The sequence below is a fragment of the Thamnophis elegans genome, chromosome 1 (genome assembly GCF_009769535.1).
Source record: "Thamnophis elegans isolate rThaEle1 chromosome 1, rThaEle1.pri, whole genome shotgun sequence".
Lineage (NCBI taxonomy): Eukaryota > Metazoa > Chordata > Lepidosauria > Squamata > Colubridae > Thamnophis > Thamnophis elegans.
This window is the reverse complement of record NC_045541.1, coordinates 158285490-158429668: the sequence shown is the minus strand read 5'-3', so window position 1 is coordinate 158429668 and position 144179 is coordinate 158285490. Positions and strand designations below refer to the sequence as shown.

The 144179-nt window shown below is 41.6% G+C and overlaps 2 protein-coding genes across 2 annotated transcripts; both read right to left on the bottom strand.

The window, feature by feature from the left end:
• Positions 1-73525: 73525 nt before the first annotated feature.
• On the bottom strand, positions 73526-134607 carry LOC116506349 (maestro heat-like repeat-containing protein family member 2B). The gene is made up of 38 exons (XM_032214052.1): positions 134500-134607; positions 134224-134316; positions 133353-133481; positions 131215-131284; positions 129273-129389; positions 128652-128725; positions 126904-127026; positions 123384-123494; positions 121773-121911; positions 119016-119056; positions 117611-117743; positions 116869-116882; positions 113838-113873; positions 111720-111827; positions 110708-110827; positions 108191-108316; positions 106318-106470; positions 104648-104674; positions 103471-103593; positions 102340-102419; positions 101036-101171; positions 99155-99250; positions 97242-97343; positions 94941-95064; positions 93305-93414; positions 92562-92714; positions 91922-92076; positions 90815-90977; positions 87194-87381; positions 86847-86984; positions 85224-85335; positions 81529-81675; positions 80930-81103; positions 79927-80082; positions 78470-78601; positions 76259-76364; positions 75887-75952; positions 73526-73740 (listed from the first exon to the last, which is right to left on the bottom strand). Exons 1-38 carry the CDS (start codon positions 134605-134607, stop codon positions 73526-73528), a joined length of 4398 nt encoding a protein of 1465 aa, XP_032069943.1.
• Positions 89732-90337, bottom strand: LOC116513890 (60S ribosomal protein L9-like). The gene has a single exon (XM_032225183.1). The coding sequence runs from the start codon at positions 90314-90316 to the stop codon at positions 89828-89830; it is 489 nt and encodes a 162-aa protein (XP_032081074.1). The 5' UTR covers positions 90317-90337; the 3' UTR covers positions 89732-89827.
• Positions 134608-144179: the final 9572 nt, after the last annotated feature.

The window sequence follows — 144179 nt, the reverse complement described above, 5'->3', positions numbered from 1 at the left end:
GTGTTTTCAGAAACTGAGGAACTGGAAATATTGCATGGAAGAGACTCTATAGGTCAAACCTAAGGCCAAATTCCAGGTACTGTGATCCCCACCGTTGCATCAGTGGCGGGGCTGAATGGGGTCAACAAGAGTTGTAATTTAAAACATTTAGAGAGTACTTTGTCTCTTAGCTAAAATACGTAACTCTTTTCAACATGTGTTATTAAGTGGAAGGCTGACAATTCCGCATGTTCTGCAGCAACAGTAATAGCAGACTTATATACCACTTCATAGTGCTTTACAGCCCTCTCTGAGCAGTTTACAGAGTCAGCATATTGCCCCCAACTGTCTGGGTCCTCATTTTGCCAACCTCAGAAGGATGGAAGGCTGAGTCAACCTTGAGCCTGGTGAGAATCAAACTGCGGGCAGTCAGCAGAATTAGTTGGCAATACTGCATTCTAACCAGTGGGGGTATTCAGCTGGTTTGGACCAGTTCGCGAAGCGAGTGTGCGCGTGCGCAGTGAACCAGTGGTAACAAAATATGAAACCCACTGCTGATTCTAACCACTGTGCCACCATGGGTTTTTTATGGAGACAAACTGCCTGCATCCCAAGATCACAATTATTAGACAAGGGTCAGACAGACCCAACATTAAGTTAGACCAATCACTCCAGCCTATCTTAACAATTGTTGTGGAGAGAATAAATTGGCAGGAGTGATGTGCATGGTCTATTGCCTTGATCTCATGGAAGAAAGGCAGGATATAATTCTAATGAATAAAGGAGAACATCTTTCCCCATCCCTCCATGGGGCTTATCTTTGTGGTTGCTTCTTCTTTACTCTTTACAGAAAGGAAGGAACTTTCAGTGGGTTGTTGGCAGTGATGGGATCCTACTGGTTTAACAACCAGTTTGGTGAGTGCGTGATTTGACATGCACTGTGTGTGCGTGCACAGTTTCAAGAAAACTTGTCCTCCGCATTACTGCTGGGAAAGAAAAGAGCTGAGGCACAGCAATCCACTCTGCCACGCGACTCAGATGAGATGATAAAGGTCGGTATATCACAGGGGCGGGCAGCTGACTTGATCATGGGAGTGAACAAGTTCACTCCCAGCTGATTGTCGGAGCTAGCGGTTCATCTGAACGGGTCCAAATTGGAAGAATCTCACTCCTGGTTGTTGGTGAGCGCGGGAAACCTCTCTGCCTGTTGTCCTTGTTCAGATTGCTCAATTAACAGAGATGAGGAATAGCAGATATGAGACTCATAGATTGTCATGGATTACAAGATCAGCAGCAAAGGAATCCACATGTATGTTTCACACTGAAGCCTAATATCCAAGGTCACCAATATTTTTAAAAGTAACTTCCTAGGTCATTCAATTTCTTCTCCAGAAAAATGGTCACCATTGCAGCTCTTCAACTTTGATATTCTCTCCTTGTCTTTTATTCTGACTTTGTGTTCATAAAAAGGGGTAACAGCTGCTGGGAATCTTATTGAGCCACACATGCCTGTCTCACATTTAGTTGGGCAGGGCAATATGCACAAAACATAAAGTTCACAGACATTTGAGCAAAAATTATTATTCAGAATGGGGTCTGGCAACACATATTCTATCACCTACCCATCCATCTTTTGAAGGCTACATGGACTACAATGATTATTTAAAGCAAAATAGATTAAAAGAGGTAGAGCAGGGGTATCAAACTCAATGCTCAGGGGCCAGATCTGGCCCACAGGGTGCTTAAATCCAGCCTGTGAGGCCACCTTGGGAAGAGTGAAGGATCGGCCAGTGGTGCCTCTGCCAGAGAAAAGAGGCTCCAATCTCCGTTTTCGGCTGGGACATCCTTCTGCAATCCTCTGCCAGCAAAACTGAAGCTCTATTTTGGCTGGCAAAGGGTTTCAGGAGTCTGTCCCAGCCAAAAACGGAGATTGGGAGCCCGTTTTAGCTGGCAGAGCACTCGGGCCACTACAGGTGCCCCTGATACGAGTAATGTCAAGCTGGCCACACCCACCCTGGCCATACCTATCCTAGCCCTCCAAGGTCAATCACAACCTTGATGCGGCCCTCAATGAAATCAAGTTTGACAGCCTTGAGGTAGAGGGTTATCATATCTGTTTGAAGGCTTTCTTTAATGCTTAAAAAGGCCAACCAATCCCTCTATTGAACATTGTCAATTGCTATGAAGATTTAGTTGTTTGCTCTTGAAAAACTTTCAAGTCCTGGGAACATAGCTTGTAGGTTAGGAGTTGCCCATCCCTGGTTCAGAAAAAGAAAGAATGTATTCCTACTCGGAAAGAATGGATTCTATTTGCAGTACTGAGTTCTGTAGTAAACTGGAAAACTTTCTTTCTGGTGACTCTTTGCGTACGAAACCTCCAACTAACATATTCTTGTCCAGCTTTCTCCAAAATGTGAGGTGGCTTCCCTACTGCCTCTCCTGAAAGCCCATTGTGAAGCTGCTTTGCTCAACAAGACTGTTCTTCCCATTGTTTGGCATTCACAATCCTTCTTTTCATTTGCACCCCTGAAAGGAATACATTTAATTAAAATGCCCTGGGAGTCATTCAGGATATTTCAAGGTAGCAAGAACGTTTCAACTGGGGAAACCATTGGGGCTCGGAGGGATTGCTGAATTGCAGTTCTAATGGCTTGTAAGAGTTTCACATATCTAAGTATTCTTTTAGTTCATGAGCTTTTCCAAAAGACCCATAACATCAAATTTGTTTACTTACGTTTGACAGATTATAAAGCACATGGCTCTCACGTTTTCAAGCAGTCAACCATTATCAATGAATTAGCAGGATCTCTCTCCCTCTCCCTCTCTGTGTCTCTGTGTCTTCCTCCCTCCCTCTCTTGTCTCTCTCTCTCTCTCTCTCCCCTCCCCCTCTCCCTGTCTCCCTCTTTCTCTGTCTCTCCCACTCCCTCTCCCTCCCCTCTCTCTTTCCCCTCAAGTTCATACCTAACAATCATAGACAAGGTGTAGCTTGTCTAAATGCAACTTGTTGAGAGAACTAAATGCAATATGTTGAGAGAACTATCAAGGGGAGATTCTGATCACCATAATTTTACTGTTTGAAATTAAAAAAAACCCAAGATGGGTCCTTTTTGTGGGAATGATATCTATTAGCTGACTGGATTGACAGTTAAATCTTATCTCAGCACTATCAATGAAAGAGTTTATCCTCAAAACTAAATGGCAACTTAGTTGACAAGCAAACTGCAGGTTATAGCCAGCTATTCCTTTTTTCTGAGACTAGCTGAAAGTTTAGGATGTTGGCCATTATTCCCATTAATATTTGCCACTAAAAATGGATAGCTTGTTCTCTTCAACAGAGGGACAATTTGGATCTTTTGGCTGAATTCTTGTCTGTCTGTCTGTCTGTCTGTCTGTCTCTCTGTCTCTCTGTCTCTCTGTGTGTGTGTTTGTGTGTGTGTGTGTATGCCAGGATGAAAACGTGAAACTTAGCTTGCATTGTGACCTGCTTTCTTCCCGAAAGACAAGGACATATTTGTTTCAATGAAAGAGTATTAGGGTACCTCCCCTATAGTCTGCAGGCTGATCCCTTCAATAACAATGTCAGACATGCCAATGCTTCATTTCTGAGGATAATTTTGCAATATTATTGCAAGTGGGGCCAGTGAATATCCACCCTATATAGCTTAAGACTCCCCACCTTCTCTTTTTCTCCATTAGCCTACTTCAACGTGCCAATTTGAAATGATGGACGAAAGCCAAAATCGTGCAATATCCAGAATGTTGTGAAATTTTCACTGGATGCTGCATAATGATGGATGCAGCATTCTGGAGGTTGCTATGAACCTCATTCGTTAGATTTTGGGAAATTACAATTCTTAGCCAATGGCTATATTGAGAGAAACCGATAGATGTTCTGGTCCCAGAAGCAGAACACGTTGTTTTGATGTCATCACCTGGCATTGCCATAAAGCCAATCAGAATGAGAACATTTCTCTCTGCCTTTCCTCTGCAGGCTGCTGTGAAGTGACAAAATAAGGGAAAGCATTTCAGCTCTGCTGTATGACAGAACCAAGAATTGTGGCAGTGCCTAGGGCAAAGAGTTAGAAGCACTAATCTTAGTTAGGAGGAAAAAAAATAGTTATTTGTTTAGTATGTGCTGAAAATATGAACTGAGTTAATTTTATACTTCCTGAATCGAGTAAACGAACAGAATTCAATTATTATTTTCCTATATTTGCCTTTCTCAAATGTGTGCAGTGCGATTTTCCAATAAAAGTTTATACAATATATTTTTCTTGGCAACTGAAAGGAAAAAAAAATGAAAAAAAACACCCTTGTATATATTTTCTTCTGAAACTAAAATAAATGAATAAACATCCTTACGCTCTTTGCAAACTAATAGAGATAAAAAAAAACACATTTTTTTAAAAGAACATTATAGAAAGTATAGATTAATTCACCCCAAACCTACTGCAATCTGGCCTCAAACAACCCCAGTTTCCTCTACTTTTGGACTTCCTGGCATGTGAGTATTGCTGAATGGAGACTACTGACCTGTGATGCTAACATCTAGAACAGGGATGTCAAACTCAATTTCATTGAGGGCTGCATCAGAGTTGTGTTTGAACTTCAGGGGGGCTGTGGGGGGGCATGGCCAGCCCGATGTCACTCATTGGGGCTCAATTTTTGGCTGCGATGGCCTCTGCCACTGAAAATGGAGCTTGGGGAGGCTTGTTTTCGGTGGCAGAGGGTTGCAGGAGGCTGCTGCAGCGAAAACAGAGCCTGGGAGGACCACGTGCTCCTCCCGAGCTCCATTTTCATTGGCAGAGGCTCCGCGGGCTGGTACTTTGTTGTTTCCAGAGTGGACCCCTCAGGCCAGATCTAAGCACTCCATGGCCCGAATTCGGCCCATGGGCCTTGAGTCTGATACCCTTGATCTAGAACAAGCGATCTGAGATTTGTACAAATCAAGATTTGACTGGTAGATTATGTACCATCAAGTCATTGCTGATTCCTACCAACCATATACAGGTAGTACTTGACTTCACAACAGTTCATTTAATGACCGTTCAAAGTTACAACGGCACTGAAAAAGGTGACTTACGACCACTTATGGCCCTCGTAGCATCATGGGATCAAAATGCATACGCTTGGCAATTGACTCATATTTATGACGGTTGCAGCTTCCCAGGGTCATGTGAACCTTTTTGTGACATTCTGAAAAGCAAAGTCAATGGGGAAGCCAGATTCAGTGAACAACAGTTTGACTAGTTTAACACCTCCTGTGATTCATTTAAGAACGTGTGGCAAGAAAGATTGTAAAATGGGAGCAAACTCACTTAACTAAGGTTTCACTTAGCAACAGGAATGTTGGACTCAGTTGTGGTTGTAAGTCGAGGACTACCGGTAGATAGATTTTTTTTCTGCAGGATGATCTGTCTTCAGCCTTGTGCACTTGCTGCTGCTGTAACTGATTCTGTCCAGCTGACTGCTAGTCATCCCCATCGTCTCTTTCCTTTCTCTTTCCCAACCCCAGAGCCTTCCACAGTGACCCAGGTCTTCGCATAATATGTCCAAGTATGATCTTCTTCAAGTGATAAGCCGAGGTGGCGCAGTGGTTAGGGTGCAGTACTACAGCTGACTGTTATCTGCAGTTCAGCGGTTCTAATCTCACCGGCTCAAGGTTGACTCAGCCTTCCATCCTTCTGAGGTGGGTGAAATGAGGACCCAGACTGTGGGGGCGATATGCTGACTCTGTAAACGGCTTAGAGAGGGCTGAAAGCCCTATGAAGCGGTATATAAGTCTAACTGCTATTGCTATAAGTCTATTTGATATATTCAAGGATCGATTGGTTTAGTTTTCTTGGCTCTCCATGGTATTCTCGGGAGTCTTCTCCATCACCAAGTTCAAAAACATCAATACTTTTTCTAGATTGCTTCTTCAAATCCAACTTTTACTTCTATAGAGGGTCACAGGGAAAATCATTGCCTACCCAATTCTGATCTTTACCTGTCAATAAGCAGATTCGAGGAAGCCAGCATTTAGCTATAGAAAAGAAGTGTGCATTCATTGCCTTGTCTTGTCTTGTCTTGTCAGCTATTTGTGTGAGTTAACCTCTACCATCCTTTAAAAAGGTAGAGGTTCCCCTCGCACATAAGTGCTAGTCGTTCCCAACTCTAGGGGGCAGTGCCCATCTCCATTGCAGCCAGCGCTGTCCGAAGACGTCTCCGTGGTCATGTGGCCAGCATGAGTAAACGCCGAAGGTGCACGGAATGCTGTTACCTTCCCACCAAAATGGTCCCTATTTTTCTACTTGCATTTTTACATCCTTTCAAACTGCTAGTATGACAGAAGCTGGACAAGTAATGGGAGCTCACTCCGTTACACGGCGCTAGGGATTTGAACTGCTGAATTGCCGACCTTTCTGATCGACAAGCTCAGCGTCTTAGCCACTGAGCCACGGTGTCCCTCTACCATCCCTTACAATGGTATACAATATTATAGAAGTTACTCTTGTACAGTGAGTTTCCAGCCTTTTGAGCAAGATAGTTAGCAAATCAGAGAAAAACAGCTACCAACTGAATAGAACTGAAAAGAACAGTTAAGGCAATGTAAAATGTTTAGCATGTACAACTTGCAGAGAAAAATGGGAGGGAAATGGACTAGTGATAATTGCTAATTATTAGTTAATTAGGTTGATAATTAAAGCAAAATATTCAGATAATGTGTAATTGGCCTTCAAAACCTGACCTTCTATTTCCACTATTTATCACATGTTCTTCTTTAGCAGTTCATTTGACTGTACAACAAGTTGTCCTAATGATGTTATCTAATTTGGGTAATAAAACATCTCCAAGAAAAAAACTAGACTCAAAGAGCACCAAGGACCTCTGTATAAATGTTACCTGAATATTAGGCGTATTTAAGTCTAGCTGAATATTGGGTGTATTTAAGCCTTTCATGTAACATGACACATGTCTCCCCCCCTCCCACTCTCCCAGAAGTAACAATAAAAAACACAACGAAACGGAAAACAGTGTTAAACCCTCTAATTTTTACTACATTTAAAGGGTAAATGAAATGAAATCCAAAGTAAGCCCTTGTCCTGACTTTGACCCATATTTTCTTGGAGTATGAGCAATAGCACACCATTCAAAAGCCCAGGATGTACCTCAGTCTGAAAAATGCACACCTCTTTTTTAGCCTTGGCTTAGAGTCTCCCAATTCAGTGTTCTTGTGATACACAGCTCTTCAACCGTCAAAATTCCATGTAATCATTTCAGCGCATTTTGAAGGCAACAGATGGTTAAAATAGGTGACTTATTCTCCCCTTTCCCAGGGGATTTCAATTTTGAACAAAGGAAAGGCTGCACAGAAGGTAGACTGCAACATCGTTTCTCAGTCTTATCGGCTTTGAGATGCATGTATTTCAACTCCCAGAATTCCACAACCACGATGGGATTTGAAACCTACACATCTTAAAGTTGTCAAAGTTGAGAACCCCTGGGCTAAAATACTCCATAAAATAAATAACCCAGTCTGAAGGATTTTCCCCACCCCACCCCACCTCTTGCTTGTAATTGGTCCCCTTAGCACATAACACAGCCTTGGCAAGACAGCTGCCTCCAAGCTGGAGACAGTTTTGCCAGGGTTGTTGACAAACCGAAGATGGTTTGGGCAAAGAAGGATCTTGAAAAATTATGGGTTTGGAATGTTTTCCTGCTATTGAGGCCTTTCCAGCTGTAATTATATGTTGCATACAGTGCAACAGACAGTCCTGACATTTTGCAAGCACAAATCCCAGACCTTTCCCAGGAGAAATTTAAATTGGCTCTGGGACATAAACAAGGCACGGACTCGGCTTCAGGCAGATCCTTTTGAGAAGGGAGAGTGTGACATAGCCCCAAACAGACATTGTTTTCATATGTTTGAGCCCTGATTCTTTGTGATACCCCAAAAGTAGCTGTGCTTCCATTGCACAGCTGCTAACTCCTTCAGCCCCAGACAAATATATCAAAATACTCTGGATGCATTCTTAATGCTGTATCTTATAGTTCAGGGTATTTATGGCTCTGAGCCAAGTCCAGAGGCTCTGAAATACCAATATTCCTTCCCGTCAAGAAACCTACAGATTTATCTCCCAATTGTCACCATGAGACTTGTGACCCTTGGCCCCACTCCTCCAGCTCATTCGCCAAGCAACACCCCTGTGACGTGAATTACTAGGTTAGCATTTGCAACAGTACTAGAGTTCCATATATGTGGGCAAAACTATCTTCCTGAACAACACATTCTGAATCTCTAGCTGGGTTTGTATGGCAGATTTATCCATAGTTAACTATATCCACCAAATTAACACACTTTTCTGGAATCAAATAGCCCCACACTTTGTATCACACACACCACAGCCCCAAACACCAAGAGATACACCAAGAGCTTCACTGATTGCAAGGCACTTACTGTTTACAGATGATATGCCAATTCTATGATGCAGAAGAATTTTTCATGCCTACTTCCAGCTTTTTTCTTAGGGAGCACTGGTCTCTCTCCCAATATGTCTCTCACAAGCTCATATTTTAAGGTGCCTGATGGACATCGAGGTCCTAAGGATGTGCAATTTCCTTCTCCGGCCACAGGGGAAATAAGCTGCTCTAACTCATGGTTCTTTAACTGCACTCTTTCTACAAAACCTCAAGGAACGTACTCTCCAACAGTCTGAGAAAAAAAAACCCTACTCTTATTTCGCATTAGGCAAAATTAAGAAATCACATCTAGAATTAATTGTGAGAAGACAAACAAGCTTCTTTTCTTTAAAAGCAGGCAAAGAAAAGATAAGTTGTTAGAGACACCTACCCCTTTTAAATATGGATACTCTGAGCCCGTGTCTGCTCTTTGATTGTTAGATTTCAGAGATATAGACAACAGTTTTGATGGAGTGCTTTTAGCTTCTCTTTTGGCATATCACCCTCCACTGAACTCCCAGGCTTAAGGGAGGTGAGTGATGGTGCTTCACAAGCATTTCACAAATCTCAGACATTTTGCTTTTTACACCCTATTTCTGTTCTCAAGAGGTCTAGCTATAACTATGCCAGAAAATGGAAGGAGACACATCTTTGAACATTCATATCAAAGTATATTTTGCAACCATGCAGTCTAAATATAAAATAAGACCTAAAACAGCATGATGTCCATTCCAGACCAAGCAAGCTATACACGTGTCACTTTCCTTAAATGGATTGGAGCACTCATCAAATCAATTGTACAGATAATTTAATTAAAGCGTGGAACAATCTGTGCTTATCAAAAAGGATTACTACTCGCAAGAAAGCTTATCTGTGATAAGTTGCATATGCTGAGTTTATTGCATTAATACTGTATATACTTCTGCCATCGACTCGTTTTGGTTAGGAAACTTCCATTTCCCATTTGCCTTGAATGGATTAACCTGGCTTTATGAGAAGCAGGTAAAATATTGTAATTCAGAACTCTGAGAATCTGAAGGTTCTTGAGTATCTGAAAAGCTGTCCCTAATATAACAAAAAGAGCTAATTCTTTTCCTACCTGGTGCCAGAGAAATCTTGGTCTTCACCGTGGCTTCAGGAATTAAATCCAGATTGTTGATCTATTGAGATGGGTCCAATAACCAGCAGAAGTTTTCAAAATCTCTCTTGAAAGGTAGCGTCCTCTGGATCAGTCACCTTTCCTGATAACTGACAGGTATCTAGAGCTGGAAGGCATGGGAAAGAGAGGAAGGAGGTTACACGAAACATCTACCCCATCTTTACTGCTAGCAGAGCATCAAATGGGGTGTTATTCAATGGAAATTACTGTATTATTAAGAGAAGACCAACCCTTTTCTGGTTGGCTTCCAAATTCTCATTAGGCATGTTCTTACCTGCTGCTAAAATGGCAATGTGGAACAGAAGAAGAAGATAGAAAAAAGTTGAAAGTCCACACAAGGTTCCGATGAAGCTGATTTGGGAGAAGCATGATCTAGTCAACTTCTGTCTTTTGAACGGACTAAAATGAAAATAAAAATATTACGCTTCCATGGGTGCTGTGAGTTTGCCTATAGACTTAATTTCTTGTGATGCAGATTAACAACTATTAGGCAACCACAAATCAAGCTGTGACTTGTTTCCCCCAAAGAAGGGAAGGGACAGCTGGGATTATGGAGGCTAGGAAGAATGTGGTTTGTTTAGTTATGAGCAGCATACACGGAAGAGTCAAATGATGACAGACACGTAATTGCAGTTCCTTTATGTCTAATACCCTAAGATAGTGTGTTCAAGGCAAACTGCTTTTCCACTGAGAACAACGAAGTCACCCTAAATCAGTCAATTGCTCTCTATTATTTTTTTCTGTATTAAACAATTAGATTATAGAGCTTAACATCTGCTTTTGGAATGCTTCTGCACCTTGGAGGGCTTTCAAGTACATAGAAAGTAACCTTGGGAAGTTGCCGGTGGCAAAGAACCCTGCTCTATTTTGTTTTTCAGCACCTGCTTACACTTTTGCGACTGGCACGCTTTCCATGAAGTCTATCCATCTCAGCTCTGTGCCCTTCTCCAATCCAAGTGCAGATGTGAGGATTATCAAATCCCTGTTTGTTCATATCTACCATGTTTCCCTGAAAATAAGACAGGGTCTTATTTTCTTTTCAAACCCCCCCCAATAAGTGCTTGGCCTTATTTTCGGGGAGGACTTATTATTTTTGAGGTGCAGGAGGCGTCGAGCATGGTCACCTCATGGCTGCTGCTGTGTTGCAATATTTTTGGGAAGGGCTTATTTTCTGGGGAGGGCTTATTTTAGCACATGCGCTCAAAAGCCTGATTGGGCTTATTATCCGGGGAGGTCTTATTTTTGGGGAAACAGGGACCACAAGGACACATATTCAAGGCAAACTCTTCCTCACAAAAATGAATAATTGTAGAAGTCCTCTTAAATAGTCATTTACTCACTAACGTCTTAAATATTTAACAATTGAATCAGGGAAGTTCGAAAGTGCGCAGACGGAAATTTTACAAAGATGCTTGTTGAAGAGGAAGCGTCATTCTTATGGTTATTTCTCCTCAAAATTAATTGGGTTTCTTCACACATAGGTACTGGTATACCTTCCATGAATCAGCCTCAGTTTTACTTCTGTCAGATACGAACAGTAAGCATTTCTGTTCAACCCAAGTTGAACAGGAGGATTGTCAGCTACTTTGGAAATCAGAACTCTTTAAAAATGCACTGTTTTTGTTCTTAGGATGTGTTCCACAAAGACGATGATCCATAAAATAAAATAATTTTGTATAGTCACAATGATTACTAGTGAGGAAACCTCACCAGCAGCCTTTGCTGAATTCACAAACATCAAACATTTCTGAGCATCTTAGAAAGTCTTAATTTTCTAACTGGCTTAAACCCTGGCAAGATTGAGAGGCTTTGGCCTTCCATTCCTGAGACTTTGCCATCTTTGGTACTGGATGGGGTTGTGCTGCTGCTAATAAACAATCTGGATGCACAATCTGGGGTTTCCTGGACTCATGACATCTGCTCAAGGAGCAGGTGGCAGTTGTGGCTAGCAGCTTTGTGTTATGGACAACTTGTTCCTGCTCCTGGATTGGGAAGCTGTGCTCATGGTCACTCGTACCTTGGTCACCTCCTGGGTGGATTATTGCAATGCATTCTACACTCTTTGAAGAGTATTTGGAAGCTTCAGCTGCTATAAAATGTGATGGTGCCGGCAGTTGCTGTAATAATATGAGGAATAATCTTGAGAAATGAATGAAAAGATGTCATTTAGGGGAGGAGCCCATAGTTGAAAAATGGGCAAAGAAAGAATCCCCTCAAATTTATCAGGCGTTAAAAAGGAGGTGAGAAGTTTGTACTTTTAAACTTGCAAGATTCTGTTAATGTAGACTTACAATAAAGTAGAAACATCTGGTCATGTTTCCTGCCTGAGAGGATGACATCAATGATGCAAATTTGAAAGTATAAAATCTTCCACCATCTTTTCATCACCTGATAAATAGGATGGATCCTCTTCTAAGTTCATCTATTATTCAGCTATGGGCTAATTCCTCCTCCTCTTTTATCTAATTGATCCCTACGCAGCATCTCTTCCCTTCATTCTCAAGGTCATTCTTGCATACTATTACCGTATGTATGCTCCTAGGATGGCCCATATTACACTCTGTGGGCTGCATCAGTTGCCAGTTTACTTCCAGATGTTATTAAAAATGCTGTTTTTGAGCTTTAAAGCTCTTCATGACATGGGGCCAGAGTATTTGAGATACCACCTCTTCCTATTTATGCCCTTCCCATCAGGACCAGCATGTTATGAGTCCCATCAGTTAAGGAATAACATCTGACGAGGTCCTGGAGATAGGTCTTTTCTGCTATGGCACCCACATTGTGGAACATCATTGCCCCCAAGATAAGCCCCATCCCTGCAAACCTTCCAGAAGTCCCTCAAAATGTGGCTGTGTCCACAGACTTGGAGATTTCAGGAAAATGGAGAACTGGCCAGATGGCTACATTGTGTATAATATCAAAGATGCTCCCGCCTACTTTAAAAATAATAATAATATTAATGTATTTTTTTATTATGAATATTTTTTGAAGTTTGTTTCTTTTATGGTCTTTTTCTATTGTTCCTGCCAATCACATTTGGGTGACAGGTCGCTATATAAATGTGATAAATAAACACACATTGGTATTTCGACTCGTTACAATAATATATTGATACTGTTAATTGTTGCTGTTAATCTATCTCATAAATTGTCTGCATTTACTTAACTAAACTACTTTCACCTCCCATCCTCCTCTACTGTCTCATCCCCCTTTAAATCCTTTATCTGTTTAGCCACTACATGCATCTGGTGAAGTGAACTATAGTTCACAAAATCCTTTGCCTTTGAATAAAAATGTGTTGGTTTGAAAATGTGCTGCCAGATTCCTGGTTTTCAACTGCAGTGTAGTGTATCTGTACCCTGAAGCTACACTGGGCCACACACATACAGTTACACAGACCAAATCGTGGAGTAAATATTTGTTTATTTTTAAAAGCCTTATTCCCTGGGCATTATTTCATGACCACTCAGCAGGAAATGGTTTGATTTCCCAATTTAAAATGCCATTTAAAATGCAAAACAAAACAGGCTTCGATGTTTTAATTATGCATTTCAAAGCACGGTGCTCCCAGGTCCTTTGGAGATAAGAAGAACGTCACAATAACAAAATCTGGGAAAAAAAGCAAACGGAATTACTTGTAACTCCAGCTGCCATGAAAAAGAGTCCATCCAGATAACAGAACAAAAACTTCTCAGCATTTTGCCAGAAGCATCATCATTCCAAAAGCTGTTTTCTTCCCATCCCTTTTGCCTCTTCGCACATACGCTCACAAACACACACAGGAACATACAGAGAGAGAGGTTTAATCAGCCCTTTTTTGAACTTTAGGTAAAGGTAACTTCCCCTCACACATATATGTTAGTTGTTCCCGACTCTAGGGGCGGTGCTCATCTCCATTTCAAATCAGAAGAGCCAGTGCTGTCTGAAGAGGTCTCCATGGTCATGTGGCCGGCATGATTAAATGCCAAAGGTGCACAGAATGCTGTTACCTTCCCACCAAAGGTGGTTCCTATTTTTCTATTTGCATTTTTATATGCTTTTGAACTGCTAGGTTGACAAGTAACGGGAGCTCACTCTATTACACGGCACTAGGTTTTCGAACCGCCGAACTGCCGACCTTTCTGATCAACAAGCTCAGTGTCTTAGTCACTGAGCAGTGACGTGCAGTCAGGGGAGGCAGAGCCTCACCACTGTCATCATGAAAAGAAAAAAAAATGTAAAAGGAAAAAGGCTGAGCGAGTTGGTGCCAGAGTCACAGTGGATGACTCTGCTTAGTGCTTAACTGTTTAAAAAAGCCTATAGAAAAAGTGTCCTCTACAGGAGGAGGCAGGAGAATCACGTGCCTCATTTAGTCTATCTTTATGATCACTCGAGCAGAGTTAAGCAAGGGTTAAAAGCCGAAAAATTCTTTATGTAGATGAGGCACGTGATTCTCTCGCCTCCTCCTGTAGAGGGCACTTTTTTAGAGGCTTTTTTAAATAGTTAAGCAAAGTCATCCATTGGAGACTCTGGCAGCAGCTAAGCCAGCCTGACCTCAGCAGCTCTTGCCTTTTTCCTTTTACATTTTTACATTTTCATCATGGTAGGCAAGAGCAGAGTTGAAATCCTCTGTGAAACTGCTGGAAAAGGTATGTGGGACGGAAGGAGGGGGAGGAATTCAAAATTAATGTAATTTGTAAGTAATTGTAAGTAATTTTTGTATGAGTGTGTGTGTGTGTGTGTGTGTGCATGAGTTTGTTTCTTCACTCAAACAAACTCTCAATTTGAGAGAGAGTTTGTTTGAGAGTGAAGAGAGGGAAGGGGGTAGGAGTCAGAGAGGCAGGGAGGGCAGCCCGCCAACTTTCTTTCTCTGTGTCCACGGCAGCCCGCCAGCAGAGGCAGGTCTTTTGCCTGCTTCTGCTGGTGGGCTGCCGCTTTCTTTTGCCCAGAGGTGGGCAGTTCAGGCGAGCTGGCGGGCTGGCGCTTTCTTTCTTTTGCCCAGAGGTGGCAGCCCATCTGAGCTGCCCGTCTCTGGGCAAAAGAAAGAAAGTGCCAGCCCGCCAGCTCGCCTGAACTGCCCGCCTTTATGTCCGCCACGGACATAGAGGCGGGCAAAAGAAAGCGAGCTGGCGGGCTGGCACTTTCTTTCACCTGCCTGTCAGAGCTCAGGCAGGCGAAAGAAAGAAAGAAAGCGCTTTAGACAGTGGGGTGTCGGGGAGAAGACTGCCTCACCAGCCATAAACCTCACTGTACGTCATTGTCACTGAGTCACCCTTTTTTGAATTTAGGAGTGGTAAATTCAGTGCTTGGCAAGGAAATGGACTATTATTGATCTACCTTCCTTCCCTTGCAAAAATTCATTCCCTTGTTGAAATTTCAAAACCTCCAAATTACAGATTGATCCACAAAGAAAAACAAATCTTTCTATTTTCCCATGCATTCAGTGTCATCGTATAAGCATTTGATCTTAATCCCCAATTGCTTTCAGTTATTATGGTGATTGGAGCAATACAGTCTGTGATGTCAGGAAATTCACACTTGCACATATATGTTCTGATAAAGTCATACAGGTAGTCCTTATTTAACAACCACAATAGGGACTGAGAACTTGGTTATTAAGTGAAGTAGTCACTAAGTGAAATTGTGACACTGCTTATGATTTTACTTTAGTTTTCCTTTGCTTTACAAACCTGCAGAGCTTATAAATGTGAGGCTTGATCATAAAGTTACTTTCTCATCACTATCATAACTACAACAGTCACTAAACAAGCCAGTTGCTAACCAAGAATTACTTGTATGCTGGGCAAGTGACAAAGTAAGCTCACTGAACTCCTTAGTTCTTCCTTCCTTCCTTCCTTCCTTCCTTCCTTCCTTCCTTCCTTCCTTCCTTCCCTCCCTCCCTCCCTCCCTCCCTTCCTAAACACCTTCAGACGGGCTAAATTCTAGATTTATTCTCTATCAATAATGTCCCAAACCAATAAAATTCTGAAGAAATGCTTAACCTCCTGAACATATTAATCCTCATTTTTTTTATGAAGGAAGAATAACTTACTGGAAATTGCAACCTAGATTTCAATAAACCATTCAACTGAATCATTGCTGAGTTGAAATCTGCCAATTCAGGTCTAAAAGACATGGGCAGTTTTAGTTATCCCGCGGGACAGACTGAATCGGCAAGTCTAAACTCATGGCCATTGGAAGCATTATTTCCCCCCCATGGAAGTGCTGGAATATCAAGAGGATGGTGGCGCAAGGAAGATGTGATGTCTGCTATCAAGGAAGCTCCTGCAGTACAGCTAGTCCTCAACGTATGACCATAATTCAGCCAAACTTTTTTGTTGCTTATCAAGACATTTGTTCAAGTGAGTTTTGCCCTATTTTATGGCCTTTCTTGCCACACTTGTTACGTGAATCACTGTAATTGTTAGGTTAGTCACACAGTTGTTAAGTGAATCTGGCTTCCCCATTGACTTTGCTTGTCAGAAGGTCACAAAAGGTGACCACGTGATCCAGGGACACAGCAGCCATCATAAACATGAGTCAGTTGCCAAGCATTTGAATTCTGATCACATGACAATGGGGAGGCTGTAATGGTTGTTAAGTATGAAAATTTCATTTCACTTCATTTTATTAAGTTTGTATGCCGCCCTATTCCCGAGACACTCAGGGCGGCTAACAATAAAAAGGGAGGGGATACAAAAAATAAAATAAAAAAACAACAATTTAAAATTCTACAACAGCCATAACCTCGAATGGGGCTGGATAGTTCAACAGCCCCAGGCCTGCCGGAACAGCCAGGTCTTAACTGCTTTGCAGAAGGCCGGAAGGGTGGTGAGGGTCCGGATCTCCAAGGGGAGATCGTTCCAGAGGGCCGGAGCAGCCACAGAGAAGGCCCTCCCCCGAGGAGTCACCAGCTGACATTGGCTGGCAGATGGAATTCGGAGGAGGCCTAGTCTGTGGGATCTAATAGGTCTTTCGGAGGTGACTGGCAGGAGGCGGTCTCTTAAGTACCCAGGTCCGATACCATGTAGGGCTTTAAAAGTAATGACTAGTACCTTGAAGCATGTCTGGAGACCAATGGGCAGCCAGTGCAGCTCGTGGAGGATAGGTGTAACGTGGGTGCACCGAGGTGCACCCACAATCGCTCGCGCGGCTGCGTTCTGAACAAGCTGGAGTCTTCGAACACTCTTCAAGGGCAGCCCCATGTAGAGCGCGTTACAGTAATCAAAAACAGTAATAAGTCTTTTTTTTCCAGTGCCGTTGTAACTTTGGTCACTAAATGAACAGTTTGTAAGTCGAGGACTCCTTGTAGTGACGAATTTTCATTGGGTGGACTAGAAAATCTTCTTTGTGGTTTGAAATAGTGAACTGGCTGGTTTTGCTTTAAGAAAGAAAAACGAAGCTGCTTTCCAATAAACCTCCCTAGGATTAAGCAACAGATGTGCTCTGGAGACATGAGATTTCCTGGGCCTGGTTTGGCTGGTCTTTAACGGCTCCTCTTCCTGGCCCGTGGGAAGAGGACCTCTCCTTTTGTTTGCTCTGCCCTTGGGAAGGATAGTCAAGGACACGCACCACAGGCCCACATCCAGCGTATCTTGGGCTCAGTAATTCAAACCTTTCGGTCTGAGCCAAGCAACACACACACATATTCCAGGCAACAACAACTTTATGTTGCGGAGACTCCAGAATATTTTTCTTCGTTTGGCTGACGTAGGCGGTTTCCATATTTTGGCAGATTTGAATTGTGGTGAGGAGAGACTTATGCAACATCCTCTGGAATACAAGACACACTCAAGCATAAATCCCAGCAATGTAAAGAGTCAAGGAGGACTAATGTGGGAGAGCTGAATTTGGAGGATCATCGTCCTTGCCAAAAAAACACATCCTGATGTTTACGTTGTTGAACAAGCTGTCATCTTTCAGCTTTATTTCTCCCATCCGATGTGGAACTTCCACAAGAGATAGGAGGGAGAGGTTTGCTTGTTTGTTTGCTTGGGTTTTTCCTGTTTTTGAAGGGATGGTTTGCATAAGATAATATGTGAGGGTTGAAAAAGAGGTTGCACGGATATGCACTCTGCTTTTGCAACAGGAAATGCATAGGATATCGATTCTGTGAGATAGAATGGCCATACAAACTGATGACCACAATTGAGCCCAAACTTTCCGTTGTTAAGTGAGACACTTGTTTTGTCTCATTTTATGACTTCCCTTGCCGCAGTTGTTAAGTGAGTTACTGCCATTGATAGGTTAGTAGCCCGGGTTGTGAAGTGAATCTGTTTTCCCCTTTGACTTTGCTTGTCAGAAGATCGCAAAAGGTGATCACATGATACAGCAAAGGTCATAAATATGAACCAGTTGCCAAGCCTCTGAATTTTGATCAGATGATCTTAAGGGTGCTGCAAAGGTTGCAACTATGAAAAATGGTCATGAGCCACATTTTTCAGTGCCATTGTAACTTTGAATGGTCACTAAACAAACTGCCGTAGGTCGAGGACTACCTGTCTTTCTGCTAGGAGTCCATGGGTCTGGGTGCTGATGGCAAGCCTGGAAACCACCAGGGTAGCAAATTGATATGTTCCTTTGGTGGTGGTGGTGGTGGTGGTGGTGGTGGTGGTGGTGGTGGTGGTGATGATGATGATGATGATTTATTCAATATGGACACCACCAGTGGTGAAATTCAAACTTGTTTTTTACTACTGGTTCTGTGGCCATGGCTTGGTGGGCATGGCAGGGGAAGGATACTGCAAAATCAACTCCCTTCCACACTCCTGGGGGAAGGATATTGCAAAATCCCCATCCCCACTCTGGGGCCAACCAGAGGTGGTATTTGCCAGTTCTCTGGACTACTCAAAATTTCCCCTACTGGTTCTCCAGAACCTGTCAGAACCTGCTGAAGTTCACCCCTGGACACCACCCAACTCCAAACGGATTCTAGATGGGGCATTCCTGGAAGCTGAGGCGATGTATCCTTCCATCCTAGCCAGAACGTGGCTCCCTTTGACTTGAAAATATAATAAAACTCCTGGCCAACAGCAGTTTCCTAATATGGTTTGACCTGCTGAAGGAATCTTCTTCCAACAAAATAACGGACATCTTTTGTCTTTTGAGACACCCTCCTTTCCAAACTCAAAATATGTCATTAGCAGATTACCTTCCCTAGCATATTTTTTTCCCCTTAGGAGGGAAATTGCATGAATAAGGTCATGCTGGCTCTACTTGTATGGCCTACTTAGCTGTTAGTTAATGTCACACTGCTTTTACAAATGGATTTGATTTCCTGGGTTCAGAGAGAGTCCTAAAGCATAAACTAATCGAGCCAATTGGATTTATGCAACATGTTTGCCCAGATATAATTAGCTCCTCCTGTATGCCATGCAAACAGGCAGCCAGTATGACTCCAATTCTTCTTCCATTACAAGTTGAGACGCTTGCAACTTTCTTGGTGGAACCTTCTGAAAGGTTAAGAATTTCTTTAATCGGAGATCAGCTTTTGTTAATCTCTTCAAGAGACATGCGTGACAGCTTCTCTTCTCCAAATGAAACTGTGGCCTCCAAGCACTGTAATTTAGCAATAGTTTCCTTACAAACATTGAGGAATAAGTGGCACTTGGCAATATCTCTCCTCCTTCTTGGTTCCTCTCCTGAGACAGAGGAAACCCAGATGATATGCATTAGTGCAACTGAGGGTCCAAAGCTGTGCACTGGAGTTATTTAAGAAGTGGGGATGGTGGTAATAGATTAGTACTGACTGCTTGTTGTGGTTCCTCTTGTTATGATAAAACAGAATTGCAGAGTACAGAATTACAGAATAACACCCAGTTCCTATAACCATTCATTATATGTTTTAGTCTCCGGTTCTCTAATCATTTTTGTTGCTCTTTTCTGCACTCCTTCTAGAGTCTCAACATCTTTTTTGTATCATGATGTCCGAAACTGGATGCAGTATGCCAAGTGTGGCCTTACCAAGGCCTTTTAAAGCAGTATTAACAGTTCATGTGATCTTGATTCTATCCCTCTCTTGATGCAGTTTAGGATTGCATCAGCTTTTTTGGCAGTTGTAGCACACTACTGGCTCATACCTACAGCAGGTGGTTGTCCACTAGGACATCTAGATCCCTCTTCCCAGTTACTGCTGTTGAGTCAGTTACCTTCTAGTCTATACTTGTGTGTTTGGTTTTTCTTGCCTAAATAAAAAACCTTACTTTTCTCAACACTGAACTGCATTCCGTTGGATAGGGCCTAGTGTTCAGTTCTATCAAAATTTTGAATCAATCTTCCTTCCTTTCTTTCTTTCTTTCTTTCTTTCTTTCTTTCTTTCTCAACAAGTACAAGGAAAGAAGTATCATTATAGACATAGACATGGGCACATGAAAAAAAATGGCACAGATAAATGAATATAAATAAGCAAAACATAGCCATAAACACATCAAATGAGTACATATTAATGGGGACAGTAGGTCAGGGATGGGAGGCATGCTGGTGCACCTATGCACGCCCCCTTAGGGACCTCTTAACAAATGCGTAAGGTCCACAGTACACAGTTTAAGATAAAAGGTATGGGGGTTAGAGGAAGTAACAACAGTATCAGGTAGAGTTTTCCACACGTTTACTACTCTATTGCTGAAATCATTTTTCCTGCAATGAAGATTACATTTAGTTTGTATTTATTGATAGCCCCTGTGTTATTGTGGTTGAAGTAAAAGTAGTCATTAACAGGTAGGACGTTATGGCAGATACCGTATATACTCGAGTATAGGCCGACCCGAATATAAGCCGAGGCACCTAATTTTACCACAAAAAACTGGAAAAGTTATTGACTCGAGTATAAGCCTAGGGTGGGAAATGCAGCAGCTACCGGTAAATTTCAAAAATAAAAATAGATACCAATAATGTTTTTGAATATTTATTTCAAAGAAAAACAGTAAACTAGCGGTGTATTCAATGAAATACTTCACTCACCTCATGATGCTGATGTCCCGCTGTGATGATGATGTCCCGTGCAGCCGCGGGAGCGATGTCCCGCCTCCTATGACACACGGCACAGTGATTCCTATCATTGGATCACTGTACCAGAGGAGGTGGGACATCGCTATGTGGCTGCTTGCCATAACAAGGAGGAGGTGGGACATCGTTGCAGAGCGGCAGGAGGGGGAGGAAGGGGAATCATAAGACAGCCCTGCATTACATTAGAACGTGAGGAGGGGGGATGGTGCGGTGCGCGCTGCGCGGCAAACTGACACAGAGGGAGGGGAAACTCACAGGGGCACCGGGCCATTCACGAGCCTCACCCAGCGGCATGGCCCCGCCCCTTTTTCTCCTCCATTTCGGGCAAATTTTTCACTGACTCGAGTATAAGCCGAGTTGGCTTTTTTCAGCCCAAAAAGTGGGCTGAAAAACTAGGCTTATACTTGAGTATATACAGTAATATTATGTGCTAAGCTTAGGTCGAAATGAAGATGGCGTAGTTCAAGGTTATCCAGGCCTAAACTTTCAAGCCTGGTGGTATAAGGAATTTTATTACGAACAGCGGAGTTGAGTACTCTTCTTGTAAAATACCTCTGGACTCTCTCTAATGTTTTAATGTTTGAAATGCAGTGTGGCTTCCAGGCAGTATTCAAGGATAGGTCTGGCAAAGGTTTTATATGCCCTTGTTAGCAGCATAGCATTACCAGAGAGAAAACTTAGTAAAATAAGGTTGACAACTATGAATCCCTTTTTGGCAATATTGTGACAGTGAGCTCTGGGGCTTAGATCTTTTGAAATGAGTACTCCCAGGTCTTTGACAGAGTGTGGGTCATCTTTTAGATCATTCCCACCCAGCTTGTACTTGATGTTCTGATTTTTATTGCTAATTTGTAGGACTGAGCATTTGTTAGCAGAGATTTGGAGTTGCCAATTGTTTGACCATTCAGATACATAATCTAGGTCATTTTTTAGGGTAGTAGAATTGCCTGTGGTGTTAAATAGTAAAGAGGCAAAGAGGATGCAGCTGCTTATAATATGATCACAAAGGTCATTTATGTAACGTAGAAAGTGTTGGTTCTAGAATGCTGCCTTGGGGAACATCTCTGTTAACTTGTGCAGGATTTGCTATAGCATTTCCAATTTTGACTACTTGTTGCCTGTTTGATAGGAATGCAGCTATCCACTTGTGCAAAGATCCAAAAATGCTGTAAGAACTTAGTTTTAGCAAGTTTGTCATGTACCACTGAATCAAAGGCTTTGCAGAAGTCTATATAGATTGCATCTATTGCTTTACCCTGGTCGAGTTGAGAGGTCCAAATGTTTTTGCAGCGTATGAGTTGCAGATTACAGGACTGATTTTTTCTGAAACCAAATTGCTTATTAGAGAGTAGGTTGTTTGTCTCAAAGTGAGAGTGATGGATTAGTTTATGATGGATTCCATGACTTTACAGGTGACGCAGCAAAGGGAGATTGGTCTGTAATTTTCAACAAGGCCAGGGTCTCCTTTTTTGAAGACAGGTATGACTCTTGCTAATGACCATAGGATAGGCAAGGAGTTTGTTCTAAAAGATACTTCATAGATGGTGTTTAGAGGTTCAGCTAAGGGAGTGGAGAGCTTTTTAAGAAAGTAGGCACATATTCCATAGAGGCCAATAGAAAGAGATGGCTTTAGGTTGTGTAGTGCCCTTTTGACGGTATATTCAGTAAAATCAATGTGGATTAGATCATTGCAATTGGTTGTGGTATGACTAAGAAATGAGAGGGAGATGTCATTGCTGTTGACAAAGACCGAATTGAAAAAAGTGTTAAAGAGATTGGCCTTAACAACATCATCATTACAATCGTTTTGCCCTTTTAGAGGTGGGATGGTTTTTGAGTCTTTAAGTTTGGCGTTTACAAAATTATAGAAGGCTCGATTGGATTTCATGTGTATCAGCTCTTCCTCCTGTGTTTGCAATTTGGTAATTGGTACATTCTGTTTTTATTTGGCGGCATAAGGTTTTGTATCGATTTTTGAAGTTAGCTACATAGCCAGTTTTATTTTTCCATCCAAAAATCCAAGGGATTTTTTTTATTGGAGTTTCGCTATTGATAATTTGTTCTTTTTGGCTTTGGGTAGTACATATAGACTAATGACTCTTTGAACTTCAAGTAGGTAAGTGTTATAATAGCCTTCTGCAGTGTTGCAGTCATTCAGTGGTGGAATTCAAATAATTTAACAACCGGTTCTCTGCCCTAATGACTATCTGGGTAGGTGGGGCTCGGTGGTCATGTGACTGGGTGGGCTTGGCCAACTCAATCAAGGTCACTCAGTCGATGGGTGCTTCACCTTAGCTGTTACAATGTAATAAGTGTTAACCAGAGAGGCAGTTTCTGTAAGCAGTGAAATAAAGATTAGGCTACAAACAACAATAGAATGTTTCCTTCCTGCTTTCCTTACAGGATTAGCTCTGTAAAGTGGAAAAAAACAAAAGGAGATTTCTTCCAACAATCGGTTCTCTGAACTACTTAGAAAGTTACCAACTGGTTCTCCTGAATAGGTGCGACTGGCTGAATCCCACCACTGCAGTCATTGAATAGGATTTGCTAATCTAGAGATGAGAGGTCGGCAGCTATGAGATCGTAGTTTGCTTGAGTCTCTCTTCTAAAGTGTTGGCTATTCCTTCCAGCTTGGTGTCATCTGCAAAGTCGATGAGTTTCCCTTCTATCCCTAAATCATTTATAAAGATTTTGAAGAGTCCTGAGTCTGAGACAGAATCCCAGGGTACCCCGCTACACGCTGTCTTCCATATAAATGTAATTCTATGGAGGACCACACACTGAGTGTGGTTGGTCAGCCAGTTGATTTGTATCTATCTGGCAATCGTGCTGTGCATTCTACATTTTTCTATCTTACCAAGAAATAAACTGTGGTGTATTTTGTGAAATGCCTTGCTGAAGTCCACAGCATTTCACTGGTTCACTAATTTAATTACTTTGTCAAAGAATGCAATAAAGTTTGTCTGGCATTTTGTGCTTTTGACTAACTCATGCTGACTTCTAGTAATAGCTCTGCTTATTTCTATGTGTTTGCAGATCCACTGCTTGATTATTTCTTCCAGGATCTTCCCAGGTATTGACATCAAGCTGATTGGTCTGTAGCGGGGATGTCAAACTCGTGGCCCAGAGCTGGATGCATCACCTGCTGGCCACCCCCACCCCTGGTTTAACAAAGGGGAAAAAGTCATGATCATCATGTGATGACAACATGACACCATGAGTTTGACACCCCTGCTCTATAGTTTTGACACCCCTAGATGATAGTTTCCTCCTGGATTCATTCCCCCCTTTTTTGAAGATTGCAATCATATCAGCTTTTGTCCAGTCCTCTGGCACTTCTCTGGTGCTCCAGGATTTTTGAACGATATTGTCAAGTGATTCTGAGATCACATCTGTCAGCTCCTTCACAACTCTAGACAATAGTGACTTCTAGCAAGAGCTAAAGCAATTCACCGTATCTCATCTTCTGCTAACTTTTTAAAAATTGTAAACCACCCTGAGCCACTTGGGTGGGATGGGCAATATAGAAATGTGATGTCTGTCTGTCTGTCTGTCTGTCTGTCTGCCTTCCTGCCAGCCTGCCTGTATATGTGTGAATTAATCCACATACGAATAAATAAATATCCTTTGTATAGAAACAAAACCTTGTCAAATTGGCCATTCTTATGAAATCATCCAGATTTATCTCATTGTTTTGTCTGTTCCGCTACAAAGCTATCACTATCACAGCATTCCATTCCCTTTCAAGCATGTTGCAGCCTCAGTACTGGAGATCTGATGATCGGTTCCTGGAATCTCATTGCTAAACTCCAGTTAGATAGTAGCCTATTTTTATGGTGGTGTTTTGTTCTTTCAACATTATGGGCGTGCAGGAGAGTAGAAGGTCTTCCCACCTCAAAACTCTACTCTTGAGGCCCAAGAGCATAGCTCTAAAATTTAGCCTTTTTGCTCCTGAATTTCTGTTGCTTCATTTTGAGGCATTTGGGGAATGTGGGGGAGGAGTGATGGTTTAAAGATGACCCCTTCTATTTCTCTCACAGTGTCACCAGGAGGCATCATATATCAGCTTCCAAGTGCTCCAACACTGGAGGCTTTTAAGAAGAGATTGGACAATCGCTTGTCTGAAATTGTACTGGGTTTCCTACTTGAGCAGGGGGTTGGACTAGAGCAGGGATCAGCAACCTTAAACACTCAAAGAGCACAAAGGTCCTAACCGTCAGCCCCCCATTCAATTCTGAAACTGATCGAAAGTCCGGTTCCCCAACCATAGAGTCTCCTCCTAGTGTGGTGTCCCTTTTCCTCTGCTGACTGGAAGTCTGGTTCCCCCATAAGAGCCGAGGTGGCGCAGTGGTTAGAGTGTAGTACTGCAGGCCACTTCAGCTGACTGTTATTTGCAGTTCAGCGGTTCTAATCTCACTGGCTCAAGGTTGACTCAGCCTTCCATCCTTCCGAGGTGGGTGAAATGAGGACCCAGACTTTGGGGGCGATATGCTGACTCTGTAAACCGCTTAGAGAGGGTTGAAAGCCCTATGAAGTGGTATATAAGTCTAACTGCTATTGCTATTGTTATCATAGAGTCTCCTCCTAGTGTGACATCCTTTTTTCTCTACCTGTCCTAACTAAAAGCCCTATCAATTGTGGAGCTGACCAGTGTCAGGGAGCTGTGGCAGAGGGATGAAAGAGCCACATGCGGCTCCAGAGCCGCAGCCTGCTGACCCCTGGACTAGAACATCTCCACAGTCCTTCCACCTCTGTTATTCTGTTAACTTCTTACAATAAACCTCCCAGGTGTACTGAAATTCTGAAGTTTTGATGGCCCTATGTGGTCACATGACCTCATTTCAGGAACTATTGTATTGTATTTAATGGATTTATAGGCTGCCCAATCCCGGAGGACTCAGCAACAAATCTTCATGTACAGCCTTTGGCAGCACAACATGACCATATGACCACATTTATGACGGTTTTGTTGAAAACCATCATTTACTTCTGGTTTTCGGAAAAACTGGCCCATAATGAACAGTTGGTTCGCTCAATGACCATGGTGTTTGCTTAATGACCACCACAAAAAAGGTCATAAGATAGGGTTCGTGATCTGCTCTATGACCATCATGAGTTTTAACTGTAATGGGGAGGCTCTACTATGGTTGCAAGTTGAGGTCTACGTGTAATGGCCTTGCAGTAATCTCTCACAATTTTGAAATCAACATTACTTTAGGTGTTGCACTGAAGATTATTTATAATGTGAGAAAGGATTACTGGACATCTGTCTTATCGCTGTAGGACTGTAGAAAAAAACATTCTGATCCAGCAGGGATCTTGTTAGATTCTCAACATGACTCTGCTTTTAGAATTACTAAATGATAAATGATTAAATTGTCCATTTCAAAAAGACAGAAGTTCTCTTTAAGGAATTGGAAGTTATAGTCAACAGTACATAAAATGGCAGAATAACAGAGAGTAATGTATTTGAAAATGTATTATTTTGCATATCAGCTTAGTCCTGAAATAAAAGTCTTTGTAGTTATCTTGCCTGTCTTATAGTCAGTCCAGAAAGCTTCTCTTTGGAAAAAAAATATTGAAAATCACTGTTATCATTTAGAAAGGCAAAACAGAGAGGTAGATACTTGATAACTTGCACATGTTTTTGGTCTTACATTGCAATTTTCTTCTTTAAAAATATTAGATGTTTTACAGAGAATATAAATAGAGAGGCGAGGGAGGGAGGAAGAGAGGGGAGGGAGAGAGGAGAGGGGGGCGAGGGAGGGAGGGGGGAGAGAAGAGGGAGGGAGGGGGAGAGAGTGAGGAGACGGAGTGAAAGAGAGAGGGGAGGGAGGGAGAGAGAGAGGAGAGGGAGGGAGGGAGGAAGAAAGGAGAGGAGAGGGAGGGAGCGGGAGAGAGTGAGAGAGAGAGGAGAGGGAAGGAGGGAGGGAGAGAAGAGAGGGAGGGAAGGAAAGAGTTGAGTTTGAGTTTATTGGTCTTGTATGCCGCCCACTCCTGAAGGACTCCGGGCGGCTTGCAATAAACAAGGGAAGGGGATAAATAAACAAAACAACACTTTAATATACACAACAGTTACAGTTTCCATGGGGCTGGATATTTTGAAGCCCCCCGGCCTGCTGGAGCAGCCAGGACTTAACGGCTTTGCAGAAGGCTGGGTGGGTAGTAAGGGTCCGGATCTCCATGGGGAGGTCGTTCCAGAGGGAGGGAGGGGAGAGAGTGAGAGAGAGGGAGTGAGAGAGAGAGGAGAGGGAGGGAGGGAAAAGAGAGCAGAGGGAGGGAGGGAGAGAGGAGAGGAAGGGAGGGAGGAAAGGGAGGAGAGGAGAGGGAGGGGGAGAGAGTGAGAGCAGGGGGAGGGAGGGTGGGAGAGAGAGAGAGAGAAACAAAAATGTATTGGGAAAGAAAAATAAGCATATATATTTCCAAATTTCTTACTCTATGATTATAAAAAGATGAAAATTTTCTATTATCTATTTTCCCCATAATCATCAGAATCACAAATCATAAGTGCATTTTTCTTTTCTTTTCGTGCATAAAGTCTATTGGCATTTCTAGTCAACCATAAATGGATGGTGTCTTTTCTCAATTCAAAAAAATAATAATAATTTAGCCATCTCTGCCAGTATTGCATCTTTTACACTGCACTTTTCTTCCAACATATCTAGACTCCATTGAATGCAAAATGATTTACTTCAGAGAAGACATGCAGAACAGATGTAGTTACTGGTAGATTTGGAAGTGATGTGCAAGGCCAGGCATTCCTTAGGCTTTTCTTTAATTTGACAGCGAGATAAACCACCAAAGGTGAAAAGAGGAAAATAAAAGTGGGAGGAAAAAGAAAGAGAGAGAAGGTTAAACAAATACTGATCAGAATACAATTATCTTTTTTTCCTGGAGATAAACCTGTGTTTTCAATGAAGTATTCCCAAATCAATTTATGATAGTGAGTTATTTTGCAATGTTCAGAATTTAAGATACTGAGTTCTTTCACAATTGGTCCCATCCCATTCCATTCCATGTGTAAGGAAAGAGAGCAATACAGTTCTGGTGACTACCATTACTTTGCTACAATTGTGTGACACACATCATCCATGTCTCCCCTTAACTGTGATGAAAGTAATGTCCTTCTGGGTTCGGCTCCAAGTGGGGAAAAAGACACCGGAGACATGGAGGCTGCTTGGAAAGATGGTTTTAATGGTGGACAGGACCACATGGCTTGAGTCCTGAACAGAAAAGGTGATCACATGCTTCAATGTTGGCGGAGAAGAAGAGAAGGAAGGGCTGAGATGCTGAAAGTCCCTGGTTTTATGCCCTCTCTGGCCTTTGATCTTGAACTTGTATTCTGATTGGTTGTCAGACTCCTATGGGGCCATGCAGGGGCAACTCTCTAGGCTGTGTTTTAAATCCAGGTTTGGTTGAGTTCTCAGATGCCATGTGGTGAGTGGGTGAAGGCTAGTCATGCCTGAAGGGGAGCTGAGCAGAAGGGGAGAACTCTTTATTATGTAAAGGGACTGGCCTGGGCATCTTAATGGTCCATTGACAAAGTGGGTGGGGGCAGGAAGCTGCAGGGAGCTACTCTGTCTTTTAAAAACATGTTTCTTCCTTTTCACATCAAGGGGTAATATAATATTCTGCCATTTCAATATTTCCTAGGATATTTCATTTTTCTGGGACAGGGCTGGGTGATAACTTTCTGTTAGACTGGGTAATGGATAGGCACACACAGCCTTAACGGTAACAACAACTCTTTATTAAGTGCAACAAGTGAGAACAATCCAGTGAAGGTTGAGTCTGACAGCAGCCCTTTTATAGGGAGCTGTCAGACCCTTCGATAGGATTAAACCTCTGTTCCCGCCGGAACAGAGGACCTTAGTGAAACCACTGTAGCTAAAACTAATATCTAACACAGTGTTTCTCAACCTTGGCGACTTTAAGTCCTGTGGACTTCAACTCCCAGAATCCCCCAGCTAGCACAGCTGGCTGGGGGATTCTGGGAGTTGAAGTCCACAGGACTTAAAGTCGCCAAGGTTGAGAAACACTGATCTAACACTTTCCACAACTGTAGACACCAGAACAGGCTTTAAAATGTCTCCCCACAGATAGGCAGCTTGCACAGCAGAGCACTGCAAGCTGAAGCACTGGTGGACACAGTTACTTTGCTAAACACGCTATCAGCCAGAACATGTTTTTACACGTGCCTAGCAATCTTATTCTTGCCAGCGTAGTCTTGGTTGAAATAGGAAATCTCTTCTGGAGTGGGGTACTTCCCACCCCAGCTGTTTTCAGAGAAAGTATGTGTATGAGACCAAGCGAGCAGTGGCAACCCAGGGATTGAAGAAGGATCAAGAATGAGTAAAGCAAGTGAAACCGACGAGCAGAGCACAAGAAAATATTGTGAGGCAAGTTAAGAGACAGGCAGAGGAGCAAGACGAGAGAAAAGCAAGTAAGAAAGGGAGAAGAACGAGTGGACAAGGAAAGGCCAAGTGAGAATGTAGGAGAGACAAAGCAACCAAGAGAGAGAAATAATCTTCAAATTATTAACCACATGCTTGGGAATTTACAGGTAAGTCAGGAGAGATGAACAGCCCCACTCACACCACAGATCATTTCTGACAGGTGGATCTGCCACTTTTAAAACTAATCTCCCCTTCCAGCTCCAACACCACCCCACGTTAGTGAGAAGGACGGGTGGATTATTTTTTCCTCCCACTGACAGGAAATTCACCAACTGCATTCCTTAACTCCTCACAGATGCTAAAGCTTTCAGGCGAGCGCCACACATTTACCTTCTGATTCAGGCTGATTCAGCTGCCAGAACAAAGCATATTTGCAATAGTGGTAAATATCTGGAGCTGGGTTGGAGGAGGAGGGTGGAGGTTCGTCCTCTGAGCTTGTGGGTTGGTTTCCGAATGTTTCGTTACCAGGTTAGATAACATCTTCAGCAGAGTTTGGGGGATGTCAGTGTTGACATCTGCTCATAAGGGCTTCATGTGGAAGGCTTGTACTGTTGGAAGAAATGTCCTTCTGGGTTCGACTCCAAGTGGGGGGAAAGGCACTGGAGACATGGAGGCTGCTTGGAAAGATGGTTTTAATAAACCTGTGTTTTCAATGAAGTATTCCCAAATCAATTTATGATAGTGAGTTCTTTTGCAATGTTCAGAATTTAAGATACTGAATTCTTTCACAATTGGTCCCATCCCATTCCATTCCATGTGTAAGGAAAGAGAGCAATACAGTTCTGGTGACTACCATTACTTTGCTACAATTGTGTGACACACATCATCCATGTCTCCCCTTAGCTGTGATGAAAGAAATGTCCTTGTGGGTTCGGCTCCAAGTGGGGGAAAAGACACTGGAGACATGGAGGCTGCTTGGAAAGATGGTTTTAATGGTGGACAAGACCGCATGGCTTGAGTCCTGAACAGAAAAGGTGATCACATGCTTCAATGTTGGTGGAGAAGAAGAGAAGGAAGGGCGGAGATGCTGAAAGTCCCCGGTTTTATGCCCCCTCTGGCCTTTGATCTTGAGCTTGTATTCTGATTGGTTGCCAGACTCCCATGGGGCCATGCAGGGGCAACTCTCTAGGCTGCGTTTTGAATCCAGGTTTGGTTGAGTTCTCAGATGCCATGTGGCGAGTTGGGTAAAGGGCCAATATTATTATGCCTTAATCCCATTCCTTTGGAGCTGAAGGGGAGAACTCTTTATTATGTAAAGGGACTGGCCTGGGCGTCTTAATGGCCCATTGACAAAGTGGGTGGCGGCAGGGAGCTACTCTGTCTTTTGAAAACATGTTTCTTCCTTTTCACATCCAGGGAAATATCATATTTTGCCATTTCAATATTTCCTAGGATATTTCATTTTTCTGGGAGAGGACTGGGTGATAACTTCCTACAGTACATACAATATAAGCATAAGATCACCAACACTGACATCCCCTAAATTCTGCTGAAAATGTCACCTAGCCTAGGAACAAAATGTCACCTAGCCTAGGAACAAAATGCTCGGGAACCAACCCACAAGCTCAGAGACTCCACCCTCACGAAGCACACTACCCTAAAATACTTTTAGGTTACTTTATGGAAAGCCTATACTGAATGCACCCACAGAGAAGGTAGTCTTGTGCATCTCCGATAATCTATGACTGTGATAGTATACCTATGGCATGCGTGCCCAAAGTGGCACACAGAGCCATGTCGACTTTCACATGTGGGGTTGCCCGTTCCTCTTCCAGGTTTCTGGTGTGAATGCACATGCGATGATCAGCTGGCCTTCATGCATGCGGCAGTGCCGGAAACTGGAAGAGCTGGTCTTCTGGTTTCTAGCATGCGCACCAGCTGGTTGTTGTCCACACATGCGTGTCAGAAATCGGGAGACTAGCTGGCCGGTGCATATGCGTGCGCCGGAAACTGCAAGTTCATTTCCTGGCATGCACATGCCTGTTGGGCAGCTTCTCTTCCAGGTCACAATGAGCATGCATGCGCACTCCCTATTCAGCACTCGGTGCAGAAAAGGTTCACCATCACTGATCTATGAGATCTTACACAGGTGGCCTTAATCCCACAATTCAGGGCTTTGGTTGAACCCCATTTGGAATACTGTGTTCTGGAGATCTCACTTAAAAAATATTAGTAAGATTGAGCAAGTCTAGAGACAGGCAACAAAAATGGTGCAAGATTTGAGGGACCAAATGTATCAGGAGAGATTGGAGGAACTGAATATGTATAGTCTGGAGGGCAGAAGGGAAAGTGGGGTGGGGTGGGGGCTGATTGAAACCTTTAAACATATTAAAGGTGTGAATAAGGCTCTAGAAAGTAGTATTTTCAATGCTGAGCAAAATCCAACAACACAGGGGCATAACCTCAAACTGAAAGGAGGGAAGTTCTAAAATAATTTTAGAAAGTATTACTTTACAGAAAGAATAATGGAAGCTTGGAACCAACTTGCAGCAGAGGTAGTGGGTCAACAGTAACTGAGTTTAAACATACTTGAGATAAACACATCTCCATCATCCAACTAAATGTAAAAAAAGATTCTCAAAGGACAGTCTTGATGGACCATTAGGTCTTGTCAGTTTTCTATGTTTCTAAAATCATGTGCACCCCATTCCACAGAATGTCCCTTTAACACATTGCAATGTTAAGAGGGGAACTCTGGCCCTTGTGTAAATACTTCATGAAAGTCCATAACATAAAGTCCTTCTGGAAACCCATCAATGGAGAACTTTCCTGCTGGAACTCAATACCGACTGGATTCTACTGTGAGAAACTGAATAGCCTAGAAATACTTTGCACTGCATACATAAAAACTTTGTTTCAGATCAGAGGCATGTAAAAAAGAGGGAAGATTTGGACCATACAATTGCAGCCCTCATCTTAACTACTGAATGGGCTGCTGCTGATTTAGTGAGGCAGGAGATTGGTAAATACAAACAGCACTCCCACTTCCTCTTTAATCCTAAGACTTGTCCCCAAAAGTGAAGATTCTAGAGCCAAGATGGTTTGTCTGTCTGTCTGTCTGTCTGTCTGTCTATCTATCCATCCATCCATCTATCATCTATCTATCTATCTATCTATCTATCTATCTATCTATCTATCTATCTATCTATCTATCTATACCTATCTATCTATCATCTATCTATCTATCTATCTATCTATCTATCTATCTATCTATGTATCTATCTATCACCTATCTATCTATCTATCTATCTATCTATCTATCTATCTATCTATCATCTATCAGTGGTGGGTTAAAATTTTTTTAGACCCTCTTCTGTAGGTGTGGCCTGCTTTGTGGGAGTGGCTTGTCAGCCATGTGACCAGGTAGGAGTGGCTTGCCAGTCATGCGATTGGGCGGGCATGGCCAACTTGTAAAATGTGGTGAAACTCACTTAACAACGCTCTTGCTTAGCAACCAAAATGTTGGCTCAGAAACTCTGGCATTTGAAGCACGTAAGTCTTAAAGCTGTCATTTTACAAGACCCTTGCACCCCTAACCCTTTAGGAAAAAAACCCCAGGGGTGTTCAAACTTGACAGCTTTAAGATGCGTGGACTTCAACTCCCAGAATTCCTCCTCTCGCTCTTCATCTTGATGATGTGCGGACGGGCGGGGGGAGGGAGCTGGAACCGGTTCTAAATGGCACTGTAGATTTGTGGAACCTCTTCTATAGAAGAGGTTAGAACTGGCAGGAACCCACCCCTGCTATCCATCCATCCATCCACATATGGGGTGCCGCAGGGTTCGGTCTTATCCCCCCTACTATTTAACATCTACATGAAACCGCTGGGCGAGATCATTCAGAGGCACGGGATAAGATACCACCAATGCGCGGACGATACCCAGTTGTATCTGTCCGTCCCGTGCCAACTCAATGAAGCGGTGGACGTGATGAACCGGGGTCTTGAAGCTGTTAGGGACTGGATGAGGGCTAACAAGCTTGCACTCAACCCGGAGAAGACCGAGTGGCTGTTGTGTTTCCCTCCCAATAATTTGGCTAGTGCTCCATCACTCAGGCTGGGGGGCCAAACTTTATACCCCTCAGACAGGGTTCGCAACTTGGGAGTCCTCCTGGACCCACAGCTGACCTTCGACCACCATCTGACGGCTGTGACCAGGGGGGCATTTGCCCAGGTTCGCCTGGTGCGCAGTTGCGACCCTACCTGAACCGGGAGGCTCTCACAACAGTCACTCGGGCCCTTGTGACCTCTAGGCTGGAATACTGCAACGTGCTCTACATGGGGCTGCCCTTGAAGAGCACCCGGCGACTTCAGCTAGTCCAGAATGCGGCCGCGCGAGTGATCGTGGGTGCACCTCGGTTCGCCCACATAACACCTATCCTCCGCGAGCTGCGCTGGCTACCTGTTGATCTCCGGGTGCGCTTCAAGGTGCTACTTACCACCCATAAAGCCCTTCATGGTAGTGGATCTGTGTACTTGAGAGACCGCCTCCTGCCAATTACCTCCTTGCGACCTATTAGATCACACAGATTAGGCCTCCTCCGAGTTCCATCCGCCAGTCAGTGTCGACTGGCAACTACACGGAGGAGAGCCTTTTCAGTAGTAGCTCCGACCCTTTGGAACAATCTCCCCGTGGAGATTCGTACCCTCACCACTGTCCAGACCTTCCGCACAGCCCTCAAGACCTGGCTATCCCGTCAGGCCTGGGGATAAAGATCGTAATCCGTCCCCACCTGAATGATGAATGTTGTGTACTATTTTTACTTATGTATTGTTTTATGTCTTACTGTCTTGTACCCCCCTCCCTATATATTGTAAGCCGCCCTGAGTCCCCTCAGGGAAAAGGGCGGCCTATAAATAATAAACCATAAACCATAAACCATCCATCCATTCACCCACCCACCCACTTATTTATTTAATTATTTATTTAATTAATTAATTAATTAATTATTTATTTATTTATTTATTTATTTATTTATTTATTTGCTAATTTATTTATTTAGCCACCCATCTATCAACCAACTCTGGGTGGCTCCCAAGCTTAACTCAAAACAATTAGGGCAGCTGAAATGTTTGATACAATCTGTTGCTTGTGGTTAATTCCCAAGGTGTTTCGCATCACTTTTCTACCAAAGCAGGTTTGTCTCATTTTGGTTCCTGCTCTTTTGTAATATGTTGAAAGGAAGCTTTGTTCAAGATCTTTGCTTAAAGATGTTTCCGCTGTTTTTCATTGTTCGCTTCAAGTATTATAAACATCTGAACATTTGCTATGTCACCCTTATAATTCAGAAACTCTTCTCCATCACTTGTTCCATTGTGATCCCTCCCCCACTGCATTTCTCAGGAATCATGTTTAACACAGACGATCAAAATACTTGGGATAATACCCTCCCCCTTCTCTACTCATTTTAATGTAGAAATAGAACTTAATCATTTTAACATCCCATCCCCTGTATTTGGAGGGGCCATTCTCTTATATTTCCAGGCAAAACGCATCTTTGTGTGATCTCTACCTGCCTATGTGCACACTTCAGTTCCTCTAACTGAATGGACCAAGCCTCTTTCAATCTGATTTACAAACCAGTTAAACTGGTTGGAAGCCAGCAGCCACCTGGATCTTAATATACAATGCCTGGGAATTTTCCCCAAATAATATAGTTAGGCTGCAAGCAGCAGCAGACACCCACAAGAAGCTTTCATATGTCTCACACCCTTCCCTCCAACTACCAGAAAGACATCTGTTTCTTAAAAACAATTTTTAGCAGCCTGCTTGAAGTCAACATTCAGTCTGCATAAACGCGTGGATTAATGCATGCATTTGAATGCCGTGTCCCTTGAGTTTTGCAGAAATTCTCTGAATGCTTGCGATGCAGTTCAGAATGAAGCTTAAGGCATATAAAATGTGCATTCAAGAATGTAATACATCTGAAACATTTCGCGAGGAAACGTATACGAAAATCTTTTGCAAACAAATGCGTTCAGAAATTGAAATACGAATTTGCTGAATTTTTTTTAAATAAAAAGGCACCTAACTTCAGTAGATGGACACAGGATTTATGAATGAGCCTATGTGAAATTAACATGTGTTATATATGCATCTCTTCTTAACTGTTGCAATGTGTTTCAGGCTTTAGGATAATTGCTTTTCTTTGGCTGTTTGGAACAACATAAGCAGATCAAACAAGATTTAAGCTTTGTTTTTTAATTCTCTTGCATACTGTTCATAGCAATAGCAATAGCAGTTAGACTTATATACCGCTTCATAGGGCTTTCAGCCCTTTCTAAGTGATTTACAAAGTCAGCATATCACCCCCACAGTCTGGGTCCTCATTTCACCCACCTCGGAAGGATGGAAGGCTGAGTCAACCTTGAGACGGTGAGATTTGAACCGCTGAACTGCAGATAACAGTCAGCTGCAGTGGCCTGCAGTACTGCACCCTAACCACTGCGCCACCTCGGCTCTATATACAACACGGCAACTTTTCATGGCAAATAATGGTTCAAGTGTATGCCTGGGAAGATAACAACCTGGAAAGTAAACTAAAGGATTTAGATTTTGCTCTCTTTAACTGAAGTCCGAGACGAGCATAGAATAAGAATATATGTTTTATATAAGATCAGCCCACCAGAGAGGCCACTGCATGTTGCTTTCCTGAATTGGTAGGGATTTGGCTCTTTAAGGATTCTTCCAGATCTATGGCTTTTTCATATCATAAACTTGGTGTCAGACTCCCCTAAGGCAGTCACATAGTTGGCTAATACTCAAAGAGAGAAAACAAGGAACAAAATCCTTATTGTAGCTCAGGATCTATAGCCGTTACAACAGTTGGCAATCCCTGAGTGGCATGACTCTGAACCAGAACATAAAAGTTGCTCCTAATTCCAATACAACATCCTCTTTTTTCCCAGGTCTATAGTTGTGCAACAGACTTCTCACCTTATGATCCTCACATAAAGTGTTAATACCATAGCAATTGCCTGGTTTCATTCTCCACATCCCTAATCACCAAGATTCCTGTATTTCCAGAATAAGAAAATAAAAAATGGTGAGGTTCACCTCGTGTGTGGTATTTAAAGAACTCATCATGTTGGATCATTTCACACAGTATGTTGAGACAATTACTAGCATTCCTATTATACCCTGAACTACAAGCCACCCATCTCCTTTGAGCCAAGGGTGAAATCCAGCAGGTTCTGACAGGTTCTGGAGAACCGGTAGCAAAATTTTTGAGTAGGTTGGAGAACCGGCAAATACCACCTCTGGCTGGCCCCAAAGTGGGGAGGGAATGGAGATTTTGTAGTATCTGTCCCTGGCTATGCCCACAAAGCCACACCCACAGAAGCAGTAGTTAAAAAAAAATGAATTTCACCACTGCTTTGGATTCTTCCTCGTGGCTAAATCAACATGCATTCTTCCAGTCTTGGAATAAAACCATTAGATTGCACAGGGTCGGCCTCCTCCGGGTTCCATCCACCAGCCAATGCCATCTGGCTACGACCTGAGGGAGGGCCTTCTCTGTTGCAGCTCCGGCCCTTTGGAACGAACTCCCCGCGGAGATTCGGACCCTCACCTCTCTCCCGGCTTTCCGAAAAGCCGTTAAAACCTGTCTGTGTCGGCAGGCCTGGGGTTGATGAGCTCCCTTCCCCTCTCGACAGGTGTGGTTGTTGGTCATTTTAAATGTCTGTCTTGTATTTGTATGTGCCCCTTCCCGTTTGAGTTGTTCGCCGCCCTGAGTCCCTTTAGGGAATAGGGCGGCATATAAATAAAATAAAACTTCAAACTTCAAAAGAAAGGCATGTTACAAAATTTGTGCTGCTTCAATGACTGTACTCCAACCTGTCTCAAGAACAAGGCTTGCAAGTGTCCCTATCTTCGTTGCTTTAATCTGTGATAAATTATGGGCATCAGTTGGTTGAGTCCCCTGGCTGTATTTCCTTTTGCACCCACCATTAGCAGCTGACAGGAAAAAAACACTATCCATTGCTGTAAGGTAGGCCTCCGTAAGAGCGTGACCCGACAAATGCATGCCCGACAAATGCGCGCCGACAAAACCACTGAGACAAAACGGTGACGTTGAAAGCGCGTCCACTAAAGTGCGCTGAGAAAACCGTGCCCACAAAAGCGCGATTAGGGTTTTTAGGTTAGGATTAGGGTTAGGGTTAGGGTAAGGGTTATGGTTGTTAACATTGTTACCGTTGTTTTTGCATTGTTTTCGATGGCGCGCTTTTGTCGGCGCGCATTTGTTGATGGGCTTTAGTGGATGCGCTTTCGACATCGCTGTTTTGTTGCGGTGGTTTTGTCGGCGCGCATTTGTTGGTGAACCCCGTAAGAGTGGCCAGGTGCTGGGGTCACAGTTACTTATTTAGTTGAGTAAGAAGTTGTTAAAGCACTGCAGGCTGGCAACTCATTACTGAGCCTGTTTCTGAACACAGACCCACTGAATTTTTGGAAGACTGCTAGAATATGTCCCCAAATTGCCAGCTGACATGTCAGTGGGTCTGAGAAAGTAAGTGACTGAGTGGGACGACTCTCACATAACACTTTGGAAGAGTTCCATTCCCACTTCATTCATCTATCCTCCTCACTAATGGCCAGGCTATTTTTACTGATAGATTTACTGATCTTCCTGTCCCAGGAACTAAAAGGGGAACTGTTAAAACTCTTGTCACTTTCATACAGCTCCAAATATATCCCATGCTGAAAACTTTTAATGCACTCATTTGGGTTGAATCAACAACACATCTCTTTTCTAGTTGAAATTGGGTAGACTTTTTAAAAATAGATTATCTACAGTATTTTGAAAAACAAAACACGGATAATGTCTTTCATAACAGGTCTTTGAGAAGGTCACTAAACCAATATGTAAGGAGAAAACTCATGCCTGGAGCAGCCCCAATGATCCAATCAGAACTCAGCAAATACCAGCTCCTGACAGTGTCATTACCAAGAGTGTGAAGGAGGCACCACAGACCATTTGTACAGACCATTTGTGTTGGAAAAGGTGGCAAGCACTACTTTAAAACTGGTAGGATAAATTTAGGCAGCCTCCAAGGTGGTCTGTGAATGGGACACTGTTTTTTAATCCTCAAGTTTAGCATTGTATGTAAACTAACCTCTTAATCAGATGTCCAGCTCATCAATATTTTCTACTCTGGGCAGAAGTGCCATTTCATTTTGGCCTTCACTGTTTCCTGACTGATGGGAATGAATTATGTTGCTTTTCCTCATGCTGGCTGGGGAATTCGAGGAGCTGAAGTCCATGCATCTTTAAGTGGACAGGTTTGAGAAACCCTGATCTTATATAATGCTGTGACATAGCCAGCACTAGAAAGGCCATGAATTCACTGCATTGATTGTCTCCTTATTTCTGAGATGGGGAAGAATCAGCGGAAAATAGAAATAAAGCAGGTAAACAGAAAAGTCAAGATTGAAAAGGAGCACTAAAAGACGTATTCTCAGTGTTTGGTCAGAATAAGGGAGAAGTTTCAATCTTTTGAAAATGAAAAGCATCATAGGTAAATACAGTATATTCAGCAGTTTTTGAACTTCTACTTCTTCTTTTTTTAACCACACAAAGAAAAAGGCATCACTAATTCTGGTTTCTCAAGATATCCTGTGTTCCTCACTGTAAAAAAAAAAAAAAGTGACAAAATGACATTCCTACGTGAAAAGGCCCTTCACTGACATGGATGTTAAAACTGCAGGGGCAGTGAAATGCAACTTGCTGAGCCTTGGGAGGTGGTGGTGTTCACCTCCCTTCCATGTTGCTGCTGCACAATTCCTACCTACGTGGGGTGCAGGTAACTTGGAAAGGAATGCCTCTATTTCTCTGTGTCTACAGAGAGTCTCGCACCTTCTGGCGTTGATATCCTACTGGGATCTCACAGCCGTATGCTTATTACAGTATAAATAATTCAGAACAGAAAGCCATCTGGTCCTTCAATTATGAATGACTCCCTTTTATTTATAAATGGTGGGACTACTGGCTACAGTCCCTCTGGGAGATTTCCTTTAATGCAGATCCTAGGATTGCAGAAACATAAAATCATACACCAGGCAGGACCATTTAGTCTATCTAGCCCCACACCTCATTCCATTCAGGAATCCAAATTAAAGCTTTCCCAACAGATGGCTGTCTAGTCATCTGCACTCAACACCTCCAGGGAAAGGAAGCCTACCACTCCTTGGGCAATTGGTTTTATTATGTCTTCATTTGTCCCATTTATTGGGCTACCCACCTGACATACAACTTGGGACAGTGTACACAAAAAGCAACTAGCAACCAGCAAAAGAATACAACATACTGCACTATATTTACACCAGAGAAAGCTCAAAGCACCAGAAACAATCCATTATGAAAGGCTCACAAAATCTCCTGACGCCTGCCCCCCCCTTTAGGAAGGCAAACAAAATCAAGCCATTCCGATATTAGGGGGAATGCTGTTCCATAGCACAGGCACAGCAACAGAAAAGACATGTCTCCTGGGTGCTACCCAGTGATGGATTGCAGGCGGTACGCCCCGGTACGGGCGTATCGGTGCCTGCCGGGAGCACCGAGTACCATTCCAATATGGTGCTCCAGAGGGCCCACCTGCCCGCCTAAGCTCCTTACCTGTATTTGAGCTCTTCGGCACTTCTGCGCACGCGCACGGAGGTTACAGCATCTGGATGACACTCCGCCGAGCAGCTGGAGCATTGCCAAGGTATCACGGAAGTATGGATACATGCGTGCGTGTGCTGTGTCTGTGCATGTGGGGGATGCTGGGCCACATTGTACCGTGCCAGTTGCAACAGGATCCAGAACCTACTACTGGTGCTGCCAGATGCTGCTGCTTAAGAGATGGGACCTGGAGTGCGCCATCCCTCTTAGGTCCTGTCAAATGGGCAGAAGTCATTGGACAGAGGTGAGTCTGCAAATAACAATACCCGCTTCCATTGTTGAGTTATTATTTACGATTGTTTTTCCTAACACTCCGAGGGCATCTACTTTCTTGTAACATAACAGAACAACAGAATAGGAAGAAACTTCTAGTTCAACCCTCTGCTCAAGCAGGAAACCCTACACCCATGATGGCGTACCTATGGCATGTGTGCCACAGGTGGCACATGGAACCATATCTGAGGGCACATGAGGCATTGCCCTATGTCAGCTCAAGCACACATGTGCATGCTGTCCAGCTGATTTTCCAGGCTTCTGGAGGGTGGGGGGAGGCTTTTTTCATCCTCTTCAGGCTTTAGGAAAGCCTCCGGACCCTGTGGAGGGCGAAAAATGGGCCCATTGGGTTGTTTTTCATCCTCCACAGGCTCCAGAGGCTTTCCTGAAAACTGGGGAGTGCAAAAGTGTGAGGTGGGCACAACGGGGGGGGGGATTTAATTATGGGTGTGGGCTTGCATAATAGCCCGTGCACACTTTTGGCACCTGAGGGAAAAAAGGTTCACCATCACTGCCCTACACCATTTCATGCAAGTGGTTGTCCAATCTCTACTTAAAAACTTCCAGTAATGGAGCACCCATAATTTCTGAAGGCGAGCTGTTCCTCTGATTAATTGTTCTGTCAGGAAATTTCCTCTTATTTCTAGATTGGTTCTCTCCTTGATTGGTTTCCATCCATTGCTTCTTGTCCTGTCTTCAGTGCAATGGATTCACCCCATCTTCTTTGAGTAACACCTTAGATATTGGAACACTGCTATCATGTGAAACCTAGTCCTTCTTTTCATTAAACTAGACATACCCAATTCCTGGAACCATTCTTCATATATTTTAGCCTCCAGTTCTTTTTCTCAGTACTCTTTGTATAGTCTCAACATCTTTTTTTGTATAGTGATGATCAAAATTGGATGCAGTATTCCAACTTAAGTCCACTACCAATTATGATAGCATCATTCCACAGGAATACTTCTGGATTTAAGGTAGAACTCTGCTTCAGAGATGGAGGCGCAAATGGGAATAATGATTCAAATTCTGTTTCTGAAAAATCTTAGGAATCTTTTTAAAAGACAAGAATTTGCAAGACTTTGCTTAATCCAGCATAGGAAATCTTTCTCTTTGCTATATAAATATTTCTACAAAACCAACCAATATACTAATAATACATGTCATTGTTTGGGAGAGTTCAAATAATGGTGTATTATCTTGATTAAACATGGCTGTGTTGATATTCCCATATTGCCGATAGTAGATTGAGTCTAAAGTAGGTTTGAGTCTAAAGTTGAAGAAAGAATACAGTGGCTTATCTAAGATTACACCACCCATCAGGTGATTTATTTATTTACTTCACACATTTATATAGCTGATCATCTGGACAGTGTGCAATCAATCATTAAAAGAAAATCATAACTATTAAAACACTTTAAAAATAACTAAAAACCAAGGTAAATAAGATAATAAAAAGTAAGGTTGAAGGAGAAACCCATCTAAATACAACAAAATCATTGTGCAGGTTCCCCATGCGATCCATAAGGTTGCTGGAAGAATTGCATTTTCAGTATCTTTCAAAAAGCTAATAGGGATAAGGCTAACCCACCTTGGGAGCGACGGAATGTTCTGGAGGGTGGGAGCAACAGCAGAAAAGCATTTTGTCAGGATCCCATCAGATGAAGCTCTTTAGCAGATTGAACCTACAACATATCCCTGCTGCTGGACATGATCGGATAGATAGATGTGATTAGATAGAGGCGGTCCCTCAAATAATCTGGAACCATGACATGTAGGGTGATGGCCATGGTCAATCTGGTTTCTATTTGCCCTTTTGGGCTGATGTGGGCACCTGTTCACTACACCGAACCCTGGGGGCTCTCTTCCACTATTATCCTTTTTACTCCTCCCCATCACTGCTCCATCATTTCATTACTACTGGGATTGGTAGATGGCTTCTTCCTGGCTGATGACATTCAGAAACTGGAAAGGAGAAAGAAGAGAGCTGACGTCGCGACAGCACAATGTGCAATCTTGGTGCTCCGAGATCGCAGTTGAATTTCTGCCGCTGGACGGTCCATTTGGACCTAAACTGTCCTGTAGAGATGGTGATTGAGAAGGGCATCTCCTGCTGATATCAGGGACACCGTAAAGTCCCTGAAAGATCCAGGAATAGCCTTTTTTTTCCGGTGACAGAAACGCAGCTAATGAAACTGCTGAAGTTGGGACAGCTCCAGAATGGGAAGAAAGTGGAAAGAGAAAGTGTGTCAAATTAGTGAAGAAATTTTATTATTAGACTACCCAAGAAAAAAAATTTAAGTTAAGCTAAGGTTGAAGACAGAAGACCGTAGGCGGCGAGATTGATCTGCATTGAACTTAGTGTGTTATCCTGTTTCTATTTTATTTTACAGATGAAAATTTTTCAGGGGATCCCTATTTTTTAAAAGTGAATGGATTAATTCTTTCTTCTTCTTTTTTCACTTTTGCTTACACCTATGGATTAAAATTCTCCTTTCTTTATAATGCTTGATTGGATTGATTTTGATCTCCATTTAAGGATTTTTTTTCATTCTTAAACTTGGAATATAAAGAAGATAATAAGAAGGATTATAAAGAGGATTGTAAGAACAGAAGGAAAAGCAGTTACACTGCCACTTAGAGGCTGGAGGCTGGATACATTGTTTTTTTCTTTCTCTTTGATCACTTGAGATTCAAGGTTCTTTCAGTTTGTTTACTGACAGTGATAGTAGGAAGAGCACAAGTTGTTTATACAGGTGCCTTTTGGGAGTTCTATCATTAGCTACTGGAGGGAAGACAACATTTTGACTTGAAAGATAATAAATGAACCTGTTTGAAGTTTATTAAAATAGCTTTGAACCCTATAGTGGCAGTGTCTGCAAAATTGAAAGAATGGCACAGCAGGAAAAAGAAACTGTAACATTGCAAATGATTATGTTTGAAATTCAAAATCTATTAGTTGTGACAGAGAGAATTGAAAAGAGATTGGAGAGTATGGAATACAAAATAGAAAAATCTGATGGAGAAACTGAGGATGTTTACCAAATGAAGAAAGTGGAGGACAGAGTTCAAAAGATGGAAGAAAAAATGAGCAAAGAGATAAGAAAACTGTGGATACTGACAACAAAGTGAGCGTGGTTGGTAATGGCAAGAGCAGAATATGGAAAGGGGAGACAGATGGATTGGAACTCTACCCCAGACTTGAAAGCACAGAAGAAGAAAAGAGAGAAAAATTGACAGAGATAAGGAGAGAAATCTTGACAGAAGCACTAGCGATAACCAAAGATAAGCTGATGGAAAGAACAGATGTTGGGTTTCAAGCTTTTATGAGATACGAAAGGAACAACATGTTGCCAAGAGAAGTTTATACAAGATTTATTAAGAAAGTAACTAGAACAATAATGCTACAAATGGCAAGAGATATAAGACTATACTATTTTTTGGAAAGATACAGGTTGATGCAATGAAAATGTATAATAAAAACTAAGCTAAATTTAGTTTTCTAGTAGCATGTATAAAATGAAGTGACAATAGCTATAGTTAAATAATGATTAATAATTATAACAATACATATAGATATATTAGTTTGATAATATGAAATCTTATATGAACAACACATGGAGATTATGAGAGGAGGTTTAAAAACTTTATCTAGAATATGTTACAAAGATGTATTGTGATTGGATGATTTTAGGATGATTTAATGGAAGGTTATCATATAATCCTATTCTAGATTTTGAATATTATATATAAAAGGATGTAAAAACAATTATAGTCAAAATAAGGTTGAGATATAATAATTGTGATATACATGAATATAGGTGAATTTAAAATATGTGATTTGATGTGAAAAGTAGGTGGTGACTATGGAAGAGATGCATGGAAATACTGTAATCAATGGACATACTTGCTACAATTTCTAATGGAAGATTTTTTTTTTTATATTTGTTTGTCCTTGTTCAAAAACAAATAAAAATTGTTTTAAAAAAAGAAACTGGAAAAGCAACAAAGCTGAAGGTTTAACCAGTTATTTTGCTTAATATGGGCTACATATGCAGTTCATATACTAAAATTGGAATGATACAGAGATATGTGAACTCAGGGGAAGATATATTGGTATAGTTTCTACTAACATTAAGAACAAATGGATGATCCTTGAATTCAACTGTGGAGAAAGGGCTTATCGTCTTTCAGGAGAGCTAGTTTGACATTTGCATTTATTTTGTTTCATACATTTATATGTCTCCCCCCTTGCAGAGGTTCTGAACAGCTAACTAGATTTAAAAATATCTGATACAATGAAATGATAAGAACAAAACATAAAGAAGTAAAATACACTGGTCTTCAGGGTTTTCTTAAAGACTATTTGTTTTTTTGTTTTTTAATTTTTTAAAAAGATTTTTATTAACAAACATGTAAAATACACACACACAAAATTTAGATGTACACCATATTTATACAATACAATACGAACAGGAACTTCCTGTTCTTTATAATAGCAATTATCAATCGATACCGCTCACCTTATATTATTTCGCCTTCTATTGTATTTCATTTGGATTTCACCATTCTTAACCCTCTTATTTTACTCATTAAAAACTATTTGGAACAGGTCAAAATAAATTTGTGGGAGGAAGTTGTTCTTTAGGGCAGGTGATGTGACACAGCAGTTATATCACCTATCCCAGGGGTGTCAAACTCAAGGCCCATAGATGTTTAGATCTGGCCTACGGGATCACCCTGGAAAGAGTGAAGGACTGGCCCGTGGTGCCTCTGCCAGCGAAAAAGAACTTGGGAGGGCTGCAAGCTCTATTTTCACGGGTGGAGGGTTGCAGGAGGCTGTTGCAGCTAAAAACAGAGCTTGCAAGGACCATGTGTGGTTCTTCTGCCCTCCATTTTCACTGGCAGAATGTTGCAGGAGGCTGTTGCAGCTGAAAACGGAGCTTGAGAAGACCGTGTGTGGCTCTCCTGAGCTCCATTTTATGCAGGTTGCAGGAGGCCATTGCAGCCAAAAACAGAGCTCAGGAACCTGTTTTCACTGGCAGAGCGCTTGAGCCACCACAGGGGTCTCTGACACAAGTGACATCAAGCTGGCCACGCCCACCCTAACCACAGCCCTGTTGGATCCTATAACATGGGTATAGATTACTGAAAGATGCAGCACTAAAGCAGTTGTGATGTATCTCTAAGGATTGTCAATGACTTTCCTGAGAATCTTGTCCCCTTTGTTTCACAACTGGAAGCAATGCAGTTCTTCGTGTGCTATTTTTGATCCTCGGATGGGAAGGAGGCCTTCTTGCTCCTCTCCCTGTCATCCTCTGTGTTCCAGTAAGCAGTTTTGAAGCCCTACTGGATGATGGTATTTGGGAGGAAAACCAGTGGTGAAATCCAACCCCCCCCCCCCCCGGTTCTGTGGGTGTGGCTTGGTGGTGGTGGGGTCATGTGACTGGGTGGGCGTGGCGAACTTTTTTTTCACTTTTTAAAGCATTTTTTCTTCTGACAGTTCGCCTGAAAAAAATGCTTTAAAAAGCTTTAAAAAAAACTTCCAAGGAAGCTATTTTTAAAGCATTTTTCCCTGCCAGTTCAGGCGAAGCGGCAGGGAAAAAATGCTTTAAAAAAGCAGAAAAAAAGCTTCCGACGAGTACACAGCTCACAGCTGAGCCCCGCAATCCTCAGAAGCTTTTTTTTTTTTTTTTTACTACCGGTTTGCAAAACCAAGGACATTCGTCCCTACGGGTTCAGCCAAACTGGGCCGAATCAGGAGAATTTCATTCCTGAGGAAAACCCAGTTTGATGGGTTGGGATGTGACAGAGTTCAAGATGGGATGTTTTTTTTTAAAAAAAAAAATCCATCACAGACTTCCATGCAGTTCAGTCCAATCCAGCAGAACAGATTCTTCATTTTTTGTTCTTGGATCAAAATGTATTCTAAGTCACATTGTGAAAAAAATGTTTTTTTTAATGTATATACACCAGGGAAATCTATCCCAGAAGATATAAATAACAAGCTGTATGTTAACCCAGTATATTCAAAAGAATGCTGCTTTTTTTAAAAAAAATGTATATATTAGAACAGTTGTTTTTCAAACAGCATTCATGGATTAAAATTCAGAATAGATTGAAAAAATTATATAAAACACGGGTGGAGGTTACATTCAAAGGTAAACTTACATTAACTATATGTATTAGGGAAGGTCACGTACAATATAGAAACTCAGTATATTAGGGGAAAATGTAATGTTACAGATTTGTAAAAATCCCCCAAAGTTGGACAGGTGTGAACAATAGCATTAAAAGGGTAGAATGCTTGAGGGAGGGGCCAATTCTCCCTTCTCATCTATGATGTGTTTCATTTGCATAGATCCTCCCCCTCATCCCCACCCCAAACAGCAATGTCTGACAAATCAACCAAGCTGAATATTTTCTAACTTCAAGAGTTTTCTCCATTCATTTATTCACTCTCTGGCTTAATGGAATGATTTAGCCCTTAATCAACCCCATGTTTAATTTATCTTTTAGTCCTGTTGAGTAAGTGCTCCAGAACCAATGCTGTTGGGCTCTGTGGCTGATGTTTTATGCACAAACACTTATTTTTGAAATGTTGCCTTTGGTGAGTAACCAGAAATGATGTTAAGGCCTAGAACAGACATGCCAGTCCTGATGCATGTAGCTGGAAGTGAGGTAAGGCTTATTCACAATTCTCAGGGGAGACGTCTTGATGACACAGATGCCCACCAGACTTGCAGGGAGGTTGAGAGAATAAGCCAACTCATTCACTTTGCAAATGCAACTCTTATAAATAGAAATACATATTTCTGGGATTAAAAAAGATGCTTCAACTCACCCATCAACATCTTTGCTTTTTCCTTTGTAGAAAACTGAATTCATTCTTAGGATTCAAGGCATGGAATCTTCAGTCCAAGTACTTTTTCTTTTTCTTCTATCATTAGGTGAATTTTTATCTCACTTTTTTTAATCTCACTTTTTTCCTCCAACTCTTCCAAAAAAGTTATAGTATTATCCCAGACTCTGTCTCCTTTTTGATGTAATTGACCCTCACAACAATCTATGAGGTAAGTTAGACAGAGGGACATTGAGCAGGGGTGAGCTTCAAAAATTTTAGCAAGGGGTTCTCTGCCCGGTTGCTGGGTGGGTGTGGCCATGGTGGGTATGGCCTAGTTGGCCTCTTGCACCAAGGTCGGTTGGGAGATTTTTGTCCTTCCCGGGCTCTGAAGGCTTTCCTTGAGCCTCTGGGAAGGTGAAAACGGCATCTCCAGGCTCCGGAGGCCCTCTGGAAGCCAGAAACGGGCCTGTTTCCAACCTTCCTGAACTTCTGGTAGGCCCATTTTTCTCACTCATTTCATTTCATTCATTCATTTCATTTATTATATTTATATGCTGCCCTTTTCCCCCGAAGGGGACTCAGGGCGGCTAACAAATCAAATCAGGGAAGGGGGGGGGGGTACAGACAAAAAATAAAAAAATTAAAACGATACATAATAATACATAATTTAAAAACACACAACAGTCATACCATTCAAGACAGCCTCCCTGTGTGCCCTACACTTAGCTGCATCCAAAATAGGCCACGTGGTGACTCCTGGGAAGGATGGGGCAGGGTCAGCCAGGAGTGGGATTTGGGGGTTCTCTGAACTGCATAGAATCTTAGCTAGAGGTTCTCCTGAACTCCTGCAACCCCCCCAGCAGCCCACCCCTGACTGAGGGGTCCAATCTTGAATGGTTTAAAGCTGTGTTTCTGAACCTTGGCCTCTTGAAAAGGTGTGGACTTCAACTCCCAGAATTCCCCTGCTGACTGGTTCAGAAACACTGATTTAAAGCCTTCCAGAACCCGAGTCTTTCTGATTCCGGTTGAACTACTTAAAACACTTACTCACCAATGGACCAACTCAAAGTGACCTCAGCCACTTTGGTGTTAGAATTCAGTTATTTTACATTCCGTTATATTTCAAGACTACCATCAGCCATAGCATAGCTTGTTTCAACAAAGTACATTTGTTCCATGAACAAGGCTTCTGATTCATTGGATTTGCAACTATCCATTCAATGTTACTGTTCCATACTGACCAGCTTAAAGCATGCTTTGCCCACAACATCCTTTTGCAAAACATTTCCTAGGTAGAGAAAATTGGTGTATGGTGATATTTTCAGAAGAAGGCTATTTGCAGAGGTGGGATTCAGCCGGTTCAGACCAGTTCGGGCGAACCAGATGTTAATTTTACATCTGGTTCACTGAACTGGTAGTTCCAAGGACTGGCTGGCCCCGCGTGTCTCCAGGCGACCCATTTTGGATGCCAGATAAATGCAGGCCCAGTGTCCAGGCTCTAGGAGGGTGAAAAATGGGCCTCCCGGAAGTTCCAGAAGTCCATAAATGGGCCCATTTCCAACCTCCAGAGGGCCTCCAGAGCCAGGTGGAGGTTGTTTTTGCCCTCCTGGAGGCTCGAGAAAAGCCTTGGGAGCCCGGGGAGGATGAAAATCCCCCCCCCATGGTGCAGAAGTCCAAGTAGGCCATGCCAACCATAGCCACACCCACCAAGCAATCGGGCATTTTTCAATCTCACCCCTGGCTATTTGCAAGAATCCCCACATAGAATGCTTAGTTCTAGTGGAATGTCCCTTCACTGGATGGTTTGGACATTCTATTTTAGAAAGAAAACAATGACTGAATGCCCTGCCAACCACAGCGATGACATTTGGGGAATGTTCAATCAGTTGGGGGACTGTTTTGCCCAGCAAAGTGGACTCTATTAATATTTAAACCTCCGGTGGTGATAAGAAGCTTTCAATTGTGGCACATATGAGTAGCTCTTGTGAAGGAACAGAAATTTCCCAAGAGGAAAGCTTTTTTTTTTTTTTTTCGCAGTGTGATTCTTCTCTTTCTGCTCATAAGCTGGAACAGTTCCTGCTCTATACAAAGTTATTGAAAGTCACTTTCTTTTCCTGTGAAATCTCCCATCTTGTTTCTGCTGGGAGACTGGAACAAGAATGAGTTGTGTCATTTACAAAAACAAAACAACCCTTATTTACTGCCATATATCATGATGCACTGTTGTTATCAGATGGTGGAAGACTTAATTGTATCTGATGGAGTTAGATTTTATTTCATAGTAAACGCTGTCGATAGAAGAACATATTTGTGTCCACAATGAAACTATGGGATCTTTGGTGTCCGGATCACCAAATCCTAATCAGTTAAGGAGGGCAGCAACTGGCACCGTCCTCACTATTTTATTGCAGAACAAGTGAAGGCATTTGAAGATTTCCTTAATTTGAATCAATCAAATTGATTGATGCATTCCCTGGCTTGGTTTCTCCCTTGCCAAGCAAGCATTGCCTGCCGAGGGGAAACAACAAACATTCATTCTCCTTAATATGAAAGTGGTTGTTTGGCAATTGCCTGGAAACATATTTAATCACCCAGTGAGTTATCCAGTTAAAGGCTGCAGGTAATGAACGAAGAATGGTGCTTCACCCAAATTTCATGTAGCAGAAAACTTGGTGATAGAACTAGCAACATTGAGTTTGCCAAACTCAGATCTCCTCCTAGGTTCAAAGTGACACTCTGCCCAGTATAGAACTGCTGCTCTCTCCAAAGAGTGTTTGAATAAATAATTGAAAAACAAGTCTAGTGCTCTTTGAAATTACTACAAAACATATGTTTATAAGGGGACCATATGAGACCAGACAAGTTATTTGAGAAGTTCTGGTTAGTGACAAATAGTTCCGTAGAAGCAAGGTGTCCAGCCTCAAACAAGTAGAGGAGAGAGGAGCCTACATCAAGGGTGGCAAACTTGATTTCATTGAGGGACACATCAGGGTAGTGTTTAACCATGAGGGGGTCAGGGGGGAGTGACCAGAAGGCATGACCAGCTTGACATTACTCGTGTCGGGGGCATCTGTGGTGTCCTGAGCACTTTGCCAATGAAAGCTCCGTTTTCGGCCATGACAACTCCTGCAGCCCTCTGCCAGTGAAAATGGAGCTGGGGGACTTGCGTGTGGCCCCTGTGAGCTCTGTTTTTGGCCACAACAACTTCCTGCAGCCCTCTGCCAGTGAAAATGGGGCCCCGTTTTCACTGGCAGAGGCACTGTGGGCCTGTCCTTCACTGTTTCCAGGGCAGCCCTGCAGCCACATCTATGTATCCCATGGGCCAGATCTGGCCCACAGGCCTTGAGTTTGACACCCCTGGCCTAAGTGGTCAAAAAGAGTCTAAAGCCATCAAAGTTATCAAAAAGAGTCGACATTATCCCAAGCCCACCATTGATGAAGCATCTTGGATTCTGTCTATGAACAAAACTGTGTCATGCAGTCAGAGAGACTACCTTAAAATTAGAACAGTTAGTTTTGTAGCATCATCAGCTTGATGGTGTTACCTGGTTTAGTACTGAAACGTCTGCAAAAAAACTCTAAGCTCAAAGAGCACCAAGGACCTCAAAGTAAAAAACTTTTCTCTTATGTCAAAAATGAAGCTTCCTATTCTTCTGTTTTCTTTCATCCCATTCTATTTATGGTGCCAATTTCAAAATCAGATATTTCCTGGTTGGCTTATAAAACCATCAAATAATATTCTGAATAATACAGATATTATTTACAGTATATAATCTTAAAAACAATAAAACAAGGCAGACAAAACGTCCTTGGATATTCTCAGTCATCTAGGTCATGGTAGTCCCAAAGATGCTTTTTCAAAAAGCAACTAGATTTTCCTTGTTTTTGCTTAAAGACGTTTTGCTTCTCATTCAAGAAGCAGAAAAAAGGAAGAAGTGCCCTATAAGCAGACCAGTGGCCTGGCCTTCTCTAAAGGATTAAAAAAAAACATTTCCCAAGCTTTCAGATTCTAATAGAAAGGCCCACACCATGTATTTATTTAAAATTAAAATTCGTAGTTTGTATGTGACAGTAGGTCATGTAGAGTCGAAAGAAAGTTAGAAGCAAAAAAAAACCCAGGTAATATTTGCAATTTTTACCTTCTGCCCATATTGGGTATAAATATTTATATAAAAAGATAGTATTTTTCCCAATTATCTTTGAAGGGTGTTATGGGTATGCCCTCTCTCTGGGCACACATGCCATTGCCAGTTGCTCTTCTGGTTTCTGGTGCATACATGGATGCTGGCCAGTTGGTTTTTATGGGCGCTGGAGCACCAGAAAACGGCCTAAAAATATCCTGAAAATGCCATGAAAATGGCCCAAAAACGGCCAAAAACCAACCAGCAGGTCTTCGGGTTTCTGGTGCTCTGGTGCATGCAAATGCATATGTATACACGCGCATTCTGGTTTGGGCACTCAGTTCGCCATCACTGGATTAGAAAAATGGATGAAGAATTTCTCTACAAAGAACTCCACATGGAAGGCGAAATGCTTCCTTTTATTTTTAAACTCCCTTTTCCTTCTTCTTAGTTCCTATCTATTTAAGCTTTCTTTCCCCTTTCTCTTTCCTTCCAGCTCAGAGCACTCTTTTCCCAATCTCCCTCTCCTGAATTAAATAATCTTTTTTTTTTGACCCTTATTCCTTCTTTCAAATATACAAAATGTATACCAGATCTTCTTGACTGCAGGATTTCAGGGTGCTGGGAAAAAAAGCATTACATGGTCCAAAGGATTAATTACTCCGGCTCAAAAATTACATAGAAAGTGATGGGGGAAATTTTCTGGATGGAGATGGAAGAAAGTTATTATTGAAGCCACTTGCTGCAGACGACACCAAAGCCAAAGTTAAAGATGGTCAGAGCTAGATGTGTGTTAAGAGAACATTCACTTCTCCCTCCTTCTCTCTCTTCGTTCAGTGAGCCGAGGGGTGGATCCTGCTGCTTCTGCAGACTTGAGCAGTTGCTTGCAAAAGAGTTTTGGGAATTAGCCCAAGGGCTGCAGGCTACATTCACCACACCAGGCAGGTGAAATTTTACTTTTACTGCAACCTCACTTCTTTCTCCTTTTCCTCAAAGATCTAAGACTCTACTGATAATACCCAAAAGATTCATTGAGACTTTCTGTGCTGCATCCTTCTTCTTATTGTAGGAAGTTAGCACCCACCCCTCACCTAGGAAAATATTTTAGGAAATATAAAAAGGGTAGAAACTCAGCTCCCCCCAACTTTGTCAATGGCCCATTAAGGCCTGAGCCAGTCTATTCTACATAACAAAGATCTACCTCCTTCAGGCAGAGCCATAGTAGGAATTGCCCAAAGCCCTTTCATTACATCATCACCCAGCAAGAGTCAACCAAGCTTGGGATTCAGGACAGCCTACAGGGTTGCCCCTGCATGGAAGTCTGACAACCAATCAGAATACAAGCTCAAATTCAAAAGCCCAGAGAGGGTATAAAACTCAGGCACTCTCAGCATCTTTTCCTTTTTTTCCCCATTCACCCAACGTCTTCAAGGCATGTATTCCTGTCCACCATTAAAACCATCTTTCCAAACAGCCACCATGTTTCCAGTGTCTTTTTCCCCACTTGGAACTGAACCCAGAAGGACATTTCTTCCAACATTATCATTGCCAAGTTCAATAATGGACACAATCCTTGTTTTCTACCTATTGCTATTCAGCTGGAGGGGTCTTGTCTTGACCTTAAGAACTAATAGATACGTTGAGAAGTAAAACATAGTACAACATTTTCCCAATTAAAGCACACAACTAGTGTCTGAAGCAACATTTTTTCACAATGCCCCCTTGTTACCATTGCTGCAATTTTAGATAAATGTCAAATGAGTGTGACTACACTACACATAAAATGTTTCCTTTGTGAAAGAGAGATGGAGGCAAAATAACAAATTAAGATTTATGGAAATCGGCGGCTAGGGTGTGTTTTATGGTGGGGCACGCTTATTTTAGGGTCTTGCTGCCTCTTCTGGACAAATGGTAGTTTTGCAGGTTTTGAGGACAGTCAAAATTTATTCAAGAGCAAACAGGGATGAATATCTGTATTGCAAGTCATAATCTTTTACAACTCTGACGATGAGATTTGAGGCTAACTTTTGAGAAGCAAGCTGAGCTCAATGCGAGGAAGTATGAATAGGCTCTGTGTTTTGTTAAGCTTGAAAGGAACTTCCTGAGATTTCCAGTTTTATTACAGGAGGAAAATATGGATCAGCTAGTTGACCTTTTCCTATAATTTTCAGCTCTCCCCAAATTGCTTTTCTCCTGGAAGGAAAGGGGAAAAGAAAGGAAAACACAGGGGATGGCGCTTTAGATATTTCCTGAGGTTGGTAAAATAGGATTGACAATACTGAACTGAGGGGGGAGGGGGGAAAGGACAAAGGCTAAATCATTTTATTTCTGTAATGCTTCTGTTTAAAACTAGCAGCCTCTTTTGGCTGCTTTTCAGCTAATGACAGACAATTCGCAGATACGTCTCCTTTGTAAATTCCAGCTTGGCCTAAATGCATATCCGCTCTCCCCCAACATTGCATTGGTTCCTGACTCTGAAAAAAGGGTGAAGAGTCCTGTTTGTTGCTGATCCAGGAAAAGTGATCTCTAGATAGGCTCTGATTTGTCATAACAGCCCTTAAAGCATCTTTAAAGCAGCTGCAAAATTTGGCTCTTCTCAGTAGGATAGGAGTAAAAGCATTAGTGCTCAGAGATGTAATGACACATCTGCAAGAGAAGGGCAGCCTTTTGCCAATCAGCTTCTGACTGTTCCTCTGCAGAATTGGCTTTATGGCAGCATTTCTCAAGATGCTGTTTCCATCTGTCCTTAAAAGACAAAATGAACCCTCATTTTCCCAGTATGGATGAGTCCCTGGAAACTTCACCCAAACTTGATGTTCTTTCAAGAGCTGTTAGGCTTTAACAGCTGTAATCCCTCCCACATGGCTTCAGCCAGTCGGTGTCAGGACAAGCATTCACTTTAATTCGTATTCAACTTGATGAAGGAAAAACTGCTTTTGAAAGTTCTTGGAAAGAGAGAATAGTTTGGGTGGATTTCTCATTAGAAGGGTGAGGTGTTCTTGTGTTTATGTATAAGCTAGCTAAGGAGAGTGTGGGGAGGAGGGAGGATTTAAAAAAAAATCTACAGCTTTGTAGACTTCTCAGCCTTCAGTTTATTTGAAGAAAATAGATTATGGTCGGCTCACCTTGTGCCTTATTACAAGATATGAACAGCCAGGGATGCCTTAGTGTATTGCGGTGTTTTTCACCTTTAAGATATGTGGACTTCAACTCCAAGAATTCCCCAGCCAGCATAAGGTTGCCCAATTTGAAGAACACTGGTGTAATGGAAAGATGTATGACCCAAAACAGGAAATACTAATGAGTTGCCATTAAGTTACCCAAAACTGTAGAAATTCTCAAGAGACTCTCAAGCTTCCTGACAATAAGGTGGGAAATCAGAAATATTTTTCACAGGGAAGAAAGCTTTGAGGAGTTCCTCCTGTGAATGAATAAATGAATTCCTCCTGTGTTTGAAGATCAAACGCTCCTTCTTCATATTGAAAAAGCTGATTGAAAAAAAGACAGGCGGATTGTTTGGACCAGCATTATTTCTGAGCAAGGGATACAATCTTCCAGTAACTACTGTCTCCTTAAGTGAAGCAAAGGGTGTTTGGGATACATGATGATCCTATCCAATTGCTGCAAAATTGAGACATGCTAGCTTGATTATGTAACTAGTAGAGCCGTGGTGGTGCAGTGGTTAGAATGCAGTATGGAGGCGATGACAAACAATAAAAGTTCAGCATTTTGATTCTCTAGGAGATTATTACCTTGCTAGTATTAAAACATCATATAAATCTAAGAAAGGAGATATTGGGAGAAGGCTAAGCTTATGAAAAAAGATACCTTGTACACAGTGACATGCGGTGAGCTTCATGGCCGGTGAGGCAAGCGCGAAAGCCCCGCTGAAGCCCCGGCGCCGCATCTGCCATAGAGCGGGACCGGGACACGATCTATGGCGGACGGCGCCAGGACTTTAAAGTCCTGCTGCTGGGGCCCTGCCGCCACTTTAAAGCCATGCCCCTGAGACATGGCTGAGACATGGCTTTAAAGTGGCGGCAGGGCACCGACTGCTCCAGCAAGGCTTCCAGCTCCATCCCGGCGGGCAGAGAGGGCGAGGGAGGACAGGAGGCAATGGGCGGGCGGGCGGGCTCAGCAGCGCCACTGCACTGGCGGAGCCAGCCTGCGGATGAGGGGCAGCCATGCCTCAGCCGCCCAAGCAGCCCACCCGCCCATCGCCTCCTGTCCTCCCTTGCCCTCTCCTCCCTCCGGGATGGAGCTGGAAGCCTCGCTGGAGCAGTCAGTGCCTTGCCGCCACTTTAAAGCCATGTCTCAGCCGCCTGAGCAGCCTCACTTCGCTGTCCGCCCGCCCGTCGCCTCCAGTCCTCCCTCGCCCTCTCCGCCCGCTGGGATGGAACTGGAAGCCTCGCTGGAGCAGTCGGTACCCTGCCGCCACTTTAAAGCCATGCCTCAGCTGCCCAAGCAGCCTCGCTTCGCCACCCGCTGGCCCGTCGCCTTCTGTCCTCCCTTGCCATTTCCGCCCACCGGGATGGAGCACATCAAGCATGTCCCGCTAAATGGCCGGCCTGGAAGGCATGCTGGCACTTTAAAAAATAAAAAAAATAAAAAATAAAAATAAATGTGCCAGCCCGCACTCCAGCAGTGGTGGGTAACACACACACACACACACACACACACAATAAAAACAAATTACAATTACTTACATTACAAATAATTTTGAATTCCTCCCCCATGCCCCCTCCCTCTGACCCACATACCTTCCAGCTGCGTCAAAAATGCAAGATTTGGTCTAGCCAGGGCCAGGCAGGCTAGGATAGTTGCTGCTAGAGTCACCACGTGGATGACTCTGCTTAAATGTTTTTAAAAAGCCTCTAAACAAAGTGCCCGCTGCAGGAGGAGGCGAGAGAATCACGTGCCTCATTTGCATAAGGAATTTTTCGCTTTTTAACCCTTGCTTAACTCTTAAAAGGCGAAAAATTCCTTATGCAAAGGAGGCCCATAGTTCTCTCGCCTCCCACTACAGTTAGCACTAAGCAGACTCAGAGTCACTGTGACTTGGAGTCTGGCAGCAACTACCTTGGCCTTTTTAATTATTTTAAAAATTCTTTCCTTTTCCTCATGAGACTGGTGAGGCCCCGCCTCCCCTGCCTCCAGTGACTGCACATCCCTGCTTGTACAACCAGAAGCTTAAGACTCTAGTAGGTTAGAGTCATGCTGCGTAACTAGAAAGGGTACCAGGTTTGCTTTTAGTCCTTGCCTGCAGGGAGGGGTCAAAAAAGTCAACACAATGGCCACAATTGTGTGACTGAAACGCTATTCTTTAAGGGGCAGGTCTTAGATGACATGGCCATGGCTGCCATCTTGACTTTTTTGGCTCTTCCCGTTGCAGTTAGTTTGGAGGCCCAGACTGGAAAATTCTGGTATGTGTTACTTCATTGTCATGGCAATCCATCAGCTTTTAGTCTTCATGGGCAGCAGCAGAGGTGATATTCAGCCAGTTTGGACCGGTTTGCCCGAACCGGTAGTGGAAATTGCAGGTTGCCCCCCCCCCCCGCCCCAGCTCTATGCTGTCCTATTTAGGCAGGTTTTCAAGCCACGCACACGATCAAAGTGCATGCGCGGAAGACCAAGCGCATGCGTAGATGCGCATAGGGTCACATTTGTGAACCGGTAGAAAAAGTAAGTGAGTACCACCCCTAGACAGCAGCATAGCACATGTTCGACTTTTCTTGGGGAGCTGTGCAGTCTTCAGCGAGCAGACATAGGGAAGAAGAATATTACATTTCATGTATTAGTTTGAATTAATCCCCCAAGTATGTTTTCTGCAGATGCCTCACATTCATTTCCATTTGGTTGCCTTGTAATAGCGGTGGTCCTTCAGTTCTTTGAAAGCCCACGTGCCTTCAAAAGCCCTTAAAAATTCCTGTGCCCAGCTTGGTTGGTTTGGGAAAGACATGTTTCCATTTTGAGGACCAGAACTGGTTGTTTTTGGTTTTTGGTTTTTAATTGGTGAAGGAGATGCTGAAGGAAACAGGTGAGGAGGAGGAGGAGAGAAGAATAGAGGAATCTGATTAATCTCCTCTGCTGCAAACAAAGAAACTTAACATGCTAGATTGTGCTGGGAAAGTCAATCAAAGCTTCCTCCACCTCCCTCAGCTAGAGAGAAGCCTTCATTTTTTCCTGATGAGCACAAGTCTTTAAGTAAACATCCTTTGGCCATTCTTATTTAAGCTTTGGAGGAGGGTGGGTGTGTACTGCAGAAACATCATTATGCTGGAATCTGTAAGCAGAGCCTGTCTATGGAGAACCCTAAACTTTCCATTGTCCAATAAGTTGGGGAAAGAGAGAGAGGAGAAAAACAAACATTCACCAAGAGTTTAGTAACAGATCTCCTGTATGGCTAATGTTCATGATTGCCTGGTCTCCCTGAAGAAAGATCCGGGATTTGTCTTTGAAAGAGCTTTGGCTGTAGTTGTGAATCCTGAAGCCGAGCAGGCATCTCTGTTATTCAACCATAAGTGGAAGGCTGTTCTTGCTCCAGTGGGGGTGGGGGTGATAGAGCAGAGAACATTTCAGTCCAGATCATGATGCTGAGACGTGCAAAGCAGTTTAATCCAATCCAGGTCAGAACTACATGAACTGACCTATCTCTGGGTTCCATCAATTATTTATTTTTTAAAATTAATTATTTAACAGAAGCTACCCTACTGGTCACAGATGCTATCAGCATGTTGCAGATTTTTCCCCTGCTTCGTTCAATTGGCTGGCTAATTTAGGAAGTAGGAACTTTTCTTCCCATAAGGACATAATAAAACCTCCTGCATCAGATGAAATGTATTCAATATTCAGTCCTGTATTTGGTCCTTATAGGAGTCAACTAGATACCTCTGGATATATAATGGAATTCAAAGTCCCTCATAGAGGAGGGTATATTTTGGTTAAACTCAAGAGAATCTTGGAATCGGAATCCCCTAATTAGGAAGGGGAGATGTTTAGATTCAACCTTCGTAAGATTGTGTAGCTATGGATTTGTGGGACATCTCAGGTCCATGGACTTTGGTTCTGAGATAGGGTTACATTGCTCACAATTGTCATAAATTTTCAATTTTAAGGGGTCTTCTTGCTCAAACAGCTCCTGCTGAAAGTGGAAGTAGCGATGGTAGCACAGAGAGTGTCAACACAGCTCCACCTTGTGTGTCAGTTGTGCTGCTCCCAGTTTATAAAGGCCTTGCTCAGAGTCACTTATGTCATAATCATCTCCTGCTTAGAATATTGGAATATGATCTACATGAGAGTATCCTTAGTGACTACTTGGAATCTACAGTTGGTCCAGAATGCAGCAACATGAATAGTTATGGGTACACTTCGATGGACACGTATAATATACTCTACAAACATGTCTAGTGCACATCTGGATGTGATTCAAGTTGTTATTGAGATTTCTTACCCATTCCTTCATAGGCCAAGACCTGGTCATTTATGGAATTGTTGATCTAATTACATCTGCCCATCCAGTAGTATCTATTAAGGTCAGCATCCTTCAAGTTCTGTCACTCAAGCAATGTTATTTATGAAAAGAAGGAGACATGAAAACTGTTCCAATATCTCAGGGGCTGCCACAAAGAAGAGGGAGTCAAACTATTCTCCAAAGCACCTGAGGGCAGGACAAGAAGCAATGGGTGGAAACTAATCAAGGAGAGAAGAAACCTAGAACTAAGGAGAAATTTCCTGAGAGTTATAACAATTAATCAGTGGAACAACTTGCCTCCAGAAGTTGTGAATGCCCCAACACTGGACGTTTTTAAGAAGAGATTGGAGAACCTTTTCTGTAGTGGTGTAGGGTTTCCTGCTTAAGCAGGTAGTTGGACTTGAAGACCTCCAAGGTCCTTTCCAACTCTGTTATTCTATTCTATTCTATTATCTAGTGGAACAGGGAAGGACATTTCTCTGTTGTGTCTCTTGCTATTTGGAACCACATCTTCACTGAGACAGGGTTAGCCCCAAGCTTGCCTGCTTTTACAATACAATAGCAGAGTTGGAAAGGACCTTGGAGGTCTTCTAGTCCAACCTCCTGCCTAGGCAGGAGGTTTCAGACAAATGGCTATCCAACATCTTCTTAAAGACTTCCAGTGTTGGGGCATTCACAACTTCTGGAGGCAAGCTGTTCCACTGATTAATTGTTCTAACTGTCAGGAAATTTCTCCTCAGTTCTAAGTTGCTTCTCTCCTTGATTAGTTTCCACCCATTGCTTCTTGTTCTACTCTCAGGTGCCTTGGAGAATAGTTTGACTCCCTCTTCTTTGTGGCAACCCCTGAGATATTGGAACACTGCTATCATGTCTCCCTAGTCCTTCTTTTCATTAAAGTAGACATACCCAGTTCCTGCAACAGTTCTTCATATGTTTTAGTCTCCAGTCCCCTAATCACCTTTGTTGCTCTTCTCTGCACTCTTTCTAGAGTCTCCACATCTTTTCTACATCATGGCAACCAAAACTGAATGCAGTATTCCAAGTGTGGCCTTACCAAGGCATTATAAAGTGGTATTAACACTTCACATGATCTTGATTCTATCCCTCTGTTTATGCAGCCTAGAACTGTGTTGGCTTTTTTGGCAGCTGCTGCACACTGCTGGCTCATATTTAAATGGTTGTCCACTAGGACTCCAAGATCCCTCTCACAGTTACTACTATTGAGCAAGGTACCACCTCTACTGTACCTGTGCATTTCATTTTTCTTGCCTAAATGTAGAACCTTACTCTTTTCACCATTGAATTTCATTTTATTAGATAGTGCCCAATGTTCAAGTTTGTCAAGATCCTTCTGTATTTTAAGCCTGTCGTCTGGAGTGTTGGCTATTCCTGCAAGCTTGGTGTCATCTGCAAATTTGATGAGTTCCCCATTTATTGCCTCATCCAAATCATTGATGAAGATACTGAAGAGTACTGGGCCTAAAACAGAGCCTTGGGTACTCCACTGCACACTTCCCACCATGTAGATGCAGTTCCATTGAGGACTACATGTTGGTCAGCCAGTTACGAATCCATCTGGTGGTGATGCTGTTTAACCCACATTTTTCTACTTTGTCTAGTAGTAGGTTATGGTCTACTTTATCAAATGCCTTGCTGAAGTCCAAGTAAATTATATCGACAGCATTCCTCTGGTCCACTAATTTTGTCACTTTGTCGAAGAATGCAATAAGATTAGTCTGGCATGATCTGTTTTTGACAAACCCATGTTGGCTTTTGGCTATTACTTTGTTTACTTCTAGGTTTTCGCTAATTCGTTTATCTTTTCCAGAATTTTCCCTGGTATTGAGATCAGGCTGATAGGTCTATAGTTCCTGGATCTATTTTTTTTCCTTTTTCAAAGATGGGGACCACATCAGCTCTTTTCCAGTCCTCTGGCAGTTCCCCGGTGCTCCAGGATCTCAGAAAGATATAGTTCAGTGGTTCTGAGATTCTCGTCTGCCAGTTCCTTCAGAACCCTGGGGTGTAATCCATCCAGTCCTGGTGATTTGAATTCGTCTAGGGTAGACAGGTTCTCACTTACCATTTTCTTCCCTATTTCAATTTGTGTTCCTAATCTGATTTTTGTGGTGCTGTTTTTGATAGGTTGGACTGTTTCATCCCTTTGTGTAAAGACAGACGCAAAAGATGAGTTAAATAGTTCTGCTTTCTCCCTGTTGCTTGTCATCTTCTTGCCACTTTCTCCCAGCAATGGATGGATTGTTTTCTTAACCTTTTTCTTGTTTTTAACATGCTGGTAGAAGCTTTTTTTTGTTATTTTTTTACTTTTGTGGCAAGCCTTTCTTCATTGTGAGCCTTAGCTTTCCTTACTTCATCTTTACAGGCTTGGGCTATTTGCTAATATTCTGCCTTAGTTATGTCCCCCTCTTTCCACTTTTTATACTTATCTTTTTTGTCTTTCAATTTGTCAGGGAGTTCTTTTTGGAACTCTCTTTTGGAAAACATTAAAAAAAACATGGTTTCTCCCCCCTCTCCCCAGCCACTAGGTCTGGGAATGGTAAGATCTGCTGGATGATTCCTCCCACCTTCCAACACTTAAATGTTTGTATATTGCTCCTTTGGGTTGTGTTTGTAACATTGTGCTTTATTATGTGGCTGTTATTGGTTATTCTTTTATTGATGGTGTACACCACCCTGAGTCATGTACTGTGTAGGATAGCTATATAAAACAAATTAATTATAGATCTGTAAGAAAGTGCTGATTCTGATTAATGAGAATGTTAGGTTAGCTGGGCTCATTGCTCTGACTTATCACTGGTTGCTTGCCCTCTCTTTCCTTAGTGATTATTTACTTGCCTGTCACTTAAGTATGTAAATTTGGGCTTGATCTAAGAAAATTTCCTCAATCTAGGCCTAATTTGAAAACCAATAGCCAATCTGATGTAAAAAATGGTAAGTTGATTTGTGACATTGTAATAAACCCACTTCACATGTTGTTGGGAGCCACCATGTCAGATGTGGACTGGCAAAGCCAAGATTTTGGACAGAGAGGACTATTGATTTGAAAGAAGGGTAAAAGAATCCATCTATGTTAGAATTGAACACCCCTCCCTCAACAGAGGGGGAGGAATAAGACACCACCTACTGTATCTCCAGTCTACATCGTAGCCTTTCAGCAGCTACAAGAAAACTCCACAACCAACTGCACCCTAATTCAGGTCACCCCTAAACGGCCTCAACAGTTCTCAAAGTAATAACAATAATCAGATGATTGTAAAGAAATACAACCTTTCCATCCGCCCCAGTGGTGAGTTTCAAAAATTGTTCAAACCTACTCTGTGGGTGTGGCCTCCTTTTTGGGAGGGGCTTGCCGCCCATGTGACCGGATGGGAGTGGCTTGCCACCCATGTGACCGGATATGAAGTTGCTGATGACACTTGTCAGAACCACCTTAAATTACTTCACACACAGCACTGGCATGCATAAGAATATGATGTAAACTTGTTTTTTTAAAAGGCATCTTTGGTTTGCGTTAAAACAACTTCAACACACGCAATGTTCTGATTGCATCACAAACGCAATAGTCATCCTTACCTTTCACAGAGGCACTGAGTTTTATAAATATGAGCATGATAGTGTAGAATAATCATATCCAAGGACCAGTGGTGGGTTTCAAAAAATTTTGGAACCTCTTCTGTAGGTGTGGCCTGCTTTCCGGGTCCACTGGTGGAACCTCTTCTAACCGGTTCGGTAGATTTAACGAACCGGTTCTACCAAATAGGTGCGAACTGGTAGGAACCCACGATCCGCCCCCCTACCACCACCACCACCACCATCAGAACTGATGAAGCTTCTGGGATGAGAAGTGAAATGTTTTCTTCTTCCTCAAGGCGAAAAAAAACCCAGTCCAGTTACCTTTTTAAAAAAGCATCTTTGAGACCCTGACAAATATGTTAATCAAAAGAAAGGTAGGTAGAACCTGGCTGTCTGGCTAGATCTTTTTTTCTCCAATAGGTTGAATGTGTGTTGAGAGAACTGAGCCGGCGTACAACTCAGGTCAACTGAACCGCTCCTTGTGTTATCACTTTTGTTTACAGAGAGCATGCCCTATCTTGTGTAGGTGAACCTCCATCAGAAGCATTTGTTCGCACAGGGAGAAGATGACATTGGGTGACTCATGTATTCTTACTTAGCTCAGACTTGTTTGCCCTGTTGACCTAGTCACCTTCCTGTACAAAGGATGAGCTGGTTGGGTGTTTATTCTAAATACTTCCACATTATTTATTAATTAAGAAAATAGGTGTGTTTTACATAGGAAGGAACTTAACATGCCGCAAATTTCTGAGAATTGCTTCCATTACATAATATGGTCATTCTGCTATGACAAAAAAAAAGGGGGGGAATAGGGAATTCTGGATGAGATATGCTGAAAGTAGAATATAGAAATTGCTAAGGATTAGCAAGGAGCCACCAAAGCAGTAGGCGTGAGTTTAAATGGACTTTAGAGGATGGTAGAAGACAGGAAGGCCTGGAGAAATGTTGTCCATGGGTCAGACACAACTTCGCAACTAACAACAACAAAGCAAGGAGTACAAACAATTTCATGGCAGTTTAGTTTTCTGCCAGCTGAAAGATGGGTAGATGGAATTAACTCAGCAGTGGGGAAAGGCCCAATATATGAGACAAAGATCTCACAGAATTCCCCCAAGCAGAAGTGATCGTCTAAGGAAGTGATAGTTGGACTTTGAAGAACCAAGATAGAAAGATGTCTATGGAGATTCTCAGTCATCCAGGTCAGGGTTGTCCCAATGGTACTTTTTTTTTTTTTTAAAGAGGCAACCGGACTAGAAGCAACTTGGAAAAAGCACCATTTGGACAGGTTAGAAAGAGTATTGACTGCTTTTAATTTATTGCTGCAGAAATTTCATGAGAACACATGGATAGCTTAGAAAACAAAGGAATCATTGAACAAGTCAAACCAGAATTCTTACCAGAAGAACAAAACCATGATCAAATTCTCATACATTGCACACTTGGACCAGTAGTTCAAGGACAATATAAAACCAGGGGTGGGCTTTAAAAATTTCAGCAACGGGTTCTATGCCTGGTTGCTGGGTGGGCATGGCCATGGTGGGCATGGCCTAGTTGCCCTCCTGCACCAGGGCAGGGGGCAGTTTTTGCCTTCCCCAGGCTCCAGAGGCTTTCCTCAAGCCTCTGGGAGGGCAAAAACTTTGGGAGGGCAATAACTGCTTCCCCCAGGCTTCAGAGGCTCTCTGGGCCCTGTTCCCGGCCTTCTGGAACTTCCGGGAGGCCTGTTGTCCCCCTTCCCGAGCCTCTGTGCGGGCCCTGCACTTACCTCACATCCAAAATGGGCCACGTGAAGACTCCTGGGAGGGGTGGGATGGGCGGGGCCAGCCAGGGGTGGGATTTGGAGGTCTTCCGAATTGGCTATAGTGTTAGCTACCTGTTCCGTCGAATTCGGGCAAACCTGTAGCAGCTCACCCCTGTGTAAAACCTCCAACCATTACACCAAGGGCTCAACTTTCACCCTTCCCCAAAGCCTGAGGGAAGGTCTTTAATACATTCCTGAACATCATTGGGAGCCTTCAGGATCTCTTGGAAGGGGATATCATACCAGAAGACAGGGGCTACAGCTCTTCTTAATCCATATTATCCAAAAGGTAGAAAAACAGTAAGGAATAGTGACAAATCAATGCATGAGTTAAAAGGAAACGCAACTAAGTTTTGTTTGTGGAGTTTTAGTGTTCTCTCAGTATGGTTGCTTTCTTGCAGATGTTTTATTACCCAACCAGGTAACATTTTCCGCGAGGCACTGTTCCCTAGTTGCTTTATTAAACGCCTGCAAGAAACAAGCAAAAGAACCACCAAGGATTCCGCAGGTCAACCCTGAACTACAAATATTCTCTTCTACTGGTAAATCTTGTTTACCCCAGCGCTACCTCACCCTATTCTTCCCTATTTTTCCATTTTGCAAACTATCCTTCCTGTTATCTAAATTGTACACCACTTGGTACCTACCTTTATTATTAAAAAAAAATCACTTTTCTCTTTTTGCGATACCATCAAGTTTATCCAATCAAGATTTTCTCCCTCTATCTTTTCCTTTCCATTTTTTCTTTCCATGCATTTGCTTTGAAGTTCAACCTCATTCATTCTTCTCTACTATCAAACCACCACATCAACATATATATCTTTCCTACTAGTTACTTTTGTATTCGGTTCTCATTCATTCAACTTCTGTTCCTTGTTAAAATCTTATTGTACACTTACTAAGAAACCGGTTTCTACTATCTTCAACTGATTTTAAAGTTTCTTCTGTAAAATTCTCACTGACATGTAATCTAATTATCCTTATTCATTACAGATACTATCTTTTTGGCAAACATGCAAGTTTAACGCATTAATTTCTCTTTGTGTGTGTGTGTGTATGTGTTCATACCTCCTTTCATATTTTTTCATTTTTAGGTTTGCAGATCTAAATATTAGGAAATTCATTGCATAATTCAGAAAAAACATTTGTGCTCTATATTCTGAAGAAAAATCCATTTCATAATTAATGCTGGCTAAATCAGGAGCCAATAATTTATGTAATGGCTCTATACAAAAAGGAGATTTTTAAATCATTCTCATTGGCAGGGAAGAATCACTACCTGATGTCCAGTTCTCCTATTGCTTCCATTTTTTTTCCTTTTCTTGACAAATCATATACTAGTTTTGTTTATGTTCTAGCTGCATATTTGCAAATTAATAAAAGAAGCCAACCTAGTTTTGATTCTAACATTTGTCATTGAATACATGTAATCTGCCTAGAAATACATACTTCCATGCTGTGAAACTAAGCGTAATTTGGGCATAGCCTTATTGTTCTTAAAAGATATAACATTTTAGAAATAATTTTATTTTGCTAATGATTTAAAATTCAAACTTGCAATAGGAAACAATAAACAGGTACGATTTCTAAAGAATTTACAAGCCTTTCCCTCCACCCTGTGGTTTCTTAATATTGGGAACCCATAGTAGCGTCCCACAACCTCTAGGGATGAAGCACCCACAACCCCTGAAAGCAAGCTGTTCCATTGGATAACAGTTCTCACTGTCAGGAAATTTCTCCTAAGGTCTAGGTTGCATCTCTTCTTGATTAATTTCAATCCATTTTTCTTATGAGTCAGAATCCTATAGATCTGTGATGGTGAGCCTCTGGCATGCACGCCAGAGGTGACACACAGAGCCTGCCTGTGGGCATGCGTGCCATTGCCAGCTGTTTTTCATGGGCACCAGAGCACCAGAAAAATGGCACTCCATTTTTTTTCTTTTTTGTGTTTTTTCCCTTTTTTTCTTTTTTTCTTTTTTTTTTTAACCCTAGGTTATTGTGGCGTCTATTAAATATATAACAGAGAGATATGGGGTGTGTGTATAGGGGGAAACGTAGTAGGGATTGATTGCTACAGGCAGGGGAGTAAGAAACGATACGAAACCAAAATCTATTAAATGAAACAATGAATGTATAAGAATGATAAAGGTTAAAGCACCTGTAATCAAATGACATACTGTATGGGATGATGGGTTTTGTTTTCTTTTTTTGTGTGTGTGTGTGGGGGGGGTTTCTCTTTTTTTTTCTTTTCCCTCTGCCTTTCTTTTTCTATTGTTATGTGATTATGTTGTCTATGTAACAAAAAAAAATTCCTATTAAGGTTTAAGGTTTAAGGTTTAAGGTTTATTATTTATAGGCCGCCCTTTTCCCTGAGGGGACTCAGGGCGGCTTACAATTTATAGGGAGGGGAATACAAAACAAAAATGGCACTCCAAACACCCCAAAATGACCCCAAATCAGGCCATTTTCTGGGCCATTTCCAGGCTGTTTTCTGGGCCATTTTCTGGGTCATTTTTCGGGCTGTTGTCAGGCCATTTTTGGGGCCATTTTTCAGGCCATTTTCTGGGGTTGGTTTTAGGCCATGTTTTGGGCCATTTTCAGGTCTTTTTCAGCCCATTTGCAGGCCAATTTTTGGACCATTTTTGGCACAAAATCCACCAAAAAACACCCAGCAAAACACCCAGAAAATGGCCAGAAAACAGGCATGTGTGCGTCAGCCAGCAGGTTTCCGGGTTTCCGGCACTCCAGCGTGCATACATGAGCATTTCGGTTTGGGCACTGAGTGCCGAAAAGGTCCCCCACCACTGCTATAGATAGACCCATTGTGTTAATGTATCCATCCCAGCCCTTCATTAGGTTATCAGTGATAGGCCATTTCACTAAAAGAAGGCCTGTAAAATGTTCAAAGTGGCAGAATCAGAGTTCAGAACCAATTGAGTAGCCCTGGAAAAGTGTTACATAGCAAGTAGTGTTGGGTTTCTAGTCTGAACTGCTGAAAAATGAAGGCAAAGTTCTAGCATGTTCAGCAAGAATGTTATCTTTTTGCAGAGAAGCTTAATTTGATCTGCTCTGCTGTTTGGATTAGCTCCATCCATCTGTTTACAATTCAACAACATTTGCGGAACTCGTCACCTCATTGGATTTAGTTTATTTAGTTTCTTTTGGTAATATCCATGTAGGTCATTTGAAGGACCTACATAGTTAGGGGATGTTATCCAGGATAGCCAAGGAAATCTCTAAAGCTTAACAAAGTATTTAGGGGATTTGCTTTGCCACTATGTGACATAGCTGATCTCTCTGTATGGAAAAGAACTTGTGATGCTAAACATTCACAGATACGAAACACATCCGATCATTATTTAAAATACTAGGAAGCTAATGGATCCAGCAGTTATAAATCCAGGCTAATAGATGGATTTGAGCAAGATTATTGGATTCCGACACAGGAGACATTTACCGTATTTTTTGAACTATAAGACGCACCAGAGTATAAGATGCACCAAGATTTTGAAGAGGTAAATTTTAAAAAGTTTTTGTACTTTGCCTCCCAAACCCTCTGCACACCTGATTATTTGTGAAAAATGGGGCATGCAGAGAGTTTGCGAGGCCTGCAAAGGGCTCCTCGGGGTTGGGGGTTGGGGGCAAAAAAAGCAAAAAATGCCCCTCAGCCCATTTTTTTTTGTGTGCAAAAAATAGGGCATGCATAGGCTTTGGGAGGCTTGAGTGCTCCTGGGGGGTGGGGGGGACACAAACGAGCAAAAAATGGCCCGTTTTCTGCTTGTTTTGCCCTCCCCAGCCCCCAGGAGTACTTTGCAGATTTCCCAAACCCTCTGCGCATCCATTTTTGTGAAGGGGGCGGGGTTTCAGGAGGCCAAAAATGCTGTATTCAGTGTATAAGGCACAAGCAGATTTTCAGCCTCTTTTTTGGGTGGGAAAGGTGCACCTTATACTCTGAAACATACGGTACATTTCTACCAACCGGATAAGATATATAAACTTTCTTTTTTAAAAAAATCTAATTTCAGATTGTGTCTCCCATCTCTGTGTAAACCTGTATTTAATTTCTGTTGGATTTCTAACTCTGTAACAGACACTCCCTGAAGGATTTTAAACATCTCACGTGATTGTTAAATGAGTTATGGAAGACAGTATTCAGCAAGTCTTATTATTACAAGAAGATTTACGTAAAGCAATGTTGCAACGTTCCAAACTCTTCAAGTACAAACTGGCAGATCATATTGTTGAATAAGAGAAGATTACTGTCGTTTTGTTCCAGAGTGTAGCCTTCCCAGAAATATTTGGTCGGTCATTCCACCAAAAGGGCAATGAAAATTAAAATGAGACGGGCTTTTGGTTTGAACCAGCCAAGCTGTTCCTACTCTTGAATCAAAACTGGAGAAAATATGCATCTGTTCGAGGGGCCCATTTTCTTCAGTTTTTATTGACTTATGGATAGGATGAAAGTCTGACAGTTTTAACATCAAAGAGCACAAAGAAGATGGGAAAGTTTTCCTGCTCCCTATGGCATATATTTTCACTCCCCCCTCCCTGTCCTACGCACAAGATTTGGTAGTAAAAGGTGGATCTAATATTAAGCTGCTCTATGAGGAGATGGACAACCTGTAAATCAGAGGTGTCCAAACTTGGGAACTTTAAGACTTGTGGACTTCAACTCCCAGAATTCCCCAGCCAGCCATGCTGACTGGGGAATTCTGGGAGTTGAAGTCCACAAGCCTTAAAGTTCCCAAGTTTGGACACCCCTGCTCTAAATAGATAAACACATTAGGGTGGAGTTGAAGAAATGATATAAGCCTTGTGAGAAGGTCAAAAGAGGTAAAGTAACAGAAGAAGGAGGTTCCATTTATATCACCTAATCCTCATGAGATGCACGTCCTCCCTTATTTATTCATGAATAACACCAATGAATGAAAAAAAATGCATAGCTCCCATTTTTCAACCGAAGATGGATTTGGAGCTTTCATTGATAATTGTTTCCTGAGTGGAATTACAACAGAAGGTTGGCTTATTGATTGATCCCATCAAGTCATACTATCTTCCAGGGTGTTCCATTTTACCTCTTTCTCTTTTTTTAAATGTTCCCTTCCTGTCCAATGAACATGCTCACTTTTTCGTTTCCTGGTGCATTTTCAAATATCTGTGTTTTGAAAATCAAATAATGCACATGTAGGAACTGCACTCTTTGGGCAATATAATGATTATTATATTATTCTACTGTATTGTTATTAAACAAATATGCTTGTTTTATTATTATGCAAGTATGCTTCTCTTTTGTGTGGGTGTGCCTTCAAGTGCCTTCAAGAGCCAAGGTGGCGCAGTGGTTAAATGCAGCACTGCAGGCTGACTGCTAGATCAGCAGTTCAGCGGTTCAAATCTCACCGGCTCAGGGTTGACTCAGCCTTCCATCCTTCCGAGGTGGGTAAAATGAGGACCCGGATTGTTGTTGGGGGCAATATGCTGACTCTGTAAACCGCTTAGAGAGGCCTGAAAGGCCTATGAAGCGGTATATAAGTCTACTGTTATTGCTATTGCTATTGCTATTAAGTCAGGTTGTAATTACACAGACCTTTCCATGCAGTTTTCTTGAAAATATTTTTGAAAAGGATTTGTTATTGCCTTCCTTCTTGGGCTGGGAGGGAATGACTGGCCCAAAATCATCCATTTGGTTTCTGTGGTTAAGGCAGGACTTAGATTTTAGGATTCCTCAATCCAGCACCTTACCCACTAAACCACCTGGTTCTCTATATGATCTGAATTTAATAATATGTTAAAATACTATGAATGCTACATGGAATGTTACCATTATTGCATTATTTTACCCTTGATTGTTAACTTTCAGTAATAAAAGTAATTTAAAATATTATGAATATAAAAGATAGAAAGCAATGCTTTTTGAACTATGGTCCTGGAGAAGACTCCTGTGAGTCCCTTGGACTGTAAGGCGATCAAACCGGTCAGCCCTAGAGGAGATCAACCCTGACTGCTCTTTAGAAGGCCAGATCCTGAAGATGAAACTCAAATACTTTGGCCACCTAATGAGAAGAAAGGACTCACCGGAGAAGAGCCTAATGCTGGGAAAGATTGAGGGCAAAAGAAGAAGGGGACGACAGAGAATGAGGTGGCTGGATGGAGTCACTGAAGCAATAGGCTTGAGCTTAAATGGACTACGGAGGATGGTAGATGACAGGAAGTCCTGGAGGGACATTGTCCATGGGGTCACGATGGGTCAGACACGACTTTGCAACTAACAACAACAACAACAACAACAACAACAACAACAACAACAACCAATGTTCTGTTAATACATCTCTGCTGGAGCCCTGTTCATTTCCAGAATACTCCGTGTATGACCCTTAACAATCACTTAGTTTTCTATGGCCATTAAGCATATTGTTTGTTTATGGGCTTCTGCTCTCTTAAACTATGTTCAGATATGGTTCCACAAATCTTGGGATTATGCTACACTTGCTGTCTTGCTTTCCTGTACATGGTACCATTTTGACTAAAAGAACTCTCTGCTTGAAAAACCGAATGTTATATTAGCATATAGAACAGCGATGACGAACCTTTTTTGGCTCACGTGCCATAAGTGGGGGGAGCGCAGGATGGTTGTGTGTGGGCGTGCCACACCCATAATGCAATGCGTGCTCTACAGGCACTCCCCCCCCCCATTTTTTGCATGCTTTTTCGCCCTCCCCAGGCTCCAGAGGTTTTATAGGAGCCTGGGAAGGGCAAAAACAGCCTCCCCCACCCTCTCCAGAGGCTTCAGGGACCTTCAGGAGGCTTCCCTAAAGTCTCAGAAGGGCAAAAAAAAAACCTCCAAGCAAAGCAGAAGTCACTTCTGGTTTGCTCGGAGGGTCATTTTGAGCGCTCCGAAGGCTTCAGGGACCTTCAGGAGGCTTCCCTGAAGCCTTCAGAGCTGTCAAAACAACCCTCTGAGCAAATTGGAAGTCCATTCCTGAACTTCTGGTTTGCCCATAGGGCCATTTTTTGCGCTCCGGAGGCTTCAGGGAAGCTCATAAAGTCTCCGGAGGGCCTCTGTGGGGGCGGGGGCTCTTTTCACCCTCCCCAGGCTCCTATAAATCCTCTGGCACCTGGGGAGGGTGAAAAATGGCTTTAAAAAAGGGTGAACTCAGCTGGCCAGTGCACGCATGCGGGCTGGCCAGCTGACGGGGCAGTGCCTTGTGTACCCTGACAAATGGCTCCACGTGCCACTTGTGGCACGCGTGCTATAGATTCGCCATCACTGATATAGAATGATGAATTTTTCTCATTTTCTAAAGATGGTTTTACCTTGACACAAGAACTGAGGACCTTGAGTAATGCTAAGATATGTAAGGGGCAAGGCAAGACGTTTAGTGAGAAAGATACAAGGGGAAAAAAAGTATTTGCACAGAACGTGAGTTTTAGTTCGAACTCTTTCATTTTCAATATGCTGTTTCAAGAGGCTCTTTCGTGAACATTTATCAGTCAAATATTTATTATGGCCGACATAAATGTGAACACTTTATAGAGTTGATATATCAGTTTGCAGGGAATTCATTCAAGGAATTATCTGGTTCTATGTTTATAAGCCCTCTGCTGCCATCTTCTGGTTTCTGCGTCCCATGATACATAAAAGACTATGTCTATTTTAAATTTGGGACAGCAAAGGATCATCTTCTTCTTCTTCTTCTTCTTCTTCTTCTTCTTCTTCTTCTTCTTCTTCTTCTTCTTCTTCTTCTTCTTCTTCTTCTTCTCCTCCTCCTCCTCCTCCTCCTCCTCCTCCTCCTCTTCTTCCTCCTCCTAATCCTCCTTCTCCTCTTCCTCCTCTTCCTTTTCTGCCTTCTCCTCCTCCTCCTAATCCTCCTTTCTATCTAAAAGAAATCAAATCTAACCACCACATATATTTTCGGGACTACTGTATGACACCACAAGCACACATATATGGTAACACAAAACAAGGCAAGCCGAGCTTAGTGAAAATAGAGTAAAAAAATAGTCAGGACTTGTGTTCATCAGCTAGCCAAATGAAAATGTCTGGAAAGCATCAACCTTTCTGCAGGGGTGATGAAGGAAAGCAAGGAATTGATTCCAAAGTTTGAAACTGAGAGCCTGTGATCCTGGAATGAGAATCAAGAAGAAATAGAAAGATTGTGATTCTGAACACAAAGGCCAGTTTCTTGAAATGGGTTCTTGCTAGAATGGGAAGCCAATGAATAACTCTGTAATATAACAAACATGGTAATTGCATAAAGAGTGGAGAACAGCCCAAATGAGACTGTTTTGACCTAGGATCAAGAGGATGGAGAGAATTGGAGTACATGCCAGGAGAGTAGTAATCTAAGCATGAAATAACCAAAGCAAATTGTGGTCCCTCTTGTTAAGCCAATAGAAAATTGTTGCCATGCCTCCAACATCAATAAATGAAAGCAAAGTCAGCTGATCATCAGCCAAGGCCCTCAGATTGTGAGTGGTGGAAACAGGAATAATCTAAACATCCTGAAGACAAATGGTGGGGGAGGGACAGATAATAAAAATGATTAAGCAAAACTAAGTCATCTAAGAGGCTAACTCCTAACAAGAAAGATTAAACAAACTGGAATGTTCATCTCAAAGAAGAGACGTCTAGGGGGATGCATGATATCAGTCTTCCAACACTTGAAATGCTGTCACAGGGAAGTGGGTGTCAATTTATTCCCCATAGCACCTGAGAGTAGGACTAGATTAAGAAGTTTTACAAAGAAGATATAGGATGAAATAAGGAGGAATTTCCAGACCAGAAGAGTCAGTATATTGTGGAATAGCTTGCTTCCTGGAGTCAAAAGGGCTCCATCACTGAAGGTTTTCAAACAAAGCTTGGGAAACCATTTGGGAAAATATAAGAAGTCCTGCCCAAGGCAGGTGATTGAAGTTGAAGGTCTTCAAGATCTCTTCCGACCCTCGGGTTCTATGATAAGAACTATGAGTATGGGAATGAACATTATATGTTGACAGCCTGATAGGACTGTATTAGTTTGCAGAAGGTGATTGGCTCCTCCCATAGGAAACAAAAGAGAAGCGAATGGGGAGTGGGCTTTTGCAGGAAACAATTTTTTCCTTTGGTCATTTCAAGAGTGGAAAGTTCTGCTTGTGACTATAAGAGACTCTGTGCCACATTTTGCCTTGCCCTGCATTTGGAAACTAGTTATCTGGCAGCTCTCCAAATGAGATAAGGTTCGTGTTGATAACTATTCCTCGGAAAGACTGTTTGCTAAGCCTTGCTGACTGTGAATGAAAAGAATTCACAGTCGTGTAAATAAAAGGGGTTTTGCCAGGATCAAGACTCCGCTTCTTGCTTTTTAAGGAAGCCTGGGTCAGAACACTATCAGAACATTTTTGTCCTCTCTCTCATGCCAGTGTATGGTGTGATTGCCTTAACTATTCTATTTTAGCTGTTGTAAATCTCAACCTGTTTCTTTTTACTTTTGACAACTCAGTGACTGATACCAGCTTTTCCTGCAGATATTAAAAAATGTATGGAAAACAAGTAAAAAAACCACTCTTAAAACGGTTTTAGGGAGCTAAGTCAAAGCAAAAACCAGCATTTGTGACATGGCTTCTTTTATTGTATTTATTACAAGAATCAGAAGGGACAATGAGTGGAAAACAGAGAGGGAAAGTGCTTAGTATTTACCAGTTAACCAAACAAAAGGGAGTGATTTATTCGCCTTGATGCTATGCCCATACTTACAGGAGAAAAATTACAAGTCCTAGACTTGTATGGTATCTAAAGTTGTTCCAAGTTGACTTACAGAAGACAGATTGGATCCTTGGATTTCATTGTTTCCACTGACAGAGGATTCTGTTGTAGACAAATCTTCTCCCCATTTTTGGATGATATAAGCTTCCACAGCGGCACTCGCCTGGGGCACATCTAAATGTTCATTGAAACCATAGCTAGCATTTTTCTGAAGCTTCACAAGAGCTGAAAAAAGGAACAGATGAATGGCATCAATGGAACAGATCTTCAACAATGTTAGAAATATGGCAAATATTTGTTCTAAAGATGACATGTCGATTCTTCCACCATGATCCTGAAAACAACCATTGAACATTTAAGGCTGAAAGTTTTTGTGAACAAGAGCCTCCTGTTGGTTTCATGAAAACATAGATGTTTATTTTATTTACACATTTAGCACTTAGCAGTAGTACTTCATTTCATTTCATTTTAATTTTAATTTATTTGTATGCCGCCCTTTTCCCTGAAGGGACTCAGGGCGGCTCACAACTCAAAGGAAGGGAAAAACAAACAAAGTTACAGAAACATAAAACCATACACAGTTAAAAAAGCACAACAATCATACCATTCGAAGTGGGGCTGCGAGTCTTTAGCCCCAGGCCTGTCGGAACAGCCAGGTTTTAAGGGCTGTGCGGAAGGCCTGGAGGGTGGTGAGGGTACGAATCTCCACGGGGAGTTCGTTCCAGAGGGTCGGAGTAGCCACAGAGAAGGCCCTCCTCCGGGTAGTCGCCAGTCGACACTGGCCGGCTGATGGAATTCGGAGGATACTTAGACTTACATGCTTTACAGCACACTGTAAGTGGTTTACAGAGTGAGCAATTGCCCCCAACAATCTGGGTCCTCATTTTACCCTGAAAAGATGGAAGTCTGAGTAAACTTTGAAGCGATCAGGATTAAACTCCTGGCAGCAGGCAGAGTTAACCTGCAATATTCCATTCTAACCACTGTACCACACAGACTCATTTAGGCAGTCTAGCAAAAGGTTATTACTTATATCACGCATGAGAAGGTATCCCAGAAAATATTTGCTCAGGCTTAAAATAGCAACTGCATTATTTATAATATGTTGTTTAAAATCTCTGACTGAAGAGAGCAAAGGGTTATTCATAGGTGGTCTTATCCTCCCTTTATTGTGCAACATAGCAATAGCACTTAGACTTATATACTGCTTCATAGCGCTTTTACAGCCCTTTTTAAATGGTTTAGAGTCATAGAGTCAGAGTATTGTCCCCAACAATCTGACGCCTCATTTTACTGACCTTGGAAGGATGGAAGGCTGTCAACCTTGAGTCTGATGTGATTCGATCTGCCAAATTGCAGGCAGCTGACAGTCAGCAGAAGTAGCCTGCAGTACTGCAGTACCCTTTTTCCATTCCAAACACTTGGCCAGAGATCATGGTTTAATTCTGAGTGGACCTGGGCCAATGTTGTCCTCATTTTGGCAACGTTATATGTACGTAAGTTGAACTGGATTCTGCCTTTTGCCTGTGAGGTTCCAGATTTGCTTTTACCATTTTGTCCACATCAGAAAAAATGGATCTACCGTAGCTACAAATAATAGCTTGAGATTTTGATTTATTGAGTGCTATTGAGTTGAATTGGGTATAATGAATTTGCATATTGCCCAACTCCCAGTGACATGGAGTTCTGAGCATTGCATTGATGCTGACAATCACTGTCCATTTCTAAGAAAAAGCACACATGCTTTAAGAACCATGTGCGTGAAGATCTCCAAAGATTCAGGTCTATGCCAAAGATCAAGGCGATTCTCTTTTTCTATAATTATAACTGCCTATAAAAAAATATCTACTTTAATGAAAAGAAGGACCAGGGGTGGTATGATAGCAGTGTTCCAATATCTATAGGGCTGCCACAAAGAAGAAGCAAGGGGTCAAGCTATTCTCCAAAGCACCTGAGGGCAGGGCAAGAAGCAATGGGTGGAAACTAGTCAAGGAGAGAAGCAACCTAGAACTAGGGAGAAATTTCCTGATAGTTAGAACAATTAACCAGTGGAACAGCTTGCCTCCAGAAGTTGTGGATGCTCCAACACTGGAAGTTTTAAAGAAGAGATTGGACAACCATTTGTCTGAAATGATATAGAGTTTCCTGCTTCAGCAAAGGGTTGAACTAGAAGCTCTTCAAGGTCCCGTCCAACTCTGTTACTCTGTTAACTTTCTTGACTAGATCTAATGGAAACTATAAACTCAGGTGTGTATATATTTATTTTTTATTCAAGAGATAGATAGATAGATAGATAGATAGATAGATAGATAGATAGATAGATAGATAGATAGATTATTCATTCATTCATTCATTCATTCATTTTGCTTACAAGTCAGCAGAGCTTGCTTAATAGGCTCATCCAGGTCTGCTATCTGCATACTTTCCAGAATGATTTCTGAAGGGAAGGGAAAAGGGAAAGAAATTTTGAATACATTTCAATCTTTTAAAACATGTAAGAAGTACTATGGTAAGAACAATCATGCTACTAATCTCTGGGACCCTCCCCCCTTTAGAATCTTAATCATAGACCAGCATGGAAGAATTGTTGAAATAAGCCTATAGCAATTTTTAAATGTAGTCCCCTAAAAATAATCACACTGTGGCACCCCTCTTTTTGTTTTTCCACTCAATTTCTCCTTCTATTGATTTTATGAACTTTGCTGAAGCACCCTAGATCTTCTTACCAGACCTTGTCTCTTACCTGTTAATTCAAGAGCTCTAATCTGGATCTCTTCCCAGTTGCTTTGGAAATAGATCATTGTCTTTTTCAGCAGTCCTCTCCTCATTTCTGGGTTGGTATTTTCAATCTAAATTTTACCAAGAATAATATTGCATTTTATTTATTGCAGCAACAAAGGCCAACATAAAGCTGAAACACGAAATCTTTCTTTACTGAAGCCATGGTTAAACACATCCCACTATGGTGCTACCATATTTTTCCTGTATTATTCCTGTGCATTATTATTCCTGCACATTATTCCAGTAATTTTTTATAACCATATTCTATAAAACACATTTTTAAAACATATTTTCCACTACTAAATATTTCTCTTTAAAATTATATATATATTATATTATGAATTGTTTCTCTGCCTGTCTGTCTGTCAGTCTGTCTGTCTGTCTGTCTGTCACATCTCTACACTACCCATCTCACCTAAGTTATTCTAGTCTAGGTGGTTTACAATAATATAATATAGATACTTATTTTGATTGATAGGATTTGATATAGAACAATCTAACCCTAACTGCTATATTCTCCAGGACTCTTCATTTTCCAGCTAGTAATAATCAGACTTTTCCTATTTTCTTATTTAAAAGCTTGGGTTATTTATACTTTACCATGAAACAGATTGTCTCACATCAGATTACTGTATTTGCAGTTCTGGCTAATATCATTTCAATGGAAACTATATTGCTCTATGTGGCAGTAGGGCTAAAACAAAAATATCATCTCAATAACTACAGATAATTTTGCAAATATTTATTTATTTTGGAGATTTGATCTGAGCACCTGAGGGTAGAACAATAAGCAATGGGTGGAAACTAATCAAGGAGAGAAGCAACTTAGAACTGAGGAGAAATTTCCTGACAGTTAGAACAATTAATCAATGGAACAGTTTGCCTCCAGAAGTTGTGAATGCCCCATCACTGGAAGTCTTTAAGATGTTGGATAAACATTTGTCTGAAATGGTATAGGGTTTCCTACCTAGGAAGGGGGTTGGACTAGAAGACCTCCAAGGTCCCTTCCAACTCTGCTATTGTATTGTATTGATTGACTCTCCAATTTAGATGCAAAATTAATTCACTTGATAATTTTGAACTCTTTTCTAATAGGCAGAAGCATTTTTTTTCTCCAGTCAATTTTGAAAATCAAATTAATTGATCAGAAACTTGAAGATAGCTATTACATCTCCCTAAAGTCTTCTCTGTTTCAGGTTCAAAATAGCCAATACCTCCAACTGACATTTCTGTTGATGCAATCTGAGATTGAATTTGTAGCAATGGTATGTCTCATTCTTGGTTCATAATCAGATTGTGATTCCTCTATTGCTAACCAATATGTTCCCCTCCCCCCATTCTATACTCATGCTGTTGATTTTTCCTACCAAATGGAAGAGCTAGCATTTGCCTTGTTAAGTTCATTTTACAGGTACTAGTTTCTGCCCATTGTGCCTGCTGGTTAAGAACTACTGAATCTTGTCAGTGAGATACTATGGGGTTTGCTATCCTCCAGCCATTGCATCATTTCCAGTGGTGGGATTCAAATATTTTTTACTACCAGTTCTGTGGGCGTGGCTTGGTGGGCGTGGTGTGGCTTGGTGAGCATGGCAGGGGAAAGATACTGCAAAATCTACATTCCCTCCCCACTCCAGGGGAAGATTACAGCAAAATCCCCATTCTCTCCTGATCAGCTGAGACTCGGGAGGCAGAGAATAGATGGGGGCGGAGCCAGTCAGAGGTGGTATTTACCGGTTCTCTGAACTACTCAAAATTTCTGCTACCGGTTCTCCATGACTGGTCGGAACCTGCTGAATACCACCTCTGCTCATTTCCAAATTTGATATAATTACCTAACCAATAAAAAGGTAGGTTAAACCTACGAGAAAGGCATAGTATCTTTGTTTGCTTCTAGTTTCCCTATCCTCTCATCAGATTTCCAAAGTCACTGATGCTGAAAGAGACTAAATGAGACCCTGTTTGGATTGGCCCACCCTTGCTGTACAGTACTGACAAATGTTTCTTTTGCTTCTAAATGGATAAAGTGAGAAATTATTATGTAATTCCTCAAAAAGGTGGCAAGCTTATGGAAGCAAAGAAACTGTTTTTAGTATAGATTTGCTGGATGACCATACCAACTTCAACAATTATCCTCTTTTCAGAGTATGCTAATTCAAGGATATCTCTCTCTTACCATCTGCCTGCATACATGGGTATGTAGATTTGGAAGAGTTAAATTAGTGGTATGGTAAAGTTCTTCAATATAGATTCTTAGTTTCCTTCTCACTAAAAACGTCACGCACTGCAGAAAAGCAGTCCTGCATGCCTAAAAAAGATAGCGGTATTCTTATACAAATCATGCGTAATGGTAGCAAGCATTTTAAATTATGAATAACTTGTTATTTATTCATTTGTCAAACTTAGGTACAACGCATCTCTCGGAGTGACTCTTATTTTTATCCCAACTCACTACTTCTCCCCAGTCTGGCCCACGGGTCAGCAACCTGTGGTTCTAGAGCCACATGCGGCTCTTTCATTCCTCTGCTGTGGCTACCTGTCAAAATTATGAGAGGAGCTTCCGGTTTGGCGGGGGGAACACAGTGCGCCAGGAGGAGATTCTATGGCAAGGGGTGGGTTTTCTGGTCAGCTCCACAATTGATAGGGCTTTCCATTAGGACAGGTAGGGGGGAAAAGAACACTGAGCTAGAGGAGACTCTATAGTGGGGGAACCAAACGTCCGGTTGGTTCCAGAATTGAAAGGGGGGCTTCCGGTTAGGACCTTTGTGGCTCTTTGAGTGTTTAAGATTGCTGATCCCTGGTCTAACCCAAAAGTTTCAGAATATGTTCTCCAAAGTCAGGGAAGATTGAGTGGTGCTGGCTTTTGGAAGAAAAAAAAAACCCTACAAAATTCCAGAACTACCTTCTTTTTAGCCCCAATACTTCCAAGTCTTCATGAAGCTTCAAGAATAGCAGTTTAATTATTGTGTTCATACAGCTAAACAAACCATAATTTGCTTAACCATGATTTACAGATAATCTAAAGCTGAATTGCACAACAAGGTCAGCCATAAAATACCAGTTGCAAGGGAGCAATAATGAGATGGGGTTATATCTCCATGTGCTGTTTGTGTGCCATGTGGGAGCTGGTGGTTGAGCACAATACAATCAAAATGCAAAACTAAAATGAATCCTGGCCTGAATTAGCTGGGTATTGCTGTGATTGACAGCGGTAAGGAGGAGGATTGGAATTGAGCCACACTGAGGTGAGACCAGTGGTGGGTTGCAGGCAGTATGACCCGGTATGGGCGTACCGGAGCCAGCCCAGAGCACCGGATACTCTTCCACCTGCCCGCCTGTGCTCCTTACCGGAGTTTAAAGACTTCTGCGCTTCCGCGCAGGGGCAAAGCATGTACAGCACCTGCGCGATGTTCCATGGAGCAGCTGGAGCATCGCAGAGCTGCATGCATGCTGCGCGCATCCATGAGGACGCCGCCGGCCCTATTCCAACCATTATGGTTGGAACAGGATTTGCAACCCACCACTGGGTGAGAGTTACAATCAAAGTCTATGCAGCCGCCGATGAGATAACAAACTTTTTAGTTCTTTTCATGTTCAAGGATTATCAAATACAAAATTTACTCTGGAACTTACCTCAGATACTTTGGGATTGGGGTCACGCTGGTGTATTAGAAGGGACACCAAATTATTTTTGGCTTGGATAGTAAAAAATCTTTTGTATCTAAACTTTGTCCAAGCAGCCAGGATGCCAAAGAGACATAATGCAGCCTCACGCAGGTCACCATTGTCCTATAGCCAGAAAAAAGACACATTTTTCCAAAAGCTTAGACTTCCTGGTTTGTAATATTGCTGTGGAAAATACTTTGGGCTTAGGCTGAAAACCATATGGAGATTCACATATAAACCCTGAAAAATCTTAAATTGTGGCATTTGTTACCATAGTAACAGTTGATAACAGGTAGCTTCAAATGAGAATTAGATCCATTCATGAAGGGTAAAACTATCAATTGCACAATTATGACATTTTACTTTGAATTTAGCAGTCCTAGTAGCCTCCCCTTTAATGATAATGAACTTTCTTTTGTGTACATCAATGTGTAGGGAAACAGTTTGTTGTGTTGAGGGATGGAACATTAATGAAGCTAAGTAGGGCCTTAGATATTTACTCCCAAACCTTACTCAGTTGGCACTGCTGCTTGGACTTTATCCTATGTATGCTGAGCAATTTGTGAGAAACAATTTTCAGTATCTTTTAAGCCTGTTTTTTGTTAAGACTAAAGAAACAACCACCTTAGGACCATACCTAGTAATATACTGGGTATAGGTCAGAGGTGGGTTTCACATAATTTTACCACCGGTTTGCTGCACACCGTGCACTGTGTGTGAGAGAGTGCCTTCCGCAGATGTGTAAAGCTTTCTGCGCATGTGCTTTGTTCGTATACGCAGCTTGCATGCATGCACAGCTTAGAAAACATGGCTAAATAGGACAACATAGAGCTGGGATGGGTGGGTAGACCCACTCGCAGGTTGCCACTACCAGTTTGCCTGAACCGGTCCGAACCGGCTGAATACCACCCTGATATAGCTCTTGGCCGTCTCAGCAATTCTTAAACAGGAAGCTCTATCCTTTGCTTACATCTGCCAAGTATGATGTGGTCTTCAGAGAAATGTCCTTAAATAGGAAACCCACATCTTTCCCCTTCAGGCGTGGAAAAATCAGAGCAAGCAACCTGAGACTTTCCAGAACCAATTTTTCATCATACAAAGCTCCAATGAGGACAGCTACAATGGTCCTCTTCTGTCCTTTCACCTGTAAGGATATCGGCAAGAAGATAATTGTGAGTATACCCGTAGAAAAAGATTTTACAGCACATTTGTGGGATCTATCAAGACAGACACCATAATCAGGTTGATATTGTATATCATATTAAACCATGATTTGTTTAGCTTGTTGAGTAACTATAGTTGCTTGAATTCACTGTCCCAAACTGTGATTCCCAAATCAAAGTGGTTGGTTTTAAATCACATGCTTAAGTCATCAGCTGTGCAATCTACGTAGTATGAACCCTCTCCGTGTGCAGGCAAGAACATTGAATGAATACCTTCCATGCCCATTTTTCCTAGTCAACAGTCCAGTGTCTGATTCTAGATCTACTTCACTGAAGGGGCAAGAGCTTGTGTCTGCCTTCAACACATTTCACACATTTTACACAACCTCAACAGGCAACAGCTCACCTTGTCAGGAGCCACCAGGAGAAGGTTCCCAAGACTACGGATTGCCATCTGACGGATGCCAGGATCCCAATCTCCTGCTCTTAGCATCATAGTTGGAAGGAGAGATTTTATCTGCAGTTTTTCTATCAAGATGGGATCTTGAATCACCTACAGTAAGTCAATGTGTTTCATATCATGCTCCAACATTAGGTAATTTCATTCCCCCCCCAATTCATCTATCCATGGGACAATTGAAGTAGCTAACAGGCTAAGATAAAATATAAATAAGTCACAACTGATAAAACCCACTACTGTAATAATATTAATGGTGCAATTTTAGATTTGGTTGAAGAAGAAACTCCTGATTAAAAAAACCAAACAGAATATCTAGGGGCAGAGTACAAATTAAACCCAGAAGTGATATTTTGCCGGTTTGCCCCAGTTTGGGTGAACCAGTAGTGGAGTGGTGGAAGGCTCCACCCACCTGCCCAGGCATCATCATGGATGCTCTGCGCATGCACAGACGTGCCGCACGAGAGCGAAGTAAGCATGTGCACCTGCACGCTCCCAGTTCTGAACCGGTAGCGAAGGTTGGAGCATTTCATGCCTGAATAAGCCTAATACATGCCACCAAGTTTTGGTCCATTTTCTGCTAAGCTTTGGAAGAGTTGAGGTCATAGGATCATAGGGCTGGAAAGGTCTTCTAGTCCAACCCTCTGCTCAAGGCAGGAGACCTTATATCATCCTGGACAAATGGTTGTCCAGTCCATTCTTGAAAACCTCCAGCGATGCAGCATGCACAACTTCAGGAGGCAAGCTCTTCCATTGATTAATTATTCTCATTGTCACAAAATTTCTCTTTAGTTCTAGATTGGATTTCTCTATAAGCTTCCACCCATTGTTTCTTGTCATGCCTTTTGGTGCTTTGGAAAATAGGTCGGCCTTGTCTTCTCTGTGACAGCCCCTCAGATACTGAAAGACAACTATCATGTCACCCCTAATCAGGGATGTGCAGTCAGGGGAGGCAGAGGAGGCGGGGCCTCGCCAGTGTCATGAGAAAAAGAAAAGAATTTTAAAAATAATTAAAAAGGCCAAGGTAGTTGCTGCCAGACTCCAGAGTCACAATGACTCTGAGTCTGCTTAGTGCTAACTGTAGGGGGAGGCGAGAGAACTATGGGCCTCCTTTGCATAAGGAATTTTTCGCCTTTTAACCCTAGCTCAGAATTAAGATTTAAGTTTTTACATTTTCATCATGGCAGGCGGACAAGAGGAGAGTTGAAATCCACAGCTGGAAAAGGTATGTGGATCGGATGGAGGGAGGGGGGATTCAAAATTATTTGTAATATAAGTAATTGTAATTTGTTTTTATTATGTGTTTTTGTGTGTGTTTTACCCGCCTCTGCTAGCTCGCGGGCTGGCACATTTTTTTATTTTTATTTTATTTTAAAGCCATGCTGCCTCAGCCCGCCATAGAGTGAAACATGTCCTGGTTTGTGGCCGGGAGGCACGCTGCCACTTTAAAGTGCATGCCGCCGCCCCGCTGTATGGCTGGGGCGGCAGCATGCACTTTAAAGTGCCAGCGTGCCTCCCGGCCACAAACCAGGACATGTTTTGCTCTATGGCGGGCTGAGGCGGCATGCACTTTAAAGTGCTGGCATGCCTTCTGGGCCGTCCATTCAGCAAGTCCCGCTGAATGGCCGGCCTGGAAGGCATGCCGGCACTTTAAAGTGCCAGCACGCTTGTCCACCATAGAGCGGGCTTGTTCTCTGCTTTAAGGGGGCTTTGAGTGGGAAGGGGGGCTCTGCTTGGCTTTCCCCCCTCTCCTCAGGTGCAGCTGGGGTGAGGGGGTGGAGGACGCGTGCGCGCGCACTATTCTGGCTGGTGGGGGGGAGGCAAAATCCCACAAGGAAAATCCTGGCGCGCGAGGGTGGGTGGAGGCAGGGGGCTCTCCCAATGCCAGCCACTGCTGCCCCTCCTCGGTGCTTCTGGTGTGCGAGGCTGCTCAGGGAGATTATTCATTTCTTGCGTTCAGACGCTTGGCTTAAAGCCCCCCGCTGCCCCCCTCACCCAGCTATAGCGACCAAGCGCGCGCTCAGAGAGGTGGGCTCCAAGGTGAGCCCTCCGATCCTTATGCGGTGAGAAGATGAACCCCACAGCTTGTCCTACCCACCCTCCCCAAGCGGGTGCCCTCTTCCTCCTCCTCCTCTCCTTCAAAGGCAAGAGGTGGGCAGGTTTTTTTTCCGGAGCGGCTTGGACCCTGCCTAGATTGGAAGGGTGGGGGGAGGAGAATATAGAGGTCCTGCCCGCTTGCCTCACCGGCCGTGAACCTCACCGCACGTCACTGCCCCTAATCCTTCTCTTCATTAGTCTAGACATGCCTAGTTCTTTTAACTATTCATTGTGCAATTTACCCTCCAGACTCCCTATCATCTTTGTTGCTCTTCTCTGCACACCTTCTAGGGCAGGGGTGTCAAACTCAAGTCTCGTGGGCTGGATCCGACCCATAGGGTGCTTAGATCTCTCCTGCGGGGCTGCCTTGAAAACAGTGATGGACCAGCCCATGATGCCTCTGCCAGCAGCCCTCCTGAGCTCCATATTCGCTGGCAGAGGGCTGCAGGACACAGTTGCAGCCGAAAATGGAGTTCAGGAGCCCGTTTTCACTGGCAAAGCACTCGAACCACCACAGCACCCCTGACATGAGTGACGTCAAGCTGACCATGCCCACCCTGGCCCCCGAGGTGAAACACAACCCTGATGCAGTCCTCAGTGGCCTCCTCAGGGTGCCATTGGCCAGGCAGTGTCGGCTACCCCCAGGGGGAGCCTTATCTGTGGGAGTGCCTTCCCTTTGGAATGAGCTACCCCCAGAGCTTCGCATTATCCCCAACCTCCAATCCTTCTGCCGCGCCCTAAAAAGTTGGCTTTTTCAGCAAGCCGACCTGGCCTGAATAGAATAAATTAAATTATTAATTTCAAATTCTTAATTTTAATTTAATCCTAAATTTGATTTAAATTGTCAATGGAAGGTTATTGGATTGCCTAGTTAATCTTTTTTAACTTTTGTTATATGTGTTTTTTTATGTTGTACGCCGCCCTGAGTCCTTTGGGAGAAGGGCGGCATACAAGTCCAATAAAACCTAAACTTAAACCAAACCAGTGAAATAGAGTTTGACACCCCTGTTCTAGGGTCTCTGCATCTTTTTTTGTATTATGGTGACTATAAATAAAATATAATAAATTGTAAAATAAAAACAATAAAAGTAATACATTAATAAATATTACATCGATAGACTTCCTGCTGTAATATCCATGTTTAAAATGGTGAGAAAAAAATAGTCTCACTCTTTTCTGTGGGCCTTCAAAGCTGTGGAGAAAATATGTAGGTGATTTATTTATTGCACTCCATTTATGATGTATAAATTACTAAGAATATTTTAATATTTTCAAAAATAACTTGTCTATATTTGTATAATGGCTGTTTTTATAATAATGGTTTTTATAATGACTGTTTTATATTCTTGTTTTATTTTAATGTTGCATGCTGCTCATGCTACCCAGAGTCACTTCATATGAGAGGCTACATAAATTTGATTTACTAACTAACTGAATGAATGAATGAATGAATGACTAAATAAATAAATGTAAATTAAAGGGCCCCTCTCATGCTAACTTGTCTCCAACCCTTTAAGGCTGTCAGCATTCTAGGTCCTAAGACTTACTTCTGTCAAAAAGGCAGTTCCTGTTAGTCGGAGCTTCTGGGAGTCTGAATTTATCCATGGTAGGATATTCTGGATAGCTTTGTAGTGAAGAAGTCTACTCTGAAATAAACAACTGAAAGATAAAGAAAGACCGCTTTAGTGATATGGGCCAAGTTCTAAAACGGAACTCATTTAGTCCAAAGTAGCATCATATGTGACAAGACCTTCCCCTGGAAGAATTTGATTACTACTCCTTGTTTATTGTGCTGACTGTTTCTTGCCTTGCAGCTTTCCTTCCTGTCTGTGAAACTTATTTACTATTTGCAACTCAACTGTAGAGTCATCACCATGTTCTTCTTCTCCATTGCTATGAGTGTTGTTTAGACTCAGGAGGTGTTGTGCAGTTTCCCAGGTTATGCAAATGGTATGCATGCATTGTATTCCTTTTATATTTGCCAATGCAGGGACAGAACTAAGACCAATTGGAAAAAAAGAGGGAAAACAAGAATTGGATGATGATGTGGCTAGAGAGCATCAATGTATGTATGTATCTCTCTGTATGTGTCTCTGTCTCTTTCTCTGCCTTTGTCTGTCTCTCTGTCTCTTTCTGTCTCTGTTTCTTTCTGTCTGTCTATCTATCTATCTATCTATCTATCTATCTATCTATCTATCTATCTATCTATCTATCTATCTTTCATCTGTCATCTGTCATCTGTCATCTGTCATCTGTCATCTGTCATCTGTCATCTATCTTTCTCTCTATGTCTCCCCCCCCCCTTTTTCTCATCTTCATCCATCTACCTCTACATCTATCTATATCTACATCTATATCTGTTATCTATCTATAGCATATATATCTACAATATATCATCTACCATATTTTTCGGAGTATAAGATGCGCCTTTCCCCCCAAAAAAGGGTGAAAATCTGGCTGCATCTTATACACTGAATACAGCATTTTCGGCCAACCGAGACCCCACCCCCTTTGCAAAATGGACCGCTAGAGGGTTTGGGAGGCTTGCAAAGTGCTCCTGGGGGCTGGGGAGGGCAAAGATGAGCAAAAAATGGGCCATTTTTGCTCACCCACCCCCCAGCTCCCAGGAGCACTACAAGCCTCCCAAAGCTCTGCATGCCCCTCCCTTTTTCTGCAAAAAATGAGGCGTGCAGAGGGTTTGGGAGGCCTGCAGAGTGTAAAAACCTTTTGTTTAAAAAAAATATCTCTTCAAAACCATGGTGCATCTTATACTCTGGTGCCTCTTATAGTCCGAAAAATACAATATTTCTATCTCTATATCTATCTATCATCCATCCATCCATCTATCCATCCATCCATATCTAATAGTAGGGTCATAGTTAAAATAACTCAAGATTTTTCTTTAAAGATTTTTGATGTAGTTAATGTTTTCCTTTAAATATTGGGGGAAATGGTGAGTGAAGACCTTACAGAAAGCTTAAGAATGCAAGACAAGTTATGCTATTGAGTCAGAGCAAGGCTTATATAATTCAGCACCAGTTTGCCGATGTCCAAAAGAAACACACAAATGAATTAACTCACTCTTTCAACTGTGTTTTCCAAAACTAGTACAAAGAGCTATATTGTCCCTGTATTTAAAGCCACTAGGTAATCACTGACAATTCTCTTACCGTGTTAGCAGACAGACACCTTCCTGGTGGGTTTTAGGATCTCGGAGTAATGCCCAGATACTCACTTCTCTGATTTCTGCCAACGATGGGTCACAGGTGAGCTTTAATACTAGAGCCTTCAGGCTTGACACAGAGAGTCTATCCAAGAAAAAGAACACCAGCCTGGAATATCAAAAACCTCCGGCCCACTCTGCTTCTGTGTTAAGACTGACCTTTAACAATAACAATTTATGTCTGCCCTGGTCATGCTATGTAGAAAATCTTCTGATGGAAGAAAATTTACTTTATAAGAAGTTCTCTTCCCACTATTAAAAGAAAGGATGAGCGATTGAGAGAGGAAGGTTTACCTGCATGGGTTGCCTTCAGACAGTTGTTCTCTTACAAACAGCTTCCGTCGGCCTTCAGATAAAGGCATCTTTTGCCCCAAAGTTTTGCTGACCTGCCACAGCAGAGCACAAAAGAGCTCTGGGAACACCTGTTGGAGGGCTTTTTTCACTTGCAGAACAGAAAGGATTTCGTAGATGGCACAGGTGGCCTGGGAAAAGGAAGAAGAGACTGAAATATGGAACTTTCTTTCCAAACTTTGAGAAAGCGAAACAAATCGTGGAAGATAAAGCTTAATGTAATGGACATTTGGGCTTTGTGAGGACCCTTCCCCCAATCATATGGTTTTACCAAAAGTTGCTCCAGGCAATATAAGACGGACAATTTTTCTCCCAGTGCTATTGGGAGGGATATTTGTGAACTGCGGGGGCTAAACCTTAACTACACCAGAGGTGTTTGGACCGGTTCAGCCAAACCGGTAGGAACCTGGGTCGCTAGATCCGGCAGCGACCCAGGTCTGCCTTGCCCTTGATCTGGTTCTTTCGGCAGCGCCATAGGTGCTACCATTTTGTTTTTGCCTTCTGCACATGTGCAGAGCAATTTTTATCACAGTGTGCATGCATATGCCTGCATAGTGTGTGTCCCATAGTGTGTGTTCAGCGCATCCCTGAGCGAACCGGCAGTAGCAGCAGCCAGAACCCACCTCTAAACTATACCCTTTATTTTCTAAGTCAACAGATTCACAGACAAGCCACAGACTCAAGAAATGGAAATAGTGCCTTGGATTGGTAGTTAAAGGTCAGTTTGTTGTCCCCAAAGTATTGCAGTGTGGTCAGGCTCAATAGCCCAGGTCCTGTGTGGTGGTTTCTCTCCATTCTTGGAACACTTTAAATTTTTAAAAACACTTAGATTTATTAATGTATTTATTCTATTTATATTCCTCCTTTCACTAAAAAATAAATAAAGTAAGAATGACAAACAAAAGTAAAACTTTAATGAAGAACAAAGATATAAAAATAATAAAGTACAGAAAATCAGAAGCAATATTTATCATAATAGATGCTCAATAAAACAGATGATGGGCCTAGTGGCAAAATGTCATAAAAGCTGTGTGAGCTGCACTTCTTGGGAGAAGAGAGTGCCACAAAATTCATGATCTCATCAAATCTCATATTTATAGAAATAAAATATTAAATGTTAATTATTGAACAGAAGGAAAATGATTAGGAAAAATGCCCGATGCAGTTTCAATATACAATACAATACAATACAATACAATACAATACAATACAATACAATACAATACAATACAATACAATACAATACAATAGCAGAGTTAGAAGGGACCTTGGAGGTCTTCTAACCCAATCCCCTGCCTAGGCAGGAAACCCTATACTGTTTCAGACAAATGGCTATCCAACATCTTCTTAAAGACTTCCAGTGTTGGGGCATTCACAACTTCTGGAGGCAAGCTGTTCCACTGATTAATTGTTCTAACTGTCAGGAAATTTCTCCTCAGTTCTAAGTTGCTTCTCTCCTTGATTAGTTTCCATTCATTGCTTCTTGTTCTACCCTCAGGTGCCTTGGAGAATAGTTTGACTCCCCTTCTTTGTGGCAACCCCTGAGATATTGGAACACTGCTATCACGTCTCCCTAGTCCTTCTTTTCATTAAACTAGACATACCCAATTCCTGCAACCGTTCTTCCTGCCAAGAGTAGTGGACACTTTGGAATTTTTAGATTAAGAGTTAGGACCTGCTGCCATTTCTCTTTACAGCACCACATTAGTCCTTTTTCAAAAACTGATGTTATTTACAGAAATAGAACTTGTCTTTCTTTCTTTCTTTCTTTCTTTCTTTCTTTCTTTCTTTCTTTCTTTATTTATTTATTTATTTATTTATTTATTTATTTATTTATTTATTTATTTATTTATTTATTACATTTATCCTGGTTTCCTAAAAATAAGACCTCCTGGATAATAAGCAAAATTGGGCTTTTGAGTGTATGAGCTAAAATAAGCCCTCCCCCCAAAATAACCCCTCCCCAAAAATATTGCAACACAACAGCAGCCATGAGGTGACCATACTCACTGCGTCCTGCACCTCAAAAATAATAAGACCTCCCTGAAAATAAGGCCAAGTGCTGTAGCTTCTAATTCGGTTTCCAAAATAAGAAACAAGTGAAGTTTTGGAAAAAGACTTGAAAAATGATTTGAGTTAAACCAATTCCAGATTTCAAATGGACTAAATAAAGATAAACGACGTTACTCCAGTGTCTTATCGTGCGAGACTCTCGCACATATGTAACTCCTAAAGTGTACGAAAAACTTGAAAAGGCTCACAATTCAACCTAAAGATGTTTATCTTACCATGTGATGGGCAACTGATCACTCCATTTTCAAAATTAACAGGGAATTATAGCTATTCCCTGCTCAATCACAAAATACAGGATATTGAAAGATTATGGTTTTATTTTCTCAAAACAACCTGAAACTCTTCAGTTCAAATAAAAAAACTTCCAAATGCAAGATGTGTCATGTTCCCAGATTGCCATTTCAGGATGGGGTTTTATTCATCGGCTTGTTGTACTGTTCCCTTCTCAGAGACATAGATACCATCCAAGAATTTTCTGATATCTTTATTCTTGACAGTTGTGGCTTACTGGATCAAGGCAGCCGAGTTAGATACCAATTCAACGTCATTTCCTTCAAGGATCAGTTCATCCTTCTGAGCTTGCGATCCTGCACAATTAACGCCTTGCTTCATGTGTACTCGTCGGATATATTTCTCCCCAAGGAAGTTACGGATTTCGACCAGGGAGCCATTCTCTTGCATAACGACGTTGATGGGGAAGTGGGCATACACAGACGTCATCTTATAACGAAAGCCCAATGTCACTTCCTTGATCATGTTTTGCACCTGACTGCAAATTGTGTGAATGGTTGCCAACTCCTTTCTGTTACCCCACCACTTGTCAACACGCAGCCTCTTGCGTTTTTCCCCCAAAAGGGAGAGTTCCACATTGATGTGGTTGGAATCCCTTTTCAAAGTTCCTCTGGGGCCTTTGACAGTAACTGTCCGCCCCTTCAGGATAATGTTGACTTTCTCAGGAACGTCAACTGTTTGGTTACTGAGAATGGTCTTCATTTTTAATCTTTCGTGTTGACAGGAAAGGAAATGCGTCTTGCATCATCACGCTTTTAAACGGCGTGCCGCGTCTTCAAAGCCAAGTGCTTATTTCAGGGGTCAAAAGAAAATAAGATCCTGTCTTATTTTCGGGGAAACACAGGTATATAGCTGCCCATCTTTCAACCAACTTTTGTGTCTTCTGTATATTTCTTCTCAATCCTTACCTGACAACAGTGTTAACACTGTTTGTTGGAGCTTGAGAGTGTTAGTAAACTGACTACCTAGATGGGGGCCAATGCTCGACTGTGATGATTCAACATCCTTCAGCAGTCACATTGTTTATCTCCATTTTTCTAGGAATCACTCAGAATAAAAGAAACCCTATTACAAAAAACTCAAGTTCTCTAATGTTTATGCCATTCAGAATGCCTAGAGAATAATTCAACCTATCTCACTAATGTCTTCTTGAAAAGATTCATAGAAAAATACCCCTAGGTTTTCTTCTATCTCACTTACTTTGAGAGGATCTTCTTCTGCAAATTCCACAATATCTTCGTTTGTGAAGTGCAAAATTGTTCCTGAGTCTGTGGGCTTTGTTATTCTGCTTGCTAGTTTTGGAAGGATGAGCAAGGCCAGGGATACATCTCTACCCAGAAATCTCCAAAGTTCACCTGTCTCACTAAAATTCAGCAGGGGAAAAAGGAAAACATCATCTGATAAGCTTTTGCACCAATTCAAAAAATACAATATGCATTGTCAACATCTATATGGGGTACCAAGGTAATGTAAGGCAGAATGTATAGTGCCACTATACTGCCTCCTGCCATTTACCTCCCAAAGACCGATAAGATCACACAGATTGGGCCTCCTCCGGGTGCCATCGGCGGGTCAATGTTGGCTGGCGACCCCCCGGGGGAGGGCCTTCTCTGTTGCTGCCCCAGCCCTATGGAATGATCTCCCCGTAGAGATCCGGACCCTCACTACTCTTCCGGCTTTCCGTAAAGCTACTAAGACCTGGCTGTTCTGGCAGGCCTGGGGCTGTTGATCAGCATCCAGCCCCATTTTAAGTGGTATGTATGTTGTGTAATTTTAAATAACTGTATTTCTATTTTTAATTTTTATATTCCCTGGTTGTCTGTAAGCCGCCCAGAGTCCCCCTGGGAGTGGGCAGCATACAAATGCTAATAAACTTCCAAACTTCCACTTATTCACTTATTTCATATTTCAGTTTTGATGCCAATGAATATTCATAAAATTTATAGCTACCCTTGACACAAAATACACATCTCAGTCTTAAGCACACAAGTTATGGCATGTATGCAACAAATAGATTCCTCTGCACCCTCCTTTTATTTAGAAAAAGTAAAGGTCAGTCAGATGTTGATATACAAGAGTAGCATTTCCTGATAGGTTAATATAATCTAAACATTCAAAAATGGTAATTCCATTTTCCCAATATTTTCTCTCCCCTGGAAATCTGGGTACAAAGAGGAATCAAAAGTCAAAGGTTGATTACTTATCTCCTTAAACTCCACTAATCCAAAGGTTCCCTGGATCCGTAGAGACATAAAGAAGTCACCTTCTCAAACAACTATAGATCTTGATTTAAATTTGGTCACATACCTATCCATTGGAAGGCGCCGGCACAATAGGCTGCTAAACACAGCATCCAAATGAAAATGGGCTACAATGGACAAGGCATCCATGAGAAACTGTCTCAAGTCATCCTGCTTGATGATAGACAAGTGACTGTAGAATACATCCAGGACTGCTGAGATCTAGAAGGAGCAACATGGACACCTGCACTCCCATTTGTTAAGCACATCAAATAATGATTGCACATAAGGGACGTGGTTCATTCCCTTAAATTTAACAAGTGGTTCTTAAACCTGATATTTAATCTGTTCCATAGGAATTTCTAAAGCAGTCTGAAAATTTTGTACAGCTCTAGAACTACAATTGCCTGCTTCTGCTATACTGTAACTAGATTAACTGCAATTCTTAGAAAGTTTATATAAATGTAAGAGTATCTTGTCTTAACCATCCTTAATAAGAAATACTTGGTGACACATAAATAGATATATCAGAATCTGTCTGCCAAATCTTCATCCTAAATCTGGGACAGGAGGAAAATCCTGCTCTACCCACCGTACACTTGACCTCCAATAATGTGTTAGAACTAGCACCTGGCCACTAAAAAAATGTCCATCCTACTCTACGTGAAGCAATGTTTTAAAAGGTCCATATTGCGACAAAGAATCACCTGTCCTTCCATTGCATTTCCACAATCTTGAAGGATGGTTAGGAGCCAGTGACCAGCAGCAATGGCACACATTTTGTTTCCAGATACTAAAACTTCCAGGATGCTTGTGACAAAATCAAGACCTTGATCTGGTGGAAAATAAGCACTGACCACCTGTCAACATAAATAGATGAGGTCATAAGAAATCTATAGCTCATCAATTGGTTCATGCTTCATTTGTTTATTTATATAATTTACATTTCGTTACAGTTGGAAATGTTTATGTGATATATCCCAAATTGCACACCTATGATATAAATGAAAACAGCAGTTAAGCCAATTAAACAAACAACCCCCATCTAATTAATCAATAAAAACAACAAGATTGTAAAGTTTAATTTTTGAGAATGTTTTACTGAACAGTCTTCAGCATCTTCCCAAATGCAACCAGGTAGCGAACTAATACAATCTGCAGAGTATGAGCTACTGAGAACCATCTTCTAGCCTCTGTTTCCTTTACTTCCCTAAAGTAGGGATCAAAGAGAGTTTTTCCCAAAATGATCAAATAGGTCATGTTAAGAAAGTGTAGCTTGGCAAGCCTTTCCTGATTCTCATCATTGGGAAGGAGGGAGAAAGAGAGTGAGAGATAGATGGTAGAAGGGAAGTATCCAGGTCTGTGTGTGAGAACCAGATAGCATTTTACTCAGTATCCTGGGCCCACTGACCCCCAAAAGAGAAAACCTGTCAGCCCAAACCACAATCACCTTGGCCATTTTGGAAGATGCCCTGAGAAGATCCCCAAAAACCTCTGTCTGTAGATTAGCATAAGCAGATTCCATTTCTTTGTCTTCTACGTACGTAGCTTGTGACCTAGCTGAGAGAAGGAAGAGAGGAATAATTGAACCATTTTCTGACTAGTTCAGCTCCTGCTATTAAATATAAGACTAAATATTGTTTTGGTTTTGAGTGATTATTACATGTTAGGCAGAATCATCCATTAACATATCTTCAGGAGTCATAGGTGCTATTTTATTAGAATGAAATCTCCAGTAGAGATCTGCTAGAATGATCCAGCCTTGCAGATAAAAGGAGGAACTTGTGTCAAAACCATTTTATTTAAAGACTCAACATTGAGAGACACAAAACTGACACTGAACTATAAAAAGGAGATTTGAGGAAGCAAAGTCTCCATCACTGAAGATCTGATCTAACCAGGACTGTTGGCTGAGAAGCTATGGGAGTCTTAGAACTTTCATATTTGTTGTCTGTCTGTCTGTCTGTCTGTCTGTCTGTCTGTCTGTCTGTCTATCTATCTATCTATCTATCTATCTATCTATCTATCTATCTATCTATCTATCTATCTATCTATCTATCTATCTATCGATAACCTGGCGTTGCCTGGATATTTATTTATGGGGGGGAAGGGGAGAATGTCAGGACAAAACATAATTTCTAATATTCAATTTTCTCCCTTACCAGAAGAAGCCCCCTCGTGGAGTACTGTGAAGCCATTACCACGGCAACTCCACACCACTGTACAGTAGAAGCCATTTTAAGGCACAACAGGCTGCATCTTAACAGAACACACACACCAAGGGGTTTTAGGGGTGTCTTACCCCCAAAGTACTTTTCTCCAGGGTGTAAGTCATCTGTGTACCAAGTTTGGTTGAAATTGCTGGAGGCGTTCCAGAGTTAAGCTGGAAAACACACATGCGCGAGCGTGTGTGCGCGTGCGCACGGGGCACACACACACACACACACACACACACATACAGATTTATTTATTTATTTATATAGTCACCTACTCACAGCGACTCTAGGTGTCTTACAAACAATGAAAACACAATATAGAAAAAAATGAATATGAAAATATTTTTAAAGAATAAATAAAAATAATAACCACCCACCCCAGCAACAACACAAAGTCAAACAAGCCTTTTGATGGCTCCCTCACACTCTGGGTTCCCCAGGCCATCTGAAGACTTGATTTTGTCAGTGGGTCTGGGGATTCCAGGGTGTGAGGGAGCCCATCAAATGGCTTATTTGACTGTGTGTTGTCACCAAGGGTGGTGGGTTATTGATTTTTATTTTATTTCTTTATTCATTTATTTTAATTTTCTATGCTATGTTTTTATTGTTTGTAAGCCACATAGAGTCACTGTGAGTGAGTAGGCGACTGTATAAAATTTATAAATAAATAAATATAAATTAAGCAAATGTAAATGTTCTAAACCTCCCATATCTTACCAGCCTGCAGTCCTGATCCTATTGCCTTTAGAGTTGTATTGATAAGGTAAGTGATCAACTGTATGGCTTTGGTTCACTGGTCCTTAAGCCTTTGATTCATGCAAAGGAGAGCAAACAAAAAATGGAGACTCTTTACTCATTTCATGCCCTTACCTTGTATACGAATGAGGCAGGTGATGCATTGGGCGGCCCACTGCCGGCATTGGATGGAATTGTCACAGGTGTATGGAGCTAGGAATGCAACTCGGGATCCAAATTGTTGAAAATTTTCTCCCTCCTGCCAAAGGAGGAGGAGAAAAAGAATAAGGAAATAAGGATTTTTTTAAAAAAATAGTGGGAAGAGTCAGAATGTTTGAAAAATTGCCCTTCTCCCAAATAACCTACATTCATAAACAATAAAGTGTGAGATAAACTGTGATTAAAACACCAACTGCTGTGCTTCTCCATATCCTTCCATCCTTGAGAAGAATCTTGCTTCTACCACATCCATATTCTTGTGGTTTGCCAGCCACTAGTGGAGCTGGCAGCAGAGACAGACACTGAGAAGGTTGGGGAGGAACATGGGGCAGTCTTGGAGTCTGGGGAAGGCTCAGACGAGGGCTCTGCATCTGAGGCAGAGAGCGGGCCAAGGCCATCTGGGAGTTATGTGGTGCCTCCAGAGCCTCTGACATCAGCGAGGCAGAACAACAATGTGAGCCTGTTCCCACTGTGCATGTGCACAGAGCTTCCAGAAGGCAAGAACAATTAAGACAAAAAGGGCAACTTGGGAGTAAGGCTTGGAGATGATTGGCCCTTCCCATAAGACATAAAAGAGGAGTAAACAGACATGAGCCTTTGCAGGAAACAACTTTGTTCATTCTGGTCGGTTCAAACTCTGAGAAGCTCCATTAGATTCTGTGCTCCATTTGGCCTTGCAAAAGTAATTGGCAATTAGGTCTCTGGCAGCGTTTCAAGGGAGATAAAGGTGGGTGCTTATCAGCATTACCCTGAAGGACTGTGGCCTACATCTTTCGGACTCTTTACAGACTGTTTATGAAACATTATGGGCTGTGAATGAACATACTTCACAGCCATTTAAATAAAAACAAGGTTTGGGGGCTAAGCTATGATTTCTGCTTTATCAGGAAGCCTAGGCCAGAACACATACATATGCTGCTTCATGCATTGCCTTTTATCCTTTAAACTTCTTATCACTCTTTTTTAGTTCCATGGAATCATGCTTCCTTGTCTTCCCCTTCATTTCAGTCTACTCACTTGCAAAGTATCCCATTCCCTCCACATTTATCTTCTAATGCAGTAGTTAGAGTGCAGTACTGCAGGCTACTTTTGCTGACTGCCGGTTGCCTGCAATTTGGCAGTTTGAATCTCACCAGGCTCAAGGTTGACTTAGTCTTCCATCCTTCCGAGGTGGGTAAAATAAGGGCCCAAATTGTTGGGGGCAATATGCTGACTCTGTAAACCACTTAGAGAGAGCTGTAAAGCGCTGTGAAGCGATCTATAAGTCTATTGCTATTGTTCGGTGCAGCGGTTCTGATTTTTGTGTGTGAGCACTTTCAAATAATTGTTGACTCCAGATGAGGGCTTACTTAGACAAATCCATGCTGTTTGCTTGGTAAGATTTCAGAAGTGGTTCTGCTATTGCCTACTTCCTAGGCTGAGAGGAACTGATCAGCACAAGGCCACCCATCTGGCTTTGTGCATGTTAGGACTAGAACTCACATTCTCCTGTTTGCTAGTCCGATGCCTTTATCCCCTATACCACACTATCTCTCATAAGAGCCGAGGTGGCGCAGTGGTTAAATGCAGCACTGCAGGCTACTTCAGCTGACTGCAATTCTGCAGTTCAGCTGTTCAAATCTCACCGGCTCAGGGTTGACTCAGCCTTCCATCCTTCCGAGGTGGGTAAAATGAGGACCCAGATTGTTGTTGGGGGCAATATGCTGACTCTGTAAACCGCTTAGAGAGGGCTGAAAGCCCTATGAAGCGGTATATAAGTCTAACTGCTATTGCTATTGCTATTGCTATCCTGATATACTTAACTTCTGCCAAAATCTTTGCTATGCTTATGAAGTCATCAGGAGATAAGACAATCCTTATCTTTTATCCAGTTTATGAAAAGGCCTTCCTAGAAAAGCAAATGACATTCCTGTGCTGTCAACATTTAGAAGCCACCTGAAATCATACACTTTATCAAGACGTTTTGAAATAAGTTGTGAGATTTGGTGGACTTGGCTTTATTGCTTAATTTTACTTGCTTATGACTCTGTTCTTGAACTAATGGGGTCATTTTGACATTGCTGGGTGCGGCACGCACACGCACGACACCCCTGCGCTTCCTCCTTATGGCACATGAGCCAAAAAAGGTTCGCCATCGCTGCAATATGGGCTCCAGATGAATGAGGAGCCTCTTGGCCCCTCACAGATTGCCAGCAAAGAGAAGAGTAGATAACTCACAGGGAGATAAACCTTTTCCTGAAATGCAACAAGGGCATGGAAAATAGCTTGCAATGCCCGCTCTCTGCTCCATTCTGTTTCAGTGAACCAAGGGTCTATGAGCTGTTGATCAAACAAGGAGACAGGAAGAATGATATCAGAATCTGTCATAATTTTTTCCAGTAATTTCATTAATTACTAGCTGATAACCTGGCACTGCCTGGGTATTTATTTATCCCAACCCTCCTTCCATGAACGTTGCCGCAATTTCTAATGTTGGATTTTTCCCCTTACCAGAGGGAGCCTCCGACCCTACGAGCAAACCAACCAAGTCCATTCCCAAACTTCTGGCTTGCCCATAGGGCTGGTTTTTTTGCGCTCCGGAGGCTTCAGGGAAGGGTGTCCGGGTGAGGCGGGGAAGGCTCTTTTTGCCCTCCCCAGGCTTCTATAAAGGGGGATTAATAGCATAAATATAACAAATATATATATATATATATATATATATATATATATATATATATATATATATATATATATATATATATATATATATATATGATTTTTACAACCCCCGGTATGCCCAAATATGGGAGGAAGATCACTACTTCAATTCTCTGTCCTTCAGCTCGTCACAAGAGACCATCCAGGCAGAAACCCAATATTTTTACTGTTGCCTTTTTGTTACATTTTTGTTGTATTTGTGCTGATTTATTTATTTATCAGCACAAATACAACAAACATATATATGTGTGTGTGTGTGTGTGTGTTTGTATGTATATGTAGATAGATAGATAGATAGATAGATAGATAGATAGATAGATAGATAGAGAGAGAGAGAGAGAGAGAGAGAGAGAGAGAGAGAGAGAGAGAGAGATTTAATTCCATTTTTAAAATCAGGTTTTCCCACATTGCTATCTAGAGAGGAAGAGCTTTTGGGATGAAAGGTCATGTATAATGAATAAAGAAAAAAAACCCCACCCTTTGCTTCTGTTAGAAACCCTGCATGATATGAGATGATATGAGATGTGGAAAACCTCCAACTGGAGACAATAGAATTCCCCTAAGCTTTCTAATTTTTCTCCCATCTTGGCTATGGGAGTATGTGTTTTCTTGATGAGAGAGAGAATCAAGGTGTAGACGTTAGGGATATAGGTCTGAGTAGATTATGGGGGATAACATAACAATAAATAATAATAAATCTAGTATTTTCTATGAGGCTTTTAAAAAAACTAAAAGCACTGGTATTTGGACAAAACTATTGGCATTGGTATATTGTTGGGTAATAGGCAATAATGTAATATATAAGGTTAGCTTGTAGCTTTTCAAATTTTTAGAACAATTATCTGACAGATTTATTGAGGATTGGGTGAAGAAATATTCTTTGAAATGCAGTATGATTGCATTTCATGAAATGTTATGCTTCAGGAGCAACATTTGTTTGCACATATAAAAATGTTGGTTTAATTGAAAATGTATTTATTGGGATAACATCAGATTGCTATTTTTATACTATTTGTGTCTTGTAATTGAATGTAAGAATGGATACTAGTAGTTATGATGGCCCGAATAGATTGAGTAATGCAGGAATAACTTCTTACTTTTATTTCAAATATTTATACCTTGTTTTCCTGCTAGGAAGTGTTTAAATCAGATGGAAAAAAATTCTAATGAATAAATCAGTCTTCAAGTCACCCATCGTGTGGTATTAACAATAGCTAGCTTTTCATGGGTGTTGTCTTGCCCAAATTATTTTATCTTTTTTATCGTACTATTATATGAGTTGGATTCAGTGCCCAGTTGCAATAGGATCAATCTTTTGTATACAGAATGTGATGAAATTCTCACTGGAAGTCAACAAATCAGAAAATATGCTGAGCAACTAAACAGGCTGCAATTTCCAGATTACCTAATGCCAGCAAACGAACATTACTTACCTGGAACATTTCATCCATTAGCTCAGATGTTGCGTGTTCCTCAACCAGGCTCTTCACAAGTTTCCCAAAAGCATCCATTGAATCAGTATAGAGCAACTAAAACACACAATAAAAATGGTGAGGTCTAGGAGAAAAATTAGATATAAGATTAGGAGATCTGACAGAGGATCATTCTCTTCTGATTAGCTCACCATAATCACTTATTTGTTTTCAAACTTTATTAATGGTTCTAGGAGAGAGAGAGATCTGCCTAGGGAAGAGATCTGGCCTCATCTTGAGGTCCCTTTTCAAAGTCCCTATATTTGTCTTGCAGGTAGTAATTATTTTCTTGCTGAGAAAATAGTTTTTTTCCACTCAGAAATATATGCCAAAGAAAAGACACTGACTCTTCCAGTGGTGGGTTCCGGATCCCATTGCAACCAATACAGCACATGCGCACAGTACGTGCATGCATCTTACCTTCCAGCAACACCTCTGCAAGCCTCCGCAATGCTCCAGTTGCTCAGCGGAGCGTCGCGCAGGCGCTATATGTACCATGCACGTGTGGGGAAGCGCCGAAGGCTTTAAAGACAGGTAAGGAGCATGGGCAGGCGGGCGGGCCCTCGGGAGCACCGTATTAGAATGGTACCTGGTGCTCCGGGCAGGCTCCGGTACACCCGTACCTGGGTGTACCCCTGCAACCCACTACTGGGTTCTTCTTTCCAATAGGAAGACACAACAACCGGCAAAGTTATGTGTGAACCTGCATTGGAATCAGTTCTTTACAAACCTGCACTTGTACTTGCACGCACTCCCCATCCATCTGTTCATCCATCAATTTATTTATTTATTCAGAGTTTTTGGGGAAAAAATGTTTGACTAGTCAAACCCTGAGTAGAAAGGCAATTTTGAAAAAAAAATCAATGGGAATCATTGCTGCTCTCTCAGCTTGGTTGTTTTCTAGTAGATGTTTCACTACCAAAGTAGGTGATATCATCAGTCCGAGTAGGGAGTGGGGTTAAGCTCACAGTAAACAATATTGACCAACATTGAGAGGGCAAACCACTAGTATATCAAATGAGAGCAAGTCCCATTCCCTACTAGCGGGGAATGATTTACCTAGTTCGGTACTGAAACGTTTACATGAAAAACCACCACGCTCAGAGAACACCAAGGACCCTGCAGTTCAACCCTAAACTACAAATATTCTATTACTAAGATAATCTATATTAGTTTTTCCACTTTGATGCCATTCTGAGATATATTAGTCACTAGTGCTGATAACCCGGCGTTGCCCGGGTATTTATTTATAAGGGGGAAATGTCCGGACCAAACGTAATTTCTAATGTTGGATTTCCCCCTTGCCAGAGGGAGCCCCCTTGTGGAGTACTTTGAAGTCATTACCATGGCAACTCCACTGCGCTGTACAATAGAGGCCATTTTACGGTAGTACAGTAGAAGCCATTTAAAGGCAAAACAAGCTGCATCTTAACAGAACACCCCCACCGAGGGGTGTTAGGGGTGTATTACCCCCACAGTATTTGTAATGAGAGAGAGTAAGTCATCTGTGTACCATGTTTGGTTGAAATTTCTCGAGGCATTCCAGAGTTATGCTGGAACGTACATACACATAGCCATTTTTATTTATATATAGATCTCTAATAACTTAGCCAGATGATTAGGAATGATACAAATGGATGGGGAAGGCATGACTGGACTGGATATGACATTGATATCTTTTATGGTAAGAATCAGATCATTTTATTCAACCTCAAAGCAGAGGGTTTAATTAAACCAGCATCCTATATCAGGCAGTGGTGAGCTGGAGGTTCCCCCCCCCCACAAAATCATTAGCAGACTAGAAAAAGAAACGTTTCTAGAGAAAAAACTCCCTCCAATTACCTCAATATATAAAGCATCCCTTTCTGTCTCTCCTTTTTCTTTCAGCTGCTCCAGAGGACGTAGGGGAAACAAACTTTTGATGCTTTGATCAAGGAGATTGCGAATGTCCTCCATGTTCAAGGATGGCTTCAATTTGCTACCCGTAGAAAGATGGGCTGAGAGGTCATATATTAAAGCTGAAGGCTAAAAATCAGCCCTTCATAGAATAGTTAATTTGAACTGTCATCTGGACAATGAATAAGACAAAACTTGGGAATTTGCAGGGCACACCAGGCAGGAATTCCATGTCCTTTTCCCTTTGTTTTTTCCCCCCTATGCTCTGATATACATTGATTTTTTGAGATAATAAAAATATTTTCTTGAAAGAGCGGAGAACTATATTACCACCTTACATGATCCAAGAGAAAATAAAGGTTAGTGATAGAACTTGGGAGGGCATTGTATGAAAATGAATTAGTATTTTAGGGATTTTCTGGACATGGGAAAGGAAGGAGCTTTTCAGAGATAATTGTATATTTGCAAGTAATTGCTTAAGGGGTGAACAATAAAATACAGACTACAGATAGTCCTTGACAGTTCATTTACGATTATTCAAAGTTACAATGGCACTGAAAAAAGTGATTTATTCCTGTTTTTCACATTTATCACTGTCAACGTTTCCTCATTATATGTGATCATGAGGAAACGTCGACAGTGATAAATGTGAATTCAGATGCTTGGCAACTGATTCATATTTATGATGGTTGTATTGACTCTGATAACTTTTTGCGACTTTCTGACAAGTAAAGTCAGTGGGGAAGCCAGATTCACTTAGCCACCATGTTACTGACTGAACAACTGCACTGATTCAATTCACAATTGTGGTGAGAAGGGTCCCATAAAATGGGCTGAAACTCATTTCACAAATGTCTTGTGTAGCAGCAGAAACTTTGGACTCAATTGTAGTTGTAAGTCAAGGACAACCCCTATTGTGGATTGTGTGAGATTAGTCAAGGTTTTGTCTAGTTTTGATCTATTACTATCCCCTTGATCTTTCTATGGACTCCCTGTCACAAAACATTTCATCAAACATTAGGCCATCTTTCCACAGATGAGTTGTAACCATAACTCCTGAATTCCCACCCATTTGTCAGCTGGGAATCCTAAGAGTTGCAATCCCTATGTCTTTAGGGATTGCCCAATTTTAGGTAAGGCTGATCTATGATTTTTGGTATAAAATCTCATGTCACAAATGTGGAATCTATCATGAAATAAAATCTTTACTATATAACCATATAAACCTTCCAAGGACTAGAAATATCTACCTCAAGAATGCCATAGCAATGATGGCTTTGGGACGAAGGGGCGTTGCCAAAGAATCCAGTGGTTCTTCTCTAATGAAATCCTGAGTGTGCAAGAGCATACATAAGACAAAAAGAATGAAAAGTACACCATGGACAAAGGGATTCGCAAAAAAAAAAAAAAACCCTATGAATTTTGGCAGCATTCCTACAGTTGAATGGCCTTTGGGCAGAGTGTAGCAGCAGTGATGTTCGAAAATTCTGGGAACTGAAGTCCCCATATCTGAGACTGCCAGAAGTTACATTTCATAAAGCTAGCCAGTGGGTGGCTTTGAATACTATAATCATCTAGGCAAGGATGAAGAAGATATATGCGATTTTTCAGAGGAACTAGTTCCTTAGAAGAGAACTTAACAGCATTTGTCTAAATCTATCATAAAGACAATTTCTGGAGCAAGAGCACAATTCTGCCAGTTTGAATAAAATCTGGTTTTACTCATTTCTGGTTAATGCCCTGTGATTTTAAAAAGAAAACCCTTTTATAATCTTTGCACTAGGGTTTTTAAAATAATAATAATAAATAAGGCAATGGAATAACAGATACAAATAAATATTTTGTAGATTTACTTAAAGCTTGCAGAAGGAGTAAAAGCACAGAAACAATATTATTCATTGCAAATCAAGTCTAGAATTGCTTGCAAAGCTGGGAAGAAATTGGTATCATGACCTATTTGACAAATTTGCCATGGGCTTGAATTTATATTAGGCATGTCTTCATAGATCTGACTAAACATCTACACATCAAAAGTGATCAAATGCTGAAAGCATATAAAGTATTTAAGACCCTCCCTCTTCTCCTCCTCTTCTCCTCCTCCTCCTCCACCTCCTCCACCTCCACCTCCTCCTCCTTCTCCTCCTTTTCCCTTCAGTAATGGTCTACTGAAGTTTAGAGCGGAACATCAGTGCTGCCACAATTATAGGAAAGAAGTCAGTTTGAAGGGATGTGGATTCCCATAATGTGATTAAGAGAAGTGTTTAAAGGACAGCTTTATAGATGTATAGTCTTAAAAATGGCATTTACTGAAACTTTCATTTTTTTTAAAGGAAGTGGTATAGGAAGGACACCTACATCTCTCTAGCATTGACTTTACTCACCAACAAAATACCAAGAAGTTCTTTCTTGCAACTTAAGGTGAAATTCTGAAAGCTCCGAGTCTCATGGATAGCTTGGCAGATATCGGTTGTGCTCTGAACAAGAGCTAGTTTGAGATTCATGTCCTATATTAGCAGAAGAGCCAGTGTGATAGTGTGGTTAGAATTTTAGACTAGGAACTCAGGTTCAAATCCTCATTCGTAAAGTTGTATAGGTGGCTGCGAACCTGCCTCAAACAAACCCAAACAGATTCATTGTGAAGATAACAGTAAGATGAGCTGTCTGATTTCTTTCCTTCTCAAAAGGCAGACGACTATAAATTTAGTCAGTAAGGTTCATCAGAGCCTCGGTGGTGCAGTGGTTAGAGTGCAGTATTGCAGGCAAATTCTGCTGATTGCCTGCCGCCTGCAATTTGGCAATTCAAATCTTACCAGGCTCAAGGTTGACTCAGCCTTCCATCCTTCCAAGGTTGGTAAAATGAGGATGAGACCCAGATGGTTGAGGGCAATATGCTGACTCTGTAAACTGCTTAGAGAGGGCTGTGAACCATTGTGAAGCAGTATATATAGTTAGCAGGGGTGGGTTCCTGCCAGTTCTACCCTCTTCTATAGAAGAGGTTCCACAAATCTACAGTGCTGTTTAGAACCGGTTCGTAGCTCCCTCCCCCCGCCCGTCCGCACATCATCAAGATGAAGAGCGAGAGGAGGAATTCTGGGAATTGAAGTCCACAAGTCTTAAAACTGTCAAGTTACAAGACCCTTGCACCCCTAACCTTTTAGAAAACACATCAACTGGGCAAGGTTATACCAAGGAGGGTATACGGAATGGTTTTGAAAGGAGGAAGAGCTGCAACCAAGAGAGTGTTCAAATAATGGAGCTTGTTTCAAGAATCTAGTTACAAAAAGTCTCAGAGAGGCCCCTTCCTAGATCACAAAAAGGCAATATGAGGAGGAAGGAAGCACATTCCGATTTTTGTTGCTAGGAATTGGGCAGCATTTAAATATATAATTTAAAATAATTGTACTTCCAACATATGTGGATTGGTTTCTTAGTATAGTCTATATTTTGGGCTGGCAGGCACTAATATCCTTCTCATCCTCCCTTTTTCTTGAAGAGAATAAGGACATAACAGACTTTGATCTGTTTGTGTCAGCAAAAGTCGGATCTTTTATGACTTACCTTGTTTTCAATACTGAGGCCCAGCACCTGAAAGGAAAACAAGAATCCCAGGAGAATGAGATAACTTGCCCAATAACACTTAAATGATAGTGCACTGTACAAAGAAAGTGGTCCATCTTTTCCCTGCTTCCCCCATTCATCTTACTATAGTTAGTAATATGCAGGTGAGGTTCTACTGCTATGCAATTTGTTTATGATTCTTGAATTCTGTCAAGTTGTAGTGCCATTCCTTGACTGTAATTTGTGGCAGCCTTGAAGAGCAACAGACCATTAAACAATGTATTTGTTTTATATGCTGCTGCAATTACCAAAGATCAGCAGAAGTTTGATTCTGTAAGTAGATGAGTCTTGATCATCCCACCACCACCTCCACCCCAAAACCAAGAAGATTATGCTATTTTCTAGCTCCATCTCGAAGTGTCAAGCATTTGCAGTGGTATAAGGATATAGGGAGTTGACTGACACCTGAATCTAACCAGCGCAGGATGCTGTACTCTATTTTTTTCTTGCCAATTTGTTCTTTTTATTAGTTTACAATATAAAATACAAAAATACGAAAACAAATAGGAAAAATAGGAAAGGAAAAAGGGAAGAGAAGAGTGTAGAAAGGAAGAGGAAAAGAAAGAAAAGGCGTTGACCTCCGACTCCCTTTGGTGCACTAGAATAAGATAGTAACATCAAACCTCAACTTTTAACTTTTACATAATAGCATAAACTAGCCATTTCTACATCAACAAATCTATCTTATTGGTAAAACTTTACTCTTCTCTCCTCTGCTCTAGACAAATTGTCCTGGTTTAGTCACTCACCCACAAGCCCTCCCCCTTTTAGCCAAGCAAAGCAAGTCCACAAAGTTTACTGGAAAGAAAAGAAGGTTGCAAAAAAGACATGAAATATGTTGTGGCCCACCAGCTGCCAGTGGAGCTGGTGACAAACTTGGATGAGGAGGAGGTTGGGGAGGAACCTGGGCCGGTACTGGAGTCTGGGGAAGGTTCTGATGGATGCGCTGCGTCAGAAGCAGAGATATAGCCAGGGCCATCTGACATTTAGAATAACAGAGTTGGAAGGGACCTTGAAGATCTTCTAGTTCAACTCCCTGCTTAGGCAAAAAAACCTTCCACTTTGGACAAATGGATATCCCAGCCACCTGAGAGGCAGCTGCCTATGGAAGCTGAGATAAATAGAGTAGGAAGAATAGCTGGCGCCTGTTCCAGATGCAGATATGCACAGAGCTGTTAGGAGAGGAGAACAACTGAGGACAAGGAGTCGACTTGGGAAGAAAGGCAGACGTGGATGCTAAATGGCCCCTCCCTGGCTGGGGAATAAATAGAAGGAAAGGGGAGTGGTGGTTGTGGGAGACAACCATTCAGATTTCAGAAAATTTGACTCATTGTGTTTCGTGTCTCAGAGACTGCATGCCAGAACTTTATTTACAGCTTTGTGGCTGGAAGCTCCTGGCCTGGCAATTATCTCAAAGAACTGATAAGGTCTGTTACTGCAGTTAACTCTTTGAAGGATTATTGCCTGGAATTTCTGGGTGTGAATCCTATTAATTCATAGGAGATAAATAAAGAGGGTTTTTTTTTTCCAGGAAAAGGAATGTTTCTTGTTTCTGCTAAGGCTGGGTCAGAACAAAATGTCAACTGTAGAGTCAAAGGTCTTGAACTTACCTGACAGCTACTCCGGTAATGGTAGAGGACTTTTTTCATTATGCTCTCTTCCACCCTTGAGAGCAGGAGCTCTTTTGGTGCTCGCAGTGCCACTTTGCCATAGGTAAGCATCAAAGTTTGATGGGTGTAGCTTCGTCTACCTCGGTAGTAGTCCTGATCAACATAAAAAAAATTAAGAGGCAGAGTAGGTTTTTCTCCAGCTTCGTTGCTTCCTTACCTCACATTTTAATTTTAATCTAAACTGATCGTCTTCCCCCCCCCCTTTTTCCATAGATTTCAGCCAACTATTGCCCATACCCTTTAGTATTTTCTTTATTGGCCTTCTTCTGGTTTTCTGTAGAAAATATGTAGATTTTTTTCTATACACAATTATTGTCTAAGAGCTGCGGTGGCACAGTGGTTAGAATTCAGTACTGCAGGCTATTTCTGCTGGCTGCCAGCTGCCTGCAATTTGGCAGATCGAATATCACCAGGTTCAAGGTTGACTCAGCCTTCAATCCTTCCGAGGCGGGTAAAATGAGGACCCAAATTGTCGGAGGCAATATGCTGACCCTGTAAACTGCTTAGAGAGGGCCGTAAAGCACTGCGAAGCGGTATATAAGTCTAAGTGCTATTGCTATTGTGGCCCCAGGCAATTACAATACAGTACAATACAATCGCAGATTTGGAAGGGACTTTGGAGGTCTTCTAGCCCAATCCCCTGCCTAGGCAGGAAACTCTATACCATTTCAGGCAAATGGCTATCCAACATCTTCTTAAAGACTTCCAGTGTTGGGGCATTCAAAACTTCAGGAGGCAAGCTGTTCCATGATTAATCGTTCTAACTGTCAGGAAATTTCTCCTCAGTTCTAAGTTGCTTCTCTCCTTGATTAGTTTCCACCCATTGCTTCTTGTTCTAATCTCAGGTGCCTTGGAGCAATTATAAATGTGAATTGGCAAAGCACTTTTTTAGCTTACAGAGTCACTTTACAACTATATTTAGTTTTAATTTGTATTTTTCTCCTTGGAAAATACAAGGAGATAATAATTGCTTCCTAATAATCAGTTTTTATACATTAATATGTTAGGGTCTTATTTTCTTTTGACTCCCGAAATAAGCACTTGGCCTTATTTTTAAGGAGGTCTTATTATTTTTATGGTGCAGGAGGTGGCAAGGGTGGTCACCTCATGGTTGCTGCTATGTTGCAATATTTTCAGGGGAGGGCTTATTTTACTGCATGCACTGAAAAGTCTGATTGATCTTATTATCCAGGGAGGTCTTATTTTCAGGGAAACAGGGTAAGCCAATACTTTGACTTAGTTCTAAGAATGATCTTCACTTCACAGAGTATGTAAGAATGCAAATGCAGTAACACTTGGTGAGTTTTTAAAGCAACTATGCCTGTTTCAGGTTCTTGCAAAGCATTGCACAGCCCTACTAATTTCTTCTAACAAAATCTCTAATTGGCAAGTTTAGTTTCCTGTTCTTGATGGAACTTCAGGCTCCTTGGCTGGACTTGCACATAAACCATAATGCAGTTTATTTGGCATTGGCTGAACATACTGGGTGAACCTAGAACCTTGAACATGTGAAAAAACAACCATTTATAGTTTATTCAGTAAACCATGGTAAAACAATCATGGCTTTATATAAAGTAGGACTCCAACTAATGAGTTCTAGTGATACAAGGAGTAGACATCACTGAAAATAATTTGTGAACCATCACTTTCCCCACAAAGGGTCTTACATTCTGATGGGAAAAAAGGTGTTGGTTGAAAAAAGAATGTTGTTTATGTATTGTAAAGAGGAAGTAGATCAGTACAGATTAAATTCAATGTATGTGACCTACTATTGAATAGGCATGTATTAGAGCTGAACTACCAGCTTATTTACCTTATAGCGATTGATAATCATAGACATCTTGATTGTCAAGTGTACCCCAGCTCCAAATTCATGAAGTATGGCCAATGTTAGATCCAAATGACCCATGGCAGAAAAGGACAGAATCTGGATGACTTTCTGTAAAGGGAAAAAAAAAAACACCATATTGTCCAGAATGAATAGTCCTGTAACTTTCCTGGAAAATTCATATGCTGGGAATGTACTTATAATACAATACAATAGCAGAGTTGGAAGGGACCTTGGAGGTCTTCTAGTCCAACCCCCTGCCTAGGCAGGAAACCCTATACCGTGTCAGACAACTGGCTATCCAACATCTTCTTAAAGACTTCCAGTGTTGGGGCATTCACAACTTCTGTAGTCCATTGAGGACTACATGTTGAGTGCGGTTGGTCAGCCAGGTACAAATCCATCTGGTGGTGATGCTGTCTAACCCACATTCTTCTACTTTATTTAGTAGTAGGTTATGGTCTACCTTATCAAATGCCTTACTGAAGTCCAAGTCAACTATATCGACGGCATTCCTCTGGTCCACTAATTTTGTCACATTATCAAAGAATGCAATAAGATTAGTCTGGCATGATCTGTTTTTGACAAAGCCATGTTGGCTTTCGGCTATTGCTTTGTTTGCTTTTAGGTGTTCACTAATTCGTTGCTTATCTTTTCCAGAATCTTTCCTGGTATTGAGGTCAGGCTGATAGGTCTGTAGTTTCCTGGATCTGTTTTTTCCCTTTTTTGAATATGGGAATCATATCAGCTCTTTTCCAATCATCTGGCAGTTCCCTGGTGCTTCAGGATCTCTGAAAGATATAGTTCAGTGGTTCTGAGATCTCGTCTGCCAGTTCCTTCAGAACCCTGGGGTGTAATCTATCCCGGTCCTGGTGATTTGAACTCGTCTAGGGTAGACAAGTGCTCACTTACCATTTTCTTCTCTATTTTAACTTGTGTTCCTAATCTGATTTTTGTGGTGTTGTTTTTGATAGGTTGGACTGTTTTATCCCTTTGTGTAAAGACAGATGCAAAAAATGAGTTAAATAGTTCTGCTTTCTCCCTGTTGCTTGTCACCTTGCCACTTTCTCCCAGCAATGGACCAATTGTTTCCTTAATTTTTTTTCTTGTTTTTAACATGTTGGAAGAAGCTTTTTTTGTTATTTTTTTACTTTTGTGGCAAGCCTTTCTTCATTGTGAGCCTTAGCTTTCTCACTTCATCTTTACATGCTCAGGCTATTTTCTGATATTCTGCCTTAGTTATGTCCTCCCCCTTTCCACTTTTTATACTTATCTTTTTTGTCTTTCAATTTGCTAGAGAGTTCTTTATGCAGCCATGCTGGTTTCTTTTGGGAGCTGTTATTTTTCTTCTTCATTGGTATTGTGCTAGGGTGGGCTTTTGTAATCTCATTTTTCAAAATTTCTCAAGCTTCTTGAGTTGTTTTCCCCTTGAGGATTCTCATCCATGGAATGTTTCCCAAGCACTCTCTAAGTTTATTGGAATTATCTCTCTTAAAGTCCAAGACTCTAGTTTCACTTTGTTCTACTGCTTGTGTTTGCATAATGTTGAATTCCAATATTGCATAGTCACTTGCCCCCAGGGTTCCTGTGGCTTCAACATCTTCTATCATTTCGTCTCTATTAGTGAGAATTAAGTCCAACATGGCTGATCCCCTTGTTCCCTTCTCTACTTTTTGGGAAACAAAGTTGTCTGCTAGGTTTGTTAGAAACCTGTTGGCTGTTCCACTTGGTGCAGAGTTTGTTTCCCAGTTGATGTCAGGGTAGTTAAAATCCCCCACTCCTATTGTGGTATGCTTCCTACATACCTTAGTTAGCTGACTAGCAAAAAGTTCATCTACTTCCTCTGCTTGGTTGAGTGGCCTGTAGTATAGACCTGTGGCAATGTCATTCCCCCCACTCAATCTTTAATATTGACCCAAATGCATTCAAGATAGTTCGCATCATTGTTGTGCTCTATTTCTGTAGAGAGGTAATTATTTCTTATATATAGTGCAACTCCACCTCCTCTTTTATTTGGTCTATTTCTTTTAAATAATTTTAATCTTTCTAGCTGCATATTCCATTTGTCGGTTTCACGTATGACTAATCTTGTCTCTCTTGCTGAAATCTGCAGAAAATTGTTATCCTATAGTCTTCTCATGAAGACATCTGGACCGGAGTACATGTGGGCAATCTCCCATACTCTCTTTATCCAGAGAGATTCCAAAGAATTGGTCTATCCACTGGTTTCTTGGTCATTATGGTGGTCATAGAGTCATCTTCAGCTCACCATACCTCCTAAATATTGTTCTTGCACAGAAATGGTCATGTTAATCAGTTTTTAAAAGCTGTGTGGTTTTTTTGAAAATTCTAGATGTAGAAGTGAGTGGGCTCCAGGCCCTGCTTAACCACAAAACCACAAAATACCCTTTCTTGGCTGAAAAGCAGGTGTACAAACACCAGGTAAAATAAAGAAACATAATTTCAACAATAAAGAAATAAATATTCAAAAAGGCAGCTTACATCTCTCTCAGATGCTTTCATATAATCAGCGTTTTCTATCAAGTTTTGTATTGTACTCTGAACAAAAGTAAAATCCTCACAACTTGTCAGAGAAATTCCCCAACATTTACAGAGGAAACTCTGAAAAAAAAAACAAGTGAAAAAGGAGAGCATATAATGGCTGCTCAACATTAAAACTAATTTGCATGTAAAATTAAAATTAGTATTATTTAACTAAATACATGAGCATGATAATTCCCCATTTTACAATAGCAAAAAATGCAAAACACATGCTGCAGTTACACACACACAGACCACCACCAACATCAAGAAATGTCTACTACTAAGCAAAACCCTTTATGTTGGTGTCCTAAATAGCTGGTGTTAAGTATATCTCCTTTTGGAGACTAGAGTTGAGTAGCAGAAGGTAGCAAGGAATGTGCTGCTGAATAGTCACACTATCAATCACAGCCGCTAAAGTTAAAACAAGGATAACTTTACTTACGTTAACAAAAATAAAGTAGGATAAACATTCTCCAAAACAAGCGATAAGTAGTCTTGAATTATATACACAGTCTATGATACAACACGTTGGTTTACAGATGCTCAACTCACGATTCACCATGTAGACAGGTAACTAGCACACAGAGTAGCCACCATCTAATATACAGTATTCAACTTCAATAACAAGCACGGAGAACATACAGGAACAACCAGTAGTAGTTCCTACTCCCTCTTATGGCTGATTAAAGCAACAGCATCCAATCACATCTCACTTGAGCATTTAAAGTGACAGATACATTATTTCAATCATGGTGTGTGTGTGTGTGTGTGTGTGTGTATGTATGTATGTATGTATGTATGTATGTATGTATGTATGTATGTACAAGATTAAGATTACATCCCTAACAGCTGGTAAAAGAAATTGGCTCATATATGAGAACCAAAGCTTCAAGTCATATGTAAGTCCGCAACAAATTAATTCGAAATGCTGCTTTCAGCAAGGAACTGATAAACAAACAAACAAACAAACCTTTTCAGTTGACTCATCACCATAACTGGTCATCTGACTTTCTAATTCTCTACTCAAATTCTGAGTCCATGTGCTATCATCAATGGTTTCCAGAGATCTTCTGAGAAACTATGAATAAAGACAATCAAGTGTTTTGGATTATCGATGTTATTGAGTGACCAAGTAACCCTGTGCTCTAGTATTATCATCAATCACACAAGCAGTTAGGTTTGTACCACATCTTTCTACTCTGGAGAGCACTCAAGGGGCTAAAGGGTTCCCCTCGCACATATGTGCTACTCGTTCCTGACTCTAGGGGGCAGTGCTCATCTCCATTTCAAAGCTGAAGAGCCAGTGCTGTCCGAAGATGTCTCCGTGGTTATGTGGCCAGCATGACTAAATGCCAAAGGAGCATGGAACGCTGTTACCTTCCCAACAAAGGTGGTTCCTAATTTTCTACTTGCATTTTTACATGGTTTCAAACTGGTTGGCAGAAGCTGGGACAAGTAACGGGAGCTCACTCCGTTATGCAGCGCTGGGGATTCAAACCGCCGAACTGCCAACCTTTCTGATCGACAAGCTCAGTGTCTTAGCCACTGAGCCACCGCATCCCTTACTCAAGAGAATTTAAAAAACAGAAACAGAACATGAAATGTTAAAAGCAGAAACTAAAAATAATCAATTGGCAATAAAAAGTGCAGTGAAAGAATGCTTCTTTACCAATTTTGTTTTTTTAATTAATTATTTAAAAAAAATATGGAACAGACCAGTGAAAGAGAAAGAAATAATACAAAACTATAATATCAGAAAGTATTCCAAAGGTCCTTTTTTTCAAAAGGTACTGGACTTTTTTTTTTAATACTTTGTTTCTCATACAATAAGCTTTTTTGGTTTTCAGAATTAAAGAAGCTTCTTGGATGAGAAGCAAAATGTTTTCAAAGAAGAAAAACCAAGAAAGCCAGTTGCCTTTTGGAAAAAGCATCTTTACGACAACCATGGCCTGGATTGAGAATCTCTGTAGACAATATCCAAAAATAGTCAAAGAAGTTGTAAAGTTATATACTTAGGGCTCAGTATATCACTGATTAGGGAACAGTTATTTTTAAGAAAATGAGTTTCTGTGAATGAATTTTGAAGGGCTTTTAAAATTTCTGATTTAAATGCCAGTATCTTCATTATATTATTATTTAAAGACAAACCATCTGGGGGGGAGGGGTGGACATGGGACGGGACAAAAAGGAATTTAAAAAAAAAGAAAAAATAAGAGTTTGTTGGACCTTGTTTTTTCTCAAATTATAGCATAACTTTCTCCTTTTATTCCCTCAAAGCAGAAAATGTATGTCCCAAATGAATGGCTCCAAAGCACGGAAATCCTAATCCAAAAACTCCTAAATTTTAAAACTTCAGCCATTGCAGTCCATGCATCAAAAATTCTCTTGTGATTTAATTTTTCTAGCAATAGAAGTAGCCTACCAGAAAATCTGGAATCACCTGGATATTCTCTACAACTAGCCAGTGACCAATGGTTAGAATTGGTCACAATGGAAGGAAGGACTCACTGGAGAAGAGCCTAATGCTGGGAATGACTGAGGGCAAAAGAAGAAGGGTATGACAGAGAATGAGGAGGCTGGATTTAGTCACCAAAGCAGTGGGCGTGAGCTTAAATGGACTCCAGAGGATGGTAGAGGACAGGAAGGCCTGGGGGAATATTGTCCATGGGGTTGTGATGGGTCGGACACAGTGGTGGGTTTCAAAAAATTTTGGAACCTCTTCTGTAGGTGTGTCCTGCTTTCCGGGTCCACTGGTGGAACCTCTTCTAACCGGTTCAGTAAATTTGACGAAACGGTTCTACCGAATAGGTGCGAACTGGTAGGAACCCACCTCTGGTCGGACATGACTTCACAACTAACAACAATGGTTAGAATTAGGGTTAGGTTCAAGGCAACATACAGCAATCCTTCATCTAATTTTTACTCATAACAGTCCTGTGGGTTTCTCCTCCTCCTCTTACTTCTCTGTCTCCATCTTCTTCATCATCATAATCATCTACTTTCTCTTCCTTATTTAAGGTGGAGAGTGTATCACAGCTCTTCAAGGAGTAACAAGCCTGTGTCCATTGAAAAAGTACCAGTATCTTACCTGCAGCAACTTCTGCTCCCATTGCTCTCGGCTGGTCTCTATTCTTCCTGCAAGCAATGAGAAAAATAAATGTTTTGTTGGATTATGACATTTACCCATTGCCTCATTTTAACCATGAAACTAATAGTCCATGTACTTTACTTATAATATACAGTAAAGTACTATTTACTTATGAAAGCCTGTTTGGTGTAATGTAAGGCACCAAGCTAGTATCAAGAGACTGTGGAATCTAGTCCCACCTTAGGCAAAAGCCAACTGGGTGACTTTGGGCCAGTCATTCTATCTCAACCCAAAGAAGCAGGCAATGGCAAGCCACTTCTGAAAACATGCCAAGAAAACTGTAGGAACTTGTCCAGGCAGTCACCAGGAGTCAAGAATGACTTGAAGACACAAATTATTTGTTGGTTTACAATATTCCTACCTAACGTGAGACCTTGCGATTGCTGTTGCAATCTAAGGAGCATAGTTTTTTTCTGCTGGACCTCCCTCCATGAAGCACAGCATTGCTGCCCGAGTAACTGGTTTTCATTGCTGAGTTGGTGGTGGTAACCCTGAAGCTAATAGACATTGGGGATGTTGAGCTGCCTCTTCCTTGGCTGCCTTTAAATGAAATACGAAAAGGCCTTGAATGAGACTTGAAAACATTCTGAACTGAAGAAACTTCTTGGATTAGAAGCAAAATGTTTTCAAGGAAAAAAAACCCAAGTCCAGCTGTCTTTTGGGAAAGCACTTTTGGGACAACCATGACCTGAATGATTGAGAATCCCCATAGATTTATGTGAATCTACCTATTCTTGCTATTATTATTATTATTATTATTTAGTTAATCTTTGGTGAGATTCACAGCCTTTGGGGCTGGTTGGTAGCTCAACAGCTCGAGTCCTAACCAAGGATCTAGGAACTGTTAAGGTAACGGATATAAGTTGTTCCAAGTAGGGTGGTTTTTTGTAGAGTCAGAATGTTCAAATCAGGTAAATTTAGAATTTTCAAATTGTGAGGTGGCCCTTTAGGGCTCCAATTACAATTGGGACAACACATGATTTCTTTTTCCACAGTCGCTCAACCTCAATTTGCAAGTCCAGATATTTTGTGATTTTTTTCTTGCTGTTTATCTTCAATTTGTGCATCACCAGGTATTGCAATGCCAATGAACCATACTTTTTTTCTTTTCAATTATTGTTATGTCTGATGTGTTGTCTTCTCTCATTACAGAGGCAACATTTGCAGTTGGTGGTAACATGTTGTATTTTTGCCTTCATGCAGTTTGTAGCTAAGGCTTGTTCTTGAGCTGCTAAAATAAAGCCTCTGTTTCTTTTTTCAGTGCTCCTGATCTTAACCAGTTCCAAGTTAGCTTTTGGTCAGCTTTGCCTTCAATACTTTTCAAGTATTGGCTATGCATAGCTTTGTTTTTCCAATTTTCAACTCGCTTCTCAATTACTTCTTTCTTATATTCAGCTTTTCACTTAGTTGTCTTTAAAAGGCCTCCTTTATTTACTTCCTTAATCATTGGTTCTTTACTTTTCTGGATGTAATCATTCAAGCTGTGTTTTTCTTCTTCCACAGTCTGTTTTACTTGTAGGAGTCCTCGACCACCCTCTGCTCTTGGTAGATATAATCAGTCAACATCACTTTTAGGGTGTAAAGCATGATTCATTGTCATAAGCTTCCTTGTTTTTCTGTCCAAATTGTCCAACTCCATCTGGGTCCAGTCAATTATTCCTGCAGAGTATCAAATCACAGGTATAACCCAGGTATTTATGGCTTTTATGATATTTCCTCCATTCAATTTGGACTTTAATATCTTGCAAATTCGTTGAATGTACTTGGCTGAAGTTAATTCCTTGACTTTATTATGCATTAAGTCAGAGGCCTCTAAAATCCCCAAGTACTTGTAGCCTTCTTCTGGTTTTACTGCCTTTATCATTTCTTCATTCTCAAGTTCTATTCCATCATCTTCTATGACCTTGCCTGCTTTTGTTGCCATTGTTGCACATTTGTCAATTCCAAACTGCATACCAATGTCTTGGCTAAATTCTTTTGTGCTTTCAATTAATAAATTCAGTTCAGCTTTTGTTTTACCAAACAGCTTCAAATCATCCATGTACACCAAGTGCGAAATTTTCAGTCCTTTCTTTGCAAGTTCGTATCCATAGTTCATCTTCTTCAAAATGATTGTCAGTGGTAGCATTGAGAGTATAAAAAGTAGGGGTGAAAGGGAATCATCCTGGAAAATGCCTCCTTTAATTTCAACTTCACCCAGTACTTCTTCATTAGCTATAAGCTTCGTTTTCCAGAGGTTCATTGAAGTTTCCATGAATTTTTGTATGTTGCTGCTGATGCCAAAGATTTTCAGGCATTTCTTGATCCAGCTATGGGGAACTGAATCAAATACTTTTCTTATAGTCTATCCAAGCCACAAATAGGTTGGTTCATCTTTTCTTTCAATTCTTTAGGATTAGTTTGTCAATCAGCTGTTGGTCCTTTGTTCCTCTTGAATTTTTGCAGCATTCTTTCTGTTCTACAGGAAGCAAGTTATTTCTTTCCAAGTATCCATAAATTTGGTTTGCAATGATACTAGTAAGGAGCTTGTATGTTGTTGGCAAACAGGTGATTGGCCCATAGTTTCCAGGATCCTTTCCTTTTTCTTTATCTTTTTGGATCAAAAATGTCCTTCCAGTTGTCATCCATTCATCATTTTCAGGTGTTTTTAAGATCTGGTTCATTTGGGCTGCCAATCTTTTGTGAACACTTGTAAGTGCCTTTAGCCAGACGCCATGTAACTCATCTGGTCCAGGTGCACTCCAGTTCTTCACTTTTCTTGACTGTCTTTGTACTGTCTTTTGTTATTTTCACATCTTCCATTTTATGCACTTTAATAGAATTCTCAATCTGTTTGATCCATTTTGCATTTCTGTTGTGCTTCTTCTTGTTTTCCCACAAATTCTTCCAGAATTTCAGAATTTTCTCTTTATCAGGCTTTTCATTTATTGTTACTCCATCTCCACTTTCTAAGCTCTTATAAAACTGGTACTGATTTGCTCTGAACTGTGAGTTTTCCTTGAATTGAGTTACTCAGTTTTCATATCTTTTAATCTTTTCAGCAACGGCAACAACCCTCTGCTTCAGCTCTTCAATTACTATCGCAATCTCCTTATTCTCCAAATCGTATCTTGCTTCCAGGCTGCTTTTGACCTGCTTGTTCTTTAGCTGACCTTGCCTTAGGTTCTTCAAGTTGCTCAAGTCTCCATGAAATTTTTTGATCTTCAATTCCAACCAAATTTTCCATTTAGGCTTCCTCTTCTTGCCTCTTTGGTTCTTTTGTATTTTCAAACCCAATTCTTTGGTGGTTATGAAGTGGTGACTATCATCATCGTCATCATCATCATTGTAGTAGTTATTAATAATGCTGACTGACTGCTGCCTGGTCTCCCCCACACGCCACTTTCCCAGTGTCTTTTTTCGGCTGCATTTGATTTTCTTGCTATTTCAAGAATTTTCAATGACAGGAATGTCTTATGCATCTGCAAATCTTAAGACAACCCTATGCCTCTTATCCTCCCCCTTCCCAAACCAAGAAGGACTAAATGTTTAGTTGTGTGCACTTTGATTCTGAGGACCACTGATGATCTAAATGTGACCCTCGTCATGCCATTTGGGTCCCTGCCATGCAGACAAAGAACTTTAGTAGAACAAGTAAGATTAGGATGGATGACAGTCAGAATGGATCAATCAAATCATTTTATTATATTATTTTATTTTCATCATCTACTAACCTTGGAAGGATTCCCAAAGAAAGGGGATTTGTTTTGCCCACAGTTTTCTGACTGCTGGGTGGATATTGGTATGGAGCATGTGTAAAAGTTGAAGGGCCCAACTACCTCTTTGGTTAGGATTTGAGGCCAAGACCTGTTGGTGGGAAATAGAACAGAGTTGGAGTCCCAGGTTTATTTTTAAATATAAAGCATAAATACATGAGTTATGAAGACTGAAATCTTAAACAGGGGCTGGGACTAAAGCCTTATTAAGGATAAGCAGCAATTCATGCATAATCTCTAATAAATGAATGTTTGCCATGATAGTAGCGCTTCATACTATCCAAAGAACCTGGTGGTGATGTAAATATTATAGGTAGCAGGATTAAGTATTGGGACATCAGCAATCAAATCTGAATCTCCCGTCCCCAGTTTCTGAAATATGAAAGAAGGCAATGGATCTGCAACAAATGACGATGCTCCCCCCACAAATGATGACATACAGCGATGATGTCATCATACAAAGGTCATCATTGCTTTCTTGCATCTGGTGTTTGAAGATATAATCGTACAATGTCACTTTTGAACAGCATTTTGGCAACTTTAAGATGGAACTCAACTCCCAGAATTCTGCAGCCAGCATGCTGGCTGGGGAATTCTGGAAGCTGAAGTCCACAAATCTTCAAATGGACAAATTTGAAAAACACTGCTCTAAAAGGTTTGCTTTCAGAATTGCCATTTTATTGCTAGGGGCTAAGACTTCCCAGAATACGATGAATGTAAAAGAAAATACAAAAAGCATACTTTCACAAATATTTTTCAATTATTTCCACACTATTGATTTATTCTAGTGATTTTAGAGTCATCTACCCTTTACGGTGACAATACAATAGTCAGCAAAATAGGATCTGTGTCACTTCAAAATGGCTTCAGAATACAGATCAACAGTCTTTGTAAAAGGAAGCAGTTTGATCTTGGTTTGCTATGGATTCCTTTACTTTTGAAATGAATATCCAGTTTCCAAAATTCATGTCTGTCTGACACAAGAAATAATACACAGTAATATGGTAGCTTCTTTTGAAGTTACTATATTAATAGCAATAGCACTTAGACATATACCACTTCACAGTGCTTTACAGGCCTCTCTAAGCAGTTTGCAAAATCAGCATATTGCCCCCACAATCTGGCTCCACATTTTACCTACCTCGGAGGAATGGAAGGCTGAGTCAACCTTGAGCCTGGTGAGATTTGAACTGCCAAAATGCCACCAGCAGTCAGCTGAAGTAGCCTGCAGTACTGAGTCAAAGTACTGTGCCACCTCGAGTGGTACACTATCTATCTAATCTAATACTTGCAGTATTAGCATATTACAATTATTTATACTTAAGTTTGAAAAGGAGAATATTTTATTTTAAGCATTGCTCACCAGAAGCCTTGCTACCAATCCTTGGGCACTTGGAAGATTTACTAAAAAGAGAACAGCAACAAATATATGTTATAGAAGATTCGAAAGAATGCAGTAATGTTTTGCTATTCATTTCATATAATTCCCAAATTTGCTCTCCAGGATAACTTTTAAGAAGGATGAATTTCCTTCTAATTGCTTCAAAATCTGAAATGATACAGAAATTTGCACCTACCTGTATTTTTCGGAGTATAAGACGCACCCCAGTATAAGACGCACCAAGATTTTGAAGAGGCAAATTTGTAAAAAAAAGTAGGTAGGGAAATAAAGAGATAGAGAGGGAGAGAAATACAGTAAATAGGTAGGGGGAGAGAGAGAGAGAGAGTAGTTAAGTAGGGAGGGAGATAAAGGTAGGAAGAGAGAGAGAGAGGAGAGGAGAAATAGAGAGAGAAATAGAGAAATACAGTAGGGAGGGAGGGAGAAAGAGAGAGTGCGTGTAGGTAGATAGGTAGGTAGTGGGATAGAGAGAAATAGAAAGAGAGAGAGTGAAATACAGTAGATAGGTAGGGAGAGAGTAGTTAGTTAGGTAGGTAGATAAAGGATAGACAGAGAAATAGAGAGATAGAGAAATACAGTAGGTAGATAGGTAGGGAGAGGGATAGAGAGAGAGAAATAGAGAGATAGAAATACAGTAGATAGGTAGGTGTTTCTGCTGGCACAGCACTTGATCAATGTAATTCTCATCAATCAGTTTAAGAGCTTATCAAAAGGGGAAAAAATGTGTTTGGACTCTGCAAACCTCCCAAAAATGGCCCATTTTTAGGAAAACGGTCTGTTTGTTTGTTTGTTTTTTCAAAAAAAAAGGCATGAATAGCCTTGTGGGGGCTTGCAAAGTGCTGCTGGGGGGTGGAGGGGCCAAAAATGAGTCAAAAATGGCCCATTTTTTGTGAAAATGGGCTCATTTTTGTCAAACAAAATGAATAGATAGCCTTATGGAAGCTTCTAGAGATTGCTGCTGGGGGCTGGGGGGGGGGGGGAAACGGCCCATTTTTGGCTCATTTCTGCCCTCCCCAGCCCTCAGGAGCTCCCTGAAAGCCTCCTAAAAGCTATGCATGGCCATTTTGGTGAAGAGGTGGGGTTTCAGGAGGCAAAAACTGCTGTATTCAGTGTATAAGACGTACCCAGATTTTCAGCCTCTTTTTTGAGGAAAAAGGGTATGCCTTATACTCCAAAAAATATGGTATATGGATAAATAGGAAGTGATCACTATTCTAGATAGTGGTCACTTTCTCAATCTGGACAACTTTAAAATGTGTGGACTTCAATTGCCAGAATTCTAGGTGATGAAAGCCCACAAATCTCTGTCAACTTTGGAAAAAAACTGGTGAAAATGCTTTTCCTATCAAATCACTAATTGATGCCCCTTAGAAAGTCCATTCTTCATGAGCTACTAGATTCACTGGCATGCTTTGTCTATGATCCATGTTGCAAGGAATTGCAAAATACAGGTAATCCTTAACTAAGACTGGACACCCCCAAAAAGTTTACAGAGTCAGTCTATTGCCCCCAACAATCTGGGTCCTCATTTTACCGATCTCGGAATGATGGAAGACTGAGTCAACCTTGAGCCTGGTGAGATTCAAACTGCCAAACTGCAGGGAGCCAGTGTTCAGTAGAAGTAGCCTGCAGTACTGCACTCTAACCACTGCACCACTGCAGCTCTATCTGTAGGGTCAAAAAGTCATGCACCTAAACATCATTCTAATAGGTACAGCTAGATATTTATTTAGAGTTGTAAGGATAGGAAGTCAAGTAGTAAATTAGCATGCATGGCAGGAGGCAGAAGTGTCCAGTTAGCATCTGAAAATACAATATATTGAACCAATTTCCCACTATACATGCAAATAAAAAATTATAACTTTTTAAGTTATAACATTTTAAGATACTAACATGTATAGCACAATGTATCTATTTCTTTGGTTTATTGTATGCTTTTGTCTTACTTGGTTAAGGTTTAGGCAAAGCATACCTAATGAGATATGGATACATAGATCTATGCATGTTTGTAACTATTTTAAGAATCTCCATGTTCATATTTGTTCCTGTGCGCAGATCCAATGAAATGTACTGAATACTTTTTCCTCTTTACCTGGTGGCTTCCTCTACACCAGGGGTGTCAAACTCGCATCGTCATGGCGTCAACACATGACGTAACATGACTTTTCCCCCCCTTTGCTAAACTGGGCTGGAGTATGGCCAGCCTGTAATGCATCCGGCCTGCGGGTTGTGAGTTTGACAGCCCTGCTCTACAGCTCGAGTGTCACATTCTTACACCCAGGGGTGCGATTCCCACTGGTTTAACAACTGGTTCTCTGAGCTTGCACTGCACGCACATGCCCAGTTCACAGAATACTTACCTTCCGAATTGCTGCTTGGGAAGGAAAACAGCGGAGGCGTGGCAATCCACTCTGCCATGCGACTCAGCTGAGAAGTTAAAGATAGGTTAAGTGGAGGTGCGGGCGGGCGGGCCCACTTGCTTGTAGGAGCGAACCGCTTCGCTCCCAGCTGATCTTCGGAACAACTGGTTTGCCCGAATCAATCCAAACCGGTAGAATCCCACCCCTGCTTACACAACCACACAAGACTGCAAGGTAGGTCTTCCCACTCTAACATCTCCCGGTGGACCCTTCTAATGGGGAAGGTGCAGATTTCGCATTGCTCTGCACAGAAGCACCATCTTAGTTTAAGCCTACACAATATTATCTGCCATTCACCAACCTCCTTTACACGAGCCCAGGAAGAGAGTCGATTCATCTGGCCGAAGGATGGACAGCTCTTTCAAACATCTGCAGAGGGGGATCAGAGTGCGAGTATAAGGAGCAGGCACCACAAAGACTAAGAGTTTGGGCCACAGAGCCTGCAGAAAGAAAGTAGAGGAGGGTCAGTATTTATTCTGTTCACAATCCATTTTCTTCTTCCAGACTTCTAGGAGTGAACTGAATTCTCATAATCCTTGATTTATGACTAGTCGCTTAGTGGCTGTTTTGACTGTTTGAAGTTATATTGGACCATTCTCTCCTAAAAGGTATTTATGACCCAATTCTGAAGTTCCAATAGCCGAAGTTCCAATAGCCTCTCTCACAGTCACCCGACTGCATTTTGGACACTTGGCAATCAATTTGCACTTACTGTATGTCCATCTGCAGCATCTCTCTTTTTTTAAAAATAGTTTTTATTAAACATTTTTACCTTTAAAATTAGAAAAAAATGCAAGAAAAAAAAGAAAGAAAAAACCAAGACAAACATTTGCAGCATCTCTTAATCAAGTGACTGCGATTTACTAATATTTTTTTGGCAAAACCAAATATTTAATTCCACTTTTCAGCAAAAACACCCCAGGGCAAACAATGAGTTCACAAAACAACTGTTGTGTTTGCTTAACAACCACTGTGTTTGCTTAATGACCATCAGAAAAAAGGTTGCAAAAGCAGGTCAGTCATGAGGCTGATCTACTTTATGAGCATCCTGACTTACAACCATTATAGGCAGGCTCCATTATGGTCCTAAATCAAGGATTACCTGTATTTGAAAGCAAACATTTCTTCCAGAAAAGTGGGAAGAATGAGCAACACTTTGTTAAATGCTACTTTGCCCATTTTTCCTTTGATGGATGAGGTCGAGGGAGGAAATATTGCCTTCACTTTGATCTGGTTTTCTTAACATCAACAGACAGCAAAACCTTTCAATGAAGTCAGTAATTCTGACTTCATTCTGCTTTTATGCATGTTTAATATTAACAGATTATAAAATTAACCATGAAACTGGACTGCCCAACATCTGGCAGAATTATTTATTTATCCTGCAACAATAGCAAGAGCTATACTTAACACTGAAACCTCACGAAATTTAAGGCAGCTATTTAAGAAGAATCAAAAGCTATGGCACTACAGTGTAAAAATAAAGTTAGAGACTCAGCATTCATCCCCTAGATATACGATGCAAGAAAAAATATATGATGCCTTTCCGTAAAATCTTACTATAAATCCATCAGGGCCATCACTAAATAGGTAACTGCAAACATCTTTTACTGCTACCAGAATAACTGCATAGAATGTTTTTTATTCTATTCAATCCATTTATACTATTAAAAACTTCACTAATTGAATAACATTGCAAGTGGTATTTTCTTTTGTTAGCATCCTATTTTAATTACTCGGTGCTTTGACTGGAATAACAAATTATCAGGAAAGTACAGGCACGTCCAAAAATAGAACAGGAGGGAAATGTTGCTTTTTCTACATTTTTCAGATAATTTGATTAAGCAGCATGACGGATGAACTAAATGGAACATTTGTTCTTTAAAAAAAACTCTACATAAAAGATACTTACTTTACTCATTCCTTCTGCAGAAGCATTCACATGTTCCAATACGTCAATGCACATATCTTGAATATGCTCCTCTTTTAACTTTTCCTTTTGAACTGCAACAGGGTCTTTCCCCTGTGATAGCAACATGCAGGAGAGAATAATTTGACAAAGAAGATGCATTGTAAGGGTACATTCAAGTAAGACAACCTGAATATTAATTCCAATAGTTTTAAAGAAATATGCCTTAGGATATATTACACTGGAGGTACTGGTTTATTATAATGGCATGTGAAAATGATTGGAAGACAAAAAGAAGAGTCCAGACCAGGAGTCTCCAACCTTGGCAACTTTATGACTTGTGGACTTCAACTCCCAGAATTCCTCAGCCAGCTGGCTGAGGAATTCTGGGAGTTGAATCCACAAGTCGTAAAGTTCTCAAGGTTGGAGACCTATGGTCCAAACCACAGTGTAATAAAAGTAATTTGAGAAGGAGGAAGGGTGGTGAAAATCTCACAGAAGGGACCCTCCGACATTTTTAGGAGTAGAAGTGAGGCATGGTGGGGGGTACTTTCAAACCTGCAAGCAAATCTACCATAAGGACATAGTTAGTCCTCCTGGTTGTGCTTCTGGTTTGGACTACCAAACAAGGCTAGTAATTTTAGATTTTAGACCCTTCCATTAGGCAGAATGAGGTGGCCAGCTGAGGTGGTGGATCCCAGGGACAGCAGAAATGGTTCCCATTGTTGCTAGGAAGGCCCTCTGAATGAGCAGGCAGCCAAGGAAGCAGCCAACTCTGATCACACACTCCAGCATGTACTGTGAATCTCACTATGTTCCTTGCTTAAGTGGTGCACCTTGGCATCATTGTACTGCAATGGTTCTTTAAGTGGACAAAATGGGAAGATAAAGCAACAATGACGGGATTGCAGTGGTAACAGCGCAGGTGCCAGGCTAGTCAGCTTTCGCAGTTGGCATTGAGAATGTGGGAGATGCCACCTTGTCCTTCTCTTGAGGAAGCCAATATCTTGGGTTACCTTGGCTTCAGCACTGCGCTCAGCTGACAAAAACTGGAACGGTTGATTTTCTGCAATAAGCGGTAAATGGATTCCAAGGAAAAAGCCAAAAATCCTGCTGCCTCCAAGGATTTCAAATCATGTGTTAGAGTACAGTTAGTCCTCAACGTATGACCGCCATTGAGCCCCAAATTTATGTTGCTAAGTGAAATATTTGGGAAGTGAATTCTGCCTCATTTTACAACTTTTTTTGTCACAATTGTTAAGTCAATCAGTGCAGTTGGTAAATGAGTAACGCAGTTGTTAAGTGAATCTGGTATCTCCATTGACTTTGTCAGAAAGTCACAAAAGATATTATGACTGGCATAAATATGAGTCAGTTGCCAACATCTGAATTTTGATCAGGTATGCTGCGATGGTCGTAAGTGTGAAAATAACTCATAACTCATTTTTTTCAGTGACATTGTAACTTTGAAGGTCACTAAATGAACTGTTGTAGGTCGAGGACTATCTGTAAAAGAAGCTAATACCAATACATAAGCAAAAGGGATCAAAGTGGAATACTGTCATAGATGTCTTTGGTTCAACTTCTTGAAGGTAGTAAATAGAATTTGTGAAAATGGATAACACTGAAATGTTGAAAATAGATGAGCCAACTTCCCAGAAATAGATTGCTGTGACTGTTGTGAAAGTTTCCTGGGTATCCTAAGAGTTTTTCGGATGGAAAGCTATTTATTCTTTGCTTTTACTGTCATGTGTGGGCTAACGGTTGTTCTAGCTGGACTGGGCCATTCCTATCAACCAAGGAGGATTCATGTCTACATTTGCAGCTCCATAAAAAGACCATAGTTCAGCATAGACCTGAAGAAAGCCAGCAGCCTCCACCCTGATGCAATGCAATGCAATGCAATGCAATGCAATGCCATGCCATGCCATGCCATGCCATGCCATGCCATGCCATGCCATGCCATGCCATACAATACAATACAATACAATACAATACAATACAATACAATAGCAGAGTTGGAAGGAACCTTGGAGGTCTTCTAGTCCAATCCCCTGCCTAGGCAGGAAACCCTGTACTGTTTCAGACAAATGGATATCCAACATCTTCTTAAAGACTTCCAGTGTTGGGGCATTCACAACTTCTGGAGGCAAGTTGTTCCACTGATTAATTGTTCTAACTGTCAGGAAATTTCTCCTCAGTTCTAAGTTGCTTCTCTTCTTGATTAGTTACCATCAAGACATTGCTTCTTGTTCTACCCTCAGGTGCCTTGGAGAATAGTTTGACTCCCTCTTCTTTGTGGCAGCCCCTGAGATATTGGAACATTGCTATCATGTCTCCCCTAGTCCTTCTTTTCATTAAACTAGACATAACCAGTTCCTGCATACTTTGTAGCTTCCAGATTAAAAATATTTTAGCTATCCAGTGGTGTAGGCTCTAGTGTCAACCCTGAAACTGACCTGACCAGAGCCATCTAGGACAGTGTTGGCAAACCTTTTTAGCACCAAGTGCCGAAACAGGAGTGCATGCATGTGCGCATGTGCACATGTGCCTGAAACTGGAGGAGCAGCCACCTGGTGTGCATGCACGCCAGTAAGATGGTTGTCCGGTTTCCAGCATGAGTATGTGCACTGGCCAACTGACCTTCCCGCATGCATGCATGCCAGAAACTGGAAGACCAGGTGGCTGATGTGCATGTGTGCACCGAAAACCAGAAGATCATCTTCCTGGCATGTCCATGCACATTGGGTGGCTGCTCTTCCAGTTTCTGACACACCCATGCACATGACGACCAGTTGGCTGGCACACCAGAACCCAGAAGAGCAACAGGCAATGGCTCGCATGCTCTGTGTGCCACTTTTGTGGCACATGTGGCATAGGTTTGCCATCACAGATCTAGGAGCTTCAATGCTGCCACACTGGAGCTGAGGGATAGGGAGGGGGGAATTGAGATAATTGAGACTTTGTAGCCAAAACAAAATACTTTCTGTTGGGAACCAAGGACATTTTCACACCAGGTTGGAGGAAGGAGGAGTGATGTCACTAGGCAAAGACGGAGCCATGATTAGACCATGTGGCTGATCATTTTGAAAAAATGAAATTTTTTTATTTTTAATTAGGTGAAAACCATGGGAACCCTCAGAGTTGGTTTTCACCAGATATCTGTCAATATGATATTTCCAATAAAGCTATTCTTTGAGGAACCCACTTGACCCGAAGCTTTGCTTGCTATGAATATATTACTTAGAACCCTGACATTTAATTAGGCATCTAGAGCAGTGGTGGTGCAGTGGTTAGAATACCATACTGAAAGCTACTTCTGCTGTTTGCCAGTTTCCAGCAGTTCAGCAGTTCGAGTCTCACCAGGCTCAAGGTTGACTCAGCCTGTCATCCTTCTGAGGTTGGTAAAATGAGGACCCAGATTGTTGGGGGGAATATGCTGACTCTGTAAACTGCTTAGAGAGGGCTGTAAAGCACCGTGAAGCAATATATGTCTAAGTGCTACTACTAGTGCTCAACTCACTGACAGGCTGACTGACACGGTAAACTGCTTGAAGATGTAGTCAACCATATCCCACACAGCACAGCCTTCGACACTCTGAGAGCGAAGAAGTTCTTTAATAAAGCACAGAATAGCTTTCCTCACCTGTCAAAGAATGAAAGAAGATGATGAGGTAGATGATGAGGATGGTAATTATTACATTTGAATGCTGCAGAATCTTTATAGGACCCCATAAGTAGCCTTCATAAACTTTTGCCAAATGATGAGTATATAGCATGCTAGAGAGGATAATGACAGTAGTCTTTTGAGAAAGGTGCATTGACTGGGTGGAACCAGTTCACAATGTAAATCAGGATAGTTGGGCTCAATACTTCTGCAAAGGAATTCCTCTCCCCTGGACAAATAATAGGACACTAGCCTAGAAGATTGCTAGAACGATCCTTTCGGAGGAAGGGGACTTTTTTTTGATGGTCCACACTTAAAAAAGCAGGCAGAACTTGGACAACAGAAATCAGTTGGACCTGAACTTTTGTATTAATTTTAAATTTCACTTAATTAGAATTAAATACAATTAATTTGATCACCCAGTCACATATTGAATCATTTGTTCTTCTATCAGATTAGTTGCTCTGAGAGTGCAGTTGCCAGTCTTTAAATTTGATATAGAAATAAATAAATACTTCTAATAAAAGTTAGAATTGCAACCAAGAGTTTGAAGAATTCAACAAATTCTGGGGAAAACACAAAAGATAAAAATTGTCAAAAATCTAAATCTAAATCTATCTATCGTCTGTCTGTCTGTCTGTCTGTCCGTCCATCCATCCATCCATCCATCCATCCATCCATCCATCCATCCATCCATCTATCATCTATCTATCTATGGGTATGCATGTTCCAGCATAACTCTGGAACGCCTTGAGCAATTTCAACCAAACTTGGTACACAGATGACTTACTCTCTGGAGACAAATACTGTGGGGATAAGACACCCCTAAAACTCCTCGGGGTGTGTATCATATTCCTTTCCTCTGCCTTGGACTCTGATTTAATTCTGCATGATATTTGGAACGCTGACATTAAGATGCAGCCTGTTGTGCCTTTAAATGACTTCTACTGTACTGCCTTAAAATGGATTCTACTATGCAGTGCAATAGAGTTGCCATGGTAACAGCTTCACAGTACTCCACAAGGGGGCTCCCTGTGGTAAGGGGAAAATCCAACATTACAAATTACATTTGGTCTGGACATTTCCCCACTATAAATAAATACCCGGGCAATGCCAGGTTATCAGCTAGTGCACTAAAAAAAATCTTGTGCACAATTAAACAAGACTATGTGTAAAGTTAATAAAACATTATTAATGAATACATTTATCCCCAGTCTTTTTTAGCAACCACAATTGGGACTGGTAACTCAGTCATTAAGCAAAGTGGTCACCAAGTGAATTATCATGAATTTACAATTTTACTTTGACTTTCCTTTGCTTTACGGACCTGCAAAGATCGTAAAATGAGAGTACTAGTTGCAAAGTTACTTTCTCACTGCTGTCTGAAATGCCCATGGTTGCTAAATGAGGCAAAAACTATAGAAGGACTACCTGTCACCAAGAGGTGCTACTTCACAAAGTACATAGCAAATTCTGGGATTTTCTTCCAAAAAGAATTCCATCTTAAGAAAGTTTTCTGAATTAACCTGCCATGAATTGGTGCAATTTTCTATAGGCTTTTGGACTGAATTTGTTTTGTTTTTCATAGGTTTCTACTATTTTACCATTTCACTATGGTCATCCAGAAGGCATTTCACAGCTTCCACAACTGGACGTTTTCTGTTTCTTGCTTCATATACTGAAAATAACCAAAGATTCCCCGTGAATTGAACTGGGATTTTACAAGGAGTAATTTGACTCCCAGTTGTTTAAAATTTAAATCACAGTGGCAACAAAAGGCTCTAAACACACAAGCATTTATTTGTTTGAAAACAAAGGAAGCTTGAAGGATAATCATAAATTAATGTCCTTCTGTTTAGTTTGGTTACTTCCTGCTTAAAGTTTAACGTGTAGATATATATTGTTCCATAACATCTGAGTTATTGATTGCATTCCTTGGTGAATCTCGGTACGGTGATGGTTTAATAACAAAATAACTAAATCCACACATCCATCAACTCTTTTTTCTAAAGCAGATCATGGGCATTGACCTTTAAGATATAACTGAATTACAGTTCATAGCATCCCTCCTTGTTGTTCACATTGGCAGGACCTTCTGGGAACAATATATAGCAATAATTGCAGGGCCAGTGATTGTGCATAAAGTAAAGGGTGTTGCGTAAATGTGGTGCATTCTCTTTTTGGTATCTTAAGAGCTTCTTTGGAGAGTAGTACTTGCTACTTACTCTCATCATGGCTGACAATCATTTTTAAATTATTTAAGAATCCAACACGAATATCTTCTGCAGCATCTTTCATCTGACTCTGCAGGAAGTCTTGTGCATCAATAGGACAGCAGGAGACTGAAAAATGAGAGATACAGAGAAAGATGAGAAAGAGAAAAACAACCAGAAATGGCCCAAATATTGCTTCAGGCCATTTTTCGGGCTGATTTTGGCTGGAAAAACGGTCTGAAAAATGGCCCAAAAAACAACCTGAAAACGGCCCAAAAAATGGCCTGTTTTGGGGCATTTGGGGGCTATTTTCAAGGAATTTTGGGCCAAATTTGGCTGGGAAAATGGCCTGAAAATGACCCGAAAAACAGCCTGAAAGAGACCTGTTTTGGGGGCATTTTTGGGCCAATTTTGGCTGGAAAAATGGCTTGAAAACAACCCAAAAATGGTCTGAAAACTGCCTGAAAAATGTCCTAAATATGGTCTAAAAATGCCCCAAACCCAGGCTGTTTCTGGACCATTTTCAGGCTGTTTTTCAAGACAAAATCAGCCTGGAAAATGGCCTGCAAACCAAATTTAGCCAAAAAAACCAACCTGAAAATGGCCTAAAAAACAGCCTGTTTTGGGGTGGTTTTTTGGGGCTGATTTTGATTGGAAAACAGCCCAGAAAATGGCTTGAAAATGGCCCCAAAATGGCTGAAAATGGCCCAAAAACAGACTAGGGTGGGCCCAGCCAGTGTTTTGATTTTCCAGTTCTCCAAACCACACAGAATGGTAAAAACTAGCTTGGGCAAACTGGTCCAAACTGCCAGCAGCCTACTGATACTAGATAGATAGATAGATAGATAGATAGATAGATAGATAGATAGATAGATAGATAGAGAGAGAGAGAGAGACAGACAGACAGACAGACAGACAGACAGACAGACAGACAGACATATACATAGACAATTCTTCAAATTGGTCTTCTGAACAATTTGTAGTCAAAATTGCATGATCCATGCATCAGGAGAACAAAAAAGTCTCTAAATTATTGGTGGTGGAGGGGAGGAGAAAGGAGGGGGAGGGGAGGGGAGGGGAAGAAAATAAATGTTTGAAGTAGTACAATGAAGAGAGAACATAGTCAATAACCATGGAATTACTGTGGCTCTTGGAGAAAACCAACCAATAATTGAATGGGAGAAATGGAGGCTGAACTAGACTGTGTTGTTTCTCTGTGTCATATAATATATGTGGGTATGCATGTATATGCATAATTTATTATTATTTTTTATCTATTTATTTTTTGGTCGTTTATATAATGCATATTTGAGATGGTGACCCTTTGAGAGCCGTATGCAACAAAATTCATTTTAATGTATGCCTATTAGTGTACATTCAAAATGACAATAAAGATATTCTAAGAAGTGGAGTATCCTGGAACAGACATGGCTGACAGAAACCTTGAACAAGAGCATTCTATGACCCAACATACCAGTGGTGGGTTCCAGATCCCAGTGCAACTGGTACGGTGCAATGGGGCCCGGCGTCCACCACATGAACGTGCACAACGTGTGCATGCGTCCTTACCTCTGGCGACACCTCCACGATGCCTCCACCACGCTCCAACTGCTCAGTGGAGTGTCTCGCAGGCATCATATGTGCCATGCCCGTGTGCAGAAGCACCAAAGAGCTCAAATACAGGTAAGGAGGGCAGGCAGGCGGGCAGGTGGGCCCTCCAGAGCACTGTACCGGAATGGTACCTGGTGCTTCTGGCAGGCACCAGTACTCCCATACCGGGGTGTACCGCTTGCAACCCACCATTGCAACATACACTATAACATCTTGATGGGTATGTCCTATACCAGAAATCTGCTTGTTATTGTCTGTGCATTTAGGTGAGGTGTGGCACTTGGATGAAAACCAAGAAAAAAATAATACTTGTAGAAACCTTTCCCATGAACTTGATCCTTACCAAGGTGACCAAAAGCATCCATAAGCATAGAACGATGATCCTTGCAGATCTCTTGATGTTCATAACAAGACTGTAAAGAAAATGGCAAAGATGTCTTTATTTATTTAATTTGGTTCCCAAATACTATATGCTCGCTTGGGCAATATTCAGAACTTAATTTACAATCTGATTTGTTGGGGACCTGTAGATTTATGTAATTTCGGTAGAGCTTGAGATCAAATCCATCCCTCAGTTTTTCCACTTTTTTCCTCGTTTTTTGGTCGTAGAGGGGAGGCTTCACCCACTTGGGAAGAAGTTGTGTTAAATCATGGATCCTCAAACTATGGCCCAGGGGCCACATGTGGCCCACCAAAGCCATAAATCCAGCCCGCGCAGAACCATGAGGCTGCCCCCCTCACATCGCCCCACCCACCCTTCAGCCAAGCAAAGGACTTACCTTCACGAGCCCCACGGACTGGAACTGAAAAGTAAGGCCAACAATTTTGGCCTGCAGAGAGGTTCTTGAGGCAGGGAAGGTGAAAAACTGGGTGCACAGATGCCCTAGGAGGCCAAAAAAATGGGTGGAAATGGCCCATTTCTGGCCAAAAAACCAGCCATTTTTGCATGTTTTTGGCCTGCATAATGCTTCTGGAGGTGGGGGGGGGGGGCGGGAGTGAAAAACGAGGTGCACAGATGCTCCTGGAGGCCAAAAAATGGGTGAAAATGGCCCATATTTCACCTCCCCCACCTCCAGAAGATAAACAAAGGGAGATAGATAGACTGAGAGAGAGAGACAGAAAGAGAAAGAGAGGGAGAGAGAGAGAGAAAGAAAGATAGACAGAGAGAGATTTCTCAAGCTCCTTGAGGCTGAGAAGAATCACTGCAAAACTGAGTTTCTAAATAACTGAAAAAACGATCTAGTAAAAAGAAAAGGCAACCAAAAGAGCAACATGTCAACAAAAGCAAATAAAACACCCCTAGGAGCAAAACAAATTAAAGTTTAATTTGTGTGCATTGTTCAATGGACTGTTAAATTGGCCACGCCCACCTAGTCACATGACCTAGCCATGCCCACCCAGTCAAATGACCACCTAGCCACACCCATCCTGCCAGTCTGGCCCTCCAACAGTCTGAGGGACTGTGAATTGGCCCCCTGCTTAAAAAGTTTGAGGACCCCAGTATTAAATGAATTGCTGATAGTGATTTAGGTTTAGGTTTATTGGATTTTTATGCCGCCCTTCTCCCAAGGACTCAGGGCGGCGTACAACATAAGAAAACACATATTACAAAAATTAAAAGGGACATTAAAGTATCCAAAAAACCCAATTGATATTTACAATAAAAATTTAAAAATTAAATTAAAATTAACAACCAAATTAATCCTATATTTTATTCTATTCAGGCCAGGCCGGCTTGCTGGAAAATCCAACTTTTTAGTGCGCGTCGGAAGGACCGGAGGTCGGGGATTATGCAACCTCAAGATAATTTCAAGATAATCAATAGTTGGCAGACGCCTTTTTCCTCAGTAAGTTCCAGACTGAGGGAAAATTATTTGTTTACATTAAATGTATTTATTTAATCTAAAACATTTATATAGCCACTCGTCTTATACCAAACTCTGGGCATCAAGAATCAAAACATAGAAAACATATTATATTGTGCCCCTCAAGGAGATATTGGTTTCAACCCTCTTGGCCTTAAAACCCGATTCTACCAATTAGCCTGTGGTCTTGATGAGGAAATCTCATCCTAGAGGTGGTTAATGGGTGAAAAAAACCCTGTCCCTCCATCACATTGTATATTCCTTCCTTCCTTAGTTACCTTTTGTATTTCAAAGTTAATATTTATCACTTAATACTTTATGCTGTTTTTATCTTGTTGTAAGACAGTCACTTGATGGTGAGATGAGTAGCATATAAGTGTAATAAATAAAACTATTAAAATCATAAATTTTAAAAAATAAAAACCTGGCACCAGGTGAAACCTCTGACTAGCCATCACTTCATCTTATCCCAGTGCTTGGGGGAAGAGTCAAGACAAATGTCACACTTAAATAAGCACTGAATTGTGTTTTCCATTGAGGGTGGCTGCATAGGTGAAATGTTCTAATCACACTTCCTGTCTGGTTTCAACACATCACAAAACAATGTACTACCCACCAGATCACACATAGCCAATTCCCCTTCATAATCCTGCCTTTCCATAGTGGTCATTTGAATATTGGGTTTCCAATCCTGTCGTGAAAACATCTGGGGTTTCTTTTGTAGTGGAGTATCGAGTGGTAGAACCTAGAACAGAGCAAGACATAGCAATAGGAAAAAACATTATTGTTATTTTCTGTTGTGGACCCTGCGTTCACTTTAAGGGAAAGGGAAAGGTTCTCCTGGCACATCCGTTTCAAAGCAAAGAGCCAGCATTGTTCTGAGGACAGTCTCTGTGGTCATGTGGCTGGCATGAATAAGCACCAAAGGTGCACAGAACACTGTTACCTTCCCACATAAGGTGATTCCTATTTTTCTACTTGCATTTCTACATGCTTTCAAACTGCTAGGTTGGCAGAAGCTGGGACAAGTAAGGGGAGCTCCGTTATGTGGCACTAGGGATTCGAACCACCGAACTGCCGACCTTTCTGATCAATAAGCTCAGCGTCTTAGCCGCTGAGCCACCGTGTCCCTATATATTCACTTTAGGGTCTTAGAATTTTTGATCAAGTAGTTTCAATATCAAAACTGAACAAAGAGGGCTTGGGGGTATCCACTTGATGAAAAGCTAGCTTGTCCTTTAGCTGAACATTTCTGAAAGGCTCATGGAAAATTCATTCAAATCACCCAGGAGTCAGTTTGCATGGAATACCAGCTATTTGATTTGGCTTTTCTTTTCTTTTTTTTTTGGGGGGGGGGATGGTGAGATCATAATTTGCTGCATGAAAGGTCAACCACATGGCTTGGATCTGTTGGCGGGGCATTATAATAGGTATCTCCTTATTCCCCCCCCCAAAAAAAATGTTCGTGTCACAGGACATTTTCTTACCTGCTTGAATACAAAGTCACAAAGGGCCTGGAATATCTTCTTCGGTATGGGGGGTTTACACTCTTCACAGACATCCAAAAAAAGGTTAAGCCTCTAAAAACAGGAAGCCGTATCTATTAGACAATGTACATTGGAGCAATCATGCATAACTTCACCATTAAAGCAAAATTAATAGCGTCATCTGGCGCACCAGCTGTGCTCTTTCCTAGATCGCGGTTGGGGGGGGCTTCAGAGAGTCACTCATGCCCTGGTCACCTCACAGCTGGAAGTGCTTACTTTGGCTATGTAGAAAGAGTCAAGAACTCTGCTGTCCATAAGGACTTTGGGAATGTTCCGTATAATTTCATCTTGCTGCTCTGTACGACGAACCAGGACACCTAGCATTGGCCACTGGGCTTTCACTGACGCCTCCTTCACCTGCAGAAAAGCAAACAGATGCCCTCATCATGAATCTTGAGAAGAACTTCACACTGAGAGCCGTTGCGTTAAGATCTGGGAAAGCACAAGCAGGCTGCTTTTTCAAGAGGCAACTGGACTTTCTTTGTTTCTCCTTGAAGATGTTTCGCTTCTCATCCAAGAAGCTTCTTCAGTTCAGAACTGAAGAAGCTTCTTGGATGAGAAGCAAAATGTCTTCAAGGAAAAACAAAGAAAGTCCAGCTACCTCTTGAAAAAAACTCTTTGGGGACAACCATGATGTGGAGGATTGAGAATCTCCATAGACATTTAGCTCACAATCAGGCTGCCATTTTATAGAATAGAATAGAGTAGAGTAGAGTAGAGTAGAGTAGAGTAGAGTAGAGTAGAGTAGAGTAGAGTAGAGTAGAGTAGAGTAGAGTAGAGTAGAGTAGATAATAGAATAGAATAGCATAGAACAGAACAGAACAGAACAGAATAGAATGTTGGAAGGGACCTTGACGTTCTTTTAGTCCAACCCCTCAGATAAGTGGTTATCCAACATCTTCTTAAAAACATCCAGTGTTGGAGCACCCCCAACTTCTGGAGAAAAGCTGTTCCACTGATTAATTGTTCTAACTGTCAGTAAATTTCTCCTTAGTACCAAGCTGCTTCTCTCCTTGATTAGTTTCCATCCATTGTGTCTTGTCCTACCCTCAGGTGCTTTGGAGAATAGAAATTATACATATTTCAAATATGTATCAAATAAAGTACACATGAGGCTCTCTGCTATGGTTTTTACAGTGTATCCATGTGTGAACTCTTTGGGCAGGAAGTTGAGTCTGCAAAAAGGGTCAGAAATGTTCCCAGTCCATCTTCTTCCTTGCCTGTGTTCAAAACAAGAGCAATAATATCTCCCTTTATTTTTAATTTTTGATTGTGATATTGCCATGCACTTATTTTGTGACTGGCTGCCCTGATGGTCTTGATAGTCACAACCTGTTCTCTGATTGATCAAGACCCAGGGAAAAACAAGAGAGAAGATTAGGTGCTCACTGGAGTTACAAATGCTAATAATGATCAGGCATTAAAAAAAAAACAATGTATGGGGTGGAAGAACATTTTTCACTTCCTTTTGGTGCCTTAAAATTCGTGTTTCTTTTGTGTAGCCATGAGCCCATTTTGTTACAATCCAGTATGATGACCCAGTTTTGACAATTTAAGGATGCTTTTAAAAGTTAGGCTAAATAATTGCCTATGTCAGCATTTCTCAACCTTGGCAACGTGAAGATGTATGGACTTCAACTCCCAGAATTCCCCAGCAAGCATCTTCAACGACCAAGGTTGAGAAACACTGGTCTATGTAAAAATGTCTTTTTCTGGTTCTCTTTTTTCCCCCCTCTGCTGATTTTTCTGGTTTTTGCTTTTTCCTTACCCCGTTTTCTTCTTCCCACCATTTTTTAATATTAAAGTAATATAAATAAAAAGGGCAACACTTGGCTTATGTCATCTCAAGGAGAATAATCTTTCATTTAAATATCTTGCATAAAGTTTTCCCATAAAGTTTTCCCAAGACTGATAACAGACCAATTGATCTATAATTGATAGGATTACCCTCATTTGAAAAAAAAAAAGAGCTAAAGATAAATTGACCAGTTCCTTACTTTTGTTTCCTCATCGTTCATCCAGTCACTAACCAGACACTGATAGATGGGAATGACAGGGGCACAGAGTTGGGCCTCAGCCTCTCTGGGGAATGAGCACGTTTTCCAATTTTTATAGTAAAAGTTTATGGCAGTGCAGAAACTTTCCATAACTGTGAATGAAACAGAAAGAAGCAAAATGCCCGAGGTGATTTTCCTGGAATAATATACTTGTGTTGTACAGTAGTTCATTCACAGTAGGATAACCAGAAAAATGTATTTATTTATTCATTAATTTATTAAATGTACAGCCTGCCCCTCTCACCAATAAGGCAACAAAATCATTATAATAGTTATAATTCCCAGTATTTGCATTTATATTTCCAATCTAGTTATATTAAATGTCCCTGCTAAATTATTCACTATTTGAATTCTCTTGCAGCAGGATTCATTTTCTCTAGTTCCTTTCTACTGATTTGCATCTTATCTTTTGATCTTTGTCATGTTGATTTCCATGTACAGAAATTAAAATCTTTTGTTTTGTTTTTCCTATAAGTGTTTGGACTGATAGGCAACCTGCTGGCATGCACCTAAAATTGCAAAGGACCTATCGCTAATATTGCTAACTGTTAGCAATAGCAATAGCAATAGCAGTTAGACTTATATTTAGTCATTTAGTCATTTATTAAGATTTATAGGCCGCCCTTTTCCCTGAGGGGACTCAGGGCGGCTTACAATCATGGGGAAGGGGGTGCAATATCAAAAAACAAACAAAATGTGAACAAAAGAAAAATAATAAAACACAACTTTCATTCAACAGTCAACACTCGGGCGGGTAAATTGGGAACCTATCCCCAGGCCTGATGGGAGAGCCAGGTCTTGAGGGCTGCGCGAAAGGTCTGGATGGTGGTGAGGGTGCGGATCTCGACGGGGAGATCGTTCCACAGGGTCGGAGCTGCAACAGAAAAGGCTCTCCTCCGTGTAGTCGCCAGTCGACATTGACTGGCGGATGGGATTCGGAGGAGGCCCAGTCTGTGCGATCTAATCGGTCGGAGGGAGGTAATCGGCAGAAGGCGGTCTCTCAAGTACCCAGATCCACTACCATGGAGTGCTTTAAAGGTGGTCATCAGTACCCTGAAGCGCACCCGGAGACCGACAGGTAGCCAGTGCAGCTCGCGGAGGATAGGTGTAACGTGGGCGAACCGCGGTGCGCCCACTATCACTCGCGCGGCTGCATTCTGGACTAACTGCAGTCGCCGGATGCACTTCAAGGGCAACCCCATGTAGAGCCCATTGCTGTATTCCAGCCTAGAGATCACAAGGGCTCGAGTGACTGTTGCGAGAGCCTCCCGGTTTAGGTAGGGCCGCAACTGGCGGACCAGGCGAACCTGGGCAAATGCCCCCCTGGTCACAGCTGACAACTGGTGGTCAAAAGTCAGCTGTGGATCCAGGAGGACTCCTAAGTTGCGGACCCTATCTGAGGGGTATAAAATTTGACCCCCCAGCCTAAGTGTTGGAACATTAGCCAAATTGTTGGGAGGGAAACACAACAGCCACTCGGTCTTGTCCGGGTTGAGTACCAGTTTGTTAGCACTCATCCAGTTCTTAACGGCCTCAAGACCCCGGTTCATCACGTCCACCGCTTCATTGAGTTGGCACGGGGCGGACAGATACAGTTGCGTATCGTCCGCATATTGGTGGTATTTTATCCCGTGCCTCCGAATGATCTCGCCCAGCGGTTTCATGTATATGTTAAATAGTAGGGGGGATAAGACCGAACCCTGCGGCACCCCACATGTTAGGGGCCTCAGGGACGATCTCTGCCCCCCGACCAACACCGACTGCGACCTGTCCGAGAGGTAGGAGGAGAACCACTGCAAAACAGTGCCTCCCACCCCCACCTCCCGCAGTCGTCGCAGAAGGATACCATGGTCGATGGTATCGAAAGCCGCTGAGAGGTCAAGGAGAACCAGGATGGACGCATAGCCTCCATCTCTGGCCCTCCAGAGATCATCGGTCAATGCGACCAGAGCGGTTTCTGTGCTGTAACCAGGTCTGAAGCCGGACTGGAAGGGGTCAAGATAACTAGCTTCCTCCAAGGCCCGTTGAAGCTGGAAGGCCACCACCTTCTCCACAACCTTCCCAATAAAGGGGAGGTTGGAGACAGGACGAAAGTTGTTTAAAATGGCTGGATCCAAGGATGGTTTCTTCAGGAGGGGTCTCACCACCGCTGTTTTGAGTACGGCGGGGAAGTGCCCCTCCCGAAGGGAGGCAGTCACGACCGCCTGGATCCAGCCATGTGTCACCTCCCTGCTGTTGGCAACCAGCCAGGAGGGACATGGGTCCAGAATGCAGGTGGAGGCACTTACAGCTCGAATGGCCTTGTCCACATCCCCAGAGGCAACATCCTGGAACTCAACCCAGAGATGATTTGCCAAGTAATCCTCCTGTGTCTCGGCTGGATCTACTGCGGTGGAGTCCAAGTCCGACCGGAACCGAGCTACTTTGTCCGCCAAGAACTGAGCATAGTCCTCAGCCCTACCCTGCAAGGGGTCTCCCGCATCCCTCCTATTAAGGAGGGAGCGGGTTATCCTAAACAGGGCGGCTGGGCGTGACTCGGCGGATGCTACCAAGGCGGAGATGTGTGATCTTTTGGCAGCTCTTAATGCCCGAACGTAGTCCTTGGTGCAGGTAGTCAGAAGTGCTCGGTTCGCCTCGGACTTATCGGACCTCCACAGGTGCTCTAGGCATCTCCTCCGGCGTTTCTTCTCCCGGAGCTCCTCGGTGAACCAAGGAGGTCTCCGGGATCCACTGACCCGGAGGGGCCGTAGTGGCGCAATCCGATCAAGAGACTCCGACGCCGCCGAATGCCAGGTGGCAACCAGAGTCTCCGCCGAACTGTGGGCGAGAGTATCAGGAATAACCCCAAGCTCCGTCTGGAACCTCAACGGGTCCATAAGTCGCCTGTATCGCTTCACAGGGCTTTCAGCCCTCTCTAAGCAGTTTACAGAGTAAGCTTATTGCCCCCACAGTCTGGGTCCTCATTTTACCCACCTCGGAAGGATGGAAGGCTGAGTCAACCCTGAGCCGGTGAGATTTGAACTGCCGAACTGCAGCTAACAGCTGAAGTGGCTGCAGTACTGCACTCTAACTGCGCCACCTCGGCTCTCATTGTTGTTCAATGCTGGTATTTATTTTTACTTTGTGTATATGTTCCCAGACCAGCATGAGATTGTGCAAACCAGGAGAAAAAGGAATGGTTGTTTAGATCCGAATCAGTCTGAGAATTCAACCCATTGTATGTTTTTGTTGAAGATAATAAAATGTTAAGCTAATAGAGGCTAGATCAGAGGTCTTCAAACTTGGCAACTTTAAGACTTGTGGACTTCAACTCCCAGAATTCTCCAGCCAGCTCTGCTAGACTATAAAGCAGAAATTCACACACTTTGGATATGTGGTACAAGCTGATGAAAGACTAGAACAAATGGCTCTGCTTGTCAAGGCTGAGGGCAGTAGAAGAACAGGAAGCTAATAATTGGACAGAGGGATGAGATCCAGGATACAACTTAAATGTCTCTGAAAAAGAGCCAGATTGACACGGGAGGGCAAGTCCAGGCGTTTCCATACATTTACCAAAAGTTAGATGAGAAGTTAGGTACATTTACCCAGAATTTGACTTCTGCAAATTCTACTTCTGCCACTCAAAAGTGTGAAATAGTTCCTGGATGGAAAATCAGGTTAATTATTTTTAATTAACTATTAACTGTTGGAGTGAATAAATTAAAGTAGAAAATTAACACTAATGGTGGACTTCAAAGCTGAAAAGATACACCTTAACCTTTAAGGAAGAATTGACTATCTTAGCTAAATGAAAGAAGGAGACTGACTTACCATAACACACTGATTCCTTCATATGGCTTATCATGGGCATCCTTAGAATCATTCTTATATACACAAAAGTTAAAGACAAAAATGGGATACACTTAAGTGCTGCAGGAATGAAAAAAAACATACATATGTCTGTTAGATACTAATGAGTGAAGTAACCATGGAGAATGTGAGGCAGGCCTCTCCTTATTCCAGTTAACCATCTCCAACTAGTTGCCCATTCTAAGGCTAATTGATTCAGCCAACTAAGAGGCCACATAAATACAATATATTTTAAACTGTTACATCATTCCATGGCCTTTCCTCTTTATATTGAGAGAAGGAGCAGCAGCAATCTTGCCAGTTTGAAATAGAAGAAAGGAGCTGGAAGGCTTGATGTCACATTGTGTAGAGCCCATCATCAAACTTGATGGTGTTCTTGGAAACTAATCAAGGGGAGAAGAAACTTAGAACTAAGGAGAAATTTCCTTAATCAGTGGAACAACTTGCCTCCAGAAGTTATGAATGCCCCAACATTGGAAGTTTTAAAGATGATGTTGGATATCCATTTGTCTAAAGTGTTGTAGGGTTTCCTGCCTAAGGAGGGGGTTGGACTAGAAGACCTTCAAGTCCCTTCCAACTCTGTTATTCTATGATGAATTCTTGATCATTCCTCAAATATTGCTACCTGACATCCCTTTAAAAAAATTAACTAATTATTTGGAAATATCAGGAATCCATTCTTGTAAAATAATGATTGTAAGAAAAAAGGCTAGAGGAAATAATAAAAAGACTACAGATAAATTAGAAAAATCATCCAGAAATTAAACAGGATGAAGACCACTGGAAGAATTTATCTACTGATTTGGAACATTGCATATTTAATGTCAATGTTTGTCTATATACATGTAGATACTATTTAGTCATTATAATTTTAATTTCAATTCTATTGCCTTAATCAGTGTTTCTCAACCTGTTGTCCACGGGCTGCAGGGGAGCCACAATGTCATCACAGGTAGTCCATGAAGGCTTGAAGAAATATTTTGATTTAAATCTTGAGTTAAGACTTAGGGGTCCATGGCCACAAAAGAATTTAAAGGGGGTCTGGTGTGAAGAAAAGATTGAGAACTACTGGCCTAAGTGGGGAGCAGCCATTTGTTTTATATCATTCTTAATTCACCAAAGTCTCTTTTTTTTGGGGGGGGGAGGTTTAAATGAAATTTCAATGTTTTTATTGAAATGTGGCTCATCCTTAGATTGTACCTCATAGGATTTGGTTTAGATCATTCCTTGGGACCAGTTTGCACAGCATATTAGATCATAGAATAACAGAGATCATAGAATAGAATATCTCTAGAATAGGAATTGTCTAAAGTGGCAAATGTTGTAAAATGGGACAGTGAACGTTGAACTTGCTTAGCAACAGGACTTTTGTGCTCAATTGGGATACAATACAATAGCAGAGTTGGAAGGGACCTTGGAGGTCTTCTGGTCCAACCCCCTGCTTAGGCAGGAAACCCTACACCACTTCAGACAAGTGGTTATCCAACATCTTCTTTAAAACTTCCAGTGTTGGAGCATTCACAACTTCTGGAGGCAAGTTGTTCTACAAGAGCCGAGGTGGTGCAGTGGTTAGGGTGCAGTACTGCAGCCACTTCAGCTGACTGCTAGTTCTGCAGCTCGGCGGTTCAAATCTCACCGGCTCAGGGTTGACTCAGCCTTCCATCCTTCCGAGGTGGGTAAAATGAGGACCCAGATTGTGGGGGCAATATGCTGACTCTGTAAACTGCTTAGAGAGGGCTGAAAGCCCTATGAAGCAATATATAAGTCTTAACTGCTATTTCTATATTGCTACTGATCAATTGTTCTAACTTTCAGAAAAGTTCTCCTTAGTTCTAGGTTGCTTCTCTCCTTGCTTAGTTTCCACCCATTGCTTCTTGTTCTACCCTCAGGTGCTTTGGAGAATAGCTTGACTCCTTCTTTGTGGCAACCCCGGAGATATTGGAACACTGCTATCTTGTTTTCCCTAGTCCTTCTTTTCATTAAACAAGACATACTCAGTTCCTGCAACCATTCTTCATATGTTTTAGTCTCCAGTCCCCTAATCATTGTTGTTGCTCTTCTCTGCACTCTTTCTAGAGTTTCAACATCATTTTTTTACATCATGGCGACCAAAACTGGATGCCCTATTCCAAGTGTGGACTTATCAAGGCATTATAAAGTGGTATTAACACTTCACGTGATCTTGATTCTATCCCTCTGTTTATGCAGCCTAGAACTGTGTTGGCTGTTTTGGCAGCTGCTGCACACTGCTGGCTCATATTTAAATGGTTGTCCACTAGGACTCCAAGATCCCTCTTAATTCTCCAGTCTTACAGAGAAAGGCTCAGTACCTGCCTGAAACAAAACATCCAACAGTGAAAAAAGAACTGCCAGAGAATGCTATACCATAGTGAGATGCCAGGTTTCCCAGAGTGGTCAGTACCATGTGGTGCGGGAGCATCCCAGTCTTCATATTCCTTTGAAGTTCATACATGACATCATTGAAATGAGAGTTGGCCAGAGCTAGAAGGATCATGCTGGCTTGGGCACTGATTTTCAGAGGCACTTCCTAGAAAGGTAGGGAGGGAAAAGGGAATTATTTTCAGCCACTTAGCTGTTCAAGACCATTAAAATGAGGTTCTCTCTCAATAAATAAGAAGGAGGAATTCTAACATGAACTAGATCGAACAGTATTCCATCACTGGAGGCATTTAAAAAGAGATTGGGCAGCCATTTATCTTAAATGGTCTCATGCTTGAGCAGGGAGCTGGACTAGAAGACTTCCAAGGTCCCTTCCAACTTTGTTATTCTGTTACAGGTACTCCTTGACTTATGACAGTTCACTCGGTTCACAACCACATTGAAAAAAATGACTAATCACCGTTTTTCATTCTTACGACTGTTGTAACATCACCATGGTCACGTGATCCAAATTCAGATGCCTGGAAACTGATCATATTTATGATATTACAACTGTGTTACTACCTTACCAAATGCAGTGATTCACTTAACAACTACAGCAAGAAAGTTTGTAAAATGGGACAAAACTCAATTAACAAATGTCTCATGTAGCAACAGACATTTTTGGCTCATTTGTGATCTTAAGTCAAGGACTAAAGTAAAGGTAAAGGTTCCCCTCACACATATGTTAGTCGTTCCCAACTCTAGGGGGTGGTGCTCATCTCTGTTTCAAAGCTGAAGAGCCAGCGCTGTCCTCTCCATGGTCATGTGGCTGGCATGACTAAATGTCAAAGACACACAGAACGCTGTTACCTTCCCAACAAAGGTGGTCCCTATTTCTTTACTTGCATTTTTACATGCTTTCAATCTGCTAGGTTGCCAGAAGTTGGGACAAGTAACAAAAGCTCACTCTGTTACATGGCGCTAGGGATTCAAACGGTTGAACTGCGGACCTTTCTGATTGACAAACTCAGCGTCTTAGCCACTGAGCCATCATGTCCCTTAAGTCAAGGACTACCTGTAAACTGTTTTCATCACTCCTGGACTGACCTTGTTGCTAAAAATGTCCATGCTGGGCCAGAAGCTTCCTCTTAGACCATAGAAAGGGTATTAGATTGTCATTGAAAATTGCAGTTCTGTGCTTAGCTTCTTCTTTTCTCCCAACTAATAGGATACTCTGTAGAGTGAAGAGTTTTCCAAATAACGTGTGCTATAAAGCCTTGACTCACTCTGGTGTTGGCTTTATGCAACAGGCCCTACCTCATTTACCATCTCCTGGGTCAAAATATTGATGGCCAACTTGACGTTAAGTTTCCCAACCATCATGCTGATGTCTTGAGCAGCTTGCTCAGCATTCTGAAGGCATTCCAAATAGGAGTAGATGTAATCATAAATCTCTGAAAGGTAATAAAGAAGAATTTGGAGTGTCACCCTGGGAGAGGGCCTGATTTGCCCATAACAAAGATCCATAATAACAGTGTGACTATTAAAGCTGTGTTAGACAGTTTATATATTAGTTTGTATTATTAGAATTATGACTCACTTCACAAC

What these genes read in the sequence shown, in the direction of transcription:
- LOC116506349 (XM_032214052.1), bottom strand. Translation starts at nt 134,607, where the DNA reads ATGCTAGGTGTCCTGGTTCGTCGTACAGAGCAGCAAGATGAAATTATA. An exon ending in TGAAAGCATCTGAGAGAGAT is followed by an intron (nt 108,317 to 110,707) that starts GTAAGCTGCCTT and finishes TTCCCTTTACAG; the next exon opens with AAAGTCATCCAGATTCTGTC. An exon ending in GAAATGCAATGGAAGGACAG is followed by an intron (nt 92,077 to 92,561) that starts GTGATTCTTTGT and finishes TGCTCCTTCTAG; the next exon opens with ATCTCAGCAGTCCTGGATGT.
- LOC116513890 (XM_032225183.1), bottom strand. Translation starts at nt 90,316, where the DNA reads ATGAAGACCATTCTCAGTAACCAAACAGTTGACGTTCCTGAGAAAGTC.